This window comes from Vipera berus (genome assembly GCF_964194415.1).
Source record: "Vipera berus genome assembly, chromosome: 7".
Classification (NCBI taxonomy): domain Eukaryota; kingdom Metazoa; phylum Chordata; class Lepidosauria; order Squamata; family Viperidae; genus Vipera; species Vipera berus.
The window spans coordinates 26,128,524-26,252,039 of record NC_138209.1 but is presented as its reverse complement, the minus strand read 5'-3'; the positions used below and the strand labels follow the sequence as shown (position 1 = coordinate 26,252,039).

The 123,516-nt window shown below is 39.4% G+C and overlaps 1 protein-coding gene across 1 annotated transcript; it reads right to left on the bottom strand.

The window, feature by feature from the left end:
- Positions 1-2,986: 2,986 nt before the first annotated feature.
- Positions 2,987-76,612, bottom strand: UGT8 (UDP glycosyltransferase 8; the record flags this gene model as incomplete). The annotated part of the gene is made up of 6 exons (XM_081332430.1): positions 76,539-76,612; positions 32,887-33,710; positions 21,959-22,101; positions 13,255-13,331; positions 4,132-4,351; positions 2,987-3,350 (listed from the first exon to the last, which is right to left on the bottom strand). Exons 2-6 carry the CDS (start codon positions 33,706-33,708, stop codon positions 2,987-2,989), a joined length of 1,626 nt encoding a protein of 541 aa, XP_081188556.1. The 5' UTR covers positions 33,709-33,710; positions 76,539-76,612.
- Between the last annotated feature and the right edge of the window lie 46,904 nt (positions 76,613-123,516).

Genomic DNA, 123,516 nt, shown 5'->3' with positions numbered 1-123,516 from the left:
ATCTTCTATACTGTATTTAGTCATTATAAGTACCTTCAAAAGTGGTCAGATAACTAGGTTTTAATTAACTGAGTAAAAATATCCAGCATAATCTTTGGTATTCAAGAAAAATACTAACTTTATAAATCTGATTGGCAGTAAACTGAAGATATCATCATGATAAATACAAGAAAAAGTAACAATTTGAATTAACAAATATAACTCATGTTTTCTTCAGCTTAAGGTCTTCAGAATTTTGTTCTTTTAATATCCAGTGCTAATTTTAAACTGAAAGTCAATATTAGTTAAGATTGATTTTATATCTAATTAGTACATTGATAAGGATTATAATTCCACTGAATCTATTGATCTCTATGAACTGCTTTAGAAACATGTTCTTGGGTTCATTTTTTGCCTCCATACAAAACAGTATTCCTAGATGCAAAATTCTTAGTACCTTTCCTATTTTAGAGCTAAAAAAAGATAACTCTATTTAATATGTCTGCATATTTACCACGTGAGGATTATCAAATGCCAAAATGTATGAAAATATGTCAAAGAATCTTTAGCTTGCAAGCTCAAAGATACCTATTTATTTTAATTACCAAAATATACAACGCAATGAAATGCATTTTATAAACCTGGATATGAGGGATTTGATTCAATTTCCTCCTCACTCATGAAGCTCTGGAGCTAGTTTTGGGCAGGCCACTATGTTTCAGTCTAAACTACTTCCCCGGCTATTCTGAAAGTTAAAAATCCTATATAGCAACATTTGATAAGGCACTTAACAAAATAAGCCCTTGATACATAATAAAAATAAGATGGCAAAAAGCTTTGTACAAAGCGTTGCATTATTTAAAACAGAGATCCCTACAGGTATTTTATCATTCTTAAAAATTTTCATCCAGTATGTTTACATTGAAGGAACATAAAGGAATTGAAGATCATTGGAACGGGGCTAGGGAAGAGAGCAATATGGCTGATAACCATGGATGTTATTTGAAAATGTTTCTGGCAAATTGTTAAATACATCAAATATTTCATAAAATGACACTGAATGCATATACTAAACAAGTATACACTCCTCTCATTTTCTGAGAAAAAGTCTAGGACAATATATATTATTCATATATACAGACAGTACGTGCAACTCTAATTACACATACAACAATATATTTGAATAAAGATATACTTTCAACAACTTTTTTCTGTATTAAATCCATGTTTATTGCTTAAATTTTATCACAGTGGAGATTAAATTATTCTTAATCATCTGGTCAATATTTGTGTACTTTCTTCAATACAAAAACATTAAAACTAACTCATTCATACACTCTTGGTTCTATCATTCTCCCACCACTCATTGCCTCTTTGTGTTCCCTCTGTTGCCACATACTGATAGGATTGTAAAAAGATAAAGCTATAGGCATATTAATAACACCACACTCTTCAAGTATCTGGAAGTAAAAATGCCTGTACTAAATTTTAGAAATGTATCTGCAGTTTCTTCTTTATTGCTATAATATAGAGGCTCCTGATGGGATGGTAATGAAGCATCATGTCACTGTGTATGAAAATTATTTTAGTCTACAGTGAATACAGAGTTTAGATTTGCTTTTGTTTTTATTCCTAACGCTGTCAGACATGGGATTTCAAACTGCAAATAAATATACACCCACAACATGTGCAGTGCAAATTCCAAGTAAACAGAATGACAAGGAAATTTAATAAACGTATAGTTGCCAACACTGGTTTAACGGGACAGTCCTAATATTTTTAATGCCCTGTATTCCCATTCTGTTTAAAAACAGATACCTATATTGGTTGCAGTGATTGAAAAAGCATTGTGCAGAAAGATAATGCTATGAATGTAGGCAGAGGCACAGAGTTTAACTAGTTTATAGGTTTAATGTCATGCATGATATCAAACCTCTACAAAAACAGTGTAACTAACCAAAAGATAACCTCCTTTAGATTCATATAAATGATGTTGGCAACTAGATAACATGGATTACATGGACCAGATTACTCTAAAGATTATAGATAGAACTAAATGAACCTCTGAACCATTATGGCTTGGGGAGACAAAAACTTAATTGCAGTAATATAATAGTTAAGACATTCAACTTTATAACAAACCAGAAATGGTTTGATTCTGCATTGCTGAAGGGACAAGAACAATCCTTTTCCAAAGAGCAGTGCAGAATATTTATCTCTCTGCTTCATTTATTTTTATATTGATTTATTATATCCACATAGCCCTTGTAGTTATTGAAAGAGAACAACTTTACTATGGCATAAATGACGAATCTAGGGAAAGGTAAAGAACATAACTAAAATTTACATAAATATAAAATTACACCTTATGGTACTCTTGTGCAATTTCCTTTTCTTTAAAGAAATGAAAGAAAATGGAAAAGTTATGTAGTATATCAAAACTATGGTGTATCATCATATTCTTCAATGCCTTTTAAGAATATGATTTTTATGGCTGCATTATAATTCTGGTTTGTTTATTGCTCTCTACTGAACACTATGAAAGATGACTTTAATTAACATCATTGCCAGATAACAAATTAAACCTTAGATAAATAGAACCAAGATTTCTTTGCTAAAATATAAATGTGCATAAAAAAAGGGAAGAACCTTTGTAAGTAAAAGAAAACCATTCCTTTTCTGAGACACACATATTATTCACAAATTGAGCAGACATGAATATACCTAATGAATTACCTCAGAGAATTAAGGCTTCTAGAAAACTTCAGTGCCAGAATGACCTTTCTCCATCAGTATTAAGAATAAAATACATTTTGTATTTTAGGTTGTGCTTCATTTTTCTAAACATTTTTCTTAGTTCTGCACAATTTAATTGCATAAGATTACATACTGTAGGGGAGCATTAGAACTGTTTATTGTTTTACTTTAAGTAGGTGTTAGACTATGTTACAGCTATAAAATTTAATTATAGTACTGATTCGTTGCTAATGTACATTGAGTAGTTGGCTCATTTCACCTTTTTTTCATGTTTAATGTGACCATTTCTTCTATACTTGCCATTTGGTATCCCATTTTGGTAGTGTCCATTGATAGTAATATGTTCATCAGTGGACCAAAAATGTTTGCTTTGCTTGCAAATAAATTTTGCTATCCTGGCCAAAATGTAGCAGAGTAAGGCAGTACCCAGCAGCACAACAAAGGCAATATCCAATAAGAAATACTGATATAAAGAGACAGTGTAAACTGCAGATTGTAAATGCTGTGCTCCATTATGATGAAGGATGTAATTAATCCAGTAGACTGTTCGATTAACAGGATGAGCTGGTTGGTCTTTATGGATTTCAGACAGCTTCCGGGCCTGTCGCCTGTAGCTATGAAATAATAATAAAATAACAAGAACATTGCTGCATTTTCAGTTCTAGCATTCCCATACTATTTTATAATAATTAAACTTAATTTATTATACAGGTAATCCTCAACCTATGACCACAGCAAAGCAGTCATTCAATGAGATATTCCATGATTGTTTTGTTGAACAATTGCAATCCTGGCATTCCCAGTTGTAGTAATTAAGCAATCTCACAAGTCACTGAGAAAACAGAACCTCAGATAAGGAGCATGGGGTGACTAAGGGGGAGGCGGGGATTCTGGGAGATTCCACTCAGGAGCTGAAAATCCTCCCTAACCCTAACCCTGAATGGGGAGATACTTCCAAGTTGCCTGTACCTATCCTCCCAGGGCCTCCCCCTCCCCTGCGGCACCCCGACACTCTTTTTCTTACTGCTCTGCTTCTCCATTCATGAGCTGAAATTTTCCTCTGCCAAAATCTACTCAGCAGGCAGCATCAACTTGCAACCTTCTGTGTCAGCTTCTCCACTGATTTTCTGGAAAAGCTGGTAGAGAAGATTGTAAATGGCACATGATTGTGGAGTGCTTAGTAACCAATCATGAGTACAAACAGGTTGCTAAACTCCCAAATCGCAATCACGTGATTACAGGAGTGGCAATGCAACATTTTGTGAGAGTTAGAAGTACTTTACAAACCATAAAACACCCTTTCCAATACCATCATAATTCCAGACCTCCATTAAATTTATAAACTTTTATTTTACTAAAAATTTAGCAAGTTTTTTTTAAAAAGACAACTCTTACCTGGGATCATTAATAACTTTCACCAGTGCATTATATAACTCATCCTCTGTAAGAGTCTTCCAAGTTAGTAGTATACCCATGCCCTTGGCCTGCACTCGAGTCATGGTGTCATAATGATCTCCAAAAAGAGGAATTCCCACCACAGGAACACCATGGTACATGGTTTCAAAAATGCTGTTCAGACCACCATGACTAAGGAAGGCCTTAATATTAGAGTGACCTACAGTAGCAAAAGGTAAGGTACAGGAAACAAAAGTGTTTAATCATAATAGAGAACAAAACCCATGCATCTAAAATTGGTATGTGTATTAAATGTAATACTGGAATAAGCAGCCCACTCAGATTCCTTTGACTTTTTTTTCTTACGGATGGTAAGCACATATGGAATTTCTCACTGCAGTTACCATAGATAGGACACAGAAAATTAAATAACTGTACTCATTTTGTTAGACTACAAATGAGATCAAAAACAAACTGACAAAAATGGCTTCACTTTCTTAATGACTATAGAGTTGACAATAATATATATTGCACAAAAAATCCATTCTGATTAAGATATTATATATTTATATTTATTAAACTTATATACCGCTCTTCTCCCGTAGGACCCAGGGCGGTTCACAAGGCAATTAAAAACAACATTACAATACAAAAATTAATAGCAATTAAAATAGATTAAATTTTCCTTAATTAAAATCTAAACCCGTATATCTCTGATTAAAAACCCAATTACAATAAGTTAAAAAATTAAAAAATCCTCAGTCCTGGCCGGAAAGCTCAAAGAACCAGGTCTTATCTTAATAAATAACTAATAATAAATAATAATAATATATAATAATAATAATTTATAATAAATAATAAATTATCTTAATAAATAACATTAATATATCTGAATTTATTTATTTTATTTTTATTTATTTGTTTTTATAAACCGCCCTTCTCCCGAGGGACTCGGGGCGGTGTACAGAGTAAGATAGGCAACAAAACGAAACAGTATTGAAAACAATAATCAGAACAAAACAAACTGGGACCCCAATTAGAGCTATCAGAGCTATCAGGCCAGGCCGGACTGCTGGAATAAGTAAGTCTTTAAGTCGCGTCGGAAGGTGCGGAGGTCGGGGGCCATCCGGATTTCAGTTGGTAAGCAGTTCCAGAGGGCTGGCGCACCCACTGAGAATGCCCTCCCCCTGGGCGCCACAAGCCGACATTCCTTGAGCGGTGGCACCCTGAGGAGGCCCTCTCTGTGGGAGCGCACAGGGCGGTGGGGTGTTGACATTGGCAGAAGGTGCTCCCGTAGGTAGTCCGGACCCATGCCATGTAGGGCTTTGTATGTCATTGTTAGCACCTTGAACTTCACACGGAAGGCAACCGGAAGCCAGTGCAGCGCACGGAGGAGAGGTGTAATATGGGAGTATCGGGAGGCTCCCAAAAGTGTCCGTGCCGCTGCACTTTGCACCAGTTGAAGCTTCCGAGTGGATCTCAAGGGCAGCCCCATGTAGAGAGCGTTACAGTAGTCTAGGCGAGAGGTCACAAGGGCATGGGTGACTGTACGTAAGGCATCCAGGTCCAGATAAGGCCGTAGTTGGCGCACCAGTCGAACCCGGGAGAAGCCCCCCTTGGTCACAGCTCCTATGTGATCTTCCAGGGAAAGCTGTGAGTCTAGGAGGACACCCAGGTTGCGGGCCCTATCAGCAGGGGGTAGTAACTTGTCCCCGATGTTAAGGGATGGGATGCTCTGAGTATCCTGGCTTGCCGGTACGTACAGCCATTCAGTCTTGTCCGGGTTCAGTTGAAGCCTGTTCCTCCCCATCCATTCCCGCTTTCAGGCAGCGGGACATCACGTCGAGGGCATCACTGATGTTGTTTGGAGTTGAGATGAAAAGCTGGGTGTCATCAGCATACTGATGGTACCCTACTCTAAAGCTGCGAATGATCTCACCCAGCGGTTTCATGTAGATGTTGAACAGGAGAGGCGAGAGGACCGACCCCTGAGGGACTCCGCAAACGAGAGGCCTCGGGGTCGACCTCTGTCCCCCTGCCAGCACCGACTGCGAGCGACCTTGGAGAAAGGAGGAGAACCAATGCAGAACCGTGCCTCCCACTCCCAGTCCCCTGAGGCGTCGCAGCAAGATACCATGGTCGATGGTATCGAAAGCCGCCGAAAGGTCTAATAAGACTAGGACAGAGGAATGGCCCCTGTCCCGGGCTCTCCAGAGATCATTCATCAGAGCGACCAATGCCGTCTCCGTGCTGTAGCCCGGCCTGAAACCCGATTGGTACGGGTCTAGATAAACCGCTTCATCCAGGACCTGAGGAAGTTGGTGCGCCACCACGCTCTCAACAACCTTCGCAAGGAAGCGAAGATTGGAGACTGGACGAAAGTTATTCAATGAGGATGGGTCCAAGGTGGGCTTCTTGAGGAGAGGTCTCACCACCGCCTCCTTCAAGGCAGTGGGGAAGTGACCCTCACTCAGAGAAGCAGAGATGACCGCCAGGAACCAGCCTCGTGTCCCTTCTCGAGCTGCATAAGCCAGCCAGGAAGGGCACGGGTCCAGTAAGCATGTGGAGGAGCTCAACCTCCTCATAATCCTGTCCACTTCCTTAGGAGTCACAGGATCAAATTCCTCCTAGATGACGTCGACAAGACTGTCCATGTCTTGTTCTTCCAACTCAGCCCAGTTGGAGTCCAGGCCGGTTCGAATCCGAGCAATTTTATCCAGAAGATATTGACCGAATTCCTCGGCTCGACCCTGCAAGGGTTCCTCCCTCACCTCTTGGTTCATTAGGGAGCGAGTCACCCTGAACAAGGCAGCCGGGCGATTATCTGCGGACGCGATGAGGGTGGAAAAGTAGTTGGATTTTGCCACCCTTATCGCAGCGAGATAAGACCTGGTGAGGATTCTTAATCGCAATCGGTCGGATTCGGATCGACTGGATCTCCAACGGCTCTCTAGGCCCCGTCTCCGACGCTTCATCTCCCGGAGCTCTGCGGTGAACCATGGGGCTCGCTGGGATCTGCGCCGGGTCAAAGGCCGCAAGGGTACAACTCGGTCCAGAGCCTCCGTGGCTGCCTTTTCCCAGGCTTCCACTAAGGCATCCGCCAAGCTGTGAGCAGGGAGTGCATGTGCGTCCCCAAGCGCTGTCTGGAACCTATCAGGGTCCATTAGGCGCCTAGGGCGGTACCATCTGGTTGGCACCGTGCACCCATGGCGGGGGGTGGCAAAGGGGAAGTCTAGCCGCAGGAGGTGGTGATCGGTCCATGACAGGGGCGTAACAGTCGTGGCACCCCCACCGATATCATCACGCCACCGTCCAGACAAGAACACCAAGTCTGGGGTGTGGCCTCTCTCATGAGTCGGTCCAGTAATTATTTGCGACAGGTCCATGGCCGCCATGGAAGCCATGAACTCCCGAGCCAGTTCGGACGATCCTCCCAGGGATGGTAGGTTAAAGTCGCCCAAGACCATGAGTTTTGGGAATTCAACCACCAACCCTGAGAGGACATCGAGTAGCTCGGGCAGGGCTGCCGCTGCACGATTAGGTGGTAGGTACGCCAGCAGCAGGCCCAACTGCGCCCCCGGGCCGTATCTCAGTAGGAGAGACTCACACCCGACCATCTGAGGGACGGTGGTCTCTCGCGGGCTAAGGGATTCCCTGATGATAACTGCCACTCCCCCGCCCCTCCCATGGGTCCGAGGCTGGTGCAGCACCTGGAAACCTGGCGGGCAGAGGTCAACCAGAGGGACACCACCCTCTGGGCCCAGCCAGGTTTCCGTGATGCAAGCCAGGTCCGCATGCTTGCTCTCCACTAGGTCACGAACGAGGTGAGCCTTGTTAGCTACGGACCTGGCATTCAGGTAGACCAGCCTTAGCATAGGAGGCTGCACACCTTCGCTCCCGGGTCCTCCGGGGAAGTACAGAGGGTCGGAGCGTCTCACCGCTTGTACAGAGCGGAGATGACACTCCCGGTGACGATGCGGCCCTCTGTTTGTGCACCTTCTGCCGTTCCCCACCATCCTGGGAATAGGCTGTTCGTCAGTACGCCACTGGGTATTATCGGCGACTGGTCCTCGTTTTTCACCATCGCGAATGGTCGTAGGCCTGGCCTGCATTATGGTAGCTGGAAGGCCTGCCTTTCCCGAGCAACCATAGTCTTCTCCCACCCCCCTCCCTAGCCCTACAAAAAACTTAACTAAGAACTTAATCAGGGGCCTCTTGTTGGACTTATGCTGGAGGCCCCTGACCCTGCCCGGCCATCTCTCAGAGGCCCAGTGGTCGGGCCCGTCATCGAGATTGGATGTAGTGTAGGCGGGTCGCACCCAGGAGAGGGGGGAACTCCTGAGGGCGTGCAGTACTGTGCTGGAGTATTGAAGGAGCATAGAGTCACAAGGGGTTCCGGGAAGGTAGTCCCCTAGATGGTGAATTTGCAGGAGGGTCGAGTCGGGTAGGTGGGTTTCTGGACCGTCATCCTGCCACTGCCACTTGGCCGGGTGAACCCCAGAAGCAGGCCACTCCTCATCCTCTCACGATGGGTTGTGACTCTGCTTCCGGGGGTGGTCCAGAACGTACTCTGGGTGAAGCATACCCCATAGAGCTCCCATCTCTATGGGGTTGCAGGTGTAAGGCCAAGCCACTCTGCCACCGTGGCTTGCACCCAGGCCCGTCATGTCCTGTGGGGAGAGAGTGGGCAAGGATGGTTGAGAGTGGGCAGAAGGCAAGGTGGAGGGATTCATTAACTGGCGTCGGCTTTGGTGGTTCAGCCGCCTTTGTAGAATTTAACAATCTTGCAAGCATTGTTTGCAACCAAGAGGTATTTTTCATTCTAGTAATTTATATTAATACTACATGCAAACTCAGGGAATATATTTTTACAATCAGACATTTTATTTATCTAAACCTGAGAATAAATTTAAGAAGAAATGTGAATCCTTAAATGCTATTTCTCCACAATGATTGGTTTTATGTTAATAAACTATTGTTTTTTAATTAAAAGTTAAATTGTTAGACTAGGATTAGGAAGATCCAGGTTCATGTTCACCTCAGCCATGGAGGTTCATTAGGTGACTTTTCACCTATCACTGTCTCAATGTAACTATCTCATAGGGTTGTGGAGGAAAATTAAATGAGTAGTATATACACTGCTTTGAGCTTCTGGAGGAAAGGCAGAATCTATAACTATCATAATATACTGTACATATAGTACTCAACAACTTTTATTGCCAGGGTGATGACAAAACTTCCTAAGATGATGTAATAGAATGTGAGGATGAGCTGAGTTCATGAAAAGAGATGCTGTTTAGGGAATGATCAGATAAGGAGAGAAGGGTGCCCACATCTGAATAACAGAAAGAGAAAGAAACTTGGAAAGGATTTGCTTTAATTTATCAGGCTGTACAAAGTGACAACAGGAGCTTGATACTTTTAGATTTGCAGAGTCTGTTAATATAGCCTTATAATAAAACAGAATTAGCTCATCCGGTTGTGTTTCCTGTCTGGTCTACTTGGGTGGCTAACATATGTGTACATCATCTTAAATATTTAATAGACTAGATATTAGTTCTCCTATAATACAGGTAATCTTCATTCAGTGATTGCAGTTAGTTCTGGCAAAAAGGTCACTAAATCTCAGTCGCTAACTAAGAGATTCATGTAATTTAGAGAGGGAGAGAGGCTGAAAATTGCTCATGGTTGCCATTTTATTCAGATAAAGTTTTATCATACAATGTCCTGTGCCTGATCCTTTGTTTGCACCCTCCCATGGTGGAGATTGGTTAAACAAGCTAAGCTCTGTGACCTTAATTAGTTGATTAGAATACTCATAGCTGCTATCTGAAATTGACTAGCCCTTAATCAGTTTTACAGTGAAGGCTTTTGATGTTGTAAATGTGTGCATTGGTCAGAAAATGAATCCTTTGTTACTATCAAATTTGCAAACAGTCACTATCTGAGGCAGTTCTAAATAAAGACTACCAGTACTTCAATATGAATATACTGCATAAAAATCTAAAGGTCTTTTGAATGTTCAATCGACAGAGTATTTCAAATGTAATTTGTGTTTATTGTCTATCATAAAAAATAGACAATTTAATCTGTAGCAACCTGTAATTTGGCTTCATTTCATGTAACTTGAATTTCAAAAGCTTTCTGAAAAAGATCACTTGAGACCTCTAGAAAGAATTACTTCTCTCTTCCTGGTAATCTGTTGCTTCAAACACAGAAATGGGTGTCAGGAAGTGAAGTGGGCAAAAGGCTACATCAGAGAGAATAATCTGGCTCAAGACATTTGTGATTTCATTCCCATCTACCTCACACATTACCTCTGAGGGAATGTAAATCTTGATACAAAAAAACCGTTCAGCTCTAATCTAAAGCTAATACAAATGATCAGCTATCTAATTATCCATGTTAATGATATTCCTATACAGATTTAGATTAAAATACAGGTAATCCTTGACTTCCAACCATTCATTTAGTGACTGTTCAAAGTTACAATGTCACTGAAAAAGGTGACTTATGACCACTTTCCACATGCAGCATTCCTGTGGTCACATGATCAAAATCCGAATGCTTGACAACTGGCTTACATGTATGATGGTTGCAGTGTCCTGGGATCAAGTAATTACTTTTTGTGATCTTCTGACAAGCAAAGTCAATGGGGAAGTCAGATTCCCTTAAGTGTGTTAGTAACGTGACAAATGCAGTGATTCACTTAACAACTGTGGCAAGAAAGGTTTAAGGTAAATAGTAATAAGACCAAGATATTGTCTAAGAATATGTCTATGAGTGAAAGGGAAATGTTAATCAAATTAACAGGTTTTGAAATAGTAAAAAAGGTTAAGTATTTGGGAGTGTATATTGCAGCTTCAAATGCAAAATTATATAAGAATAACTATGAAACACTATGGGTGAAGATACAAAAGGATTTAAATAATTGGAAAAAATTACAATTATCTTTATTGGGAAGAATTGCAGCTGTTAAAATGAATGTTCTGCCGAAGTTTCTCTTTTTGTTTCAAATGATACCTATATTGAAAAAGGATGCCAACCTTGATGAATGGCAGAAGGGTATTAATAAATTTATCTGGGCAGGGAAAAAACCAAGAGTCAAATTTAAGATTCTGCAAGATGCTAGGGAAAGAGGGGGACTCAAGGCGCCTAATTTGAAATTGTATTATAATGCGGTGGTTTTGACATGGGTTAGCGATTGGCTTAACTTAACTAATAAAAGAATACTTTACCTTGAGGGTTGGGACTTGGTATATGGATGGCATGCATATTTGCTTTATGACAAAAAGGTAGACAGGGCTTTTAAATCTCATATTCTTAGAAGTGCTTTGCTACGTGTCTGGAAAAAGTATTATTATAAGTTAAATTATAAAATACCGATTTGGGGAATTCCCGGACACGCGATAGAAGGTGTATCTATGGGAGTGAGTTTGGATATGGTTTCCTATAAGGAATTACTTAGATTGGAAGGGAATAATTGGCAACTTAAATTATTAGATGAACATAAGTTACTCTTGGTTCCAATACACCCAACTGAAAGCTAGGTGGAAGCTGGATCAGAAGGTTGGCATTACAATTATAGATGAAAATTTAGTAAAACAAATTAGAGATTTAAATCGTGCACATATAAAGAGGATATATAATGTTTTAATTGAATTGGACTCGGAAACGGAATTAGTTAAAGATTGTATGATAAAGTGGGCATAAAACATACAGGAATCAATTCCGTTGGATATTTGGGAGGTAATCTGGGTTAGAAATGTTAAATTTACTCAGGCTCAAAATTTAAGAGAAATTTTTTATAAAATGTTTTATAGATGGCATTTGGATCCCAAAAAGTTGTCTAACATGTATCCTAATTTATAGTCTAAATGCTGGAGATGCGGTAGTTTAGATACTACTTATTTTCATATGTGGTGGACTTGTAGAAATATAAAAGATTTTTGGATTAAAATTTGGTGGAACATTCAAAAGATTTTTAAGAGAAAGATAAAGTTTTCTCCGCAATTGTTTTTATTGGGTATTGTTATAGATTTTTTTTATAAAGTTTATTTTAAATATTTACAAACACATACACACTAAGTATATACATTTCAAATTAAGAAAGAAAAGGAAAAGGACAAACAAACACTTAACAAACATACATATAAACTGACTGGGGATTGAAATCCCCTACATAATTACATCCCGGTAAATCTTAAATCTTATTTAACGTTGTCTATTTCGACTATTAAATATTATCATAAAGATTACTATGAAGTGTCATATTAACTATTCTAGGTTTGTTCTATTTTTTAACCAATCATACCATCGTTCCCAGTTGGTGTAATACATAGATTCTTGTTTCTGTTTTAACATATAGGTTAGTTTATCCATTTCAGCACAATTCAGAATCTATTGTTATAGATTGTGATACTAAAGAAACTAATTTGATGTTGAATTTGATAACAGCAGCACGGTTACTGGTGGGACAATATTGGAAGGACAGTTTGCCTTCTATAGAAGAATGGGTATTTAAGGTATCGAATCTTGCAGAAATGTCTAAGATTTCTGCTTATTTGAAGGATCATTCGCAAGAAAGATATATTTCAGTTTGGAGGAGATGGATAGATTATATTCAGAATAAATATGGGACTAAAAAGTTCCATTTAGCTTATGAGTAGATTTTAGATTTTTATTAATTTCAGTATTAGTATTGATTATATTTTGTTTAAGTTATTACTATTATGTTTCTAATAATTTGAATGTATCAATGTTAAGAGTTAAAGCACATTATGAATTTGGTTAATTTTATAATGGATAATTTTAGTTAGAATATGATTATTATATTTATGACCCTGTATTCTGCTCTGGGAAGTGGGGGGGGGAGGGGGTTTTTGGGGTGGGTGGGTTTTGGGGATGTTTTGTAAAAAACTTTTTTGTAAAATTCTTTAATAAAAAAAAGTAATTACTTTTTGTGATCTTCTGACAAGCAAAGTCAATGGGGAAGTCAGATTCCCTTAAGTGTGTTAGTAACGTGACAAATGCAGTGATTCACTTAACAACTGTGGCAAGAAAGGTTATAAAATGGGCAAAACAAAAGGGTAACTTTAAATGATAACTTCCAACAATACTTACCTAATAAATCATTTTGTGGTAACCATTCTATAAGTTTTGTATTGTTACCTAAATTCCTGGGATTTTTACCTGAAAATCTAAAACACAAAAAAATTGAAACTTAAAACCACATTCCAAAAAAGAATACATTAATGTAGTGTTAGTTTTGAACATACAATTTATCAATAAAAAGAGTATATAACAAAATACTGGGATGTTTCTTGGATCCTCCATACTAGGACACAGCATGGGAGTGGGGAGAAGGAAAGCGCAATAGCTCTTTTTTTTTTGCATATTGATTGTGGGGGAGTGGGTACCATAGCAGCTGTGTGAGAACAGGCTTGTTTCAGGTGTTCATTTATTCATCTCAATCCACTTGACTGACTATATATATATATACATATATACATACATATATATATATATATATATATATATATATATATATATATATATATATATATATATATATATATATATATATATATATATATATATATAATATATATATATATATAATATTATATATATATATATATATAATATTATATATATATATATATATATATATATATATATATATATATATATATATATATATATATATATATATATATATATATAATATATATATATATATATATGTGTGTGTGTGTGTGTGTGTGTGTGTACATATACACATACTGGGTCCATTAGTCATCTGGGACGAGGTGTTCAAATAGGCCCAACCTCCTTATGGAGAGTGGTGGCACCAAAGGATTGAAGATTACCGTGGAATGATATGACCATGACAGGGGAGAAATCAAATCAGTGCCTGCTGGCTGTCTTACCCTGCAAGATGACTTCACCCAGGACAGCGGTGCTCACCGCCTCCTGTGCACACACCCAGGGGTTGGGCAGAAGCGGTGGGGCAGCCCCTCACTGGTTCCAGGGCTGCCCTATGGATCTGGCTTTGATGGACACAACCAGGTTGTAGATCAGCGCCACCCTCCCACCCACCAGGACCTCCATGGCCCTAGCCTTGCAGCCATGAGGCTTCCCTTTCACCAGGACCAACCCCGCCCGCGTGGGATAGCAGCATGGCCACCGGCAGCGCTGGCAATCACCCCCCACACATCAGAAAGGAAAGGGATGGGAATGAGAAGTAGGGGAGGAAGGAAGGAAGGAAGGAAGGAAGGAAGGAAGGAAGGAAGGAAGGAAGGAAGGAAGGAAGGAAGGAGATGGAAATAAAAAGGAGGGAGGGAGAGAAAGAGGAAGGAAGGAAGGAAGGAGAGGCAACTTTTTTGAAGATGCCCCAGTTCACACAGTTCTGCTTCAATCCTGGATCCATTGAGACTTGGGTTCAAAGGAGAAAGCAATTTTGTGTTTTATTTTGTCACAGACAGGACTTTGTTGGCAATCCAACTTAACATTGGTATTCTTGAATTGTGAGCTCTTAGGAAAGTATCCCCTCCTTGTGTGTTGCAAACAGCCAGTTCCAGTAGGAAAAACAGGACAAAGCAGAGTGGGCGAAAATATTTTCTTTTGTTATATTTCCAGTCTAAATTAGACCATAGCAGGGTCCCTACAGGAGAGCCCTTTTAAGGATTATGTATTAATAGAAAAGCAACTAACTTACCTCTGTTCCTAAATGCTAAAGCTTTTGCACATAAAAACCAGAGGAGCTCTGATCAACTATCACAGCCACCATTTTGACAGTTTTGCTGTACTGTTGTCTGTGGATGCCCCCACTAAATGCAAACACGGGATAAAGTGAGCCTGGTTTGTTCTCAGTCTTTTAAGTGGCCACAGAGTACTAGCAAAAGTGGCATTTGATCACAAGGCAAGGAGGCATTGAGAAATGTTTCCCCTTTTGCATTTGAGCATCCAAGAAGGGACAGGAAAGGAGAAAGGGAAAGAGGAAAGAAAAAGAAAAAGAAGGAAAGAGGGGAAGGAAGAAGAAAGAAAGGAGAATAAAGAGGGAAGGAAAAAGAAGAAAAGGGGGAAAGGAAGATTATAATGAGAGGGAGGGTCTGAGGGAAGTCCTGCCTTAACACTTGGCCATGAGCAGCCCTGCTGCCCTTTCGCCATCCCCATGTCCCCTCCTCCTGACCTCTCCTGGTGGTCTCCCATCCTATCACTGAGGATGCTTTGGTTAAAAAGCCGGGTCTCCTCACAGAAAGAGGGAGTGGGCCTCCCTCTGACCCACACATTTTGCCCTCCCTCATATACCATGAGCAACTTGGCCAAGGAGAGCGAGTCAATCAGCAGCAGCCTTGAGGAGGAGGTAAGTGCAGCTGGGTGACCCCTTGGGAAAGGCTGGACTGGGTGCTTGCCCTCCACTGTCAAGGGTTCTGGGCAACCTGCATCACTGGGGGTACTCCGCATGGTCTGAGAGGGACAGCAAGGCTCCTCTGGTGGACAAGGGTATGGTGCTTGCCCTGGTCTCACCTTTCTCGGCTGGAGACAATGGATCCCCCCAGCCCCGTCTGGGCCACCACAGATGCCCCCTGATACAAGTGATGTTGAGCTGGCCATGCCCACCCATTATGCCCACCCTGGCCACGTCTCCCTGCCCCCCGAGGTCAACCACAACCCTGATGCGGCCCTCAATGAAATCGAGTTTGACACCCCTGTCTTAGCCCATTGTTCCCTTCTTCTCTCACACCATTCAACTAACCAAGGATTCTTAATGTCAGTGGCACTTCTGCCTAGCACTCAGCACCTCTAGGCAATTAATTTTAGTCATTCCAATATCAACTTTACAGTACCCCCAGCTAATCTCCTCTCATTAGACTGCTATAGTATAACAACTACTCCATTAATCAATCAAAAATCTTCTGCCTGATGTTAAATCCACCCTATCCAGTCATTTTACAAGGCTTTCTTAATTGCATGAGTTTCCACTGAGATAATCCATGCAGAGAGCCTCAAAATGCCAGCCAGATGCAACTTGAGTGGAGGTAAAATAGCTATCAATCTAATGGGGGTAATAGTGCAGCCACATGGGTCTCAGTGGCCACAGCCAACCTAATCCATAGCAACTCTCTGTTTCCCTCCCCACAATGATAACAAATACGTAGCCATCTCTCATACCTCGACTGTTCTGCCACCTTCTTCCCTGGTACAGTCTTTGAAAGTCAGTGGAAGCCTTTTCTCTCCCACCCCTGGATTTCTCATCCCTGTGCTAGGCAATGCCACTGCCACCACAATTATCAGCATCAACCATCATCAGTCCAACGCAGCTGCCTTCACCACCAGCTCCAATCTTCCAGGCCCACCTCAGCAGTTAAGAGAAAAGGACTGTCATGCCACATACACTCCCCCCAAGCCACCAGACTGCCAAATCAAAATTGTTACTTGTTACATGTTCAGGCCAGATAATTCCCACTGCTTGGGAAATGATCTCCAGGGATTTTGTCACAGCTTCAAACACAACACACCCCACACCAAGCACGACATTTTAAAATTATCTGCTAATGCTTCTTTTCTAGTTACATACCCAGATTCATTGTCATGATAGGAGGGGGGAAAAACCAACAACAGCACTAAGGAGGGTAATTTCTGAAACCCTCCCCAAACCAAAAGCCATTCAGTTTTCCTAGGTTGAGCTGAAGCTTGATATTCCCCATCCAAACTCCCAAAACAGCTTCCAAACATCAAAAAGGACCTCAATAGCATCACTTAACTCACCAGATGTGGAGATGTACAGCTGGATATCAGCAGTATACTAAAACCTTGGTCCATGGCAACAGATGAACCCACCCACAGCAACTTCATGTAAATGTTAAATAAACTCTGCATAACCCCACAAAACAGGGCTAAGGGTGGACCTCTCACTCCTGATCAACACTACTGGAACCAACCACCGAGGAAGGAAGAAAAACAATGCAATACAGTGCTGTCCATCCCCAACCCCTGCAACTGGTCCAGAAGTATATTATAGCCAACAGTATTGAAGGCAGCCAAGAGATAAAGTAATGAGAGGATGGATGCACTACACCAACCTTGCTCCTGCCACAGATCATCCAAAAGCACAGCCAATAGTGTTTCAGTCTCATGCCAAGTCTGAAACCTGAATGAAAGTGATTGGCAAGCACTTATAAAGATTTTTACTAGAAACCAGTATGGATTTGTTAAAAATAAGTACTGCCGGACCAATGTTACTGCTTTTTTTGACAAAGCAACTGGATTAAAGGACCTGGGGAATACTGTACAATAGTATACCAAAACTTTATGTGGCATTTGATTAACTGGATGGTATTGCTACTAGATGGATTTCCAATTGGTTGAATAACCATACTAAATGGTCCTTAATGAGGAAGAGATATGCTGTAGGGTACCTAAGGTTCTATCCTGGCCCCAATAGTATTTATTTATTTGTATGTATGTACTGTATATATGTAAGTATGATTTAAATGAGGGAACAGAAAGGATGCTCAACAGATGACAGAAAACTGGGGTGAAATGGAATGTTGCTAGTGCCTCAGAAGTCAGGCTCATGGTTCAAAATAATCTTAACAGACTTGAACATTGGGCCTTTACTAACACAATCATTTTTATTTCCTAGGTACAGAATCCTAGATTTTACTGGCAAGAAATATAGGCTTCTGCACCTAAGAAATAAAAAAGAAAATATACAAGTATCAGAGAGGTGAGCCTGATTCAGTCATAGTACTTGTGAGAAATATCTTGGTGTCCTGACAGGTCATAGATTAAGCATAAGGTAAATATGAGAACTGATAATTCTATTTCACACTGTATTTGTCAGACCACACCTAGAATATTTTGTCCAGTTTTGGTCTTCCCAATGCAAGGATACTGGAAAGACTGGAGGCACCAAAGATGGCGAGGGGTTTGGAAGCTAAATCCTATGAAGAATAGATTTTTTAAAATTGGTATGTTTAGCACAGTGACGGCAAACCTATGACGTATGTCAAAGTTGGCATGCCATGATGTTTTGGAGGAGCCATCAGCATTCACCAACACCTAACAACTATTCTCAAAAACACACTCCATTCTCTAATTTTTGAAGGCTAAGGAAGTTGTGTGAGGTGTGCTCTCATGCAGCCTCTGGATCCACAGAAATCGCACAAGAGACTCAAGCTCTTCTTGCCATCCCTGGAGCCTTGAAAAACTGTGCAAGAATGGGGTATACTTTCTATTTCACATGTTTTTAAAAGCTACAGAGGCCACAAAACAGTATTCTCTGAAGCTTCCTCAAGAACAAAGGCCTTGTGTAATATGGAACAGCCTTGTGTAGCCTGCAAGGGCCTGTGAACAGAAAAAGAACACCACCTAAAACTTAAGTGGCATGCTGCGGATCCTGGAGAGTGCTACACCATGGGACAACTGCACCATTCCCCAAGGCTCGCATACCTTGGGGAACAGCATGAGGTGGTCTTTTTCAGTGGCCTGGGGGTTGCTGGGGTTGAAGTTGAGTCCAGGGTCTCTACTTTGGGCCCAACCTTGGCGTTGCTGCTGAGTGTTGTTGTTCAGAGTGGCCTAGATAGAAGGGAGATGGAGAATTGTTTCCCTTTTGTTGGGAGGTGGGGGAATTCAAGTTAGCCTAAAAGTTCACCATTGCTGGTTCAGCATAAAACAAGAAGCTAATGGGAGATATAACAGTTTTTCTATACTTGAATGACTGTCACATGGAAGAAGATAAAGACTTATTTTCCACAGTGCCTGAGGATAGGACAAAAAACAGTAAGTGGAAGCTTTAAAGAGAGGTATCCTAATTTGAAATTAATAGGAATTTCCTGATTGTGCGAGCTATAAAACATAGACTAGCTTGCCTACTTAATTATGAATGTTCATTATTGGAGGTTTTCAAACAAAGATTAAAACAAAGATTGCTTACTTTAGTTCAGCAGCTGGGATAGTTTTCATGGTGACCATGAATTATACTCCTGACATACAGTCCTGGCATTACTCCTTAATCACTTCTAATAATACCCCCAACAATGATAAGGCACCATTAGAAGATTAACTAATTTACACTAAAACAAAAATAGTGCTGAATCAACTGCAAAGGCAGCTCATTTCAGATACCTGCTTTATATTCACCAATTTTTAATTTTGAATGTTAACAGATACATATAAATGATATAATATATACACATTTTCAGAAATATATTTTGTTTAACCTTGCATTATATTGTATCAATTTCTATTCACTTAGAGATTAAATGAACTATACAATTTGACCAGAAACATCCAAATGTTACTATACTGTATATTGACTGACCTGGATTATGGCATTGATTTGTTCCAGCAGTCTTTCCATTAACAATATCACACTCAGCAAATGCACTAGGCATTATTAAAATCCAGCAAAATAATTGTTCGGGTAGACTACTTCATGAAGCAAAAGGAGCCAATATCTCCCTTGCCTCTTACTGACTCTAACCTGATGGAATGGGTGAGTTCTGCATCTTACCCAGATGTCAATGCTGCTAACATCGGATGTTCTTACTTTGACAACATATCGGGATGCAGCCTTTTTCTTTCCTATGCTTTACTTTTAGAATTAGATGATACTGGGGGAGGAGGAGGAATGTGATGGGAGTTAGTTAGACATAACGATATAGTAATATTGTGTGAAAGCAGGAGCTTTTGAAATAAGAGATGATAAGAAATGGCGGGTTGGAGAACAGGAGGGAAAACCTGCATTTCAAACTAATTGGAGAATGTGATTTACTGTATGACTGTTAATTAGAGGAGGGATGGTTTGGCTTACAAGGGGGGGGGGAACTGTATTTGCCCGAAGCCCTCTGTCTTAATGCTCTCAAACACAGCCATGATGTAAAACAGGCTGGACACTTTGGATATTTAAAAACTCTATACCTCATCTGCCGGCAATTTTGGTGGCCGGGGCTAAAATGAGATATGGAAAACTATGTCAGGAGTTGTACTGTATGTGCCATCATGAAAAGAATTCCAGGGAAACCCCCTGGGTTACTGCAGCTGGTGGCAGACCCTTCTCAACCATGGGAAAAAATAGCTATGGACTTTATAGTAGACCTACCTGAAAGTAGAGGAATACTGTCATCTGGACTGTGATAGACCTGTTTTTGAAGCAGCCTCATTTCATTGCCTGCAAAGGACTCCCATCTGCCCAACGACTGACTAAATTTTTCTTGAAACATATCTACCGGCTGATGGCGCCCTTAAACGAATAATTTCGGACAGAGGGGCGCAGTTCACAGCGAAATTTGGAGGAGCCCTCCAAATTAATTGGATCATCTCAAGGCTTATCATCTGCTTTTCATCCGGCTACCAATGGGGCTGCAGAATCCGCTAACAAAATGGTGGAGCAATATCTCAGAAGCTATGTTTCCTACCAGCAAACAAACTGGATTGACCTCCTCCCTTTCGCAGAGGTGGCCTACAATAATTTTGTTCACAGCAGCACCGGCTACATGCGTTTCAAAGTAGCCACAGGAAAAGAGTTCAGCCCAATACCTGAATACCCTCAGATGCCCTCTGCTTCCCAGACACTTGATCAATGGGTGAGGGGGTGGGAAGAAGTTTGGAGAAACACAAAAACTGCTTTTAAAAAGATTCCCAAGAACTATAAAAAGCAGGCTGATAGAAAGAGGGCTCCCCAAAGAACATTCCAAGTTGGAGAAAAGGTTTATCTGTCGACTAAATATTTACGCCTCAAATTACCCAGTAAGAAATTAGGACCGAAATTCTTGGGGCTTTTCCCCATTGTAAGGATCATCAACCTGGTCACAGTAGAATTGAAACTCCCTAGGCTTTTAGGGAGAATTCACCCTGCCTTCCATTGCAGCTTGTTGAAACCTTTTCGGGGCTCCACTTTAAGACCTCCCTCTGAGAAGGCACCCGGGCCCCTCGTAGTGGCAGAACAGACTCACTATGAAGTGAAACATATTCTTGACTCTAGAACTTTTAAAGGGAAATTGCAGTATCTAGTACAATGGAAGGGATACTTGTTGTCTGAAGCCAGTTGGGTGAAATCCAGCAATGTGAAAGCCGACAGACTCATCAAAAGGTTCTATGAGAAACACCCTAACAAACCGAGAGACAGTCCCTAACATACACTTTTGTTTGCGCTACAGGGTCTGTCCTTTTTGTAAGGGGGGCCCGGATGTCAACGCTGCTAACATCGGATGTTCTTGCTTTGACAACATATGGAGATGCAGCCTTTTTCTTTCCTATGCTTTACTTTTAGAATTAGATGATACTGGGGGAGGAGGAGGAATGTGATGGGAGTTAATTAGACATAACCATATGGTAATAGTGTGTGAAAGCAGGAGCTTTTGAAATAAGAGATGATAAGAAATGGTGGGTTAGAGAACAGGAGGGAAAACCTGCATTTCAAATTAATTGGAGAATGTGATTTATGACTGTTAATTAGAGGAGGGAATTGTGTTTGATACTATGTGCTAAGGGGAGGAGAATTCAGATTTTGGCTTCGACCATATACCTGCCAATGCGATGCTAATTGAATAAATATTCTTTAAGGTAAACAATGCCTCAAAGTTCTTTGAAGAGTTTTATCTGTCGGAACCATGACATCAAGATTTCACACTGCTTTTGAAATTGAAATACAACATCTGAAACTGTGAATGTTTTTCAAGAACGAGACAGAAACTTTTATGTACAAGTGAGAAAAGCAATAGACCCCAGGCTTTGGGATCCACAGGTTTCCATAAAACAAAAACATTCATCAATCTACTTTATTTATATTTTAAATAATGATATTAATATAACTTACCTCCAAATTACTCTTTGAGGAAGTCTAGCCAGAGCATGTGCCAATTTATCTGCTATTTCTTCAGGTAAGTATTTCACTCCAGCTCCAAATGATACAAGGACAAAGCCATTTTCATTAGCACCATTCACCCATGTTTGCAGATCCTATGGACATAATAGGCTTGCTATCAACAAACTTACTACTGGAAACATCCAATAAGAGTGTGATGTCATAACAATAATATAGTATTTAATTGAAGATTCATCAATAAATAGTTCAATTACTGTTTAAGTTGCTCTTATCCTATGCTCAAAATGGCTTGACTTGGACAGAAAATAAGAAAATAAGTGAAATATCAAAGCTGAGCTACTGTCCCTTGAAGAATAAGTAGATTTTGTGAATTCACAGGTGACTTGTAGAACTTCAATTATAGTCAAGTACCCAATTAGTCTTCAGTGTGGTATCTGATTCGGACATAAGAGTAACAAACTAGAAATATGGGTGAAATCTGGAAAATACTAAGGGATAACACTATATACCCAAAGATTGCAAAGTGGAATCTGATGTCTAGACAGAAATGGCTAATGAAAGTAAAAAGTTATCTTCAGATTGCTATATGTGAAATATCCCTCAATAGCACACCTGGCACTGAAACAATTATTAGTGATTGATCTGTCTAATGTGTGCAGATACCCAATTGCTAGGGATGTATTTTCAGATAGTAAGAGAGCCTATTAGTAACCACTATTTTGACAGCTACTTGCACTTGCATTGTTTAGGGAAGCCTATCCTTCCAGAATGAACAACAGACCTAACATATATCACCTACATATGAGTTGTAGAGGGCTTAAGGAAGAAATTAGGTAGAATTTGATCCTGCATAGATGAAAGCTCAAGACTACCTTAATAATAAAAAATGCACTATCTCAAAGAACTAAATACATAGTAAGTTTATCAATAAAGACAGTCTACTGTTCTGTCAAGCTGATGTGAACACCACTAAGAGACTATTTTCCAAGCAATCAAGAACAATTTGCATCTAGTGTGGTTTAAGGTGCGGGTTATTACCTATAGACCAGGGGTCTTCAAACTTGGCCCTTTTATAACTTGTGGACTTCAACTCCTAGAATTCCTCCACCAGTATGCCTGGCTGAGGAATTCTGGGAGTTGAAGTCCACAAGTCATAAAAGGGCCAAGTTTGAAAACCCCTGCTATACACTTACAAGGCAGACAACCAGGTTACTTGTGGAGCCACCTCTCTCTCACAACATCTGCTTGGCTGATTGATCCTGCACGGTTAACATGTTCCCTGTTCCTTCAATTAAACAATGGTCATCAATTGAGAAGCTTATCAGTAGTAGCACCTGCAATCTGGAATGAAGTTTCCCCAAGGTCCAAATGACCCCATTCTGCTGTTATTTAGAAGAATTGTGAAGAGCTGGCTCTTTCCCCAGGGAAAGTGAAAGTAAGACATGTTATGTTATCATGCTGAGTATCTTTTATATTTATCTTTTATTATTTTACTATAATTTCTCTGACAGTTGTAAGCCATCCAGAATCACTGCAAGTTGAGCTGCATAAATGTTTAATAATTAATAAATTATAAAGTATAATAAAGTATAAAGTACAATAAAATATAATCACTTTCATGGAGAAAGTATTGAAACAAACTGAAAAATGAATGACCATGATACACAGCTCTATATGGGATACATTTAGGTTTAGCAAACCTAGCAGAGTTATGAGAACCCGCTGTCATCTTAAATAACGTTTTGACCAGCTTGGCAATCAAGCTGCAACATAACTAGACACTGGTGTCTGCAAATGAATTCAGACCATGCCACCATCCACTGAAATATTGAACACAGTGTTGCCATGGATTGCAAAATATTTATTTCTTGTATCTCCTATCTACAAAAGAGGCTACTAAGAACCAATTACTGTAATTAATTGACGCAGCTAGGAACATATGAATAGCCATAAGAATCAGGTGACACACAACCCCACAGCCTCAGCCAGAGGTTGAGTAAAGAGGGCAATTTCATGCCACTCTTCTTGTTTATGCACTCCACTAGTCTAGAACTATCAAAGAGAAACTTCACAATTTGAGTGGTTGACTGAAAATGTGCAGCAGTCTGAATATTGTAAACAATTCGTTATTAGTATTATTTCTCCACTGGATTTGTATATGTATGCTCTAATAGCGGGCTTCCCAACATGTTATATACAACTATACTCAACAAAAAACAGCAAATCTCAGTCTCAGAAAGAATGCACCACCAGTTCAGAAAGTTGGAAAGTATGAAAAACAGAGCACACTAATTACAGAACTACAGTACCTACACTTGCAAAGGCACTCGGGTAGCTGTCGTCACAGGACGCAACTACAAAACTAGTAAGAAAGATATCCAGCCAGGATATCCAAGAATGAATAATTGAATGCATGTGGTGACTAAACTCAACAATTTTTGTTTCTTCCTCTCTGATCATCTGGCAGACAATTAAGGTAGGATACTACTTTCTCATGTTGATATGTTACATGGCAAGTTAAGTAATTCACCACTCAAAGAGAAAACTCTAGATCAAGGGTGTCAAACCCGATTGCATCGTGGGCCATATCGTGACTTGTTTTGCCCTTGAGGGGCTGGGGTGGGGCATGGCCTGCATGGGCCATATCTGGCCCGCGGGCTGTGTGTTTGACATACCTGCTCTAGAGGAATAAAGTTTGCTACCATCATATCCAGCAAGTCTCTAGAGGGCAATACTGATATTTGTATCATGATGATTCTGCATTGACATGTCTATTGCTGTAACTGTGGAATCTTGGAATTGTATGGACCAGAATCATCTTGACCAGAACGATTTTAATGCTCAATTTTCTCATGATTCATGGGTAGAATTGCCAGAAATTCTGCTAGCAGAGCCTATGATGATATACAGTGACATTCCTGGGGGACTGAGGGTCTCTTTCTCTCTCTCACACAAACACATTTTGCTAAGTAGAATCTGAAAAAGAAATGATGGACTAATTTTAGCTCACCAAAGATCCACTTCTGTTTTTCAGTGGTCCAAAAAACTCCTGAGTATTATGATGAATAATGCATCTTCTGAGACTGATTCAATAAACTGTAATCTAGTTAGGACATCCTCTTAGGCAGAGGTCCCCAACATTTTGGGCACCAGGGACTGGTTCTGTGGAGAGAGGTTTTTCTGCAGACTGGAGGGTGCATGGTTTTGTGTGCTGCCTGCATCTCGTAGATGGGGCTTTGCTTGTTTGTGAGGACCAGTTGCTGGCATGCCACGGCCCGGTACTGGTCCACGCACCAGGGGTTGGGGATCCCTGCTCTTAGGTTTTACACTTGAAGGCTAGGAATAGATAACAAAAGCAGCGGGATAGGGGGGCATAAGAATTGTAGGTTGCAACAGTGTGAGCACTGATGATGGCAATTGATACAAACAGAGGAAATCTTGTAACTAATATTTTCTAGCTTTCATATGACCTTCCTTTTTTGGAGTTTATGGGCCTCAACACTATTTTATCCAGATCCTCAAAATATGAAATGATTTGGCAAAATTAAGGCATCCTACCAAGCCGCTGCATAAAATAATTTGGAAAATGTTTTTCCAAATTTTCCATGAACTAGTTTCAGCATAGCTCAGCAATATCAGAATACAAAATTATTAAATAGGCTTAGTTGAAGTTTCTGAGATTTCTAAAGTGACATGTGAGGTGCTCAGAACATCTTCCCAGAGAATACCTATCAAATAGTCATAAAAGTCCTATAATTTAGCTTTGTTCTAATGAGCTGGGACTCCTAAATATATAAAATGGAGAATGAATAGCCAGTTGGGTGAAGTGGTTAAGGCATCAGGCTAGAAAACAGGAGGTAGTGAATTCTAGTCCTGCCTTAAGCATCAGATATGGCTGGGTGACTTTGGGCCAATCACACTCTCTCAGTGAACTTACCTCACAGATGTTGTTGTGGAAAAAACAGTAGAAAAAACAAATATTAAATATATTCACAGCCTTTATTTATACAAATGATTTAAAAAAGAAAAAAGAAAAAGTATCAGATAATTAACAAAGAATTTATAAATGTGATTAAGTTATGTTCTGCCATATTTATTAGTGATTAAAGATACTTGAATATCTTCATTCTACAAACCTCTGTTAAACTCTATGCAGAACATTAATATTAGAAAATAACAAGTAATATAATATGGTTCATACAATAAAATTATGAAATTATAAGTTGCAAAGATGTTTGGCTGAGAATTCTGGGTGTTGAAGTCCACCCATCTTTAAAGTTGTCCAGGTTGAGAAACACCGAGTAGAACACATTCTACCAATAAAGTACTGGTACAAGAACTATGAAAAACTAGGTGTCATCCACAATTCATAGACTTTTTAAAAGCAAACTCTATGTTAAAAGGACTATGAGTATCACTAAAGTTTTTTTGAAAAAAGTAAAATAACACTACAAGATATCACTGAAATGAATATAGTCTGCTTGTTGAAAACAGTTCTGAAGGAGTTTGTGTATTCCTAAAAATAAATATGTAAAATGAAATGAAATGAAATGAAAACTTATACAAAATTATATTCTAGAAGTAAAAGGATGAAGTGGGTGAATGTGTTTAACTGAAGTTGTCGCTACTATTAGATGCTGCTCAGTGTTTTCACTATTTTAGTATTTTAAAATACATGATTACAAGACAGATATGGTATTGTACTTACGCTACTGAGTGTTCTTTGTCCTCCTTTTTTTGTAATTAGCTATTCTTTGCAGGCATAAATGCTAAATGCACAGCTGTGACTATATAGTGTGAGGTCCCAGCTGGCAGTAACCAGTGGTGCCTAATACTGAGCTTTGTTTCAGATAAACAACACACGCAAATACAAACATAACTGAGCTTCAATGTCTAAAACGCTCTCTTGTTCAGCTCTTGGAATCAGATATGCAGAAGCATCAGTGACTATTTCCTAATACTTTTGTGACAAATCATTTATAGAAAAAGATACTTGCAATTCATATATAATTTAGAAAATAAACTGAAAATATCAAGTACAATGATTATAGATTTATATTATCTCCTTTAAAAATGTACAAATGGCTACAATTTAAAATATGCTTGATTTTTCTATGGTTTTCTGGATTTATTAATGAAGCCCTGAGTATTCATTTGTAGAGGTATATTTTTATACAAATTGATTCTGATTCATTGTTCATAAAAGGTAAAGGTAAAGGTTCCCCCCGCACATGCGTGCTAGTCGTTTCCGACTCTAAGGGCCGGTGCTCATCTCTGTTTCAAAGCTGAAGAGCCAGCGCTTGTCCGAGGACATCTCCGTGGTCATGTGGCCGGCATGACTAGACGCCAAAGGCGCATGGAACGCTATTACCTTCCCACCGTAGTGGTCCCTATTTTTCTACTTGCATTTTTACGTGTTTTCGAACTGCTAGGTTGGCAGAAGCTGGGACAAGTAACAGGCGCTCACTCTGTTACGTGGCACTCGGGATTCGACCCGCCAAACTGCCGACCTTCTGATCGACAAGCTCATTGTTCATATAAATACATAAATTATGAAAATAAAGTCTAAAATCAAATTGAGAATTTAGATCAAATCAAACTTTTATTAAAATCCATTATCATGTCTCCATGCCTAGATCAATTATATACTGCTCAAAAAAATAAAGGGAACACAAGATAAGACATCCTACTATTAAATACAGTACATTGTGTTGTTTAAGTGTTCCCTTTATTTTTTTGAGCAGTATATATCAAACCCCTCACAAGATCATAGCATGAGTGCTGCTAAATTCGGTAAGATATGCTATGAAAATTAGTGCTTGTGGCTCACTGATGCTTCTGTTACAAGACTTGGAAATATTACAGTACATTATTACAGAAGGATTTTTTCATTATCTGTTTCCATGGAAATCTCACAGTGGGATATAGTGAAATATAACTATATATATATAACCAGGACAAAGAATGCTGGTACCTGTAGTTGAGACCACATAGGTTCTCAAACTTGTATTATTTGGTATCATTTTTGATTCTGAAGTGTTATGTTATTATTCCCATTAATGCAGCAAAATAGTGTGCTAATACATACACTGCAGAGAGACAGACAAATATAATGAATTGGCTTGCAAACAAAACATTTGCCATTCATTTCTGAAGCCATCTCATCTCACCCCTCCCCACCCCTCCCCAATCCAATCTTTCCATTTAATTCTACACTACTCATATAGCAGAGCAAAATGTAAGATGAAGCTAAGAGGAGAGGCAAGTGATTCCGCTCTTCCCTCCTCACCTCCCGACAAGATTTAAAAAAATATTTATGACTATTGGGAGTAGGCTAGAAGTATGTCAGCATTTTTTGATTTTTTTCCCTAATAAAGTTTATAATTCTGTTCAAGCCCCCAAATAAAGTATGCCTTGTAAGTAAACTTCAATGAAAACTAACAGAATATCAGAGTTGGAAGGGACCTTGGAGGTCTTCTAATCCAACACTCTGCTCAAGCAGGAAACCTTATACCATTTCAGGTAAGTGGTTGTCAAATCTCTTAAAAACCTCTGGAGACAAGTCATTCCACTGATTGTTCTAACTGTCAGGAAATGTATCCTTAGCTCTACGTATCTGTTTTCCCTATATTCTGAAAAAGCAGTATTTATTCATGACATAACTACAGTTTACTAGCCACTACAAGTTATAATAAATAACCATCCGCCCATAGAAACTATGAGGGTTTGTCTCTGAAGGGGTCTGTCTCTGACCAAATTTTAGCAACTGTCTAGCAATGCTGTAAATCAGACATGTCAAACACAAGGCCCGGGAGCCGGAGCCGGCCCGCGAAGTGGTTTCATGTGGCCCGCGAAGCCATCCCGGAAACAGTGAGGGAACGGGTCCCACTGCATTGGCCCTGGCCCAGAGACCCTCCTTCTGCCAGAGACCCTCAGATCTGTCCCACTCCTCCCCAGGCCCCCATAGGCACCCTTGATGCGAACGATGTAGAGCTGGCCACGCCCACCCAGTAGGCCATATGCACTCTAGCCACGCCCACCCAGTAGGCCACACCCACCCTGGCCATACCCACCCGGCCCCTTGAAGGCAACCGCAATGCTGATGCGGCCCTCAATGAAATTGAGTTTGACACCCCTGCTGTAAGTTTTCCTCAAAGTGTCACTTAACAGATCCCCTGGCTCCTCCTTATCTAGGAGGGATCTGGCCATCTGGAATAGGGATATCTGCAGCTCAATATTATCTGAGTACCCGTTTGGAAATTTTTTTATAAATGCCCACTTTACTTCTTTTTCAGATGCATGTAGTGGAGAAAAGACCTTAACAATTATATGAGATATGTGCCTTGAGATATTTTAAATCCAATCTGTTCAGAATTGGCAGTCAGCATTGAAAACTTCATTTTTGGTTCAGAAAATATTTGTCAGCTATTATTCATTACATCAAAACTCACGAGAAAATCAAAACACAGATGAGAAAATATATCACTGAATGTTTTCTTACAAAACCAATTCTTAGAGAAAACTGCAATGTTAAAAAGTAAGCTGAGATGGAAACCACTCGAACTACCAGTTTTCTGGGTATATTGATGTCTGCGGGAGAAGTGTTCTGTATTTCAGAAAACATTTTCTCCATATCTAAAACTGGCAATTCTATTATAACCCATGCTTGCAGTGAATTCTGGGAACTGTTCTACCAAGACAAATTGAAAGAATCAAGTTAGAAAAAGCTAAGCTTCACTGAGCTTGAAAAAATAGATGCTTCTCATACCTTGAGGGGATGGTGCAACAATATAAACTGAATAAATAAAATAAGTAAAACCCCTTGTACACAAGAAGTAAATATGAAAATAATAGTCATTTTTCTATAATATCAACTTTCAAATATGAAATCATCCAGATTTTTTTTTTGCCTTAAAACTGCCAACAAGCTGAAGTGGTTTCATATACACAATTTTTTACAGGTGAGAGTGGTGAAATAAATTAATGGGGATGACCAGCCAAAAACTAATCAATACAATACTCAATTCCTAAAAATTCCAAGCAGTTTTCCTCACTTTTGCTAACTTACTCAAAAGCACTACCTTATCAAGCACTCTTCAAACTTAATTATGTAGGTTCAGAGAAACACACCTGGATAACTATCAAGACTCTATAAAACTGCATTTTAAAAAATCAGCCTGATACAATTCTTATTATTAATCAAAGCACAGTATAAATGTTTATATAATTCTTGCATATTTGTTTTTCACTGACAGAAAGACATTGCCAGTCTCCTGATTTCATTTGACAAATGGTAACAATCCATGTGTCCTAGTAACAAACTACAGTTTTTGTGTTCATCACTGAACTTTATTCAAACCATTAGTTGGAGTAAGATTTTCACAGAGGGATATTTGTGTAAATATGTAATTTTATTGTTAACTTCCTGTAAAATAATAAACAGACTATTCTTTTTTCTATAGCTAAGTAGTGATTTCTATCACTTCCAGTTTGGTGCTGAAGAAAACAGCATCTTCTTAGCAATGTCACTTTCTAAAAACTTGGGTTTTATGCAAAGAAAACAAGAAAAGAACGAAAAGAAAATATCTCCTTAATACACAGCTTTTTCCAAAAGCACAGTATGCTTAGTAAGGAGGAGTGCACTTGCAGACAGGCAAATACAGAGCCTTTACAATATTTTATTCTCCATTTTTATTTTAAGCCTTGATCATCTCATGGCATTTGTTTTATTTGCTAGTATTTGATCCTCTGCTGCTATTGATGGAAAATTCTCAAGTACCCTAGCCCTTTGCATCACACTGAAATGTCAATATTTTGGAATTGTCCAACAGATTCATTAGTGCTAAAGGTAATAGCTATCACAACCATGTTCCTTTGGAGAGGGAAGGTGTTTCTAAGACAGGCAGGAGTATGCATATGAATAGTTCTGCATGTTTACAAACGTCATTTGTGATTTAACTTCCCTGGCTAAAAATATTACCCATGGATTATACTACAGCAATACATACAAGACAAACATTTATATCACACACACACACACACACACACACACACACACACACACACACACACACACACACACACACACTATGTGATTCAATCAGGGCTGGTTTTTCAGTGATTTCTAAAATGTTCTTATATATTCATCCATATTAATAACTTGTAATGATAAAAAGAGATGAATTCATGGCAGATGAATTGTACTAGATTTGAAATTAATATTAAGACTTTTTCCAAATTCAGATCTGACCAGGGATGTGGAAGACCCATCTCACAAGATTCATTCTCACAAAAATATTAGCAAAAGAAGAATATTCTGACGAATTTAATTTGACAAAGTGCTACTTCCCCTTGTTCCATATGTTCAAACTCAGCTTAGTACAATAAATTAACTATTTTATTAAGTGTGCATCAATCTTACTGAAAATCCTGTTGCCTTTAATTAGTTGTTTTATTATTACACAAAAAACAGGTGCCCTGCAAGCCACATGAATCCCTTAGCTCAATTTGCAGTCTAAATCCCTCTGACTTTGAACATTCTGGCTGTATATTTGCAATCACTGTATCATTCTGTCATAATCCTCTGTCAGTTAAAACAAAAGAAAGACATTTTAAAAATATAACTGAAAGGCTGAAAAAATATTGACTTTCTCTTAATTTAGAAAATGTATAATCTTTAAATAAGTACTAATTTACAGTGAAACCTCAATTCAATGGAGTTTGCATTGTTTAATTTTTTCCAAACTTTTCCCCTTATATTAATATGCTCCATATTACTAGGTTTAAAAACAGAATTTAATTTATTTAAATTGTGATATTTTTTATTTTAGGATTCTGATATTTACTTATTATAATTTGGACTTCACCACTTTTAGATTGAAGAAAAAAATATCAGAACATTCAGTAACACTGGCAAAGTAGGGGGATTGAAGTATTTATTTCTCTTTCTCAATTTAGCACGAAGAATGAAGAGCAAGCACATCAGCAGCTGCTATTCACAACGGATGAAAGAGAAAATATTTGCAAGTGGGTTAAATGCAAAAAACAGGTACAGTAGGAAATGGCAAGAAAGGTATGATGGATAACTGCTAAACAGCAAGATTGCACTGATATAATTGTCAGAATTTTCTGGAGTTTATAAAAACTATTTTTTTATATTATGTGACTATTTACCTCTAAAAATGACTAAGAAAAATGCTTGTTTGCACCCTTAGACTGAAATATTTTTCAGAAGTAGTCACATTATTATTTAAAAAGCATATACCGTACTACTGCAATTGCAAACAATGTCTCAAAGGGGACTCACACATCATTTTAAAAATATAAGATTCTTTTCTGACACAAACAAAAACGCAGATCCAAAAAGCAAAGAAATCCTTGTGACTTATATCATTCAAATTACAACTTACTGCACTATTTTGTTTAAGAGAGCTGTATCTCTTAATGACAAATAGATACAGCATATATTTAAACAATCTTAAACTCCCCTTTCATAGATTTAGTGAACACCAATTAATTTTTACTAACTTTGCTTGAAGCTCTTTTGCTTTCTAAACTTATTGAAATAAGTTATTAAAATATCAAACAGTGTGAACTATCAGGTATTGATTAATACATTTGAAATTTGATGTTTCTTGACTTCATGTGTAAATATGGTAAATAGCTGATTGAACAATGTATAACATAAAAGGTCTGTTCATTAGTTTCCTGATGTCTTGAATGTCATCTTCCTCCAAATCAAAATCCCTCAGATTCTCTGGAGCTGTTTACAAGAGGACCACAGAGGAAAGAAGGAATGTATAAGAAACAAAATAAAGTAGCATGCTAATAACACGATCCTGAGAATACGTATGAAAACTATTCACATATAATATTCAAGTTGTACAATCTTTCTAACAATAAAATTTAGCAAACCTTACTTCTGGTAGAGGACTGGCTGGTTTGGTCAGTATTCCTCCCACGTAAACAACATTTGGTAGAGTAGGTCTTGGAAACTCTAGTGCTACATCAGTACATAGCATCCACAGGCTGGATTCATGGACCAATTCATACATGGACCTTGCTGGCTGTACATTATACTTCTGCATTATCCTTTCATATTTTGGCAGAATCAAAAAACTGACTCCAAATCTTGAAACCAGATAAACAATAGTGTTCTTAAATCTTTGTAGGAAATTCATATGGTCTGTGAGAAGTGAATTAAATTCAGGAACATATGCTAAGGGTGCAGGTGCACCTACTTCTGCTGGATACCAAAGGCCAGTAGAAAAAACAGCATATTTAATTCCTAAAAGATGGGCAATAACAAATCCACACATCTCATTAGGATCTACTAGTAGAAGGTCAAATTTTTCCTGTTTCAGGGCATGCAGAAGCTTCTTGTTGCCCACAACCATGTCACAATTCTTGGAATAGTGATCCAGAATATCAAACAGCTCCAGTGCCGTTAGTCTCCCAGAAAAGATATTCCTCATTTTGGATTGAAGAAATTCATCTGAGGTGGTTGTATTAAAGAGCCCTGGGTATCGCTGTAGTCTGTAATGACTTGATGGAGGGATTTCTCTGCCCTCAGACAGAAGGAAAACAGCCTGATGGCCATGTTCATACAAGGCAGAAGCCAGGGTCTTGAAAATATATAGATGGCTTTCAAACAAAATTGGCGGCACAATAACTATTTTGGCAGCCTTTGAAATTCCAACAGCACTCCACAGAAGAACGAAAAATGGAATGTAAGACTTCATAGCTGAAATGATAAATAAAAACGTTATTCAATACAACTGAAATGTCATTTAAATATTTTAAGAGCCATTACTTAGTAACAATTGGACATTTTAAGCCAGTCTTTTCCAACCCAGAACTACGTATTCAGTTGTGTAACAATTCCCATAATTCAAGATGTTTTATTGGAGATGTATTGCAACATATCTGGAGGGCATCAGGTTTGGGAAAATTGTTTTAAACTCTAACAAATTGTCACTGAAAATGATTTTACTGACAATCAAAGAAAAAAAATCTTTTAAATATACCTTTAGATGAAATTTTACGCAAAAAAACTATTATTTTCCTAGGAGCAAAATTATTATAGAAAAACCATGCTAGAAAGAGACTAAGCTATATAAAAATAAGGAACTAGAAATCATTGAAAGATATAGGCACATGCCAGAAATACATAATAGCTGTTACCTAATTTTTTCAAATCACATTTCAAGCTACAGCTTCATCTAGGAAACTTGCCAGTTGTTCATTAGCTTACAATATATTTACCTTTAACAAAGATCTTCAGATATTAATAAGGTGTGCTATTTATCTCCATGTCATAGTAACCTTCTCCAGCTGATATCTTAATATTTAATTATCATTAAAGGTAGATAGGGTGACCAGACCACTTTTTCCTATCACCCTCTCAATCGATCTTACTTCATTCCATAAATCCTAATGATGTATGAAGGTTCCAATGTGATACTCTGTAATCCAGTGCCCGGAATAGCATGCAAAACACTTCTCTTTCAGGCATTAAAGTAGTGACATTTTTTCCCCAAACTATGCACACAGAGAAAGCCAGGACGAACTTATGAAACTGTCACATGAACCTGGAAAAAGATGCCACTGTTTTAATTATTCAGAGAAGGGATTCATATGCACTTCTCCTTTTTGCAAAGCACCTCTTTTGGAAGATTTGCATACTGCAACTCTAATAAATAATGTACCATGAAGAAGAGATGGGACAGAGTTCTATACAAACAAATTGTTCAGCAACCATTCCAAGTTACAACAGCACTGAACCTATGGTATTTACACCTGGTCCTCAAATTATCACTTTTGGAGCAGCCCTATGGTCATATGATCAAACTTCAGGTGCTTGGCAGCCTGTCTACATTGATGACAACCCCTATGTCCCCCATCTTTGTCTTTATGTCACCCTGCACTCCACCACCTTCAGCTAATCTTTGCCATCTTCTAGCTCCTACTGTTGATCAAGCATGCCTGGCCTGGCATTTTGTAAACAGCTGTTGGCCACACAAGGCTTTCCAGTTGTTTCCTCACAAGACCAGAAGAAGGCCTCACATGACTAGCAGCTGCCTCACAAACTATGTTATTATATGAAATAGCTAAACACATATTTAAAACCAGTAAATCACCAGCTAATGGAATATGTGAACCCTTATATCAAACAAACCTCTTAATCTATTTTAGCTCTGATTACAGTTCTAATAATTACAGTTAATACACAACATTCTAATATAGATAAATAGAAAAATTACATGTCAGAATTCTACTCTTGCTATATTCCACATTATGTTTTTGTGATACTTTCCATAAAAATATAACAAAAAGATTTCTTGGTTTGTTACTCCATTATCAGAAATTTTAGTCCCAGGTGATAAAACTTGGTTTAATTTGCTTTGGTGGCTATTAAATACTAATAAATATTTTTCAGGATTAACCAGTGTTAATATAGAGTTGTGCACTTCATGCTTTAACAGGAGCCTGAAACATATATAAAATGCTGTGGTTCTAAAGAATCCTCTTGGTAACATTAATATAACTCTTAATGCAATAGCACTTGGGAAGGTGGGGAATTCAAACCCAAAATTATAAACGTTGGATTTTTTTAAACACAACAAAAAGTACTGCACTCCCAAACCATTCTCAAGTATGCAGGGTCTTAATCCATTATAGAGATTTTGTATTCTATTTTGTGTAACATTTCTGGTAATTTTAACCACTGTTTAAATAATAATGATATAGTTTAAAAAATTATAATGAATTGTTAAATTATTTATTAGGAATTAGACAAGAATGAAGATAAATGCATGTTAAATCAAACTCTTTTAAGAGATATTTTTAATAAAAAGAAAGGTTAAGAAATTAATAAGATACTGTCTTCTATCATTCTTATTCTTGTATTAAGACAACTTGAAAAATGGGTGTAGAATGAAAAATCAAAATAGTTAATTGTGATGTGAAATGATGTGAAAGAGAATACTTTGGAAGATGTGTATGATAAAGAATTGAAACAAATCTCATCTGATGCAGAAATATTAGAATATAAAGAAATTGTTTAAAAATGTGGATTATAAAATAAGATGATAGTGAAAATAGAAATGACAACCCAAGAGACTGACCTGGATAATGACTATTACTTGATTTACAAAAGAGGCTTACTAAAGCCTCAACAAAAAGCCTTTTAAGATAGGAGAAAGAAAAACTGAAGAGAGATCAATTCCTATGGCATACAAATGAATTAAACATAAAGACTGCTAGGGGCAAAAGGAAGGAGTGGAAAGTTGGTTGGTTTGACCAAGGTTAAACAAAGTTTCTATAAAATTCTGGGAACCTTTGTGGAATTTTTGCTGACACCAGAACTAAAGTATTAGTAATTTCTAGATCTGCATATGGGTAAGGGCCATAAGGTTAAGACGAAATGGAAGCAAGCTTATATATCTTGTCCAATTTCTTCAATGACCATTCAAAATTAAGATGGGGCTGAGTGAAGGGACTTAGGACTCCTGCCTGAAGTTCTGACCTTCGTAATGCCCCCATGATCAAAATCCAGGCCTTTCATTACCCATCTCCCCACTCTTATGACAGCGAGACTCTGCAACTCCCACCACCACTGTGTGCCTCATCCAGCTAGGCCCACTGGTGAATGTGCCTCTTGCCTGCCCCCCTCCTCCAGCACTCCCAAGAGGCATGGGCCTTCTCTCTGCCCCATCACACTCAAAAGGCCTTGGTGACTTGGCCCATCAGTATGCAGAAATCCTGCTGGCTGATTTCCTGTTCCTGGCTAGCCTTGAGGAAGATTGCTGAGCCTTGCAATGACTGGGTGCACCTATCAGCAATACACAGAAAGAGAAAGGTAAGTGAAGCAAGTCATAGGGGGCAACGAGAAGGCTTAGACCTCTCAGAAGTGGCTGGGGGAAATAGGAGATCTGTGTGCTAGTGTACCCAGTTAGCTGGGCCTTCCAGTCCACAGTAGGTTTTCACATGTTGGTGGCCCTAACTGGTTGAGGTCTTCCAGATGTGGTGGGCCAAATCAAAAGCCCACACCTCATGGGAGAGCCAGGGAGAGGGAGGAGACCCATGACCTGGTGGCCTTAGCAAGCTGAGGCCTTCTGGGGTCAGTGGAGCAGGCAGTCCCAGCCTTCTCGGGACTGGCAGGTGGGAGAAACATGGCACATATACTGGTTGACCTAGCCAGCTGAAGCCTCGCAACCTACAACTGGTGGGTACCATGCCTCCCAAGTCCTCCCACACCCTTTGAGGCACTCCTGCACAGTCATTTAATGACAGCAACAAAAAGAAATGGGATTATGGTCATTGAGTGAGGCAGTCATTAATGACAACAACTACTTGCAACTGGAAATTTCAGGCTCAATTGTGGTCGTACATCGAGGAGTATCTGTACAGTATTTTATATTGGTTATTTTATAACAATATCCTGAGTGTCATAGTAAACTGCACATACCTTTTGTTTCTCTTAGATTTCTCAATGAGCTTTCCACTTCTACCTTAATCAGTTTCAATAAGAAGTATAAGGAGCTGTCACATCTGTGGTTATTTCCATATTTATTTATTTATTATTTATTTATTAATTTAATTTATATACCGCCCTTCTCCCGAAGGACTCAGGGCGGTGAACAGGGCAATACATAAAAACAAGATACAAAAATTAAAAATTATTAAAAAGTAATTAAACAGTGGGATGTCACAGAGCTTGGCTCTTTCCCTATAGCTATTTAACATCTTAATCTCTGGGAGAGGTCATACACTGATTTGAAGAGATGTATAATCAGTATATTAATAAACATATGCTAACAGAAAGTATGAAAAAGGACACTTGGTAAAATGCTAAAATAAAAGAGGCTACAGTTTAGAAAAATGCTGCAAAAATAGGGTGAGAGAAAGGTACTGAATAATGTACATATAGAGAAAGATATAATAGCAAAGAATGTACTGAGAAAGGTTAAGATTAAAAAATTACACTTGGTGTCAGGTAAATGGATAAAATGACACAAAGCCTCCAGTAGATTTAACATAATTTAAAAAAGGAATGAATTATTTGGGATGGAATTTAAAAAAGAGAATGCTGGAAATATTTTTTAAATTTGTATGGGAACATTAGTATGTTTAAGAATTGAAATAATTGCTACACAAGTTAGTATTCAAGAAAAAATAGATTAAAAGTAATTATATATTATTATTTGATGTATTCTATCTTCATTTTGTACAACTCAAATACAAATGCTGTGAGAATGTTGAAAAATGGTAAACTCTTGGGAATATTGAAAAATAATACAGCTTTAGGTGTATATGGTGATATCTAAGAAAATGTTAAAATATGGTTATGGTTCCTTATGGAATAGTTGACTTGTTTAACATGTGAAGATTGCACCAGTCCCTGATAATCAGAATCTTGTGATATAGTTCCCTTGAAAAAATGGAAAGAAAACAAGGGCCAAACCGGTACACTGGAAAATGAAAGGAAGAATTCAGATTGAAAGTGATATATAAAGTGAATAGGTGAAGTATGGAACCTTTAGGAGGGAGTAGATGGTCTGCTGCAATGTATGACTGTTTTAATAGTAGAGAATGGGTGTTCCTCTGATTTATATGTCTGGTACATTGTCTGTATAATGTTCCTGCAATGGATTCCTTTGTTAAACTTATGGTTCAAAATTCATTTGATTTACAGCACTCTTCACATCCATGAATCTAGATTCCATTCTTTTGTTAACAGAACATACAAAAACCGAATTTCCCAGACTCATGGAACGTACCATCTTTGTCTCACCATTTATTTCCAATTCCATGGACAAATGTTCAAACAAGTCTGAGGAACAACCCTGGGATTACCCATCTCATTCAGAGATAAGAAGCAATAGTTTTCACCCATACAAAACCTCCTCATTAAGCCATTATGCATGGATTTATATAATACTATAATAAGAAAGGAAGAATTACAGAAAGTACATGACACATACAACACTCTAAGGGAGTATGTACTATAGAAAACAGGTTACCCTTCCTAGATATCCTTATCAGCAGAGAAAACAATGGCAAATTACAAACATCATACTAAGCAACAACCCAAACTCCGAGAAGTGGAACTGCACAAGAACATTATTCAGACAAGCAAAAAGCACACTCCCATATCCCAGAACTCCAAAAAGAGAAAATAAGCTCCTGTACAGCACCTTCCAGTGCAACCACACCCACGTAACATTATAGAAAAGTGCTCAGTTATAGAAGTTATCGCAACCACAACCAACACAACCTATGAAAAGGATAACTCTCTTATACATTAAGAATATATCTGAGACAACCCCAGCCTACTACAACCTATTGGGATTATTGTAGCACAAAAAGCAGCAAAAGCTCTCCAAAACATCTTAAGCATACTGAAAGACTCACCAACAGGAAAAATATGAATCATCCACAACACCCAACATAAGGAAGGTAACAGTCACTACATAGAAAGCTGCTGAATATATCCATAAATATCAACTGGCAATCAGAAAAGATTATGAAAATTCTTTTAATTTCACAACACATTTACAAATTCAATCACAATTTCACAATCTCCATAACTACACTTCACTCAAGATTGTTTATAAATAGTAGCAGCAAAATTCAATCTCCTGTGTAACGATGTTATCTAGCCTGAATTAAAACATCTGCAGAAAACGAACAAGATTAGAGCATGACAGAAAAAGCAAAAAGGGTGTAAAGTGCCTTGACAAACTAGGTATGTCAGGAGAAATATAAAGGTAAACTGGATGCAAGATTTAAAAAGGTCATGGTGAAACAAGAATAGATAAATATCAAAAATGACTAAGTGCTGAATGAATGTATATTGAATTCAAAAGTGACCGGTGAAAAAGCATTTTGGTCATTGAGATAATTAATATGGATTAAATATCCACGCAAATACATGAAAACTTTAATGAAAAGAGAAATTCTAAGGAAGCTTTGATTGAATTGATTTGACCTGATCCTCAAAGAAAGGGAAGAAAGTTAAAAAAGAAGGCAACATGTTGAGCTATACAGATATAATAAAGGCAAGCAAGGTATGGGGATACACAATGTATGCTGTTTGTTTAATTTATCTGCATTTCCATTTTTCTTCTTTATCTAATATTTTATTTTGTTTACTACTTTTTTTCTTTTTGTATTTTATATAACACTGCTTACCCTGAAAGGGAATAGTGTGATATATAGGTAGGTAAGTAAGTAGGTCTCAATGCCAAAAATTATACTTTTTGCCTTTTTCAAATTAAGATCTTTATTGTAGGAAAAGAAGAGGCAGAGCTTGGGGGCGAGGTCAAGAGAGGAATCAATCTGGATTCGTTACATTGGCACAAGTGATTTAAGTCAAGGTCCCTCTTCAATTCTGTTCACTCTTGTCTAGAGCCAGTTCAGTACTGACTATTGACTAGATTCCTATGTTGTGGTCTCCTGGTTTCTAACTTAATGTGTGATCCTGATTCTTTGCACCTAGCAGTGATAAAAGCTTGGCATTTTGTGAAGTATCAGGTATTTGCCTATGATTTTTCAATGGAATTATCCATGAAAGCCCAAATACATTCTTGCCAAATCATAAGATGAAATGAGATGAAATATTGCATGATCCAGCAATTGTGCAAAAAATGTTGCTTAAAACCAACCAGATCTGCACTGGTGTTAAAGGAATAAGATACTACAATATTTCATGAGATACAACAACTTCAGTGTAAACTAAGATCATTTGCTGCTTTTAAAAATAATTGAAAATTTTTGAGGAAATCTAAGAAACCAAAATATAGCATAGTCAGTTTATAGATATTTCTAAAGAAAAAATATTTTATCATTAATATTGCTTCAACTGAGAGAATTCTTAGTTGATAGCACTCTTAATAAAGCAAAAACATGGTTACACGATTACATGAAGTAAATATATAAGAATATCTTATTGTCAGGTGTACAACTATGATCTATTTGAAATGAGGAAAATACATATAATCCTGAAGTTACTGTAGCTAATCCCCCTTCTTTTCCAAACATTGCCATTTCTAATATTATAGTTCAGCAAAAGAGAAAAGTGTATCAAGATAAGTTGGGACAATTCCTAAACTCTGCACAGTGGCTTTTAATAGTCAGTTAAATTTTTGATTTGAACAATTCCATTTTTTATATAAAATTACAATAGTTGCTGTTTTGAATGAAAGGGTTAAAAAAACCCAAGACATTATTAATGAAATGATATAAAACATAGTTTTACAAGCTTTTTGTTTTCTAAAGTATTATTAGGTGAATTTCCTTTCCCCTAGAAGCAGTGCTATTAAGTCTACCACATTATTTCCTAATTTTCTCTTTCCTAACTTTCCTAAAATCACCACCAGATGGATCTGTAGCTGGCTAACAAACTGTACTCAACGAGTAGTCCTCAATGGCACCACATCCACATGGAGAGAAGTAAGCAGAGGGGTACCACAAGGTTCCATCTTAGGCCCAGTACTCTTCAATATCTTCATGACTTAGATGAGGGAATTGAAAAGGAACTCATCAAATTTGCAGATGACACCAAACTGACAGGAGTAGCCAACATCCCAGAAAACAAACTCAGGGTCCCAAAAGATCTTGGCAAACTTGAACAATGGGTCCTATCCAACAAAATGAGTTTCAATGAGGACAAAAGCAAAGTCTTACATTTAGGCAGGAAAAACCAAAGGTACAAATACAGATTGGGCGAGACCTGGCTTAAAAACAGTAACTGTGAGAGGGACCTTGGAGTCCTAGTGGACGAGCAATTGACTATGAGCCAGCAGTGTGCAGCAGCAACCAAAAAAGCTAATACAATCCTGGGTTGTATAAACAGAGGCATAGAATCAAGATCATGCGAAGTATTAGTACCGCTTTATAAAACCCTAGTAAGACCACACCTGGAATATTGCAGCCAATTTTGGTTACCTTATCACAAAACAGATGTTGAGAGTTTGGAAAAAATTAAGAGAAGAGCAACTAAGATGATCAAAGGCCTGGAGACTAAAACATATGAAGAACGGCTACGGGACTTGGGTTTGGCTAGTCTAAAGAAAAAAAGAAATAGGGGAGACATGATATCAGTGTTCCAGTATCTGAGGGGCTACCACAAGGCAGAGGGGCACAGGTTGTTCTCCAAAGCATCAGAGGGAAGGAGGAGAAACAATGGTTGGAGACTGATCAAAGAGAGAAGCAACCTGGAATTAAGGAGAAACTTCCTGACAGTGAGGACAATCAACCAGTGGAATAGCTTACCCCCAGAAATTGTGGGGGCTCCATCACTGGAGACTTTTAAGAAGAGTCTGGACATTCCCCTTCTGAGATGATATAGGTTCTCCTGCTTGAGCAGGGGGCTGGACTAGAAGACCTCCAAGGTCTCTTCCAGTTCTATTTTATTGTATTCTCTGGAATATTTGGAACTTGCAGTATCCTTAACATAAACATCTTCCCAAATTCATACCCAAAAACCAAAAACTTTTTTTAAAAAAGTTTCAGCTAGAGAGGATCAGTACCAATAATTTCTATAGCTTTTGAGTCCAAGGTCTATTAGCAAATAGAGATTTCTGCAGAACAGTCTAAACAGAGTCAAAGTAGAGATGATGGGAAGAGCTGGACTATGCCAATTTTTTAAAAAATGTTTTATTGATTTTTAACAATTACAATCTTTAGTGCTTAGTAAACAACGTTGTCTGGCTTCACATATTTAACATTAACTTCTTCAATATAAATCTGTTCAGTACTGCACAATCCAGTATTTTTCCCAATCCTCCTTTCTTCCCCATATTTTTTCCATTCTCCCCTCATTACACACAATTCTTGCTACTGTTGATGCATACAAAGTTAAATATAAACAACCTCATCATAGTCTACTAATGTTATACAAATAACAAAAATATCAATTCATAAATCAATATCCTGTTTTTCATGCTCCTTAAAGTTTGATTTCCCATTAATATTTGAAATATCTTTGTCAGTTATGATTTTCTCAATATTAATTACGTTTATATAGCTACGTTATTCATACCAGCCATCCTCTTATTTCATATTTCCCATATCAAAAAAATAATAATGCTATTTTAATTCTAAATCTTATCTTTCATTTTAAAAGTCTAATTAAATCTAAGGGTTATCCTTTCTTTTAATCATATTCAAATAGATATTTAATTATACAATGCCCCCTCTAATAGGTCAAATCTTCTGTTTGTTAAGTCTAACTTTCTTTCTTTCTTTGCCAAATAGTTACGCCCCAAGGTAATTAAATCACCATTTTTGTAAGTTACTTGGAATGAGGAAGACAATTTAGGTAGGGTATTTTGGGGGTGGGGGTGGGGAATTCCGCCCATTTATATACCTTAAGCAAGTCACACTTTCCTTCTCCCTTGATTTCTCTTTTCATTTTTTGTCTCCCAAGTTGTGACATTTCCCCTGACAGATCTATATTGCTTTTTAAAATCTTCTTCCTTACCATCAGGTATATTTTGCAGACCTAAGGGGTAAAGTGTCTTTTCCATTTTCCTGCAACGCAAACCAGAAGTCCCCTGGACTATGCCACTTTCAAATGTCAAACAGATGGGAGAAAAGGTTACAATATTGGAGAAAAACAGGACAGATTAAGATTAGTCCTAAATTATTTACTACATACCAAATAAAAAGAGTTCCAAAACAATTATTCCCGCACCATTTCTTGACTGAGTAGTTTTATTGATTTTCTGATTTTACATTTAAATATTTCAAAAGCAACATTGCGGCTAGGTTGACCAATAGTTCAATAACATACAAATTTCTGTAATACAAATCTCAAAGTACCACATTAAATATTTCCTCTCTTTTCCACTTTAACATTTACTGTCCCTTGATTGAACTAATACAATTCTTATTATATCAATTGAATAAAAATAACACTTTTAGTTATCAATAATTTTTTAAAAAACAAGTTTTATTAGTTTTTCAAATTACAACCTATATATTTAGAAAGCATCATGATACCTGGGTAGTCATCAATTGAGTAACAGAGTTTTCAATACATAGTTCGGGTTACATTATCATAGCATCCTTCTCTATTTCCCTCAACATTCAATACAACGTATTTAAACTAACAAATTTCTAGGAATAGCATAGTCAATTAAAGAAGATTTTGTCAATCCAATTTCAATAAGGTATATCTATATCCTGTTATTAAATTTTATCTAATTTTGATGCTAATTATAGTATCCAAGTTTAACCTTTAACATCTCAAATAGTATTCACAACCCAAAGTTCCTTTATCTTATTACACCAAAAATTGTATCATCCAACACAGGGCTTTTCAACCTTTTTCACCCATTGTACCACTTTTAGGATAAGGCATTATCCAAGTACCACCAGTCGCCCAGCAAGGTGTCAAAAACTTGACCAAAAAAAAAAGAGGAAAAAATGATAAAAGTGCAGGTAGTCCTTGACTTACAACAATTCGCTTAGTGACTGTTTGAAGTTACAACAACACTGAAAAAAGTGACTTATGACCATTTTTCACACTTATGACTGTTGCAGCATCACCAGGGTTATGTGATTTACATTAGGATGCTTGGCAACTGATTCACTTATGACGTTCTGTGTCCCAGGGTCATGTAATCAACTTTTTGACAAGCGTAGTCAATGGCTGGGTGTGTGTGCAGCTCATCACTTAGGTTGCAGGGTGCCTGTGTGTGGGGGGAATCCATGGGTCTCTGGTGGAGGGGGGTAGGACTGGGGTGGGTGCCTTCCTTCCCTCCCTCTCTCCCATTGTCCCTCCCTTTCTTCTTTCCTTCCTTTCTTCCTCTTTGTCCCTTCCTTCCTTCCCTTCCTCTCCCACTGTCCCTTTCTTTCTTCCCTCCCTTTGTCCCTTCCTTCCTTCCCTCTTTCCCATTGTCCCTACTTTTCTTCTTTCCTTCCCTCCCTCCCTTTGTCCCTTCCTTCCTTCCTCCCCTCTTTGTCCCTTCCCTCCTTCCCTCCCATTGTCCCTACTTTCTTCTTTCCTTCCTTCCCTCTTTTTCCCTTCCTTTTGCAAGCAGGAAATCTTGCACAGGAATTGCAGCTGGGGATTTCTCTCTCTCTGTCTCTGTCTCTGTCTCTCTCTCTCTCTCACACACACACACACACACACACACACACGCACGCACAACTTTCCCTGGCTTGCCCCCGCATCTGGGGTTTCCTTCCTGGCAGTCCAGGTCCTGCGAGAGAATAAGCGGGGAAGGCGGCGGCAACAGTTGTGTCAAGCCCCGGGGGGGTGTCTAGGTCTTGCTTTTCCCCTTTGCAAAATGGGCTTCAATTGAGCTGCGCTCTGACTTCAGGCACCGTTCCTTGGGAATCCTATCTCCCCACCCCAAAAAGCTCACTTGCTTGCGGAAAAGAGGCGGCTTGCTTAGTGAGCTGGGCAGCAGCCTGGGATCAGCTGAGCCGCGCTCAGAAGTTGCGCTCAGAAACACTGATCCCGGGCTCATGCCCAGGTCACATAGCAAGCAGCTTCTTTTCTGCAAGCGAGCTGGGCAGGAGCCTGGGATCAGTGTTTCTGAGCGTGACTTCTGAGCACGGCTCAGCTGATCCCAGGCTCCTGCCCAGCTCCCTTGCGGAAAAGAGGCTGCTTGCTAAGTGAGCTGGGCAGCGCTCAGAAATGCTGCCCAGTCGCGCTCAGAAACGCTGATCCCGGGCTCATGCCCAGCTCACTTAGCAAGCAGCCTACTTTTTGCAAGTGAGCTGGGCAGCAGCCCAGGATCAGCTGAGCTGTGCTCAGAAATGCTGATCCTGGGCTCCTGCCCGGCTCACTTGCTTGCAGAAAATAGGCTGCTTGCTAAGTGAAGCCCCAGGATCAGCAGGCTTCCTGGTGCTGATCCTGGGGCTTCACTTAGCAAGCAGTATGTTTTATGCAAGCGAGCTGGGCAGGATCCGTTCACTTGCTAGCCTTCCCCCTCCAACACACCACTTGCTCACTCAACCTTCCTCGCTTGCCGCTCCACTCACTGTTCCTCTGAAAACAGGCCGGTCTGCCCCTTTTATATTTTTTCTTCTCTTCGCCCTCCTTTTCTCTTCCGGGTGCACTGGAAGCTCCAATTAGCATGTCGCCACAGATCCTGGGGATGCTGGCAAGCTCTGCAGCTCCAGCTGATCTCCAGGTCTGTGTGACTCTGTTTTGACTTGTTCCCTCCCCCACTGTAATTAGCTAGGCTGGCCTCGCGTACCACCAGCCAGGGGCTCGCATAACACTGGTGGTACGTGTACCACCGACTGAAAAGCCCTGATCTAACATACACTCAATATTTAAATAGCTAGCTTCTACCTAATAAACATTGCTTATTTCATATACTAATACATCACAAGTTACCAATCGGAGGGTCTATATTTATCAATCTACTTCTACTTATACATAACCAAAATTTTAACATCAAATGTAGGATCCATAAGCCAAATTTCCATTATATCAATATATAAATTTATAACATTTGAAATAAGCTTAGTAAATACTTAAACACATTTTAATTCTATCTCATGAATATTTTCTATTTCAGATTCTAATAAGTCACTAATTGCTAACAAAATGACCTACGATAATTCTCTAGGAATTCATACTTTAAATCTAACTCTAGCTTTCTTTTTTTGCCAGTTGGGTTTCCAGACCCAGGGCTTTAAATTGCCAAGTAGGTCTTCATTTGCTCACATGTATATTATTTGCACCAGAGGCGGCCATCCAACCATCAGCAATAAACAAAGGTTGAACCATTTATAGTCATTATATTGTTGCCATGTTAATTCCACTCTCTTTATTTGCTGACATCTCTGTCTGCGGTTCAGTCTGGATTCCTCTTCCATCTGGGTTAGTCTGTTTTGAGTAGAAAATCTTACCCAGTTTTATAGTTAGTAATTGACTGTCCAAGCTTTCCACAGGTTGTCTTTGTTGGTCTTCGGCTTCCTCTATATTGGCATCACTGTCTTGGATGTAGTGTACTTCTGAAATTGTAGGCTCCTTAGAGAGGGTCAGAAGTTGAATATTAAGTTTTTTCCTAGTTTGTTATTGGTCTTTAAGATTCTCTGTCATAGTAGTGGTTCCCTGTACTTTAAAAATTGTAGTTTCTTTGAGTAAAGTCAGGTTTGGGATATTAGTTTTTTCAGTACTTTGTTGTTGTTGCTTATATTCCTCTGTCTCAATAGTAATATCTTCCAATTTTGTTATATTCTGAAGTGTAAATTCTTTAGTTGCAGTCTGGGTTTCAATTTGTGACTTAAGGTTGGCATGAAAATTATTAAATCTGGAGATAGACATCTCAGTGACTCTGTAGATTGTTTCAAGTATAAGGTTATAGTCAAGCGAGATTTGTGGCTGATCCTTCTCCATTTTGTAATAATTATAAATAGTCCTTGGTGGAAGCTATTTTTCAAACAAAAATCAGTAAGAGTCCACCTCCACAAGTCTAAGCCAAATTCATCTCCAGCTGTTTCAGGTTTTTATCTTAATGCCAAGGTCAGTCCAAAATGTAAGCAAGCTTGTTTGCCAATAGTATTCACTAGATATCCCCAGAGTACTTCAAATCCTTTTCAGACAGTGTCTTTTTATTTATTTTGTCCCCTTTTTTAGACTAATAGGTAGAATAGTCCATTTCTGTAAATATAGGAACTTTGGGCCAAATGTAGAAAGGCAGTAAGTCCAATTAATCAGTATAATTTAGTAGAAGGCTTTTTCTTTTATCTCCCAATGTAGACAAAGGCCACTATTAAGGAGGGTGGGAGAAAAAATCCCTTCCCTCTCTCCTCGCAAGGGGAAGCAAATTCGGAAAGCTTTTGGCAGGAAAAGTAGACAATTAGGAAAACAAGAAGGCAATTCTCATCCAGTTTTCAAGTGCTTTCAAGTGCTTTGTTCTGCTTTTGGCTTTGGCAGGAAATGGCTAAACGATGGGCCATGGGAGTGGCCGATCCTTTCTTCTTCGGTTTGGAGAGTAGCTCCAAGCTGATGGGAGGGCCGCCGCCCTTCTACCACCTCGCGCGTCTGGCTGCACCAAAATCCGGAACTGGACAATTATCAATAATTTTTAACTTATACATATCCGAGTTATTTTAACATTCAATCTTTATAGACAATCAATGTCCTAATCAGTTTTCCCAATTTTTAGTTTCCCATTAATATTTAAATTTAACATTTATTGATTATAATTTTCAAACTTTAAATGACCAAAATTCCCATTATCAAATTCATCACAGTCTGATGTTCAGGATAGACATCTTATCTATTCAAACATATTCTATTTCACACCATCTTACATCATCCAATTAGTAATACAGTATAACATTCTTATTTTCTATTAGTTTCCAAATATCTTAACCTTAGTAATCAAAATTTCTCTTTTTCAACATTAGATGTTTCCTCTCTTTTTCTCTTAACATCTACTATCTCAAATTAAGCTAATACAATTCTTTGTATATCAGCTAAATAAACATGTTCATTACATTTTTTCAGTAGATTTTTAGCTTGTATGTGTCATAATTACATTTACATTCAATCTTTGTAGACAAATCAATATTCAGTTTTAACTTTTGGTATTTATACTTTCAGGTTTTAAATGCTCAAAATTATATTTATCTCAGTTCAAAATAAAGTTTAAATTTCAAAGTATACATCTTATCTATTTAAGTATATTTTCTTTTAATCCACTAATCAGTCAAAACCCCAATCTTCTTCAGTCTTAATTCTAGCTTTCTTTCTTTGCCAGCTTGCCTTCCATCTCTGTGCTGTCAAATCTTCAAATGGATCTCCGTCTGTTATTATACATATTATTTGAAACAAGGGAGGGCATCCAATCTTCACTTTTGTGGAAGTGCTAACAAAACGCCTCTCTCTTTCTGTCTCAATGTAGTTGTCCTGAAATATTTATCTTTCCTTCAATCTGTTCTTCTTGTTCCTCAGGCTTCTTCTGGTTTGTATAGAAAATCTTTTCCATTTTCCATCAGTCTCTTTTCTGGTTTTTCCATTAAATCAATTTGTTGATCAATTAAATCTTCTGTAATAGTATTTGATTGTTCCACTTCTTCTGTTATATTCTGTGCAGTTGGTTCTTTAATTGTAGTCAGTTTGAATTTGTACACCTGGGCTGACATCTTGTTCTTTTCTGTAGCCTCTTAATTCATCAGTAGCTGTAAGAATAGTTTTAATAAGTGCTCTCATCAAAAAAAGAGTCTGTTCCTGGTCTTCATCCATGTTTTTGTAATAGTACGTAGAATTAAAAGCTTTACAGTCAGAAAAAAGAGTAGTTTTATCAGTGTGTATAGATCACAGCTGGGCTTCTCAAAGCTAGTATCTTCCAAGTTTACAGGAGTCTTATCTATAGTCTGGGCTGCAAGCCAAGTCTCTGTTAAGCAATAACAAATTGTAATTTCTGGTTTAGCCACAAGGTGTTACCCATATCACTTAGGAATTTTACTTCTTTTTGTAGATAAAAACCCAAATCTTCAATAAAAATAGAGTAAAAAATGAATCTTTTAATCCTCAAACTTTAGGAAAATAAAAGTCCAGTTAAAATCAGTTTTAATGATTTTAAACTCCCCTGGATAGTCAGTTGCCACTGTTATGAGAGGGTGGGATAGGACTTCCCTTCCCTCTGTCCACAAGGGGGAAAGTACTTTAGGCAGCTTATGCAGATAAAAAAGATAGTTGAATTTAAGAGAGATCTCACCCAGTCTCATCCACACTGCTTTGTAGGTCCCTGGTGGTAACTGTGACTTTGGCTGTCTGCAGCCTAGTGACGAGCCATATTTCTATGGCCAGTCTTTCATCCGCCAGTTTGGAGGGCTGCGCCGGGTCTAGTGGAAGAGCTACCGCTCTCCCGTGATCCAGCGGGAGCCCCCCCTTGCTGGTCGCCCATACAGGGTGACTTTCGACCCTTTCCAGGGTCCCCCAGCGATGCGAAACTGGAAGTGGAAGACAAAGCTTGTCTTCCAAGTGTCCATGGTGGCCGCGTCGGCAAACCAGAAGTACCCCCCTGTGGAATATGCTTCTATACATGCACATACAGATATATAACTGTGATAATCACTATCACTATGTATTTTCAATAGATGTAATACATTGGAAAATAGAAATGTGACAATTATTTCTCATGGAAATAAATGAAAACAATATAAACAGACTGATATTACCTCACATCTTCCAATTTCTTTGTTCAGTTCACTGCTCTCTTTCTGATCACCTTAATCTTCATCAAGAAGAGTATCCGTAGCTATAAATATGCTCTTCTAACTAGTGAACAGCATTACAGGGTCACCAGTTGAGTAATCATTGCAACTTCAGTTTGTACCTCTCATGTTATCAGGAGGTTTTAAATTGCTTAGCTGTTATATTATTAAGAGATAATAAAACAGGGTAGAAATCGCAGCACTGTATTTACTTAACTCTCCTGAAACCATATATTCATTTACTAATGAGCACTTAATTAGCACTTAGTGTAGTGACACTGTATCATAGTAAGAAAAGATTGTACAGTTGAAATATCCCCTAAAAATCTAGCTTGTCAGAGGTAGGACCTGCAAAATTATAGAAACTATTCTCCCTACCCCTGAGACCCACAACAGTAGGTTTATTTTCTCTTAGTTTACTTTTTCTTTCCTTCTGCTTATCCAGCTCCCTTCAGCTAGCAGGCTATTCCTTTATGTATATGATGGAATTTCAGTTAGAATGTGGTGGTTTGAAATCAGAAAAAAACATTTCTGAAGAGTTCCAGCCAATAGGCTTCTGCTGTTCAGTTAGGTCAGAGACAGGGGAGATTATTAGGGCAAATATGTCACCTATGATGCTCAAGAGTCTTTATGATCTCAGGAAAGAATTTCAAATGTAGCTAAAGAAATATATTGTTGTGCCATATTTGTCTTGCCTTCAAGAGTGTCTGCTTACCCCACCTGATCAAGTAGGGAGAACATGCTTCAGGTCTCTTCCATCAAGCAGTGACATCTTTTTGAACTCAGGACTATCAGGTAGTATCTGCTCTGTAAAACAGCATATCAAACTCCAGATAGCCCCAAATCTGTTACTTTTTTGTAAGGAATTGAAAACCTAACTATTCCTCCAAGCATTTGGATCAGCCAATTGGACAAGCTGTTTAAAAAAACCAAAAGAGGGGCTATTGTTTTAACCTTGGACAATGTGGGTTTGGATTGTGGGATTGTTGCTGTTTAATTCTGTATGTTGCCCAGAGTTACTGCTATAATATAAACAGTCACTGAAATAATTTAAATAAATAAAGTAAGTAAGTAGGACAAAACATTTTTGGAATACAAGTACTCTTTTGTAAAAGTATTGAATTATGCAAGTTTGGACATTTATGTTCATATATGTATGCATGTGTAATGTGTGTATATACTCCTGATAACTTCCTGGACAAATATCTGCAGTTTTCTTAGCAAGATTTCAAAAATTATTTCCCATTGCCTCCTTCCTAGGGCTGAGAATGAACGACTGGCCAGTTGACTTTATGCTTAAGGAAGGACTAAAATTAAGGCAGTTTCTAGCCTGGTGCTTTAACCACTACACCAAACTAGCTCCCCCTATTTAACAATTTAAGAATAAATTAAGAACTCATATTATTCTGAGTCCGACTGTTGTGGGTGATATATCCCCTTGCTGAGACCCTTGTGCCTGGCCTGTATAATTGGATACTATCACTGCTGACAGCCTTTGCCAGATAGCAGAACTCATGAAATTACCTTTTTATCATCCACAAGGACCTTTATTTGCATGCAGAGAAGATTACAGCAGACAAGATGTAGTAGATGATGAAATGGATGGTATTTCAAGGTCAAAGACAGTAACGGTCCTACCCAGGGCTTTTTTTCCAAAAAAAAGGTGCCGGAACTCTCATATTGTTAATCTTCTATTTATATAATTTTATTTATATATTTATTTATATAATTAAACAATTATATATTCAATCCTTAACATACATTTAATTTATTGTATTTAAGGCAAATGTTCATAGAAAATTCCAAACTTTTGTCCAATTCTCGTCTGGCAAATCTTCTTGACTCCTTTCCTTGCTCTTAGTATCTATGGCCAAATGTCGTCCTCTGAGTAACCACAGATCAACGTACTTTGAAGGATCGAAAAGTCTCAGAGGTGGTCTGACAAGTTGGATGAACAAAGTGCTGAAATTGTCTTAGTCTTTAACGACGCTCTTGTTGGGGTGGCAATTAGATTCATCTGTGAAAACCCACATTCACATTCACTTGAAGAAATAGGAATGGTATTCAGAGTCCGTATCAAATGCAACAGTTTTTTCTGGATATGTCTTTTTGAGAATGTATTCACGGAATCCACAAATCATTTCTCTTTCATTTAGTTGCAGTCTGATTGATAAGTTTCTAATTTTCACTTCTCCAAATGTCAGTTGAGTATTAACATCTTCAGGCCAATGTTTTTGATCAAGTACGAGAGACCAATATGCCAACTCATCGTCTTTGCTATCAAGTAATCTTTTTTCAATTGACTCTTTCAATTTTGTATAAAATATACTTGGGTCAATGGAAGGATTCTTTTTTGAATCTCTTTTGTGAAGTAAAACTCCACGAAAGCAAAGATCACTTACAGCAGCAACAGCACATTTATAATAGGGCCCAAAGTTCTGTCTTCTTTCTTCAAAAACTTGTACCAGTATTTTTATTTTCTTATTTGCCTTATACAAGTCGATGTTGAGGTCCTGTAGATCCAAACTTAAATCTGACAATTCTTGGAGAGCGTCACACATCAATCCTAGGTCCAATAAAAATTCTGTAGATGTTATTTTTCTTTTCAAGCCATCATAAGTGCATTTATCATTTTTATCTCTTGTAGGATCATGCATTGCTTGTTCAAAATGATACACAAGGGATTCAAAATTATTTGAGACAGCCACAACTGTATGCAAACTAGATGACACCCATCGGGTACTTAAAATTCTTCCAATTTTCAGCAGCTCAGTCCCCAGCAATTCTGCACATGAATGCAACTCTCTGATATTCTTTGGTGAAGCATGGTATATGACATACAGTTTATCAATAAATGATTGGAATCTATTTGTTCCTGAAGTTTCCTTGGCAGCATCACTTTCACATATTGTAATCCAAAATTCAAATTCTACAACTGATTTTTTTATTAATTTCAAACCAATCAAAATGGTATTATCAGGAAAAATTCTTGAGAACTCTTTGTTTAGCAATGGGGAATAGAACCTTTCAAAACAGACCAGGTCTGTTTTTCTTTAGACTAGGTAAGACGCTTCTGACATTGTTTGTTGTTCAGGAGCGGCTTGACAAGAGGAATACATCTGAAGCCCATGTCCAGGATCTGTCTGTATGTGGTGGCTCTTGATGCACTGACTCCAGCCTCAGTCCACTCCTTGTGAAAGTCCCCATCACTTTTGAATGGCCTTTTCCTGACAATCCTCTCCAGGCTGTGGTCATCCCTGCTGCTTGTGCACCTTTTTCTTCCACACTTTTCCCTTCCACATAACTTTCTATTAATGTGCTTTGATACAGCACTTTGGGAACATTCAACTTCTTTTGCAATTATCCTTTGAGGCTTTCCCTCCTTATGGAGGGTGTCAATGATGGTTTTCTGCACAACTGTCAGGTCAGCAGTCTTCCCCATGATTGTGATTCCTACTGAACCAGACTGAGAGACCATTTAAAGGCTCAGGATCCCTTTGCAGGTGTTATGGCTTAATTAGCTGATTAGAGTGGGACACTTTGAGCCTAGAATACTGCACCTTTTCACAATATTCTAATTTTCTGAGATTGTGGATTTGGGGTTTTCATGAGCTGTAAGCCATAATCATCACAATTATGACAAATCACGGCTTGAACTATCTTACTTTGCATGTAATGAGTCTATCTCATATATTAGTTTTCCCTTTTAAGTTGCATTACTGAAATAAATGAACTTTTGCACGATATTCTAATTTTTTGAGTTTCACCTGTACTTTATGGCTGATGTAATTAGCACACATATATTAATCATGAAGCAAAGAATGTTTCAGATTGCTTTTCACTAGTACATACTAATGCATATTAACTTTCACAGAATGACTGGTAGGACCTATCGAAACACCTGGCATGTTATTAGGAAAAAACCCTCCACTTCTTCAAGAAGAAATATATCTACATTTATAGTCATTCAGATATTTATTAATTTGGGGTTAATGTTAAAGATCTGACTAAAAATTAAATTAATTACCTCTTACCCTCATTATTTTTGAATCCCAACTGAGATATATGTATCATCAGTTAAGGATCCCGAGATACAGACAGGCATAACTCAGCAATAATTTGACTTAACAAAGGGCACGTTCTTACTTTCACATATTGTAATCCAAAATTCAAATTCTACAACTGATTTTTTTATTAATTTCAAACCAATCAAAATGGAATAATAATAATAATAATAATAATAATAATAATAATAATAATAATAATAATAATAATAAACCTTTATTGTCAAAGTACATGTGTACATTGAGATTAACTGAGCCTCCCCCCGTGCTCCCTCCCCCCAACACACAGTGACAACAAACCCTCCATCCTACCACACCATGTGAACCAACTACACCACACACCAGCCTCCCAAGTCAATTCTGCATAAGATTATGTCCCATTTAAAAGCCTAACAGCCCACGGATAAAAGCTATTTTTCAGCCTGTTGGTACAGCTGGCTATATTCCTATATCTCCTACCGGATGGAAAAATTCTTCAGAACTCTTTGTTTAGCAATGGGGAATAGAACCTTTCAAAAAAGATGACAATTATTTTGGTAACATTTGTATTTTAGGTTCAGCCCGAAGACAAAAATGTGGATTTAATAAATATATTAATTATATAGGTGTGTGTGTTTATGTATATATACACACATATGGATATTATAATTAGTTACTAGAGTTCATCTAGGTCTCTAAGAAAAGAAATAAATAGCTGATTTTTATGTGTGATTTTAATCCTTGATTAAATCTTGACGAAAAATCTTAAAACTATTTTAAAATCTTAAGTGATCTGATTTTTGACTAGGGAACCATTTGCTCTATTGGTTAAAGCACCTGGTTAGAAACCAGGAGATGATGAATTATAGTCCTGCCTTAAGCAGAAAAACTGATTTGAGTGACTGGGTCTGTCAGTCTTTCTCAGCCCAACTCACATCACAGGTTTGTTGTTACAGGGAAAATAGGAACAGAAAGGAGTATTAGTTATGTTTACCACCTTGAGTTATTTATAAAAATAATAAAGGTGGGATTAAAAAACCCTCTTTAAACAGTCTTCTCTAAAAGTTAATATTATATCTAGGACAGCTGCACCTTTGTGCCTTCCTCCAATCTCTAAAGAGAAACTTGACAGCCAGACAATTCAAAAACTTCTTGAAAGAATCACGCTTAGCAAACATTGTTTTCAAAGTCATCTTGGGTAATTTAAGCCTTCCATAAGTAGTACTTCATAGCTTGGTGTTTGCATGCTGCCACATTGCTGGGAAGAAATAGAAATGAACATGCACAGAGACAATTGGGAGCAGACTCCACAGCAACAATGTGAGACTTGAAAAGGCTGTCTATTTTAATATTTGAAAATAATCATTATCCTATAATAAGAAGCACTATTTAGTACATTGCATAGTCCAAACAAATAACAAATAATGTCTGTGTTTGTTATATTGTGTATGAAAAAGACAGAAAATGGATTTTTAATTTTCATGTTCATTAATAAATGCTCACAATCATTTCTAATTTAAGTGGTATAATATAAATTGAGGATTGAAGTACGCTTTCACATGATAAAGACATATATCAGTCCATGCAAATATTGCTAGTCATAAAGGGTAGTTAAGCAAACATAGCTTAGTGCAAAAATCACTTGCATAAAACTAGGAAAAGCTGTTTCATTAGATCAGCAGACAAATCTTTACATATTTCTCCAAAGAAGAGAAACAGTTGTACAGCAAAATTACCTTTACCTTATCACCTTCATGACATAGCTGTTGATTATTACAACTTATTCCACAATATATCCATTAACCTGTTTCACAAATTTTGGAGGGGAAGGGAGATATTTTTAAAATACTGCTTTTGCAAAGTAGAAATAAGAAATATATCCTGCACTGGCTTGACTTGAGGGCCTGACTAGGCTCTTCCAACTCTATGATTCTGTGATTATCAGAACTTAGCATAATAGTATTTTATACATGACTTCAAAATAATTAGTCAGCCACTATCAAACCTTTCTCTTAATCACAATCATCAGCTAATATAAGGTTAACTGCCATCTGTTCTAATAAACTGAGTCTATTTAGTTCACTACTATCATTTAAGAGCAAAGCAAATAATACTATATCAGAAGACACCATAAGAGCACAACCATATTTTTTACCTGCTGAGTCCTGCAGTGTGCTACTAACAATGCAGCACTAACAAAATGGAAGTACTTCCTAATATGAAATCCCTCCAAAAGAAAAATTGGTAGAGAGAAGAAGCAAGCAGTAGAATCATCTACTCTCAGAAATCCACCAAGCAAAATTATGAGAGAAACTGAAACCCAATCATCTACTTGTGCTGAGGATTTGAGAACAAAGATATAAATAAGGAGAGATCAAGGCCTATCAGAAGGCTTTAAACATGAGACCTCCATCCAGAGCATCAAGATGCCATATTGAAAGGAGAAAAGAAACTCATAAAACCAAACAGGTTTTGTCTCCCTCTGGAGGACAGAAGGACAAATGGCCCAAATTATAATTTAAAGTGTCTGTTTCTCTGTATTATAATGCTCCATCAAGTTCTTTGTTATATAACACATTTCTCAAAATGCATACGCTGTTGAGAGCTTTACAGAAGCCATTTTCAAGTCTACACAAGACTTAACTAATAATTTATAGGACAGAAGTCAGTGGTATTTCAGTAAGATTCCATGCAATACAAACAGTAGAAGCATTAATGAAATTTTCTCAAATGTTATATTTTTGTTAGAATAAGCAAAAAACATGGTATGTTTTGTACGAACTTTACTGCAGTCTGTCAAGCCCCTGCGGGGTTTGACACTAACTGGGGGGGGGTGTCCGTTGGTGGATGGAGCAACAGAAGCAATGGCGAAAGCCTTCAGTGGGATGCTGGGAACTCAGCTTGGCAGTGGAGGCCCAAGAGCCAGCTGCCGCCCAGCCAACATGCAGGATGATGGGGGACGCCTGGACTTTCCTGTTTTGCCAGTTCAGCTGATCGGTGGAGAAAACGGTGGGGGTTTTGGAGTCTGCTCCTGGTCCTTGTCTTTCCTTGCTGCCAGGCTTGTAATCTGCATAACTGAGTTCCGGACAGGCTGCTTGCTAGACGAAGAAGAACGCTGCTGTGAGATGATTGTTCCTAATTGTTGCTTCGGATGGTGGTTATTTGGGTGGCGGCAGGTCCAGGCAGGGCACAGTACCTGTCTATTTAGGGTGCTGGGAGGCAGTAGTTCCCAGTACTGACTTTACTTTGCTACTGCTGGTTAACGCTTCCTAAGCCAAAGTGTGCCTTTACTTTCCCAGCGTGAATAAACCAAGTTTTCCTTGGTCCCAGAGTGACTGTGTTTCTGCTGGGCTCAGGTCTGGGCTTGGGACCTTTGACAGAGTCATTCCTGAAAGCCAAGATTAGTGTCTTGGGACAGTCCATTTTAACGTATATATTAACGTATATGGTGTTTTGTATTTATTGGTGTGATTATCCACTGGTTGACCTGCTTTCTTAGACAGAGATGATAGCAATAGATGGAGGGCAGAACATCTCCACTAAGGGAATAGACAAGACCATGATACCAGGCTACTTAGGAATGCTTTTAGTGTAGGAATGTTATTGGTAAGGTAAAGGTCTTGGCATGCCTTGTAACTTTTGGTTGGGATATGTTACTATGACTACTGAAATATAGGCAAGATCTTGATTTTCAGTATTTATTTAGAGTGATGTATGCACCCATGACTGGTTCATGGCAATGTACACTTTTCAAACCATATAAAAGGGGGAGGGCTCCACTTCAAGTGGGAGTGTAGCTCTTTGGGAACTTGTTTCTGGGCAACCTTTTATTTGCAGTTGAAAATCTTATTTCTTTCCACGTATCTTGTGTGGTTCATTGGGCTCGCATGGCCCAGGCAAGCCAAAACATTGGACACCCATATGCTAGATGAGAGCCAGACTAACTTTTGTAGATTATCAGAACCACAAAGATAACTATTATGAAATCCTTGAATTCTATCAACGATGTGTTAGAAACAATAAAATGGGCAATAGTTGCTCAAGAAAAAACTTATGCCATCAAGCGGAAACACTGCTCATTCTGCATAGAGCAATACCATCATACACCCAACAATTCCTGTGGAAGCTTAATAAAATGTTTTCAGAATGTGGAGTGCAATGGGAAAAACCAAAAAGGAGAAAGTGTTGGGACAGCCCATTTTAATGTATTTTATGTTTAATTATTAATTAGCATACAGCAATAGCTTTTGGGGATGATGCTTTGTATCTATTGGTATGGTCATCCACTGGACAGCCTGCTTTATTAGACAGAGATGACAGAAATAGATGGAGGCCAGATCATCTGCTTTTCTGCTCCAGAATGCCTTTCTATTAAGATAGACAAGACTCTGGTACCAAGCTTTTAGTGTAGGAATGTTATTGGAAAGATAAACGTTAAGAAATACCAAGCCTGGAAGGGAGGTGGGGTCAACTGTGGGATTAGTCTGGAATCTGGAGTCACTGCACAACCACAAAAGGACTAGGACTGACACACACACCCAAGTTCCTCGGAGCCTTATCTAATTGTTTCCAGGACTAGGCTGTCAAACTGGGGAGATTCCTGTATTATAGGTGGAACAGGCCTTTTCAACCTTTTCATCCATTGTACCACTTTTAGGATATGGCAACATCTGAGTACCACCAGTCGCTAGCAAGGTGTCAAAAACCTGATGACCAAAAAAAAAAAAAAGGAAAAAAATGATGAAGTACAGGTAGTCCTCAACTTACAACAGTTCACTTAGTGATTATTCAAAGTTACAATGGTACTGAAAAAAGTGCCCCCCAAGCCACAGCCAAGCAAGACTGCCTGCCCGGCGGTGCTTTTCCTCCTATCCAAGGTTTTCATTGTTGTGAGCATTTCTGTTGAGGATTGGCAGTGGGGTAGGGTGGGGTATTTGGTTTTTATTCCCCCCATCTGCTGGGTGGTTGCAGCAGGTTTTGGTCACTTCACATGACCCTGGGACACTGACCATCATAAATATGAATCAGTTGCCAAGCATCTGAATGTAAATCACAAGACCCAGCTGATCGGCGCTTCTTCTGGGCTCAGCAGAAGCGCCAGGATCAGCGCTGGGCTCCTGACAGCCCTGCAGCTCCAGCCATCTCTCACTCAGGCTTGTGCGGTGCTGCCACCGGTTCAGCTCATTCCCCTCCCCTGCTACCACTTTTCTACGATGGTCGCGTACCACCTGCCAGGTGCCAATGTACCACAGGTGGTGCCCGTACCACTGGTTGAAAAGCCCTGAGGTAGAACATAATAAGATAGTTAGCTGAAACTTTGCACCTGTAGGCCTAGTTGTTTGCACCTGAAAATAAAGGTCTTAGCATACCTTGTAATCTTTGGTTGAACTATTTTATTATTACTACTGAAATGTAGGGAATATCTTGATTTTCATTATTGGTTTAGAGTGATATATGTTGCCATGATTGGTTTATGGCAATGTACACTTTTCAAAACTGTGTAAAAGGGGCCTTCACTCCGAACAGGAGTGGGCCCATTTTGGAACTTGCTTCTGGACAGCCTTTTATTTGCAGATAATTTTATTTGCAGTGTTATTCCTTTCCACCTATCTGGTGTGGTTCATTGGGCTTGCATGCCAGGTAAAAGGACCCAAGCTTTCTGGGACAAAAAAGAAAATCATTTTTACTCAATTATGGATAATTTACCAGTGTTTGACGATTCCTGAACTGAATTCTAGAAACATTAAGCAAAATGCGTAGCTTATTCTAATTTTAGCTTTTGATTAAATTGCTCTCATTCTGTAATTCGTGTTTCATAGAAAAACAAAGAAGAGGAAATGTAAATAAATGCAAATTGAGAAAAGAGAAAAAGCTACACAATTCTGAAGAACCCTTAAATCACTGGTGCGTACTTTGGCATTTGGCTGAAAAAATAACTTTTCCAAGATGATTCCTGCAAAAAATACTTCAGTAAGATTGATTGATAAGAAAGGGAAGGGGTGACGAACCAGTAACTTAAATTCTTCCCCACTTAAAAATCAGTATACTATCCAAAAGTACACTAGGGCACAACCTTTTTTATCTTTCTACTAACAGCTTTTCTGTCAACCTGCAAAGTGAAGGGTTTCTTCATTGGTAATACAGAAAGTTACAGCTTACAGAACTGTCTTCTGAAACTTTATCAGTTCAAGAAGTAACTGTTACAGCAAAGAACCTGTACAGTTCATGCAGATGGCACTTGGGACATGTTGCAAAGAAAGTATAATTGTAGTGTGGGAAGTCAGCCCCGCGGAGAAGGAAATATTAAAATGACAGAAAAATATATTTCCTCAAAGGATCTTAAAGAGGCAGAAAAAGCATGCCCAGTTTTTTTAATATCACCAAGTCTGTCTCCCCCAAGCAAAAAACCAGCTCTGTAGAAATGCAGATGTAAACCATTCAGGAAGGTTGAAGCTAGATGATTAACAAGACAAAGACATCTAACATCTTCATACCCCACCCAAACTCTAGGACAGGACATAATAGGATTAGCCCACAGATGACAAATGGCACACTCAGCCTCAGGTCAAAATACATGACACAGGAAATACAAAGCCTCAAACAGGAACAGGAAACCACCTCGAGAGCCCCAGAGGGTATAAAAACCCACTCCCTACATTTGCTCTCTCTTTTTCCTTTCAGAGCCATCTTTCTGTCTGGCTCTTCTCTTCAATAAACTGCAGCCTTCTTTCTAAAGCAGTCGTCATGTTGTTTATTCCCAGCTTGGACTGAACCATGATGAAGACTTTTCCTTCAACAGTAGTACACAAAAGGAAAATCATAATTAGAGGAATGTTTCTTTTTCTTAAAACCCCAATCTATTTGGAAACAGGGTATTTCTGGGGAGATGGGACAACTTGTCACAGCCAACTTGCTGTGGCCCCATTTCTGGAACTTTTCATAGGGGAAAAATGTGCTATAAAGTTTTATATCTGTTTGACAGTGGGCTCCATTTGAACTAGGGTAATAAATGCTTGATTCAAATCAAAACTGGGGAGATGAGTTGTGACTCCTAGCACTAGAGTCAGAATTCATCCACTCTGTACTTTGAACAAAATAAATTTGACTGAACATCTCCTTAGTGTATTTATTTAAATCATGTATAAGGTTGACCATCCTGTACTTGTGATTCTGGGTGACTGGCAGTGAATTAAAACTGGAAAAAATCAAAACCACCCCAGTATTTTTTTTAAAAAGTAAAATGAGTAAAGCCATGCAGTGCCTAGACTAGAATCAGGAAGGTTGATTCAAGCTTTTAGACTTGTTAGTGAGCCCAGTTGCTTGATTTGTGTATTGTTTGTTCATTATTTATTGCAAGAGGAAAAATCTATTTGAAACTCATGTTGGTTGACACAAACCAACCAGCAGGGCTCACCTAACAAGTCTAAGTCCCTGAATCAACCTCACTGATTCTAGTCTAGGGACTGTACGGCTTTACTCACAGGCAATGCCTCTACAAGGATTGACAAGCATATTGATCTATGTTATTTTTATTTTGAAAAAAAATGTAAAAAGTGTTTCAGAGAAGCTACCTCACAAGATACATAGAAATATACTGCAACTTGATAGTTTATTTTGGACACCTGAAAATAATAACAATATCTTAAATAGCCACAATCTATTCAGATAGTCCTCAAGGTACAAGCATTTGTTCATGACTATTCAAAGTTATAGCAGCACTGAACAAATGGTACTTAATCTCACTCCTTGAAATTACTGATATTGCAGTGCATCCACCATCATGTCATCAAAATGTAGGCACTTGGCAACCTGGCCACACTTACTACCACAAGGACACCTTAATTCAGCTATCCTGCCTATCTCCCTCCCATCTCTGTCCTTTTGGATTCCAGAACTCCATAGCAGAAGTAAAAACACATCAGTTTTGGTATTACTGTAAAGTTTACCTGCAAGAAGTTAATTTTCAGCATTTTATCAATTTGCCAATTATGCATCAGTCACTTCATACAATTATGATTCTCAAGATATTCTCAGCACAGATTTACTCAAAATAAAAATATTAGAAGTTTTTAAAGGAAACCAATGGGACATACAGCAGCTGCAGTATATACATGATATGCAGATATTAAAAAGTGTTTCTATATGGTGGCAACATCTAAAATAATTAAAAAGTACAATTGATTAGGTATTAAATGACAAACTACATTTCATCCCAGTTTTTATTGTTTACTTGGCTGTGTTTGTTTAGTTTAGGGAACACTAACTTTTAGTACCTTTCAGTCCCCGAGAAATTTCATATGCAGTTAAGAGAGATATTTAATATAAATAAGAAGGTAATTGGTGGTATTGAACAACAGATTTTTTTGTCTAGTTTTGTTTCTATATGGAAACCACTTTTGAACTTTTTGCTTGAAACAGGAAGAAATGAAACTTTACTTTTGGGATCTGATGATTAGAATTGCTTATGCTTATAGAACTACTGTGCACTATCATGAGTCTTAGAACAAGAGTTTTATGTATTTTATGTTTATAACTGAAGAAAGGCAGAAATTAGGGGTTTTTTTTCTTTTTACTTTTGTTTTAAAAAAATTCCTCTTTTTCTCCCTATCTGAGGAGAGAATTAGATACAACGACTGAAATTCACTTTGTATTATAAGTTGAGAGAATGTTTATAAAATGATGTACCATTTGTATGGGACTCCTGAGAAATTATTATGAATCTATAAATATATTTCTAATCAATGCTGGAAATGTGAAAAACAGGAAGGGACATTTTATCATGCCTGCAGACTTGCAAAAAAAGCAGCAGCAGCAGCAGCAACAAAACAATAATGTAAATAATTTTAAAGATCAATAATCAAATCATAACTTTTCTTATTAGGACTTATAGTCAGTTAAATAAGACTTATGGAAGATTGATTTTGTATATGATACAAGACTATTATATGCACAAAGATGGAAAAATGCTGAAATATCCACAATGGAGGAATGGATAGTGAAGATGGCAGAACTTGGCGGAAGATGGCAGAAAGAAGATGGTGAAAGGAAACCTCTTATAGCCTTTTTGTTGAAAATGGAAAAAAAATGAATTGGTGATTTAAGGATTTACTGATTAAAAAGGGCTGAATATGGGAAGAAGAGAACCAAATTATAACTTTAAAGAGGGAGGAGAAATAATGGATTTGTAACTTCTGCAAAGAAGATCAGAAGTCAGTTTTTTCTACTGGCACTGTCTTTTCTACTTAAAAACAAACAAACAAAAAACTTTCATTTCTTTTTCTTTCTTACGTTCACCCTAAATAATGTCATGGTTATCTTTTACTTATGTGAAAATTTTTAATAAAAAATTGTAAGAGTCTTTCAACCCAGTTACGACTGTCTTGTTCTGTTGCTATATTTGTTTAGAATGTGACATAGCACTCTGCAGTAACGATGCCTTGTTTAGCAGATTATCAGAGCTCTTTCTATGCCATTTTTCTCATTTGCTTTTATTACAGTGGTCTTTTTTCATGTTGTTATTAATAATATTTCCCATATTTTCCCAGTCTGACCAACTGATTTCTCGTAGCCAGATACAGCCATATAAATAAAAAATAATTATATAGGTAGAGCAAAAATAGTTTTCATTTGCTTCACAAGGAATTAATATAATAAAAAAGCAGATTAAATAAGAAAAAAGAGGAAAGTATAAAGAAATTTGCTTAGCGGATAGGTAACAAAATGTACAGATAGCAAGAGGTGATAATGAATAAGAACTTTTGGAGACTTTCTCTTTGCAATGGCCAGAACTATCTCACTTTAGAGCCACGTAACTTAAAAAGCTCTACTGAAAATTCTTGTGCTTTGTTTTCAGTTGCTAATATATCAAAAGAAATGTAAGAGATTACCCACACAGTTTTTAAGACAAAACAATTTATAATTCTAATACAATTCTAATTACAATATGCCAATTAATTAGGCATATAATACATTTTCTACAATGTGCTTAAAATTTATTTGTACCTTTCATTAGTTTATTTATCTCACCTCACTTTTATTGTCTCACTTAAACTTGCTTCTTTTATTAAACATGCATATGTGTAAGCATGCAAAGGAAAACTTGCAATCTTCCTGCAGTTCAAATATTTATTTATTTGTATCCTGCCTTTATTATTTTTACAAATAAGTCAAGGTGGCAAACATACCAAGGTGGCAAACACACCTTCTTCCTCATATTTTCCTCACAACAACCACCCTGTGAGGTAGGCTGGCTGAGTGTGTATGTCTGGTCCAAAGTCACCAGCTTCATGACTAAGGTAGGACTTGAACTCAAAGTCTCCTGATTCTAGCTGTCCCTTAACCACTAGAACAAAATATGCTGCTATTGGGCATGGATGTCATTCAACACATGACAGGTACATTTTTTCTAAGCTTGTTTTTCATGTAAATTGTTGTTATAACACTATTTCTTTATTTCAAATTACAAATTGAAATAATATCAAATTGGCTCTAAGTTTTCTGTAAATCAATAAAAGTTTATTTACTGTTTATAATTTACTAATTATTATTTATAATTAAGATTGTGCAGAAGCATTTCATTTCAAAGTCCGAAAGATGAAATATGTGAAAATGCACCTATAGTATAGTATCTCTTTGCAATGGTCTCTTTTCCTAGTTATGCAATTTCTCTTAAATATAAGTAATATGCTGAAGTACTGATAACCCTGTATCAGTGAACATTCTTACTTTGGGAGTCACTGTTGCTGTCACCTACAAAAATTAAATCTTGATTACTTACTGTAATGTTTATGAATGAAATAGTAAACACACCCTTTGAATAGCATTTTGCGAGAAATTTGGCAAAACTGCATCTAACATGTACACAATTTATGTAGTTATATTTTTCTATGTTTGTCTTTGCTAGTTTATAATTGCTATAATGTGTTTTATTTCATCACTTTGGTTATTATAAATTGGAGACAATTAGTTTTAAGTGAGTTGAAGATGGCATAGGCAACATATCTCTGAAAGAGACAGATGGCTAATAAAATTAGCTATCCCTGAAATTGTGTATTGCAGTGGTAGACAACATTGTGTTACCCAGATGTTTTGCATTTTCACTACTAAGATCCCCTGCCAGCATGCCTAACAGCAATGAATTATGGGTGTTAGGGTTTAAAATACCTGGTATAACAACAAATCAAATTAAATCAATCTACTCACAAGAACATAACAGCTGAATATGAAAAGAAAAAGCTGCCAAGAAGAAAAAAATACCAGAAAGATTGCTGCCAGATTCCCAGCTTATAGGTGGCAATTATTATTACCTCATTATGTTTCCTTGTTATCCTGGAAAACTGCAGTATGGGAGATAAGAGACCTAGATGCTATCATTATACAATACATTTTGATTTTAGCTTTTCATAGGAAATGTAAATGAAAGAAGTAATATTTGATCAATATTGTGCAATTTCACTAAATGCAGTAAGATCTTTGGAAATTGATCAAATGAGGAATTAGTCATGTTCAGTTTCATCAAAGTGAAGGCATATTGTATTGTAATAAACTAGTTCTATTCAAGAACATATTGTCTTCTGCTGTTAAATGTTTGCTTACCCATATTAAAGATAAAATTTCAGAGTAAAGGAAAATGACAGGGACTAGAAAATTAGTGATCTAAGCTGATTAACAATCATCCTCAAACTCAGATTGTACTAGACAGGGGTCTTCAAACTTGGCCCTTTTTGACTTGTGGACTTCAAGTCTCAGAATTCTGGGAGTTCAAATCCACAAGTCATACAAGGGCCAAGTTTGAAGACCCCTTTACTAGGAGGTAATCAGCTTAGATCACTAATTTTCTAGTCCCTGTCATTTTCCTTTACTCTGAAATTGCACACTTCGAAAAATCCCTCTCTCGGCTTGGAGACAGCTGTCTGGGAAGTCCATCTCACGATGCAGGAAGCGAACAATTACTGCTATGTCCACTACGAGAAGTTTCCATCTGGAGAAGCGTTCGAAGCAAGCTGGTTCTAGGAAGTGATTAGGAGGTGGTTTCTCTGTCTCCTCAATCCTTGTTGACAAGCAGACGATCTGAATGTTCATTTTCTCATTCTGTCTGAGTGACCTGCTAGGTACCTGAGGTCGAACATCATTATCTTGACTTGGGTGTAGAAGTTCGTAATGTTTTGGTTTCTCTGATGTCTGGCCATCTGGATAAGCCAAGAACTCAGGACCCTTTAACCAGACTGAGTCTGCCAACTGTGATGCAGGAATGGACCATGTAGCCTGGTCCGCTGGCTTCTGATCTGTTGGCACATATCGTCACTGTTCAGGATTTGAAGATCTTCTGATCCTTTCTACTCTATTACTTACGCAGACATAGAAGTATCTGCTTCGGTTGTGGATGTAACCTAACACCACCTTGATGTCTGTGTGGAAGGTGGTGGATTGTAACTCAAGGTCCATCGCTTTTGTCACTTTGTAGGGTGTTAGTTTTGACTTTCCCATGATTTAGTCAACATTGTAGCTCTCCCCGCTGTAGACTTTGATATATCCTACATCTGCTATTGCCTTCTTCAAAGTGTCTCAGAACACATGCAGCTCCTTCTTCATTGCGGTGGCAAGTAGAAGGGGAACATATGTGTGCTGTATGTGGACACTTTGGAGACAACTTAGGAATCTGCACCATGTCTCCCTCTCTTGCTTGTGCTCTGGCGGAAGCGGCTTGTCCCAGTCTGTGGTGTGTTGGAAGAGTGAGCGCAGAAGAAGCTTTCCTTGGACTGTTATGGGTGCAGCAAAACCTAGAGGGTCGAACAGGCTGTTTACTGTTGATAGGACTCTTCTTCTTGTGAAGGCAGTGTTCTTTGTCGGAGTTCTAAAGGTGAAGACGTCCTTCTTCAAGTCCCAACACAGGCTGAGACTGCATTGGATAAGAGTGTCATCTGTGCCAAAGTCGAGGTCCTGTAGACCCTTACCATGGTCCTCAGGATTGAAGGCTAAGTCATTGTGATTTTTGCTGGTTTGGAACACTGTTGCTTCCAAAATGGGTTTGGTTGTCACAAGCGTGAAGTGTTCTTGGCATGGTGGGTTGCTCTCCCATTACTGAGAATGGAGTTCGTTGAGATATTCACCTGGGTTGGAGTTTGCAGCTGGTCAACACAAACCATTCCTCGGATGACCCATCCAGGCTCCATCTTAAAGGCAGTTGTGGGGAGCTGGTCAACAAACACCATTCCTGGGATGACCCATCCAGGTTCCATCTTAAAGGCAATTGGGGGGCTTGTTGGGCCTCTGACCATTCCGTGATAGGCAAAGGTGTCAGGGGCATCTACTCCCAACAGAGGCAAGATTTCGGCTTCAGGATTTAGGGCAGGAAGGTGATCATCCATGTGCTTCAGATAAGGAATGGTGCTTGCTACCTCTGGTGTTGGAATTTGGCTGCAATCGTCTGGTGAGGCATCCCATTCTGGCAATGGTGATGGTAGGAACCGTGAACTCCCATCTAATGACTGGATGTGGAGTTCAATGACTTTCCTCCCCACTGTGCTCTGTCGGACAGTGCACATTGTGAAATGCGTTTCTTCGCTTGGGGTGCACTTGGTAATGGCGAGTCGCTACATGCTGACGTGCAGTCAAACTTGGCGAGGGTCTCTGGGCACTCTTTGGAGCCATGCTGGGGCTGCTTGGTTGAAGGAGGAATAGAAGTTGCTTGTTGTAGCTGCTCAGAGTCTGGATGCAGGGCTCCCAGGTGCTTGTCACTTTTGCTTGGGTGACACTTCCCCTTAGCTGCGCAAGCTTTGGCCATGTGATCCGTAGACTCACAGCATTTGAAGCAGACCTTTTACTCTCCCAAATCCAACCTTCTTCTCTAGGATGTTGGAGGACCCATGCTGTCAGGCTGGGCTGGTATGGCTTAGAGGTCATCAGGAGCATGATCAGTGGCTTCTCGTTGATCCTCATAAGCATTGCTTCTAAGAGCAGGGGAATGTGGCACAGACGGCTGGCAATTTTCTTCAGAATACTTCTTGTTGAGGGTAACTTCCCATGGCGCAGACGAGGGGCCTTGAGGGTCTGGCCAGAGTTCCTTTGCCTTCGCATTGAGCTCAGGAACCGTGACCTTGTGTGCCTACCTGCTAAGGAGTTTTTGTCGTTGCAGATGGGCTAATTTGCTCACCCCTTGCTTCTTGGTTATTTGGGTTGAATCTCACCGATCTAGAGGGGGGGGGGTCTAGCTGTTTAGATGGTGCGTAGTCAGCTTCCTATCTGGTTGGCACATCTGGTGGCCAAGATTCTCCTCCATGGTCACTTGACCTTGGGAGATTTGTAACTGACTGCATCAGGAGACTTGAGATGTAGCCCTGTTTTAGGCATGAAACTTGGCTGCATGATTTTTTCCAGTCACTCTTTCTCAGCCCAACTCACCTCACTGGCTTGTTGTTATGGAGAAAATAGGAGAAGGAAGGACTATAAGGTATGATTGCCACCTTGAGTTATTTATAAAAGTGTCATAAAATAATAATACAAATATGGGATGAAAATAATCTTTTTTTTTTTATTGAAAAGTTTTAAAATACAATTTTCCTTTAAAAATCCCACCTTCCCCCTCCCTCCTCCCCCCCTACCTCCCCCCCTCCCCCCTCCCCCCCCGACTTCCCAGAGCTAAATACAAGGTATATATATAAAAAGCAATCATAAACAATCATATACTAACAACTATAAACTCTAAAATCCATCACTCTCTAGCTTATAAAGGATAAAACAAGCCTTAATAATATTGAGTATGTATAAAAAGAAACTAAGATAAGAAAAAACGAAAGAAGACTTATTCAAATGCTACATAAAACTTCTTAACCCTATACTTGTTCTGGATAAACTCAATCCATTTTGTCCATTCCATAATATAGCGTTCTTGCGAATGATCTTTCAAATAGGCCGAAATCTTCGCCATCTCTGCCAGGTCTGAAACCTTTAAAGTCCACTCTTCTATGGTCGGCAGTTCCTCTTTCTTCCAATATTGGCCTATCAAAAGTCTTGCCGCCGTGATTAAGTTCAACATCAACTTGGTGTCCACAACTGTAGCGTCTGCAATTATTCCCAACAAAAAAAGTTGCGGACAAAACTTTATCCTCTGTTTAAAAATCTTCTGCATATTCCACCAGACTTTTATCCAAAAAGCCTTAACCTTCTTACATGTCCACCATATGTGAAAATATGTTGCATCTTCATCACCACACCTCCAACATTTAGGCTGATAATTCGGATACATACTTGCAAGCTTTTTAGGATCTAAATGCCATCTATAAAACATTTTGTAAAAGTTCTCTCTTAGATTTTGAGCTTGAGTAAATTTCACGTTCCTCACCCAAATCTTTTCCCACGTGTCCATTGTGATAACTTCCTGGATGTTTTGGGCCCATTTTATCATACAATCCTTAACAAGCTCTGTTTCTGAGTCAATCTCTATCAATGCAAGATATAAGGTATGATTGCCACCTTGAGTTATTTATAAAAGTGTCATAAAATAATAATACAAATATGGGATGAAAATAATCTTAAAAAATAATAAAAGAAAACCATCCTTCTAGGCTTCAACCTAATCTCCCACAAGTCAGAGCTAACCAACTGCTTTTCTTGGCATGATCAAAGTTGTAGGACAACTCTAATGGGAAGGTGTGGTCCTACAGATAATAATCCAGCAGGCAGACATCAAGGCCTTTATAGGTTAAAACTAGCACTTTAAGTTGCACCTAGACGCTGACAGAAAGTCAGTATACAGGCCCAAGACAGGCGTAATAGTGCCCACAGTAAACATTTTTTTACCAATTAAAACTTCCAGGGAGCCTTTAAAGGCAGGCTCACACATAGTATGGTCCAGAAATCCAATTAGACAGACATGAGGGGGTAAGCACTGTAGTCAGATCTTACCATATCAGCCAAAACTGGGCAAAGCCCTCAGCCCCAGCCATGGCTTCCACCTGATGATGAAGTCCAGAGTCCAGACATCACAGATATACTTTTGTGGCAGTACAACCCCATCCAAGACAAAACAGGGAACATAAAAGAATTCATGTACTAACACCTTGCTAGGGAACAATTTAAGCTGTTCTCTCCCATCCAGACCCTCATAGTCTCCAGACATTGGAAAAAGTCTTTAATAGCATTTCCAACATACAACTGGTCATAATTATGATACCAATCTCATATTGCCCAATGTGGCTTCATGTGAATGTTCAATAACTAAGGGGAATGTGGGACAGATCTTGCTGACATTCCACATTAGAGCAATCATCAGCCCAAACCCTACACCAAAACACCTCTGACTTGAACCAGCCTCTGATGAAGGAGCAGAACCATGCAAATCAAGTTCCCAAATCCTCAGTCAGTCCAGAAAAATATCATGTTTGGTGTTCTGAAGGCTGCTGATAGATCCAAAGAGATCAGGACAGGCACAGTAGTTCTGTAATGGTCCCGACATACATCATCAATCAACTAATACCCATACCTAGTTCTGAATCCTGACAGATGAGGGTCAAGATAATCTGCTTCTTTTACAGCAAACCACTATTTCAATAAACTTTGTTAAGAAGAGAAAGGTAGATATTAGACACTTGTTATCTAACACAGGGCTTTTCAACCTTTTCACCCATGGTACCACTTTTAGGATATGGCAACATCTGAGTACCACCAGTTGCCTAGCAAGATGTCAAAAACTTGACCAAAAAAAAGGAAAAAAGTGATGATGTACAGGTAGTCCTTGACTTACAACAGTTCGCTTAGTGACTGTTCGAAGTTACAATGGCACAGAAAAAAGTGCCCAAGCCACAGCTGAGGAAGACACCTGCCTGCCCACCCAGCAGCGCTCTTCCTCCTGTCCAAGGTTTTCATTGTTGTGAGCATTTCTATGGAGGATTGGCAGAGGGGGTGGGGTGGGTGTTTGGTTTTTATTCCCCCCCATCTGCTGGGTGGTTGCAGCAGGTTTTGGTCACTTCACATGACCGTGGGACACTGTGACCGTCATAAATATGAATCAGTTGCCAAGCATCTGAATGTAAATCACAAGACCCTGGAGATGCTGCAACATTCCAGCTGATCGGCGCTTCCTCTGGGCTCAGCAGAAGTGCCAGGATCAGTGCTGAGCTCCAATTGGAGCCTGGCGCTGATCCTGGCGCTTCCACTGAGCCCTGACAGCCCTGTAGCTCCAGCCATCTCTCGCCTAGGCTTGTGCGGTGCTGCCACCAGTTCAGCTCATTCCCCTCCCCCACTACCACTTTTCTAGAATGGTCGTGTACCACCTGCCAGGTGCCAATGTACCACAGGTGGTACCTGTACCACTGGTTGAAAAGCCCTGATCTAACATATCCAAATCTACACAGGGCCCATTAAAGAGCAGGAATCCAACACCTCTTTAAGGAATGCAGGCACAACCTCATCTTGCACTGAGGCTTTCACAGCCTCCAAGATCTAGAGAACAACCTGCACAACTCCCACCCCTAGCTTTCTAAAGAAGCCAAGAGGCGCAAGGATCCAAGGACATCTTAGATCAGGGCTTGAGCTACAGGGTGTCACGGCTCAGTGGAAGTGCTAGGATCAGCGCCAGGCTCCAGTTGGAGCTCAGAGCTGATCCTGGCACTTCTGCTGAGCCCAGAAGAAGTGCTGATCAGCTGGAATGTTGCAGCATCTCCAGGGTCTTGTGATCTACACCCAGCAGATGGGGGGAATAAAAACCAAACTCCCGCCCACCCCACCCCCGCTGCCAATCCTCCACAGCAATGCTCACAACAATGAAAACCTTGGACATGAGGAAGAGCGCCACCGGGTGGGCAGGCAGGTGTCTTGCTCAGCTGTGGCTTGGGCACTTTTTTCTGTGCCATTGTAACTTCGAACAGTCACTAAGCGAACTGTTGTAAGTCAAGGACTACCTGTACATCATCACTTTTTTCCTTTTTTTTGGTCAAGTTTTTGACATCTTGCTAGGCAACTGGTGGTACTCAGATGTTGCCATATCCTAAAAGTGGTACAATGGGTGAAAAGGTTGAAAAGCCCTGTCTTAGAGAATATGCTATTCACTTTCTCAGGTGTAACAGGCCAAAAGGAAATGCAGGTAACCTGGCAAAATGCCTCAATAGATCCCAAATATAATCAAAATTAAAGCAAAACACTGAGCAAACTAGTTACAGAGGACAGATAACCACCCACAAAAGGCTACCAAATGATAATCAGCCAAAGCAGTAAAAAAGTAGAAACAGGTATGCCCTAGAGTATGCTTAAATGTGGACATACACTCATGTTTAGTAAAATTTAGTCTACTTTGTTTTCTACCTATGCACCAGATATTGCTTCTGCCATTTCATGTCATGGAAGTTCTCAGTAAACAAGGGATTGGCCAGCAGGAAGAATGCATCTAAATGGGTTAGGCCCTGGCATCTAGATCAGTAAATGATCTGTCCATGACAAAGGGCAGACAATAGTAACATCCATATCCAAATTACAGAATTGCTCAGATGTCAAACCTACGTGTAACACATGATGTCTATATGCATCAGAGCCAATATGACCTAGGATAGGCTCTTGGTTGTCATGGAAGCCATGAAATTCCTAGTATCACAAGACTCAGCCCCATCCACCTGGAGACTGAAGTTTCCCTCTATGGGAAGGGGTGAATCTATTTCCAGACTAGCAACCAGATCTAGTCACTTAGGAAGGGATCCTAAGGAAGTGCAAGGCAACTGGTACAACAAAAGGACACCTAGCTTGTCCTACTACTTAACTGAACAAGTAGACATCCACATCCACTCACATTTGGAATAGCAATCCTTGCTGCAGATAAGGCATCACAGTTGATCAATACTATCCCAGCCTTGACAATGAAGTTACTACAGGCCTGAAATCTGGCTGAGTAGATTCCTGAGAAGACAACGGTGTTTTCTCTCAACTGGGCCTCAGTGATACAATCCAAATTGCCCATTTGTTCCCTACCAAATCACTGATAGATGCAGTCTAATTACAGCTGGTACTGGTATTAACTAGCACCAGCTTGAAGCCAGGTACCCAAAAATCTGGCTTCAAGATCCCAGATAGGAGCAACTACTTTTTGCCCTAAGGCTGTCCTATGACATCTCTCTTAGCCCAACAAGATCAGGATAGTGCACTGTGTTTCTCCTCCACTGCACAGCTAGCTTTAATCTTATACATTATGGAAACTTTCACCACATTCCTCTCTTTTTCCACACTTCCTTGCTTCAGTCAGACATGTTCTACATTTTAGTATTTCAGCATTATGAACAAAGACACTATATGTATTAAGTAGGGTATGCTGGGTTTTTTTCTTAGCCTAAACTATTTATGAAAATGGAAAGTGAAGAACACTATATCTTTGTCCCTTGGAAATAAAACATAACACACATACAAAACAATTATAACACTGTGACTGGTATTGCCAATTGACCATTAGCATACATTCAGGCTAATGTTCAATTGGCAATACTAGCCATAGTGATGATCTATTTATTTCCAGGCACTGTTGCTAAACAGAATTTGATGTGCGTGTTTCAAAGCAAAGTGAATAATGTGATGACATAAAGCAAAAGTGCTAAAGAACACCAGACTGAGAGATGGACAGCATATAAATTTAATAAATAAAATAAACCAGACATTCTTAGAAAACAATAATGTTAAGTAACAGCAGTACTTTTTTTTGAATAGTGCCTGGAACATAAAAAAGGTAAGTTGGGTCACTGAGGAGAATCTAAGTGGGATATAAGGGGGTGGGCTGGGAGACTAACAATGTTTGTATTTTTTCTGGTAAATTATTTTGTGCATTGGTAACTTTTCTCATGGCTGCCCTTTATGAATATCTCCATATCATGTTCTCAATATTTCACATGTACTTATGGATTATTCCATCCTCTTTAACTCAGTTTGAGTTGGTACTATATCAGAGGGCAACTTCTCCACACAAATTTTTTTTAATATGTCTAAATGGCTGCCTAAGCAGGCTATAACTATGTAGATACAATTCACTTATGTCTGTTTTGTTATTTGATTTATTCTATATGTTGTTGCAATTAGCATATACTAGGTGCTGACATTTCACTATTCATGTTAGAATCATAACTATAACTAATTTCTCTCCACACAATTAGTTTAAAATTGTGATTAAAAGGGAAAGGCAGAGTTATTATTTTTTATCTCAGCCTGAAAATCTGTTAGGAAAGTAATAAAGACCTTGCGTGACAAGTATTCTGAGAAGCACAAAAGGTGTTAAGACTCAGTAGCAATAAGAAGAAACAGATAGTAAGGAAATGATTACTGCAGTAGCACAGCAAAGTCAAACTGCACCTGACATTTCATCTTCCTAAAGTCACAAGGCCTTGATACTGCCTGATCCATTTCAGTATGTCTACAAATATATGGCCTTCCATTATCATTTTGTCCAAGGACCAGAACCAATTCCTGCATTATTAAGTACCAAATATAGCTCCTATATTTCACTGTAATTATATTTAATGTTCTGGCATTAATAATTTCATATTCTGCTCCTTTTCTGCTATTCCAGAGAGAAAAATAATACCTTTCAATGATCTTTCAAGGCTTGTAATTTCACACACGATTTTTAGGTTTAACTTTTGCCTGGCTTTAAGAAAACAAACTTTGGGTGCTTCCTGCTTAAAACTATTTTTCTTTCAGCTCCCCATCTGACCCACTATTACACAGCTAGGCAACTTTCTCATTTTTCTTCTTCTTCCTTTAGCGACCTTAGTTTAGCATGGCCAGACTTATTAGGAATCGCCTATTTTCCGGTCCTATTTCTCCGAAATTCAAAGACGGGGTTTCATTTCTTCCTGAAATAACCACCATACATAAAAACCAACTTGCTCTTTAACGCCAAGGCAATACTGTGTATCCTCTTTCTGAAGCCCCATTTCGACCAGGGGTTGGGTCGGTGTATTACTATATTGTTTACCTTGAATAACCTTGCCCTCCAGCGTCCTCATCTATTTTTTTTTCTGTCGCCGAAGAAGCTAAGTTTCACCTCAGCACCCCAAGCCCCAGAATAAGATTTTCTCCATTCTCCAGTTCTGCACTCCCAATCACCCTACAGTTTTCCTGACAAGAAGCCCTCACCCCCACCACCCCACCGGAGATCTCGGCCCTCAGTCCACTCCGCTATCGGCTGCAGCCTCCACCCGCGAAGCAGACTGCCCCCTGCAGGGCGTAAAACCCGGCCTGCGAAGGGACGGGCGCTTGGACTCGGCAAGGCAGGGGACGCAGCTCCGGGGAAGAGGAAGAAAAGGCCTCCCCGAAGGCTCAGTTCAGAGCACTTCTGGCTCTACCTCCGCACCCAAGGCCGTCCAGTCCAAGTGACTTGCCGGCTGCGATTTAGGAGAGGGCAGATGCGCTCGCGCAACCCGCACCGTGAAGAGGATATGCGCCTCTCCATATCACTCTCACCCCCTTAAGGCATGGGTAGGCAACCTCGGCTCTTTTATGACTCCTGGACTTCAACTCTCTGAATTCCTGAGTATGCTGACTCAGGAATTCTGGGAGTTGTTGTTGTTGTTGTTGTTATTATTATTATTATTATTATTATTATTATTATTATTATTATTACTAATATTATTACTACTATTACTATTACTATTACTATTATTATTACTATTATTATTACTATTATTACTATTATTATTATTATTATTATTATTATTATTATTATTATTATTATTATTATTATTATTATTATTATTATTATTATTATAATATACTGCCCTACTCCCAAAGGACTCAGGGCGGTTTACAAGGCAAAATTTAAAAACAATACAATATAAAATTAAAATTACATTACATTAAGTCTAGCCCCCCAAAAAATTAAAATCACGATTTAAAAGCATTCAAGTTGAAGTCCAAGAGTCATAAAAGAGCCGAGGTTGCCTATCCCTGCCCTAGGGTGACCAGACCTCCGGCGTCCTTCGCTCCTCTCCCTAACCATACGTTCCCACTCATCACTCCCCACGCCTTTCAGCCAATTCCTACTTCCACCCCAACCTCCCTGGGCTTCCCGCCCCCGCGAAGTCAAGTTTCTAGCCAACTGCCTTCTCCAGTCGGCCCACCTGGTTTCGGCGCGCGCCTAACTCCGCTTCACCCCTCCCCCCCCCGCTTTCCTTTTTTGCTCCTTTCGCACAGGCGCGCGCATCCTCTTCCAACTTTCTCACTTGCCCGACTCCCGCCCACCTCTCTTTCAGCGCCAATTACACCTTCGGCAACCCTCTCTTCTCTTTCTCGCGCGCGCACTCGTCAGAGCAAAAGGTATCGCTGCTCTCTCTCTCCAGAGTCTTGCATTGGTCTGCTGCGCTTACCTAGGGTTCAAATCTGCTTCCCAAGCGTTGGATGGGTTTTTCTGCAGCTAGAAGTATTTATTATTATTTATTTTTCTTCTGTTCCCGCGGCGATCGAGGGATTTTCCTCGTTCTTTTTAAACGAAGCGGGTGTTCTCGGCGCGCGTTCTCGTTTATCTCTCCGAGTCCGCTGCGGCGGGAGCGGCGCAAGGAGCGAAGAAGGTCTTCTCTTAAGTCGCTGCACCTGCTTGCGAGATTTCGCAATCGCCTCAGGCTCCGGGTAAAATGAGGCTTTCGGGTTTCGTACGACTTCTCTTTCCCTGCAGTCGTCTACTGACTTCAGAATTGGCTTCTTGGCATCAGCTCTGCCCGTGGACCGCTATGACATTGAGTTGTGGAGATGTTCGCCTCAGTCTCGCGCGCTGCCACAGCAAAAGTCCCCCCGAGAGAGATGAGATCAGGCGGCGGTGAAATCTGTTTCCTTCCACCTCCCGTGCCGAAAGTGGCTCCCAGAAACCCCCGGACGCCTTCTGACCGCTAGCACTGGCCGGGCTGTCTAGATCATTCCGTGGGGCAATCCCCATCTCCACCTCCCGGCAGGCGGGACTGAGCCTCCCTCCCTCCAAGCCGCTTGGCCACTTAGAGAGTCTCTCAGGCGGGAGGGGTCTTCTGAGAGGCGACTTGCGACTGTGACACAAAGCAGCCTTCGGGGAAGGAAAAAAAAAGGTTAACGCGAAAACGGCACGTGGCTGCCAATGGGCGGGGACGTCCTGGATAGCGTCCAGGACTCCCAACACCATGACAACGGAGATGAGATTTACAGTAGCACCTTGAAGAGCAAAAGAAGGGGAAGATGGTGGCGATAGTTTAAGGCAGGTGTCTTCAAACTTGGCCCTTTTATGACTTGTGGACTTCAACTCCCAGAATTCCTCAGCCAGCGTGCCTGGCTGAGGAATCCTGGGAGTTGAAGTCCACAAGTCATAAAAGGGCCAAGTTTGAAGACCCCTGGTTTAAGGTCTTGGTGAAACTAATTCTCATTTCTATACTTTACTGAACCTCGCCCATCCAAGCAAAATTTGCTGCAATACTAGGCAAGCTCTGCATCCTTCCACTTCCAGCTGCTTTTTTCCTCTGTAGTGTCCAAAGTGACACTTCAGTACAAACAGTGTGCACTCACTTATATTTGTTCATGTCTAGGAGGTGAAGATATCTAGAAAATCAATTTAAAAGTACATTTGATTCCAAGATTGCTTTCTATCCCACATAAATAGTTTACATTCACATGGGCAATTACTGAACTGGATGCTTTCAGTACTTTCTATGAAAATCCCTGATTTTATAAGAAAATGCCCACTTCCAAGCAGGACCCAGGTAATTTTTAGACAGCTTATTACGTCTAGGACAGGGGTAGGCAACCTTGTCTCTTTTATGACTGGTGGAATTCTGGGAGTTGAAGTCCATGAGTCATAAAAGAGCCAAGGTTGCCTACCCCTGGTCTAAGACATTTCCTAAACCTGGTTTGTAATTTTCTATTGCGATGGTTCCTCAGTCAAGAAGTTTTCTTTCATATTAGCAATTAATCTCTTTCATCTTGCTAAATCTGATGTCTAGCATCATATCTAATAATCATTGGTTAATTATAATTTTGAATACTACTTTTAATTAGACTCTTACAGAACAGCATTCTGGAATTTTACAGGCACTGGTAATATTTATCCAATGTTTTTATGAATTATAAACAACCCTAGGTGGCACCAATTAGACATCTATGATGAACTAGCAAATGATATGAATTATCATATATAACAACACTTTGTTCTTTAATGCCAAGGCTATATCTTCTTTCTTATGCTCCACTTCAACCAAGGGTTGGGGTGGTGTGTTACTGTACTATGCTATTTATCCTCAAGGCTTGGTTTTCTGCCCTCTCTATGCTTGGTTTATATTAAACATGCCATTTGTGAGATAAATATAAGGTACCTGTTATTTTGATATCATGGCTTGTCCTTGACATTGCTGGAATTACTCACTGTTTTAAGATTGAGAGCAGGATATAAACATTGTAAGAAATATAATGGAGATTGAAGATAAGAATATAAAATCTGTCTGGATCAAATTGAAAATAAAATCAGGCAGGCAATCTGAACAGGGGAAGAAAAATAAAATTGTTCCATCCTAAATTAATGTATGGGCTTGATATTATCGCCAATACTGATTCTGTTATTCCATTATCACATAAAGAATAACATCACCCACTTTGATCATTTTTGTACATCTATTATACCCACTTTATTTATGTTTGTTTTTAATGTTTGCTATTAATTCCTCTTTTCCAACTTGGCTTAGAATCTTTTAGCATAGAAACTATTATACTTGGTATTCATCTTGGTTTATGCATTTTCCCAAGATTCTTTTCCTGTTCTGGTATGCATATTTCTGTTTGTATAATCTAAAACAGGGGTGTCAAACTGCCGGCCCGCGGGCCAGAGCGTCACGGAGAAACCGCGCCCATCCCATTGCTGGCAATGGGAAAAAGTTCTGATACGTCGCACGTATCAGAATGTCTGATCTAAAACATGTTTATGCTCTTCTCATAAGAATGGGTGATATGCACAAGAAGTACCAGGATTAATTTGTTAGAAGCACTGTTAGCCAATCTGGGTAACATGTGAAATTAAAAACCTGCACTCAAGGCAGGGAAATACTCATGCAGTTTACACCCTTATAAAGCTATTTTTAATAATTAAATCTGTTGCAAGTGAACTTTGTAGGGTTTACTTTGCAAGTAAACAAGAGATCAGGGTTTTTGTATTTTGAATATTAAACACTCATATGTCATACAACTATTGATTTAATGATTTCATATATCATGAAACTTGATTTAATGAAAAAATGACGGACTATGATGAATACTGGAATTTTCACTAATAAATTGGAGTATGTTGACCTTTGCAAGACTATAAGAAACCGTATCCAAGAAAAAATGTGTCAGTTTAACAGGAAGCTTGTGAAAAAGGCAATTGAAGAAAACAAAGGGATTAATAAATGCCTTCCCCTTCATGGATTACTGCCTTGTCGTGGTGAAGGGGCTTGCATAATTCAATGAAGCTATGAGCTATGCAGGGCCACCCAAGGCGGAAAGGTCATAGCAGAGAGTTCTGACAAAACGTGATCCACTGGAGAAGGAAATGGCAACCCACTCCAGTATCTTTGCCATGAAAACCCTATAGACAGTACCAAAAGGCAAAACGATATGATGCTGGAAGATGAGCCTCTCAGGTCGGAAGGCGTCCAATATGCTACTGGGGAAGAGCAGAGGGCTAGTACTAGTAGCACCAGAAAGAATGAAGCAACTGGGCCAAAGCCAAAAGGATGCTCAGCTGTGGATGTGTCTGGTGGTGAAAGGAAAGTCCAATGCTGTAAAGATTTTTTTTCTCCATAGGAACCTGGAATGTAAGATCCATGAATCAAGGCAAGCTGGACATGGTCAAACAAGAGATGACAAGACATCGACATCTTAGGAATCAGCGAACTAAAATGGACAGGAATGGGTGAATTTAATTCAGATGACCATCAGGTATACTACTGCGGGCAAGAATCCCTCAGAAGAAATGGAGTAGCCTTCATAGTCAATAAAAGAGTAGGAAAAGCAATACTGGGATACAGTACTGAGCAACAACAAAGCCAGTGGAGGTGACAGTATTCCAGCTGAGCTATTCAAAATCTTAAAAGACTACAGGGTTTTTTTTCTCATAGAACGCTCAGAACGGCGTTCCGGCCCCTTTTTTATTTTTTGAAAAAAACAACAAACCTTTTGCACAAGCTGTGCTGCTATTGGCTTAAGCCTATTGCAGGAATTGCTCTTTTATGACTCATGGACTTCAACTCCCAGAATTCCTGAGTCAGCTATGCTATTGGCTTTCACAACTTGGCACATGAACCAAGCCCTGAGTTCAAAGATCAAACACTTTATTGCTCAGTCATTGGGTTGCTGCTATATATTAGTAGTTGGACTAGACCCGACATTGCACTTAGTGTTAATCTCCTATCACGACACGTAGGCAAGGCAAAACAGTTTCATTGGATATGTGTTAAGAAACTATTAAGATACCTAAAACACACTAAAAGCATGAAGTTATTGTTAGAATCCACACATACTGTCTATGCAGAGTTATGCTGTTATGCAGATTCAGATTGGGCAAGTGATAAGAAATCACGTAAAAGTACTTCAGGTTATATGATGTTTTTAAATGGATGTCCTGTTTACTGGCATGTGCGTAAACAGGATTTTGTTTCTTGTTCATCTGCTGAAGCTGAATATGCTTGTGTTTCAGATGCTTGTAATTCTCTAACGTGGTTTGATGCTTTAGTCACAGATATCTGGACACCTCCAATTCGACTGATCACTGCGATGGAAGACAACGAATTTGTGTTTTATATATCTGAGAATTGCTTTACAGGTACCAGGTCTAAACATATTGACATCCGTTACCAAAATATAAGACAAGTAGTTAAACAAGGTTTTGTTAAATTGCAGTACGTGCCTACACATGACCAGATTGCTGATATGCTGAACAAACCACTTCCTACAGCCCAACACGAGTATCTGCGCAAAAAGATGTACCTTATCTGGTTTTCTGCTTCACTGACAAAAGAAGGGGATGTCACTGCGTGTTTTTTTTTAGTTTTGCCAGCTTCGCTCATTTCTGTTTGTACATTTTCCCCTGCTCTCTGCACCTGTGTTATTATCTTATCATGTAACCATAGTGAATCTCACATGTCCAGCTATGTTATGGTTTCAGACTGTTTTGTGCGCATGTCTAGAAAAAGTTTCTCACTTTAGTTTCTCCTCACTTTTGCTTTGTTGTCTGCCTGGTGAGAGAATGTAGTCAGTTTAGGTCTTTTGTTTTCTCCTTAAAATGTTTTACAGTAGAATATGCTTCGGCTTTCTTTCTTTGATGTTCACCATGCATCAGATGAGCCACGGTCCATCCTCCTCTGATAGGAAGTTTAATTCTTCCGTGACATTGCTGAGCTTGCCAAAAGACCCGGCAGGCAAATGTTGCACAGGCAAGAAGGCAGGAACTTTGCTCCCCAACTACACCATCTCAACTAGGTAAGTAAGATATTATTTGCAAATAGAATATCCAAGCATGACTCAAAATTTTCCCTGCATGGAGGGAGTAGTGGTTTGTTTCATTTTGTTTTACTTTTCAAATTGCTGTAAGGAAGAAATGATGATTAGAAAAAGGCAGGAAGTTATTTTTATTAGGAAGAATTCATTTATCCCATGCTAGATCTTTGGGAGCTTAGTACCACCAGCACAGAACATTTGCTTTTGTGAAACTTCATTCAAATTCAATTCTTGATAGGGGCATTTGAAAAAAATGTTATTTATTCAATTTAAATGCTGACTGTCTCACCAGGATGACTCTGAAGTCAAGGAGAGGATTTGCAACTTCTGTTTGTAGTTATCCACGTTTCTGCACACTGAGATAATTGGCCATTAGAGCCTATCATGCTTTTATATTTATATGGAACAGATACATTATCTGAAATTTTTGGAATGTGTAAAAAATTTGAACCATCCCAGAAACTCATTTCCCATTGTTTGTGTATATAGAAAGTAAACCCTGAAATAGATTTGGAAAGAGCAAGGACTTTGATTAAATGGAAATGTTGCTAAGCATAGAACTGTTGAGTTAATTTGCAGCTGTTTCTGCTATTTTCTTTTTATGTGCTTATGATTTTACATCACATTTTAAAATCAGCCAAATTGAATAGGAATAAGATTGTGACTGAAAGAATACTAATTCTGAAATATAGTAAATATCTTTAACAAGTAATGTTAAATTTAGCTTTAGTGTAATTTGCTTGTTTACTGTAGCTAAAACTGGAAATCATATTTCTAAAGCATTAGTTTGGATCATTGGAAAGAAAAAAGATTTAATATTTATGATTCAAAATATAAATATGTGAGAAACATGTTTTTAAAGACCTTTGCAGCTTGTTCTCATATATACCCTGCCACAAAGGAATAAGTAAAATTATGAAATTTAGAATCTACCAAGCTTCCCTCCCACGGAGAGAAGACAATCCATGGGAAATGTGAATCCGTAATCCATAGCTTTAGCAGCAATAATAAATCTAATTATGCTATGTATATTTAAGTTAGCCAAACCCTGGAGCAGTAGTAGCAATCTTCTATCACAATGGCAAGCCTTTTAAGATTATACATTAATTAATCATATAAGTTAATCATATAAGTGAAGAAATGAGGAAAACTGTGGTTAAAGAAATTGTTTGATCCAATAATAAAATTTCATTGATAATTGATGAATCAACCACAATAAGCAAAAAACTACCCTCATAGTGTTTGTTCGATGCTGTATCGAAGGTATGGGAATGAATTCACCAGTAAATTTGTTTTTGGACTTGATAGAACTTGAAAAAGTAACAGCAGAAGGAATATTTGATTCCTTACTCCAATGTCTTTACTCTTATGGGATGACAGAAGATTATTTGAAAAAAATATTTGATTTCTCTGGCATGTGATGGCACCGCTGTCATGATGGGATGTAAAAGTGGAGTGAAAAAATTGCTGTCAGAACGTTTTCCTTCTATTATAGTTTGGCATTGTGGTAATCACAGACTAGAATTATCAGTAGGTGATGCTGCCAAGGAAACTTCAGGAATAAATAGATTCCAATCATTTATTGATAAACTGTATGTCATATCCCATGCTTCACCAAAGAATAGCAGAGAGTTGCATTCATGTGCAGAATTACTGGGGACTGAGCTGCTGAAAATTGGAAGAATTTTAAGTACCCGATGGGTGTCATCTAGTTTGCGTACACTTTTGGTTGTATGGAATAATTTTGAATCCCTTGTGTATCATTTTGAACAAGCAATGCATGATCCTACAAGAGATGATAAATTTATTTATTTATTTATTTATTTATTTATTTATTTATTTATTTATTTATTTATTTTTATTTTAATCCCATTTATATCCCGCCCTTCTCCAAAGACTCAGGGCAGCTTACAATCTAAGCACAAATCAATGTGCTTAGCAATAGCCTTCATTCTATGTATATGCCTGCTTATTAGGGCTTTCGGGGGGCCTAAATTATGAACTGTTATTTATTTATTTTATTTTAATTCCATTTATATCCCGCCCTTCTCCGAAGACTCAGGGCGGCTTACAAACTTAGCAGTAGCCTTCATTCTATGTATATGCCTGCTTATTAGGGCTTTCACACACACCCCAAGCGGCATTATTACAAAGTCAGCTTAATTGCCCCCAACAATCTGGGTCCTCATTTTACCTACCTTGGAAGGATGGAAGGCTGAGTCAACCTTGAGCCTGGTGGGATGCGAACCTGCACTAATTGCAGGCAGCTGGTGTTACTTAAGGAGGCATTAGCCCACTGCTCCACCAAGGCTCTTATGATGGCTTGAAAAGAAAAATAACATCTACAGAATTTTTATTGGACCTAGGATTGATGTGTGACGCTCTCCAAGAATTGTCAGATTTAAGTTTGGATCTACAGGACCGCAACATCGACTTGTATAAGGCAAATAAGAAAATAAAAATACTGGTACAAGTTTTTGAAGAAAGAAGACAGAACTTTGGGCCCTATTATAAATGTGCTGTTGCTGCTGTAAGTGATCTTCGCTTTTGTGGAGTTTTACTTCACAAAAGAGATTCAGAAAAGGATCCTCCCATTGACCCAAGTATATTTTATACAAAATTGAAAGAGTCAATTGAAAAAAGATTACTTGATAGCAAAGACGATGAGTTGGCGTATTGGTCTCACGTACTTGATCAAATACATTGGCCTGAAGATGTTAATACTCAACTGACATTTGGAGAAGTGAAAATTAGAAACTTATCAATCAGACTGCAACTAAATGAAAGAGAAATGATTTGTGGATTCCATGAATACATTCTCGAAAAGACATATCCAGAAAAACTGTTGCATTTGATGCGGACTCTGAATACCATTCCTATTTCTTCAAGTGAATGTGAACGTGGGTTTTCACAGATGAATCTAATTGCCATCCCAACAGGAGCTTCGTTAAAGACTAAGACAATTTCAGCACTTTGTTCATCAAACTTGTCAAACTACCTCTGAGACTTTGATCTCTGGTTACTCAGAGGATGACATTTGGCGATAGATACTAAGAGCAAGGAAAGGAGTCAAGAAGATTTGCCAGACGAGAATTGGACAAAAGTTTGGAATTTTCTATGAACATTTGCCTTAAATACAATAAATTAAATGTATGTTAAGAATTGAATGTATAATTGTTTAATTATATAAATAAATATATAAATAAAATTATATAAATAAAAGATTAACAAGATGAGAGTTCCGGCACCTTTTTTTTTAAAAAAAGAAAAAAAGCCCTGATTTTATTACAGGAGACCTGGTGCTTGGATAATTCTCCTTTGCAAGAAATCTGCTCATATACCATACTGCCACTAAACTGAGTCTGTATGGATGAGCAAGTGATGAATTATCAATATTAATCTCAGCTGATATTAAAATAACTATACAACAAATGGATTGGGCAAACAGTGATTACAGTATATTCAGGTAATCCAGATAGATAACAAATATTTTTAAGTTAATTCTTTGTATTAACATATACTTTCCGACAGGACAGTACCCAAATCTGTGACTCAAGATCTGGTTCTGTCTGCAAACCCTTTTGGAGAGAGCTGACCAAATATTTCCAAATGTGGATATCTTGCATTTGTCATGACTTTAATGATAGAATTAGCAAAGATAGAAGCACCTATGTTAGGAAGTTGTAGTTTAATCCAAAGGATGAATGGTACCTACCCTGGTCCTCAGTTGACAAGCTACTGAACAAAAAAAATAAAAGGTTTCCTTATAGAATTTGACATTTAAGTAAAGGCTGTATAATCTTCATGGCTTTAACTTTTATAGTGGACATTATTTCTAATATCATTTGGAACCAGTGTCATTGATTACATCTTGATTTCTCCTGTATTCCATTCTCTCCTTTGATGTCCACAATGGAGTGAGTTATCTTCTACTCTTGATTTTGACCCTTACAAGGTTCTCCCCTCTATGAGGTACTATAATCTTGATGGCATCACCCATGTTAAATAACATCTCAGATGCAGCCCCAACCTGAGTGAGGAAATCACTTTTTAAAAAATATTCCAAGGCAAAGTGATAATCCATTTGTTGTATGGGACAACAATGTCATACAGAAGATTTGGATGTCCTTCAGGGCTCCACTGCTGCCTTTTAAAGAAAAAAGATAAGATTACCTTCCATCATTGTTAGAATACAACTTGCAGGAAACCCATTTTGCCAGACTCTATTTTCTTGATTAGCACAGTTGGGAATCAATCAACCCAAATTTTGTCACCTATTCTACAATGTATTCCCTACCATGTTCTCTGTCTTAAAAGCAGAGAACATGGTAGGGAATACATTGTAGAATAGGTGACAAAATTTGGGTTGATTGATTCCCAACTGTGCTAATCAAGAAAATAGAGTCTGGCAAAATGGGTTTCCTGCTTTTAAGACAGAGAAAACATTAGAGATAGGCTTTTTGAGAGGGATACCAATAAAGATTCTACTGCAGTACAATCATCCAATTTTCGTCCTGGTATCATTATTATAAAAACATAGAAGCCACTCCCAGTAACTAGTTAAAATAACCAGTGTCTCACTTAGAAGAATGTTAACATCCTTTGTATGCAGACTGTGCCCTCTGAATATCTCAAAAGTACATTCTGTAAACTTCCCATCAAATAACATCTCTGTAGGGTTGATTAAATGGAAGACATTATCTATTATGTCTTCCACTGTCCCATTTAAAATGATATCAGAGCTAAATTACTTATGATAGATGAACCTGAAGAGTAAAGACTTGGAAAAACAGAACTATTTTGAGGATGGGTTTCCAGCTGTCACAAACCATGTTGTTATTTTTGCTGTCACTTAAACTTAGAAAGACATGCTTAAGTTCTTTGTTGTGGCTTTGGCTTTGTTTGCTATAAGCCTTTTACATCTAATACTCTTTTTTTACTTTATTTTACAATCTTACTATTTTTCTATTACTCTGTTGTACTTTATGACATGCTGTATGTTATGACTTGTGGCTACAACAATAAACTTACCTTCTTTTTAATGGCCCACTTGCTATAAAATTGTATAACATTCAGAATCAAATTCTCAATGCCTCTTCAAACAGAATCATCTTAACACTCCCCAGAATACCAATACCTGCCAAAACACAGGAATCAGACAATGACTTTGAATACAAAGAAGTTGCTTCAGCAGGACCCAAGGAATGTCAGATTCAAAGACACAAAGCCAAGAATCACATGATGTTGATCAAGCATAAGCCTCTCCTGAGCAGCTGGAGAAGTCAGATAAGGAAAATAACTTCCCAGCTCCCAGACCTGATCAGTAGAGATTCTTTATGATGCTTCTTGTCAAAAAGCAAATACATTTCTTGGTTAGAGAGAGCTGGCTGCAATCTGTTTTAAAGGAAACTTCTGACTCATGTACCTTTGTTGACTCTTGCATGTTGTTCCTGTGGATTCTGTTTGTGCAAGAAACCTTCAGCCTCTGACTTATAGACTAGCTGACAATCCTGACACAACTCTTTGAACCTTGAACTGAATCTGCACACATCTTTTAAAAGTCTGACAAGACTCTGCTTTGATTTGCATTTGTTGTCTATTGTTGTCTCCTGTTGCAAACTGCTCATTACCATACCATAGCAACTGTATGTATTTAAGATAAGATAACCTTTATTGTCATTTTTTTTACTGTGGGCACAATGATACATATCAAAAATGAAATTTAGTTGCCCGCTCTCAAAGTGAACACATACATGACACACACCTAAACATGCTATATACAATATACTGTATACATATTATATACAACATATGTATAGACCTATACCCCTACATATATACATGTATAACATATGAATATTAAACACTGTCCATCTTGAATATATAACAGAAGGAGGAAGCTTGAGAGTTCACAAGGTTTATACTGTATGGAACGAAACTGTGGCTGAATCTGAATTTGGATACCACGGAGCCTCTTCCTAGAAGGTAACAAGGAAAAAGGTTGTGAAGAGGATGACCCAGACAATTTTACGGACCCTACTCAAGCAACACTTCTGTGCTATGTCCTAGATGGGAGAGAGAGAACTGCCAATGATCTTTTCAGCCATCCTCACCACTCTCTGCACCGCCTTCCTGTAGTATAGTAGTATAAAAATAACTGGTAGGCGATATTTTATTATCACATACTCAACATACATTACTTTAATAACCTAACAATTTGTAATTTATGGAAAAAACTCATTAAAAATTAAAATGGTGATAAAACAATAAAAATCTTTCTAGTTCCAGAGACCAGCTGATACTGAAATTTTTGATGACAAAACTGTTTAATTGCTTTGACAGGTTATTTTTGAGTACTCAAAGTGAACACATACATGACACACATCTAAACATACTATACACAACATATGTATAGACCCACACCCCTACATATACATAAGAAATATTAAACACTGTCTATCTTGAATATATAATGGAAGGAGGAAGCTTGAGGGTTCACAAGGTTAATGCTGTATAGAATGAAACTATGGCTGAATCTGGATGTTCTGCTTCGGATACCATGAAGCCTCCTCCCAGAAGGTAACAAGGAAAACAGGTTGTGAAGAGGATGTGTAGTGTCCCAGATAATCTTACAGACCCTGCTCAAGCAATGCTTCTGTGCTATGTCCTAGATGGGAGGGAGGGAACTGCCAATGATCTTTTCAACCATCCTCACCACTCTCTGCACCGCCTTCCTGTCTGAAGCAGTGATGCTTCCAAACCAGAATGTGATGCTATATGACAGGATGCTCTCAATCGTCCCCCTGTAGAAAGTGGTAAGGATAGGGGAAGGAAGATGTGTTTTTCTCGTGCAACGCAGAAAATGCAGGCACTGCTGTGCCTGCTTCACCAGTGTCTCCCTGTTGAGCGACCAAGCCAGCCTACTTGTTAACTGCACACCCAAGAATTTGATGCTGGTAACCATTTCCACAGGTAAATCATTAATGCACAGAGAAGTGTGGCTATGCCTGCCTTTTCTGAAATTGACAATAATCTCTTCGGTTTTTCTGGTATTTAAAACTAGGCTGTTCTCCTTGCACCAGTTCACCAACCCCTCAACCTCCTTGTGGTAAGCAGCCTCACTGTCATCATGAATAAGGCCCACTACTGTTGTATCATCTGCGAACTTCACAATATGGTTGGTGGCAAACCTAGCATAACAGTCATGGGTCAACAGGGTGAACAGCAGCGGACGTAGCACAGGTTTTTTTAATTTTTTTTCATTTGTCACATTAATATGACTGCCCATCTCATACAGTGATTCTGGGTGGCATACAATAACGCCTACTATTTTCTCACCTTGGGAAGGATGATGATCTAGAGCCATGGTGGCTGTAATATATGATAGTTAAAACATTTACTGTTGACAAACGCTAGTTTGACAGCTGACAGCTCCCCACGTGGTTAACTGCTGACAGCTCCACATGTGGCTACCGATGACAGCTGCGAGCTGACAGCTCCACACGCGGTTGCTGCGGATTGGTCGAAGACGGAAGCGGCGGGAGAATCCCCGGACGTGGATTGGCTAGAGGCTCGCTGGCTCGGCTATAAAAGGAATTTTTTGAACGTGTTAACGTTGTTCCGTTCAGATGAAATAAAGCCGCTGATTGCATCCAATGCCTGCTGTCCTCATTGACTAGGAACCTGCCTGAGAACACTACATCTGGCGACAAGGGTGGTACTGCTTCACGGAGCTATCTACTGAGCGAAGTCACGAGCTGATTGTCACTGAGCTGAAGTCACTGGGGAAATCACCCCAAAGAATCCATGAAGCAGTAGTCACCAGGACAGCATGACTTCACTTGGACAGATCAGGGAATTTGATATCAAATACCCCGAGCGATGGGAATCGCACTTAGGACAGGTAGAGGGCTACCTCCTATTCAACAGGATAACTGAAGACCGCCTGAAGGCTGCAGCTTTACTCTTCCTAAGCGGGCCAGCCATCTACGATGTCGCCGCCGGACTCTGTAACCCGGACCCAGTCAACACCGTCCCCTATGTGGAACTGACTGACAAGTTGAATAAACACTTCACACCAACACGCTCAGAACTATACTGGTGACTTTGGTTCGCCCAGCGGATCCAATGTCCCGGCGAGGCTGCAATCGACTTCATTGCTATATGACACGCCGCATGCTGGTGCCATTTCCCGGACCTCGAAGACAGGATCCAGGACCAGATCGTCCTCGGACTCCTAGACAAGCGGCTTCAAAGGAAAATTGTTGCCAAACCGACAATGAGCCTCACAGAGGTCGTGAGTGAGATCTGAGCACATGAGACTGCTCATGAGGAGACCCAAGACCGACCCACCAGTGGGCACAATGGGTCAATCCACCACAGTAATTCTGCAGACAGCGAGGAAGAAATCACAGAACCCAACAACGGAATCGATGCAATCCAGCAAAACTTCAATAAACCTCAGGCACAGCGTGGTGCCGGGAGGGGACCAAACAGACCGCAGACGTCTAACTACCAAAGCCCCTGCACAACGAATTCTGGACAAAGATGCGCCAGCTGTGGAGCAGCCCACCCATGAGCATCATGCAAATTCAGGAATGCCAAATGCCACAAGTGCAGCAAGACCAGGCATATCTGCACCGTCTGTCGCAGCTGGAACCGAGGGAACATCAATGACCTGGAATCATCCCTGCCAGGTACGAAAAAACCCTACCCTCCATGCACAAAGCCCCCCTGGCGCTTAGTACAGACCACCAATTGGCTTGGGAGACCGGATAGCCAATTAAACGTCCACCAGTTGCTGAGGCCCAAGATAAAAATTATAGTCCATTTGCAAGGAGTTCCTTGTGAAATGGAGGTGGACTCCGGGTCCTCTGTCTCCATAATTTCACTAGAGACCTACAAAAAAATCTGTGGCCACAGCAAATGGAGGATTCCCCTGAAAATCACCAATATGAAATTGGCTGACTTTCAACAGGCTCCAATTAAACTGAAGGGGATTGCTACACTAACTGTTAGTTTCAAGGGATTCCAGGGACCACTAGAAGTTTTAGTCACCCAGGGGAAGGGGGCCAGTTTAGTGGGACTTAATTGGTTTCAGGCTTTGGGTATCTGGCTAGGAAGAGTCCATCTTACCCAGGCCAAAAGCCTCGGAACCGTCTGCAAACAATTCACAGACGTATTTGATGGCTCCCTGGGGAAATACACAGGGCCCCCTATCTCCCTAAAATTAAAGCCTGACATCCTCCCAGTTAGAATTAAGGCCAGAAGGGTTCCATTCACCCTCAAACAAAAAATTGAGGACGAACTGGAACACCTTGTAAAACTAGGAGTTCTGGAACCCATGGAAGGGAGAACCTGGGAGACCCCAATTGTCACCCCTGTTAAACCTAACGGGAAGGTGCGGATCTGCGTGGACTATAAGGCTACCCTCAACCACGCTCTGAACCCCCATGCTTACCCTGTTCCTTCGGTGAAGCACGTCCTCTCCGCGATTCAGTCTGGCGCCATCTTTGCAAAGCTGGATCTCGTGCATGCCTATTTGCAGCTCCCTGTTGCCAGGGAGACGGCGGATGCACAAACGATCGTAACACACCGCGGGGCTTTCAAAGTTCACAGACTGCAGTTTGGCATTTCTGTTGCTCCTGGCAACTTCCAGGAAGTCATGGAGCGAACTTTGAAAGGCATCCCAGGGGTGTGTCCTTACTTTGACGACATCCTAATCGTGGGTGAAAACGAGGAGGCACTGGCAGAGAGACTGCAAATGGTGCTCAGCATATTTTGCGCTGCAGGGTTAAAGCTTAAAAAAGAAAAGTGTTCAATAGGGGTGACATCCACAGAATTCCTAGGGTATAGGATAGATGCACAAGGAATCCATCCAACTGAATCTAAGATACAAGCTATTAAAAGGGCCCCAACACCAAAAAATAAAACTGAACTGCAAGCTTTCTTAGGACTCTTAAATTTTTATCACACCTTCCTTCCCCAGAAAGCAGTGAGAGCAGAGCCCTTACACAGACTACTAGATAAAAAAAACCCTTGGGAGTGGACAACTCTCCATGAAAACTGTTTCAGGGACCTAAAAGAGCTACTATCCAATAATTCAACCATCACCCATTACAATGAGCACAAACCAGTTTGTATAGCATGTGATGCCTTACCTTACGGGGTTGGCGCTGTGCTAAGCCATTTAGAGGAAGGGGGAGTTCAGAAACCAATTGCTTATTACTCCAGGACATTATCAAAGGCGGAAAGAAATTATGCCCAAATTGACAAGGAGGCATTAGCTATTGTTGCAGGGGTAAAAAAATTCCACGATTATTTATATGGCAGGGAATTCATGATCTTTACAGATCACAAACCCTTGTTGGTACTATTTACCGTAGGCAAACAAACCCCTCAAATCCTGTCCCCAAGGGTCCTGTGCTGGTCTACATTTTTATCAGCATATTCATTCAATTTACTTACAAACCAGGTAAGGAAATGTGTCATGCTGATGGCTTAAGCAGACTGCCCTTACCCAATATTGACCCAGACCCAGCACCTGGGGGACAAATTTAGGCCATCGAAGAACTGCTTGATTACCCCCTGCAGGTAAAGGACATTGCTCAGCAACAATCAGAGACAAACTCCTCAGCAGAGTATCAGCTTGGGTAACCTCCGGATGGCAAGGCCAGTGTCTAGGGCCTGAATTCCAGGCTTACTTCATTAGGAGGAATGAATTATCCACACACCAAGGGTGTGTATTATGGGGTAGCAGGGTTGTCATACCGGAGAAACATAGGGTCAGAGCCCTCCTAGCACTGCATGAAGGCCATCCAGGCATTGTAAAGATGAAAGCATTAGCACGTAGCTACCTTTGGTGGCCGGGGTTGGACAAAGACATAGAAAAACACATAGCTGAATGTCACCCTTGTCAGTAGTCTAGACCAGGGCCACCTCACGCACCCCTGCACAAATGGGAAGCAGCTCACAACCCCTGGTCAAGGATCCATGTGGATTTCGCTGGACCCTTCCAGGGACAACTGTTCCTCATTGTAGTCGATAGCTATTCAAGGTGGCTAGAGGTCATCCCAGTTAGAAGCCTAACCACAGGCAGCACTGTACAAGCGCTAAGGGGGCTCTTTGCCACACACGGTCTCCCCGATATAATAGTCTCAGACAATGGACCACAATTCACTTCTGCCGATTTCCAGATTTTCACCAGGGCCAACTTGATTAAACACATCACCTCAGCTCCCTTCCAGCCATCCACTAACGGCCTGGCTGAAGTCATGGTCCGGACCACCAAAGACACATTACGCCGCATCATCTCTGGCAACTGGCACCAACGCTTAGCTCAGTTCCTTTTAGCCCAGCACTCTACCCCCTGCACAGCCACCGGCAAGAGCCCTGTGGAGTTACGTTGGGGCCGCCGCCTGGTCACAAAACTGGACAGGCTGCACCCGCATAGGGTGGCAGCTGAATTTGAACTACCCATCACTTCCAGACAATTCAACGTCGGGGATTATGTGTGGGCCAAAAATTTTGGACTAGGTAACAAATGGCTACCAGGGGTGGTTATTCTTCGCACCGGGCCTATCTCATATCTTGTTGAGGGGGAAGGGGGCCATTAGTTAAGACGTCATGTAGACCAATTAAGGAAAAAAGGACCTAACAACCACCCTCCAGCTCCTGAGAAGCAACCAGTTTCAAGGGAACAAGTCACCCTTACCCCCAGCACCCAGGAGGCACTCCAGCAAGAAGAACCAGAAAATCTCCCAGACCCTGGGGAACCCCCTCCCTTGGGGGCAAACTCCAAAGCTGTCCCAAACCATCAGAGCAGCAAGGACTCCACAGCCGTAAATCCCCTACCTCCTACCAGGGAAAATATAGTTGAGAATTCCCTAAGACGCTCCATCAGAACTAAAAGACCACCTGCATACTTGAAAGACTATGTGTGGGCTGGGGGGGGCAAGAGACCGACTAAATGAACACTGAACAACAAAAACTTGTAAATAGTTAACTGTTTAGTTGTGGGGGGGAAGGGGTGTAATATATGATAGTTAAAACATTTACTGTTGACAAACGCTAGTTTGACAGCTGACAGCTCCCCACGCGGTTAACCGCTGACAGCTCCACATGCGGCTACTGATGACAGCTCCGAGCTGACAGCTCCACACATGGTCGCTGCGGATTGGTCGAAGACGGAAGCTGCGGGAGAATCCCCGGACGTGGATTGGCTAGAGGCTTGCCGGCTTGACTATAAAAGGGGTTTTTTGAACGTGTTAACATTGTTCCGTTCAGATGAAATAAAGCCGCTGATTGCATCCAACGCCTGCTGTCCTCATTGACTAGGAACCCGCCTGAGAACTCTACAGTGGTGAACCTGTGGCACACGTGCCACAGGTGGCACGCAGAGCCCTTTCTGTGGGCACGCATGCCATCACCCCAGAGGGATGCGGGGTGGGGCTGTTCCCCTCCCCCTCTCCTTGCGCACCTGACTAGTGGGAGCTGGAGAGGGCAGGGAAACCAAATCCAGCAGCCCTCTTGGTCTCTTTCTCTGTCTGTACTGGGAGTCTGGGAGCAGCTGTGAGAGCTGGGCGGGGAGAGGGGAACCTATAAAAGGAGCAGTTTTTGGCGGGAGAGAGAGAGAGCACGTGACCTTTGGAAGCAATGGTGCAGTCGGGACAGTGAGTGAGCGGCGTCAGTTTGGACACAGGGCGAGTGAACTAGCAAAGCAATCTTTGAATTGCTCCAACAGAGTTCTTTGTATTTTCTTATGAGCCCTTTCCCCCTGATATATAGGAGGTGAGGCAGAAACCTGTCTTCCGCACTTTTATGTGTTCAATCATTCTTACATTTAATTATGTGAAAAAAATGCTTTTTTCTACATCTGAAAAGAAATTAAGGTAAGATCTTTATTGGTCTGATCTAGGGCTCTAAATGCATATTTTGGTTATAAATTAATCAATTTCTCTATGGTCATCTTCTTTTCCACTACTACTATCATCTCTCCAATAGTTTAGAGTCTCCCTGCCACCTAACATTTTAATTAAATCCCAAGAGAAAATATTATATGGAAACTCTTCCTATTGGACTTCTTCAAATCCGGCTGCCAGAAATGACAGCAAGGTGGAGCCCATTCCACTAAGAGGAACTGCAAGGTCTGTCATTGTTTAACAGTCAAACTCAAAATCAGCAATTCAAATGAATTCAAAAGAAGCTCTCAAGAGCCCTATGAATGAGATGGAAAACTGAAACCTCTTTACAAAAGAAGACTTTTTAAAATAAAATTAGAGGAGAGATTTCAGCAGGATATTTTAAAAAATGTTTTATAACTGGTAGATAAGCTATTGAAATGATGAATACATTTACCAGTTTCCTTTCTTCATGAATTGTATTATTATTACTTAAATGACTAAACACAAATGCACTAACAAAGACACATAATAAAATAATTCTGTTCCATAAGGTAGCTCTCTGCTTCTGTCTTCATGAACTCATTGCCCTGATTAACTGAATTTGGCTTGGTAGCTCATTAAATTCCCTGTGCAGTTTCACATTTCTATCAGAGGTCATGTTTGCAAAAGAGAGATGCCCTCTAGATAAGCTTGCAAAGCTTATAAAAGGCTTTGAATGTCATCAAAGGGACCTTACACAGGATTCTGTTAAATGGAAACATACACTGAAGATAGCAGTATTTAGTTTTGTCCATAGTGACATGGTTATTAAGCAGATGTAGTATCTTTTCTTTCTTTAAAGATGTAGCTTTGTCCTGGACTTAAACTGAGCTTTATGATGCATGCCCCAGTCTGAGTTTTGCATAGGTTTGACTGAAACTCTATTACTTTGCATCACAAATTGCGATGGCTCAGTGTGTTAGGACGCTGAGCTTGTCGATCAGATGGTCGGCAGTTTGGCGGGTCGAATCCCGAGTACCGCATAACAGAGTGAGCGCCTGTTACTCGTCCCAGCTTCTGCCAACCTAGCAGTTCGAAAGCACGTAAAAATGCAAGTGGAAAAATAGGGACCACTTCAGTGGGAAGGTAACAGCGTTCCGTGCGCCTTTGGCATCTAGTCATGCCAGCCACATGACCATGGAGATGTCCTCGGACAAACGCTGGCTCTTCAGCTTTGAAATGGAGATGAGCACCGGCCCCTAGAGTTGGAAACGACTAGCATGCATGTGCGGGGGAACCTTTACCTTTACCTTTATAAGGGGATACCTCAGGTCAGCTGAATCTTGGTTTCTATCCAAATTAGCTGAAAGATGCTAAAAAAAACCTTTTTAGCTTCAAAGTTCTCTTCATATGCTTTTGATGCATATAACATATATATATATACTTCCAAACATGTCATAGAATCATCTTCCCTGCATATTTATTGGAAATAATTAATTTAGGCCAGTTGACTACTGTGAAAGGATGATGGAAAGAGAATTAAACTTGGAAAATAATTAGGTGATACAAAGGATATCTCTGTGCCAGAGAGAGTCTAAATTCTCAAAGTGTCCACATGTTCTTTAAAGGCCTACGTTTGGACCTTAGAAACCTCAAGACAAAGCAAGATAACCCATCTTTTCTCTTTTTATTTTTTGTCTTTCTGTCATTTCTTTCCTACACTAAAAATGAAGAGGCCTTCTTTACAGAGCATTTTTGTTTTGAGAGAACAAATAGCTACATCTTTAAAGGAATTTGGACTCTACGTAGGAAATTGATGCCCTTGCCTATTCTGCAATTGCTTTACCTTTTAATTTCCCTTTAACCTTCTTTAACAATAGGCAAGTGTATGGAAATAGCTGGCGCTTAATAATAGAAATTGGAAATATTCTTTAGATCAATTTATTATTGATTATCCAGAATATTTACATTTGTATTCATATTCTGATAAATAACTGAAATACAATAATAAGGTTCAGCTTTTGAAAATCACACCCTCTCAAACTACACATTATACCATATATTGACAGCTCATAGTTCTCAGCTTTAAACCATACTTCATGTCTTGTGCAAAGCTGTTGAATGCTTCTGTTTCCCCCCCACTAACAAATGATTGACTTAATTTTCAGTTCCTAATGGCAGCATTGCTTTCTCTCCTTCAGCTACTTTCATTAAGATTGAAAAAGCAAATTATGAATTCATTAGAAATAATGACATAGTCTGGCACATAGTCTAGGCACATTTGTTTTACAGGGGTAAATATGTGTTCTTGTATATTTACCCCTGTAAAGCAAATACCTGTGGGTGAGAGAGACCAAGAAACCTGGATTAGAACAATTCTATAGGCAAAAATGTTAACCCTGCCTGCAACTGGGCAGTGATTCAAATCCCCCAGCTGCTTTCACCCTTTTAAATGAGTAAAAGGACATGTCAGTGATTTGATTAGCTTTGCCTTTACAGAGAACCAAGCTTTTACCAGAGATTTACAAGCTGGTGAAGTACACTGAAATAATTCATTTTGCTTTTATGATCATTGGTTTGATAAAAGTTAAATCTTGTAAATAGATTGCATTTAAGAAAGAGAAGGTTGAAGGATCATTTATGGCTAGTACATCGTTTCACTGAATTAAATATGAGTGCTATGCTGCTAAGGAAGCTAAATTGTTTGTTGCCATATAAAAGAACATTTTGAATATTCTGAAATTTCAAAAGATAAGCTATGGGTAGACTGTCTAGCTAGGAATGTTTTATTCTTAAAGCTGCATGTGAAAGGAATAAAAATGAAGTCTTATTTTTGAGTCTGGAAGAAGTGAAGTATCTTTGGGCACAATATGGATACAGTAGGTTTTAGGATGCTTCTTTGAATGTCTTAGATACACCTCTGATCAATATGTTTTTAAATAAAAGCAAATACTATAAAATATCAATACATTTTCAAACCCCTCTATAAAAACTGAGCTCCTGAAATTTCTTTTAATTCACATGTAGTATCTTAAGGAAAGGACGAAGAGAAATACAAAGTTTAGCCCTCTTTTTGATAGCAGCCTTTTTATATCCAAGATTTGCAGAAGGAATATTTTGGAAAGCTACAATGGTGGCTTTTTTTTTAACTCTGTGATATGAAATGCTTAAACAAAAGGCTATGCTATAACAAAACAGTCATTTGACCAAATTCTGTTTTGTGGTCCATCAATGCTTCTTTGTTAGGGTGACATCTCTAAAATATGCCTTTGTCCTGAGTGGAATGTTTCTAGAGGCGTTCAACATAAGTAGCTTGGTAGGCAGTTGGTAGTCTCAGGATGAAATATGCAATCAAATCATTTAAAATCTAATTTTAAAATTGTGTATTTTCTGTACCATATCCAGTTCTTTACCTTACTGAAACTTAAGCCTGAACAGTACAGACTAAACTCTGTAACTCAAGACTTTCAAAGTATTTTACACATAACTTTATTGTCTTGCAAAGTATGAAAGAAAGGAGTATTCTTCTTTTTTTTCAGTATAACAAGTTATGTATTTGTTTGTCAGTTCCTTTTGGACTTTGTTCAGCTCCTTTTGGACTTCGATGTCTCTGTTCAGATATGGAAGTATTGTGAGAACTATACCTAGGAACTAAATTTGGAATCTGTTATGTATGGAGGTTTAAGCAACAGCTTGGCAAATACCACCAGGTGGCGCTGTACCATTACCGTATTGGCTGGTTAGCTTTTGGCGGGAGATTCAGACGAACGGATTGGCCGAGAGTGTACCTGGCTAGGTATATAAGGGGTACAGGTAACCCCCTTTGTTCAGTACAGTCCTACCCACAATAAAGAGCTGATGCTGTATTCATCTGCCTGCTGTCTTCCATGCAGTCCAGAACCCACTACACAATAGTGGCGACGAAGGTGGGATGCTGCTTCACTCAGAGCTGAAATCACTAGCTGAAATCACTAGTTGAAGTCACTAGGGAAAGGAGGAGAGGGGTATCTTTTCTCCGATTCCTTACCTTTTGAAGCAGCATCTACAGGACCGGACACAGCATGGCAAAACCTGGTCAGATCCGCGAATTCGACGTCAGCTATCCCGAACGCTGGGAATCGCATCTGGGCCAGGTCAAGGGATACCTGCTGGTCAACCAGATCACGGAAGACTGATTTAAAGCGGCGGCTCTGCTGTGCATTAGCGGGCTAGCCGTTTACGATATAGCCATCGGGTTGTGCTCACCAGCAGCTATCGGAACTGTTTCCTACAGTGATCTCACGGCCAAACTAAACAAGCATTTCATGCCGCTGAGGTCTGAAATGTTCTGGCATTTCAGGTTCGTTCAGCAGATCCAGTTACCAGGCGAACCAATGGCCAATTTTATAGCGGCCGTGCGACAGGCCGCCTGTCTCTGTAAGTTTCCTGATTTAGAAGAGCGGCTTCGTGACTGGATCGTTTTTGGTCTAAGTGAGCAGCGGCTACGACAGGCACAATTCCTGTTAGCACAACACACCACACCTTGCATGGCTACGGGGAAGAGCCCAGCAGAACTTTGTTGGGGCCAGCGCCTCATCACCAAATTGGACAGGCTACCCCCCGACAGAGTGGCGGCAGAGACTGAGCAACCCAAGCCCATTAGAGAACTTCTCACCAATGACCTGGTTTGGGCACGGAACTATGGGCTGGGACATGCATGGATTCCAGGGGTGGTGGTTGACAGGACTGGGCCCTTGTCCTACATTGTAGGGGTGGAGGAGGACCGTCAGATCAGATGACACATAGATCAAATCAGGAAGCGAGTTCCTGAAAGGTCACTGATCAATCAACCCCAACAACCGACATCAACAGGACGGGAGGAGAGCCGGTCTTTACAACAACAACGCCCTGGACAATCATGCCAGCATGGCTGCAAGGGCTGACCCTCATGACAGCATGGCTGCAAGGGCTGACCCTGGAATGGGTCAACCTGGAACTCTGAGCCAGGACTCAACCTCTGACTCTGCTGTCCCAGATGGAGGGCAAACTCTGAGGCCGTTTTCCAGAGCTCACAGGCCACCTGCTTATCTCGCAGACTACGTTCAATCTTGAGGGAGGGACAGGCCAGAGTCAAGTCTTGGTTTCCCATTAACCATTGTAACAGCAGGAAAATATTATGTATAATGTTTTGTATTAGATATATTGTTTGTTCTTTTAAGGGGGAAGGGGTGTTATGTATGGGGGTTTACAGCTCAGCAAATACCACCAGGTGGTGCTGTACCATTACCGTATTGGCTGGTCAACTTTCGGCAGGAGATTCAGACAAACGGATTGGCCGAGAGTGTACCTGGCTAGGTATATAAGGGGTACAGGTAACCCCCTTTGTTCAGTACAGTCCTACCCACAATAAAGAGCTGATGCTGTACTCATCTGCCTGCTGTCTTCCATGCGGTCCAGAACCCACTGCACAATAGAATCATGTAAGATTTGTCTTGTCCTTTGATGAAATCAGACAAGTGCTTTAACCAGTAGATATTTGAAGAATATTGAAATACAACAAATTGTTATGTATATGGTTTATGTATATTATTATTTAATAGCAGCAATAGGAAGAAGGATAATTTGGATCAGGTACCAAATACTTTTAGTCATTGTTACGCATTAAGATATATGAAGGCTTAAGCACCAATGTTTCACATGTTCCATTCTCCACATGTGACCAGATGGCATGGAAAAAGAACTTGATCTGCCAATAAACTTGAGCAGATCTCTGCAATTGATAGATGAAAATCATCTGATATCTCACTGCATATTGAAAGCACCTATCCACTAGCCTCATAACTCATCCATAATTAGAACAATTAGGGCTCTTTTGTTATATATTATAGAGCCAGTTAGGTTTAGCTGTACCAACAGAAAGAATTGAGAAGAATTACAGAGCTATTGTGTGAGAAATCAATAGTCTCACCTGGTTCCAGAAACAGTAACAGATCTACCCTTGGATGTAAATAATTGAAAAAATAAATGGCAGCTAGTTCATGTCCTGATTCTGAACCAGAAACACTGCATGGACAAGCAAGCATGATGATATAACAGAAACTTCATTATTTTTCAACAACATCCTACACTACAGTACAACTTGTGCAATTCAACATGATCAGGTTATACATAGTCATGTTTCGAGAATCTGAAGAAATTACAGTAAAATGAGATAACCATGACTTTGAATAGATCTTTTGGAACTGTGTATTAGACAGAAAAAAACTTTCTCATAGATAAATGGTCTAAAAGTGTATGTATGTGTGTGTATCTATATCTATATCTTTATCTACATCTACATCTATTTTTTATTTTTTTATTTTAATTCCATTTATATCCCGCCCTTCTCCGAAGACTCAGGGCGGCTTACAAGCTTAGCAGTAGCCTTCATTCTATGTATATGCCTGCTTATTAGGGCTTTCACACACACACCCCAAGCGGCATTATTACAAAGTCAGCTTAATTGCCCCCAACAATCTGGGTCCTCATTTTACCTACCTCGGAAGGATGGAAGGCTGAGTCAACCTTGAGGCTGGTGGGATGCGAACCTGCACTAATTGCAGGCAGCTGGTGTTACACACACACACACACACGTGCGCGCACACACACACGTGCGCGCACACACAGACACACACAAACAGACACACAGACACACAGACACACACACACACACACACACACAGAGTATATGTATGTATGTATGTATATATCAACTAACTTGACATGAAAAACCACTTGGAGAACAATATAACTCATTCCTGAGTTCTCAAGTATTCCCTATTCCTTACCGTAGTCCACCAGTAAAGCTTTGTTGCCTATTTAGACATTAATGATAGCACACCAGAACAGGATAAATATAACTGCCAGTTGATTAGCATCAATGACCCATGTTATAAATCGTCCACATTTTTTAAAAAAAAGAAACAGTTCAATATTGCTCCTCTTATTTTGAAGAAAATGCATTTATAGGTCTCAGTTTAAATTAATTTTATTTTTATTTTATTTTAATTGCATTTATATCCCGCCCTTCTCCGAAGACTCAGGGCGGCTTACAAGCTTAACAGTAGCCTTCATTCTATGTATATGCCTGCTTATTAGGGTTTTCACACACACCCCAGCGGCATTATTACAAAGTCAGCTTATTGCCCCCAACAATCTGGGTCCTCATTTTACCTACCTCGGAAGGATGGAAGGCTGAGTCAACCTTGAGCCTGGTGGGATGCGAATCTGCACTAATTGCAGTCAGCTGGTGTTATTTAAGGAGGCATTAGCCCACTGCTCCACCAAGGCTCTTAATCAAACTGAATCTTTTTTTAAAAAACAACAACAACAACATTCTCCTCCTACAGATATTTTCCTAAACAGGGCCTGAATTGAGAATTTACTGAAACTGGAATAGAAAATAAGTTTAGAAATGATCTAAACTGGTTTCTGCATTAAGATCACAATTATCCAAACTCTAAAGGAAAATGTCCTTCACTAAACTGAAGGAGAATTGTGAGGAAAAACTGTGCCTGACATCACTGTTAATACTGATGTGTGAACAGGGTTAACAATCAGAGAATGTACACCAGTATTGTTGCCTGTCCAAAATAACTACAGTGTTTCTCCAAAAGTAAGACCCACCCAGAAAATAAGCTCAAGCATGATTTTTTAGCGTGTGCCTAATATAAGCTCTACCCCCAAAATAAACCTTAGTTAAGAGCCCGCCCATTACATCCCACCATCTGGCTGCTCATTGCTGCAATGGGGCAGGAGGCTGCACAGCATGCTGGTGCTGCCACGAGTTGAGGCAAGGCAGGTGGGGGTGGGGGTATATGGAGCTGCCCCATGCACCCCATATCCACTTACCTCAGGGTCCCTGCAGCCAGGACACTCCCCGCTCAGCGAACTCCCCTGCCCGTTCAATTACCAGACTGCCCACCTGCCTCTTCCATCCCCTCCTGAGCCAAACTGCCATACAATGGAGGATGGGCGGGGGAGGCTTGGTTGCCTTATCCGGTCCCCCTCCATTGTTTTGGAGCCAGGGGAGAGTGATGGTGAAAGGCCTCTGCCGCCACTGTGCATCAGCCGCGGTCACCACTGGAGGAGCTTCGGTCCCTGCTGACCCCGCCTCACCTGCCCCACAGATCACCTGCCACCTCCTCTTCCACCACCTGCTGCTTGGGTCCTGCAGCGCTATGTTGCACTACCTGCTGCCCGTTCACCACCTGTATTGTGTGGTTTCAATGGCTCTGGAGGCCAGTGGTAGGCTCTCTGCATCATCCCTGGGCTGGCAATTTCAGCCACTGCCGCCCTTCATGGTTCTGCCCACTCAGCCACAGGAGAGTTGGTGGCTGGAGTCATGGCAGCAGGGTCTTCAGAGTGCCCCCATCACCAGCCTGGGTATAACTCTCCCATGGCTGTGTGGGCCAAGATGTGAAGGGGGCCAAGGGGCTGAAACCACCAGCTCAGGGATGATGCAGAGAGCCTATCACCACCCTCCAAAGCTGCTGCCATTGAAACCATAAAATACAGGTGGTGAATGGGGAAAAGGTAGCATGATACAGCGAAGCAGGACCCAAGCGGCAGGCAGAGGAGAAGGCAGCTGCCAGTGCCAGCAGGTGATCTGCAGGGCAGGGCAGGGATGGTGGGGACCAAAGAAAGCCCCTCCAGTAGCAATTGTGGCTGATGTGCAGCGGTAGTGACCTTTCACCGTCAGTCACCCCTGGCTTCAAAACATCCGAGGAAGACTAGGTAAGGCGACTGAACCTCCCCTACCTATCTTCTGTAGCATGGCCAGTTCTCTTGGGAGGGGAGTGAAAGATGGGGAACTCATCAAATTTGCAGATGACACCAAGCTGGCAGGAATAGCCAACACTCCAGAAGACAGGCTTAAGATACAGGAGGATCTGGACAGACTTGAACACTGGGCGCTATCTAACAAAATGAAATTCAATTGTGAGAAAAGTAAGGTTCTACTTTTAGGCAAGAAAAATCAAATGTACAGGTATAGTATAGGTAGTACCTTGCTCAATAGTAGTAACTGTGAGAGTAGACAATCACTTAAATATGAGCCAGCAGTGTGCTGCAGCTGCCAAAAAAGCCAACACAGTGCTAGGCTGCATTAACAGAGGGATAGAATCAAGATCATGTGAAATATTAATACCACTTTACACTGCCTTGGTAAGGCCACACGTGGAATACTGCATCCAGTTTTGGTCACCATGATGTAAAAAAGATGTTGAGACTCTAGAAAGAGTACAGAGAAAAGCAACAAAGATGATTAGGGGACTGGAGGCTAAAACATATAAGGAATGCTTGCTGGAATTGGGTATGTCTAGTTTAATGAAGAGAAGGGCAAGGGTTGACATGATAGCAGTGTTCAAATATCTCAGGGTTTGCCCCAAAGAAGAGGAAGCCAAGCTATTCTCCAAAGCACCTGAAGGCAGGACAAGAAGCAACGGATGGAAACTAGTCAACGAGAGAAGCAACCTAGAACTAAGAAGAAACTTCCTGACAGAACAATTAACCAGTGGAACAACCTGCCTCCAGAAGCTGTGAATGCTCCAACACTGGAAGTCTTTAAGAAGAGACTGGCCAGCCATTTGTCTGAAATGGTATAGGCAGTGCTTTTTTTGTAAAAGAAAAAGGTGCCGGAACTCACACATGTCATACAGCCCGCCTTGCCTACCCTACAAGGTTCCATCCAAAAAAGGTGCCGGAACTCCGTTCTGAGCGTTCTATGAGAAAAAAAGCCCTGGGTATAGGGTTTCCTGCCTGAGCAAGGGGTTGGAATTGTTGTTGTTGTTATTATCATCAGGGAAACATGCAGGGGAATTCATGCAGGGGAATTCACTGGAGAAAAAAAGTATGTTTGGAAGAATTATCAGTTAAAGGAAACCAGGCTGTCAAAGAACTGGATAGCTGGACACTATCAAAGCTAATACCAGTCAAAGCCAGTAGTGGGATTCAGCTTGTTCGCACCACTTCGGCAGAACCAGTAGCTAATTTTTTGTTGCCCAGGCCCAGAATGGACTTCCGGAAGCAGCATCCATACAGAGAACCAGTTGTTCACATATTTGAATCCCGCCACTGGCCAAAGCATAGAAAACCTGGCCCACAGAATTGCCAAGAATTGGACTTGACTGAATGGATAACATCACCATCAGTTAGGAAAACAAAAACACAAAGATGCATAAATGTTAATCATAGTGTGAATAAACTACAAAGTCAGACTGATTCTGATTAAGTAGGAACCCAATTAATTGATTGGAAACTGGGATCTTCTGGATACATTATGCAAACTTTCGAAGTTCCGAGTACTGCAGAAAGGCAAGCCATAAAATGCTAGACTTAACCTTGAATTTTTATTTCTCTTTAGAATTTCAGGATGGGATGTGGAGAAGACAGAAAAAAATAGATTGAATTTTAAAGTTCTGAATTAGATTTTAAAACCCAATAAATTAAAAAAAATGATTTGATTTTATACATAAATGAAAATCTTCATGGGTAATACACAATGAAGTAAAATAATATCAACAAATTTCATCTAATGGTATCAAAAAAGCAAAATATTTTTAAACAACATAGTATTTAAAGATGCTAAGAATCTCCACATTTATTTCTCTGAAACAAGACAGATATATTAATAGATCTATACAAATTTATATCAATTGTAACAATTAAACTATAAAGAGCCATAATGAGTCTTAAGAATTCCTGTTTTGTGAAGACATACACAGAACATAGTTTTGCATTGTATAGGTAATTATACTACCATATGCAGCCACATCCTATCTTTCTTTCTTTCTTATTTTTAGGGATGCATGGCAAAACAAAGAATGTGGTCAGCTTCCCCAAACCATTGTGCTATTGCTGTGGACTACAAATAGCTCCAATTGTCCAAGAACAACAGAGTTGCAGGGCCTTATTTTCTTTGGAAAAACAAACAGGTGGACTTGTGTTAAAGAAAATAAACATTGGGTAAAATTCACATTTTAATATAGAAGATCTTAAACTGAATATAAAAATTGAAGCAGAGAACTTTATTTTAGGCTTAATGAACAAAGATTTAAAAGAAAATAAAAATCTGGGAATCTTGATTTATGCACAAAATCAACAGATACTTTGATCCCCACAACAGACAAATCACTGAAAAAAGTGACGGAACTAGCAGAGATGGCTAAATTGACTGCTCTAATCAAAGAAAAGAACACATCCAACTTTATCTCTACTTGGAAACCACTTCTGGATTTTGTGGGAGAGATAGAAAAAAAAAGCAATATTGACTTTGTGTTTTGCTGATTAGATAAGTTTGTTGTTAGAGAAATGACAAGGACATGTTAAGTATGTAAAAAGACAAAGTTGAGGCTGTAATGTTATTGTGTTATTTTTCTGTACTAAGGCTTTTCTTTGTTTTTTTCTCCTTTACTGTACTCCTCTTTTTTTCCCCCTTTTCCTCCCTCATTTTCCCACTATTTTCATTTTCATTGGTATTTTCTACTTTGATAAGTTTAATAAAAACAATTAATTAGAAAAAAATCAAACAATTGTTAAAGAACTTAATTCCAAGAAATAGCCTCTGCATTTTTGTTTCTCTTTTTTAAATGTAATAATGTTATTAAATTACATATAACTATTTAATAATTATAGTTACATTATTTATAGCAATTTACGGTAAATTTAAACAAACTTCTACAAATTAAAAAAGAAAAAATAGAATGGGCTAAAAAAAGCAAATAGAAAAATATGTATATAGTAAAGAAAGAAGAAATGTTAAAAAAACTACTTCCCCTTTCATTAGAAGTATAAACAATTTTAGTATAATTTATCACCTTTTCTTAAAATATAATTAAGGAGCTCTTTTTCCTATATCTCATCTGTTATGTATAAACCAATCCTTAAAACCTTTTCATTCAGTCCTGAGAGTAAAAATCCATTAAGAATTGGGTTTTTAAAAACATTTAATTTTACTTTGATCAAGTAAATCAACTTTAATTCTTTTCCTTTACTTTTACCTATAGTAATCATAATCATAATCATCCCCCAGTGAGGCACTACCTTGATGTGGTTGTGGGGCTTGTGTACTCTGAGGAAGATGAGAGCTATGCCAGAGGTTCAACCATACTGGACAGGTCTCATCAGAGGAGTCAGACAAAGCGTGTCTCTCCCATAAAAAATATGGTGAGACATAAATTTTGGAATGCCATACTGGCTCAGATGCCGCCTGAGTTAACAAGGTCCATGCTAGATGTTGGAGTTCCTGGATATCTGGTGAAAAATGGGTTACAGGACTGTTGGCTGAGCAACCAGGGCCAGCAACTGCAGAACTACTGGAAGAAAAGGTGTTTACCCGTCACAAATACACAGTGATTGAAAACTAAGAAATAATGATCTGTTATTACAGATAAAGTCCAACAAGAAGAGGATATCTAAAATGAATACACCAGCTCTGGAAGTAACAACATCCAGAATCAGAAATAACAGAACAGAGACTAGCAGATCAACGCCGATTTATAATACGAAATAAAGTATTCACAGAAACAGAATTGTACGAATTGCAAAGGTTTACCCAGGGCAAAGAAATCAAAGCCTTGCCAGAAGTAATTCAAAATGTAGAGGCAAGCCAGGGGGAGTTGGCAGTGAAAGAATCCAACAGAGATATTCAACTGTTCTCATTTGGAAACCAGGCACCTCTTCCTCAGGAAGACCAAAGCCCTCTAAAGAAATAAAAGAATTGAAACAAAGAATAACTGAGCATCTAGAACAGCACAAAAACAACAGAATAAGGCTGCCTGCATTGAAGCTTGTTCCAAAGAAACTGCTAGCACAAGCATTAAAAGATGCAAATACTGCAATATCAGGTATAAGCACCAATTCACTGCAAGAAACAAACCAACTAATGTACAGCACAGCTGCAGTTATAACTGAATACCTGGGATCCAAAATCAACAAAGAAGAAAAACAAACAAACAGTGCACCACAAAAATTGAAGGTTAGACTAGAAAATAAGATCAGCAAGTTAAGATCACATGTAAGCAAGCTAGAACAGATGAAAGAAAAGAAGCTGAAAAACAAGAAGACCAAAGAATACCTAATCAAGAAATACCACTTAGAAACAAGGAAGATCAAGGAAGCACTGGAAATAATAAAGCAGCAAATAACAGCTATAGTCAGGAAAATCAGTAGATACGAAGCTCAAATTGCAAATTATAGTCAGAACCTCGAATTTCAATCCAATCAGAAACATTTCTACCAATCCATCAATGGAGAAACTGCAAAGAATCAATCAGTACCTGACATGGAAGAAACAGTGCAATTCTGGAAGCAGATATGGGATAACCCAAAGAAACATAACAAGGATGCGGCTTGGTTAAAAGAGGTGGACACAAATAAAACAGCAGTTGAAATGAAAGAACTAGTAATAACAACAAAAATGGAAGAAAAAAGAGCAAGAAAAATAAAAAATTGGTCAGCACCAGGTGAAGATGAACAGAAGGTACCACCAGGTGGCGCTGTGCTGTGGCTGGATTGGCTGAAGGGTTTTGGGTGGGAGATTCGGATGGATGGATTGGCCAGAGTGATACCTGGCTAGGTATATAAGGGGTCCAGGTAACCCCCTTTGTTCTGTACGCACCTACCACTAATAAAGAGCTGTCATGCGGTACTCATCCGTTTCTTCCTTGCCATGCGGTCCAGAACCCACTACACAATACCCATGTTGGCTTTTAGCAATGAAGGTACTAAAGATTACAATTAAAGAAGACCACTTAAGTCATTACATGAAGGACATCCAGGAATAGTCAGAATGAAAGCGTTAGCAAGAAGTTATCTGTGGTGGCCCGGTCTTGATAAGGCTATTGAGGAACAGGTTAACAGTTGTTATGACTGCCAAAGGTCCAGACCTGAGATGCCCCATGCACCAGTACTCAAATGTGAAGAGACACACACTCCATGGTCCAGAGTACACATTTTTTTTAAAATATATTTATTAAACAAATTTTAAATTAAAAAACAAGAACATTATTACAAAGTACTAAAAGGTGCATCAAATAGAAAAACACCAAGCCATCCTAGACACCAAAAAAACAAGAACAACAACATTAGACAGGACCGGGGAGTGTAATACTACCCCTAATTTCTTTTTCTCGTACATCCCAGGCTGAGTAACCTTTAATTACCAAATATTAGAAATCTATAATTATATATATCTCCAGATTCTATACCTCAAATAAAAATACACAGTCATCTAGTATTTCCCCCGTTGAGATTAAATCTTCTATTTTGTAACCATGAATACCAGGAGTCCCAACTTTTATTGAAAAGTGATTCACTTTTCCCTTTGAGAATATATGTCATTCGATCTGACTCTGCGCATAGTAATACTTTCTCTATTACTTGATAGTTCATTGGGATTTCCATCGTCTTCCAATATTGCGCATAAGTCATACGCGCCGCTGTTGTAATATGTATTACTAAATACCAAACATTTTTTGGTACTTCTTGTGGCTTCATCCCCAAGAGGAAAATAGCTGGGTCCAATTGAAGATCATATCCTGTTATTTGAAATAACCAATTTTTTATATTGGTCCAGTAACGCCTAACCTTTGGACAAGTCCACCATTGATGGTAGAAAGTGCCCCTGGCAGAATCACATTTCCAACATTTGTCATTTGCATTGGGAAACATTTTTGAAATTCGTGCAGGAGCTAAGTACCATCTATACAACATTTTGTACATATTTTCTTTAAATGCCGTTGCTAATGTTAATTTTATATTTTTCTTCCAAATCTGTTCCCACTCTTCTAATTCTATAGTGCGACCAATATTTCTCCCCCAGGCATTCATTACGTCATTTATTGTTCCCCCTTCCATCCCATGGAACAAAAGTAGATTATAGGTCTTAGATAAAAATTTAGCATCACTTCCCCATAAAATCTTGTCTAATTCTTGTGGGATTATATTTATTCCAAATTCCTGCTTATCCCTATTAAACCTTGAGCTCATTTGAGAATACGACCACCAATCCAACTCTATACCCCCAGAATGTAACTCCTCCCTGGATTTAAGATTGCCTCTCAGATCTATGAGATCTTTATACCTATAGTTTCTGTCTGGATTGTGTAACGTTGAATAAGTTACAGCTTCCAAAGGAGTAAACCAGCCAGGTATCTTTGTATAGATCCACCCTCTCACTGTACGCCAAGAGTTTATCAATGCATCCCTAATATAATGATTAGAGAAAACTTTATATTGACTACCCTTCCTTGGCCAGAGATAGGCATGCCATCCCTGTGTTAAGTTATATCCTTCAATAGTTAACACCCTCCTTGTAGATAACACAACCCAGTCCCTAATCCAAGCCAAGGCAGAGGCATGGTAATACAGCTCCCAATGTGGGAGCCCCAGTCCTCCCCTTGTTTTGTGCTCCTGCAGCGTTCTTCTTTTAATACGCGGCTTTCGGTTATTCCATATGAATCTACCAACCATCTGTTCTAGTTTTTTTAAAAATTTCTTATCTAGTTTTGCAGGAGCAGTTTGGAATAGGTATAACCACTTTGGCAAAATATGAGTCTTAATCACTGAGATTCGTCCTAGGATTGAGAGTTGAATGTTTTTCCAGCTGTCTAATTTCTTCTCCATCTCAGTCATCAATTTTTGATAATTTAATTCCTTTATAGATGGACACCTTGAAGATAGCCAAATACCTAAATATTTAACTTTTTTAACTATTTGGATCCCCATCCCCTCTTGTAATTGTACCTTGGATTCAGTTCCAATATTCTTTACCAAAAATTTAGTTTTATCTCGATTAATCTTTAAACCTGCTACTTCTCCAAAGGCACTAATTTCCTCCAATAATTTAGGGCCTGATTCCAACGGGTCTTCCAAAATAAAAACTAAGTCGTCAGCAAAAGCTTGAAGCTTATATTGCTGATCATTTATTTTTAATCCTTTAATATTATTATTTTGCCTAATTATGATCAATAGTGGTTCTAAAGTCAAAATAAACAGTAGAGGTGAAAGGGGGCATCCCTGTCTCGTACCTTTTTGTATATCAATTTTCCCAGTCATTTCACCATTGAATAATACTCGGGCAGATTGCGTAGTGTAAATTGTTTGTATAGCTCTTACAAAATTTGGTCCAAATCCCATTTTAATCAGCTGACATATTAAAAATTCCCAACTAACCATGTCAAATGCTTTCTGAGCATCAAGAAACATCATTGCCAACTGTTTGCCAGGGTGCATCTCATAATATTCCAACGTATTCATTACTATTCTCAAATTATCTCTTATTTGCCGATTTGGAAGAAAACCATTCTGATTTGGATGTATAAATTCTCTTAAGAAAACTTTAAGCCTGCCCGCCAGAATTGAGGAAAAAATTTTATAATCTGCATTCAATAGCGAAATGGGTCTATAATTTTTAACCAAGGTATGATCTGAATCTTCCTTTGGGATCAAAGATATATAAGCCTCTGTCCATGACTGGGGTATTTTCCCTTCACTCAAAACCTCATTAAATAAATCTTTTAAATGGCCACTAAACATTTCCAACATCTCTTTATATAATTCCGCCGGGAGTCCATCCGTTCCCGGGGTTTTCCCATTCGATTGTTTCCTAATTGCCTCCTTTATTTCCCCTTCTGAGATCTCTGAATTCAAAATTTGTTTTACATTCTCAGGAACCTCCTGTAAATCCACCCTTTCTAAGTAACTTCCAATCCTTTCTTCTAAAATTGGGTCTTTCTTATACAATGCAGTAAAATATTCCTGAATCACCTTTTTCTTTTGATCATTTGATCCCACCATATTTCCCATCCCATCCTGTAACCATTCTATTTTTCTCGCGATTGCTCGCTTCCTAAGCCTATAGGACAACCATTTTCCAGCCTTGTTGGCATGTTCAAAAAAAATTGTTTATTCCTTTGAATTTTCTCTGCTAATTCATGTTGATCCAGGAGGGAAATCTCGTGTCGCGTAATATCTTTCCTCTCCCTCGCTATTACTGAGGATGGGTCTTTCTGAAGAGCCTCCTCGGCCTCTGTCAACATTCCCATCAACTCCAATCTCTTAACCCTCTCTTTCTTCCACTTATATGCCGAATACTTAATTGCTATCCCTCGAATCACTGCTTTCGCAGTGTCCCATATAATTTGAATTGGTGTATCTTCCCTTCTGTTCTCCTCAAAAAAGTATCCCATTTCCTGGTTCAACAAGTTTTTGAATTGTTCTTCTTTTAAAAGAGCTGCTCTCATTGTCCATCTGTACCTCTTCTTTTCTCCTTTCCAAACCAAAACTAACGGGCTGTGATCTGCCCAGTCATTAGTCATAATCTCTATTTCCCTAACCATCTCTTTCAATTCATGGGATGCCCATATCATATCAATTCGGGTCCATGTATGATGCCTGGGAGAGAAATAAGTATATTGCCTCTCTTCCCTGTGAAAATCTCGCCATATATCACATATACCTAATTCCTCCCTCACTTGATCCCACACCTTAGGCAGTGTTCTTTTTACCCCTTTAAGTAAACGTTGCCCCGGGGTATAGTCTTTATCAACGTCTACTATTGCATTGAAGTCTCCTACGATGCATATATGCTCGTATTCTAACCCTGCTATTACTTTATATAAACCTTGAAAAAAGGCACACTGATTACAATTTGGTGCATACACATTTACCAATAAGATCTTCTTCTGAGCCAATCGAAGTTCTACCATCACTATTCTACCTTCTGTATCTGAATACACCCAGTGGGCCTCAATATTTCGCCGGACATAAATCACTACTCCCCTTTTCTTTTGTTCTGCCAGGGACACAAAAGCTTCCCCCAATTTTGGACACGCTAGTACATTCTGTTGACTTTTAGTAATATGGACTTCCTGGATACAAATTATATCATATTTTAATTTACAAAGTTTGGACCAAGTTTTTTTCCTTTTAGTAGGAGCATTAAGACCGTTGATATTAACAGAAAAAAGGCGAACCTCTTCCTGAATGTCACTGCTTCGCTGTATTCTTTATTTTTTTTGCTAACCGTGTCTCCATTTGAGGGCCTGAGCCTCCCAATTCCCCAGCATCTTCCTTATCTATACTCTTCTTTTCTTTTAATCCTCCACTTCTCCCCTTGGAATCTAATTGAACTTCTTCCTGGCTTTTGCCTTCTAACTCCTCCTCACTCTCCTGATTGAACTGAGATTCAAAAAATACATGGGCATCCTGTAAGTTATCAATACGATATCTCTTGTCCTGCCACATAAAAGCCAATCCTTCTGGAATCAGCCATCGGTAGCGAATGTCAAATTTCCTAAACTGACTTGTTAGGAAATCATATTTTTTCCTCTGGTCTCTCACTCTTCTTGGTAGCTGCTTAAGAATAATTACTGATCTTCCTTTAAAGGATATAGTCTTCTCTCTTGCTTTCCTTAGGACCTGCTCCCGCACTGATGTTTTATTCAGTCGGACATGTATCTCTCTTGGAAGTTTGTTTCGACGTGCATAACTAGTGTAAACCCGAAATACGTCATCTATATCCCTCAACATCTCTTGTGGGTTCACCTCAAGCACTCCAGCCAAAATCTCTGTCACAATGGTTTCCAACTGCTCCTCTCGGTCCTCTTCAATGTTTTGTAAACGTAGGAAGAAGGCAGATTTATCTAATTCAAGGGCAATTATTTCATCCTCCAGGCGTTTATTAGCTATCACCAGCCGGTGTTCCATACTTTCCACTTTTACATCTGTCTTATCCATTCTCGTTTCTACCACCTGGATCCGTTCCTCTTGACTCACTACCATTGTCTGCATTTCCTGGAGCTTCGTATGTATACTCCTTATTTCTCCCTTTAAACCTTCCATCTGGTTAGCCATCTCAGCCTTTATTTCCCTCTTTAACTCCTCAAATCCTATAGCTGTAGTCTCCTGATTTTTCAACATTAAGTCTTGAAGTGACTTAAACATATCCTGAACTCCCTGTATAGATAAAGCGTCTTTATTCCCTGTCACTGTCTCATCTGGAAATTTGCGAGCTGTCAGGGGTGTAGTTGACGGGGATTGTATGGGCACAGGCACTATGGTCTTCTTCTTAGCAAAAGTTGTTATGGTCGCCATTTCTATTATTCTTTGGTGCTCTTCCAAAATAGCCTACACTTACTCAATCTTCAAGACTCCTCCCCAAACACCTCGTACTCTCAATATTATCTTAATCACCTAATTTCTTCTCTAAGTTTATTAAAGTAAGAGTTAAATATGATATTATATAAGGCATAAAAAGAAAAATATAGAGAGAATATAGTAAATAGGCCCTATCAATGGCAAAAAAGAAGGGAAATAAGTAATAATATGAATAAGCCAATATTCAAAAAAAAGGAAATGTAACCCAGTTCAATATATTTAAATTCCTTATTCTTCAAGGGAGCGTGGCAGTCCAATTCAGTTCAGTTCAGTTCCTCTTCTCTTCTCTGTTGACAAATGTTACGATGTTAAACCTCCAAGAAAGAAGCAGAAAGAAAAAAAAAACCCGATGCCAGATCAAATAGAAAAGGGGGTCTCCAGGCTGTTATGCATTAACGAATTAACAAGTCACCATCCAGATCCCAGATATTTCAAAAGGAGAGAAAAAAAACACTTATCAAAGTTTAAAGAAAGAGTCTGTCCATCGAAGAAGAACACCAAAGAAGTAACTGGAATCCTCAAATCAGCCTGTGAGTCTCTCTAAGGCGGCTATTGTTAGAAGCCTGTATTGTTGTCTGCCGCTTTAGTCAATTAAGGCTGGATAATACTTCACGCTGCTCACCTCTCAAACGATCAACAAACGAAGGGGGGGATTTCTCATTCTCTTTTGATATTCACTCTTAACTCTGCCTGGAACGTCAGTAGCTTCCTTCTAAATTGCTGAGTCACAGCCCAGGGCAGCCATTCTTCAGGTGCCTTCTCTCAATACCGGCACCACGGGAGGATTTCTCACTGCTAAGCAGGGATTTTGCAAGTTCCCTGCAATTGCCGAGCGTCCTCTCTTCTTCGCCTGCTGATCCCCAGCTGGCGATGGCTATGTAGAGCCGCACAGTATCGGGAAAACAAGCTGCGATCCGAAGAGATATTCCAGGACCCGCTTGTCTGCTGTGACCTCAGCCCCGGAAATCGTCCAGAGTACACATTGATTACGCAGGCCCCTTCCAGGGACAGTTGTTCTTGGTGGTGGTAGACAGCCACTCTAAGTGGTTAGAAGTGATACCAGTCACTAGCATGACCTCAGCCAAAACCATCCAAGTGCTCAGGGGGCTCTTTGCCACAAACGGCCTGCCAGACGTATTAGTCTCAGATAATGGGCCTCAATTCACCTCTGCTGAATTCCAGGCATTCACCAGGGCCAACTTGATTAGGCATGTTACAACGGCACCCTTCCACCCATCGACTAATGGATTAGTAGAACGCATGGTAAGAACAACCAAAGAAGCATTGCGGCACATCATCAATGGCGACTGGCAACAACGGTTGGCACAGTTCCTGTTAGCGCAACACACCACACCCTGCACTGCCACAGGAGAGTCCAGCGGAACTTCCTGTTCTAATTACATTTTTCTGTTTATTAAAAATGTTTAAGTTCTTGAACTTGTATTTAAATTTTTTTGCTAAGTATTGAAAGAAACATCCAGTGCTATAAAACCTGTCAATCCAAAGGTTCATAATAGCTAAAATGCAGTTAACAAGCAATTTCTGAAAGTAATTAGGAAAGGAAGTATGTGGATCCAGTGTCCGTAAAGGCATCAACAACACTTTGAGCGAAGCTGTCTTTCCCTTATCTTCCAGAACTCTAAAACCAACAGAGATCACTGTCTAGTGGTCTCTTTGTGAGGAGCAACTGACTGAAGCACTTGTGGGCAATCTCAGGTTCTCTCTTTATCTGAAGAAGAATTACAAAGAATCAGTCTACTTGAAGGCTCTTCTTTCCACTACTGTTGGCTCCACTTTTACAGAGCTGTGTTCTGCTTACCATTTCTTCCCCAGAAGTCTGGGGAAATTGGTTTTTCTTTAATTGGGAGGATACAGAGATAAATTTTAGAAGCACTCATTGGCCCAGCAACTTAATCCTACTCTGTCAATATTTCTTTGTTGTTGTTGTTATTATTATTACAGTACTTTGTGATTTTCTCATGCTAATCAGTGGGAAGTGCAAATCTCATTTCAAAGTTGACCTCTAAGTTTAGTCAGGCAATTTTATTGCATTAAAGAGCCTTGGTGGAGCAGTGGGCTAATGCCTCCTTAAGTAACACCAGCTGCCTGCAATTAGTGCAGGTTCGCATCCCACCAGGCTCAAGGTTGACTCAGCCTTCCATCCTTCTGAGGTAGGTAAAATGAGGACCCAGATTGTTGGGGGCAATTAAGCTGACTTTGTAATAATGCCGCTTGGGGTGTGTGTGAAAGCCCTAATAAGCAGGCATATACATAGAATGAAGGCTACTGCTAAGCTTGTAAGCCGCCCTGAGTCTTTGGAGAAGGGCGGGATATAAATGGAATTAAAATAAAAATAAAAAAAATAAAGTAGGCTAGGTTCTAAAACAACCGACCAGAATACAACTCCTGTAGTCAGTGTATATCATTAGTGTTATCTAATAAAGCCTTAGTTGTAGGAAATAGCAGGAAGAACTGGAAGGCAGAGTTAAACATATTATCCCCCTTGAATTCCATTGGCCCTTATCTATCTAGCACAGATTCTTGTGTATAGGTGTGAGCAATAAAGCTTTCTGAGCTACAGCTCAACCCATGGTCCTGAGCCTTTGTGCCTGACAGTTGGCAATTTAGTACTGCACTATCTTAAGGGTTTTTTCTCTTTTTCTTGAGAACATTTTTCAATATCTAAAGCCTTGCTTGGCTATTGCTAACACACTTCTACTTTAATTTATTATGGCCGTAAAGACCAATAGAAAGTTACAGTCTAAAATTTGGCACTAGATAAAATGGTTAAACAATTTAATAAATTATTTGATAAATATTACATAAAACACTTAAAATACCTATTAATTAATGCCTTTAAAGACCTTGCTTTTATAGGTAAAGGTAAAGGTTCCCCTGCACACGTGTGCTAGTCGTTTCCGACTCTAGGGGCCGGTGCTCATCTCCGTTTCAAAGCCGAAGAGCCAGCGCTTGTCCGAGGACGTCTCCGTGGTCATGTGGCTGGCATGACTAGACGCCAAAGGCGCACGGAACGCTGTTACCTTCCCTCAGGAGTGGTCCCTATTTTTCTACTTGCATTTTTACGTGCTTTCGAACTGCTAGGTTGGCAGAAGCTGGGACGAGTAACAGGCGCTCACTCTGTTACGCGGCACTCAGGATTCGACCCGCCAAACTGCCGACCTTCTGATCGACAAGCTCAGCGTCCTAACCCGCTGAGCCACCGCGTTTTATAGCCATAGTTAAAAAGCTGGGTTGTTACATTTGTACTTTTATGATTTTTATTTGCACGTAAAATGCTGACATATTCTAAAGTGTGGCTTCCTGTTTTTGATTTTTATAATAAGCCAGGTAACATCCTACTGAAGAATTTTATAAAATTCACAAAACAATAAAATAGGATCTGCCTTTTCAAGATCATTATCGTTATAGGGACAAAATGTTCGAGTGATGGGGAATTTTTCCAATCTACTATATAGAATATTTGATGTTGCTACCATACTTGATGGATACTGATTCCTTCCATCTCCTAAAGAAACACAATTGCCCACTTAATAGTAACATAAAGTGAGAAGCTGTTGAGAAATGTAGCTCCAAATTCAGTACTTCTATTAAAATTGAAATGCATCTTGCTACTTCCAAAGACTATTCTAAAGGGGAGCACATGTCTTAGATTATTCTTGGTGATTGATCAGAGGACAGCAGGTGGGAATGTTCCCCGAATGACTATGCATGCTGATCCATGGATGATGATGATATTATTTATTCAGTCATTTCCAACTCTTGGCGATTCTATGGGCCAGGTCTCTCCACATATTCTGATCTTAACACTACTTCGAGTTGTTGTATGCTCTGACTGGTCAGCATTGCACAATAGAACTTATTTTGCAATAGACGTGTTTAAAATTGAACTCTAAATATATACTGCTCAAAAAATAAAGGGAACACTTAAACAACACAATGTACTGTATTTAATAGTAGGATGTCTTATCTTGTGTTCCCTTTATTTTTTTGAACAGTATACAATGAAAAATCTAAATTTTCTAACACCAAGTTAGCAAATTCAGAATGATCTTATATTCTGCATACAGTAAGACTCTTAAGATTATGCATTGAGCTACATTATAAGTACAGTCTCAACACCAATAGTACAGGTGAAAATCAAAAAATTAGAATATCGTGCAAAAGTTTATTTCAGTAATGCAACTGAAAAGGGGAAACTAATATATTAGATAGACTCATTACATGCAAAGCAAGATAGTTCAAGCCATGATTTGTCATAATTGTGATGATTATGGCGTACAGCTCATGAAAACCCCAAATCCACACTCTCAGAAAATTAGAATATTATATGCAATCAATAAAACAAGGAGTGTACATAGAACAATATCGGACCTCTGAAAAGTATAAGCATGCATATGTACTCAGTACTTGGTTTGGGACCCTTTTGCAGCAATTACTGCCTCAATGCGGCGTGGCATGGAAGCTATCAGCCTGTGGCACTGCTGAGGTGTTATGGAAGACCAGGATGCTTCAATAGCAGCCTTCAGCTCTTCTGCATTGTTCGGTCTCATGTCTCTCATCTTTCTCTTGGCAATGCCCCATAGATTCTCTATGGGGTTCAAGTCAGGCGAGTTTGCTGGCCAATCAAGCACAGTAATCCCACGGTCATTGAACCAGGTTTTGGTGCTTTTGGCAGTGTGGGCAGGTGCCAAGTCCTGCTGGAAAATAAAGTCAGCATCCCCATAAAGCTTGTGTGCAGAAGGAAGCATGAAGTGCTCCAAAATCTCCTGGTAGACGGCTGCGTTGACCCTGGATTTAATGAAGCACAGTGGACCAACACCAGCAGATGACATGGCTCCCCAAATCAACACAGACTGTGGAAACCTCACACTGGACTTCAAGCATCTTGCAGTGTGTGCCTCTCCATTCTTCCTCCAGACTCTGGGTCCTTGGTTTCCAAATGAGATGCAAAAGTTGCTCTCATCAGAAAAGAGGACTTTGGACCACTGAGCAACAGACCAGGTCTGTTTTTCTTTAGCCCAGGTAAGACGCTTCTGATGTTGTTTGTTGTTCAGGAACGGCTTGACAAGAGGAATACGACATTTGAAGCCCATGTCCAGGATCCGTCTGTGTGTGGTGGCTCTTGATGCACTGACTCCAGCCTCAGTCCACTCCTTGTGAAAGTCCCCAATACTTTTGAATGGCCTTTTCCTGACAATCCTCTCCAGGCTGCGGTCATCCCTGCTGCTTGTGCACCTTTTTCTTCCACACTTTTCCCTTCCACATAACTTTCTATTAATGTGCTTTGATACAGCACTTTGGGAACATCCAACGTCTTTTGCAATTACCTTTTGAGGCTTTCCCTCCTTATGGAGGGTGTCAGTGATGGTTTTCTGCACAACTGTCAGGTCAGCAGTCTTCCCCATGATTGTGATTCCTACTGAACCAGACTGAGAGACCACTTAAAGGCTCAGGAACCCTTTGCAGGTGTTATGGCTTAATTAGCTGATTAGAGTGGGACACTTTGAGCCTAGAATATTGCACCTTTTCACAATATTCTAATTTTCTGAGATTGTGGATTTGGGGTTTTCATGAGCTGTAAGCCATAATCATCACAATTATGACAAATCACGGCTTGAACTATCTTGCTTTGCATGTAATGAGTCTATCTCATATATTAGTCTCCCCTTTTAAGTTACATTACTGAAATAAATGAACTTTTGCACGATATTCTAATTTTTCGAGTTTCACCTGTATATCTAAGTCTTAAAGTTTTATTAAAAGACAGTCATTTTATTTCTCAAATACAGACTGTGATTTATGTTTGTAAAAGCTCCCCTCCAAACAAGTTAATGATTTAAAAACTATAGCAGTTAGCTACACTTTGTTGCCTTTTAAAAGTTTTTTTAACATTGTTTGTACTATTCCAGGCTTATACAGTACAGTTATACAATTTTATAAGCCTGGAATAGTACAATTTAAGTCAATGAAGACTTATATTCTTCTGTAGGAATAGTATCAGCCTGAACAGTTGAAAGTATTTGGCCTATTTTAACCAAACAATTCCTGGGAATTGGTTTATATTCATTTATATCAAATTACATCTTAGGTATGTACTCTACATAGAGATTTTTGCAACAGGTTTGGAAATTTTCATTTAGGAAGAGCTAATGTCCTCAAAAAGAAGCTTTTCCTAATTAAGATTTATTCTACGTACTTGTCTAAGCTAGTGTAGCAGAATTCATCCTTTGATCTATTTACCTACGTCAATATCATATTAACAGTTTTTATGATGTATGGCATTATATCACTGAGGGGGAATCTGCTTGGGGGGGGAGTTGTTTTGAGATATTGGTCACAATGGCTGCAAAATCATAAACTCCCAAATCTCTGTGTTGCCAAATCTCTTAACCAAAACTATTCTGTTCTCAGTTTCACAAACCAGTGGAGTTCATCTGAATTCTTCAAGGTGAACATATGAACCTGTTGCATATCACAGCCCATCGAATTTCACCATAACATCTCAAAACAGATGACTCATGAAACCAACTGCTTGAGCCTTTGATTACTAGGAATGTATTCTTTGTTGTGTCATTAGTGTCATTCTTAGAATAAAATAGAGGTTACCACCTTGTGTCAGTGTGTTCGCAGTCACCTTATCATAGCTCATTATTTTCCCTGCCCTACTTTAAAAAAAAATAGCAGTTACAAACTAAAACACTGTTCTTTAGCATCACTGTTTACCAGAATATTACAGCATACATAAAATTTAGAGAAAATAGAAATGGTGACTGTAGAATGTCAACAGTTTTCAATTTTGTTTAGAAGTTTGCCTAGCTACCTGAAAAAATAGAAAAGAAAGGAGTTTGTTGGGATGGCAGGGTGCTCTATAGGAATTAGAAGAGATGGCAGGCATTTCTCTAATAATTCTGCATATTATTTATTTATGAAACATATTTTATTTATTTATTTTATTTATTTTAATTCCATTTATATCCCGCCCTTCTCCAAAGACTCAGGGCGGCTTACAAGCTTAGCAGTAGCCTTCATTCTATGTATATGCCTGCTTATTAGGGCTTTCACACACCCCCTAAGCGGCATTATTACAAAGTCAGCTTAATTGCCCCCAACAATCTGGGTCCTCATTTTACCTACCTCGGAAGGATGGAAGGCTGAGTCAACCTTGAGCCTGGTGGGATGCGAACCTGCACTAATTGCAGGCAGCTGGTGTTACTTAAGGAGGCATTAGCCCACTGCTCCACCAAGGCTCTGCATATTATTTATTTATTAAACATATTTTATGATGCCCAGTTCATGAAGACTTTGGGCAGCATACATCAATAAGCAGTCACAATTTTTTAAAAAACCCAACGCCCTCTCTCCACCCTGCAGCAGCAATAGACATAATCACACAAGCCACTCTGTACCAACCCGAGGTCACCAAGCCTGCTGACAGAACCAGGTCTTCTGGGCCTTTCAGAAAAGTAACAAGGTGAGGATCAATCTTAACTCTCAATGAATGATGTTCCACAGGAAAGGAGCCACTACAGAGCCACCAAATTAACTTTCTTAACAGATGGGTCCCACAACATGCCCTGCCTTCCCACTCTAGTAAGCCAGATAGTTGTAACTGGGGAGAAGTGATCCTTCAAATAACCTGTCCTAAGCCAAGAAGGGTTGAAAAGACATAATCAGCACCTTGAATTGCACTGAAAGCAAACCAACAACCAATGGAATCCCACAAAAGTGGTAACAAATGCACAAATTTAAGCTTGTGAAAAACTATGTGGGCCATTGCATTTTGAGACAACTGAAGCTTCTGTGTAGTCTTCAAGGGCAGACACATGTACAGCATATTACAGTAGTCCAAATAGTAAGTGATTAGTATGTAAGTGATACATCAATACATAACTGGCACACAATGCAGTTGTATTAAGGCCCTCCTAGCTATGGCTGCTATCTGCTCTTCAGGTAGGAGCTGCAAGTCCAAGAGGACTCTCAGATTACAGACTGAGTCTCTCTGGGGCAGTGCAACCCAGCCATGACTATAGATGCTATTTCCCCAAGAGCCAAGGAGTCCTGCACCCAAAGTTACTCCATCTTTCTATGGTTCAGATTTAACCTGTTTCTCTCCATCCAGACTTTAACAACCTTCAGACATCAAAAGAGGGTAGTTGCGGCATCGCTTAACTCACCATTGGCAGAGATGTACAGCTGATTATCATCAGCATGCTGTTAATATCTCACTCTATTGTGACAGATGATCTTACCTAATTATTTCATGCATATGTCAAACAGGAATGGAAAGAGCACTGATCCTTGCAGGACCACACAAAGCAAGGACTGAGGGTTAGACCTCTTGCTCCTGATCAACACCAACTGGAAACAGCCTTGGAAGAAGAAGATAAACCAGGACAACACTTTGCTCCCCTCACTCCCAGCCCCCACAGTTATTCCAGCAGAATTGATGGTATCAAAAGCTGCTGAGAGGTCAAGTAGAGCAAGGATGGATGTCCTACCCATCCTGCTCCCACCAGAGATCATCAAGTACCATGGCCAATGCCATTTCTGTTTTATATCTAGGTCTGAATCCTGACCAAAAGGGCCACAGATAATCTGCTTCCTCTAGGATCCCATTGAGCTGGAAAAAAATGTTGGAAACAGAATCAAAATTGTCCAGCAGACTAGGATATGGCAATGGATTCTTAAAAAGAGGATGGATCACAGCCTCCTTAAAGGGCTAGGGCACCAATCCAAAAATGCATCAATCGTGCAGTGATTAGTGCATCACCTCCCAGGAATCTTTTATCAGCAAGGAAAACACAGGTCTAAAACTCAAGTGGTCAAAGTCACTTTCTGTCAGGCACAAATAACTAGGAATACTGAATTTAAAGCACAGAAGAGTTTATTATTGCTATCTTAACAACAACAACAACAACAACAACAACAACAACAACAACAAACAATAACAATAACAATAACAATAACAATAACAATAATAATAATAATAATAATAATGAAGTTGGAAGGGACCTTGGAGGTCATCTAGTCCAACCCCTTGCTCAGGCAGGAAACCCTATACCATTTCAGACAAATGGCTGGCCAGTCTCTTCTTAAAAACTTCCAGTGTTGGAGCATTCACCGCTTCTGGAAGCAGGTTGTTCCACTGGTTAATTGTTCCAACTGTCAGGAAATTTCTCTTTAGTTCTAGGTTGCTTCTCTCCTTGACTAGTTTCCATCCATTGCTTCTTGTCCTGCCTTCAGGTGCTTTGGAGAATAGCTTGACTCCCTCTTCTTTGTGGCAGCCCCTGAGATATTGGAACACTGCTATCATGTCACCCCTCACCCTTCTCTTCATTAAATTACACATACCCAATTCCAGCAACCGTTCCTTATATGTTTTAGCCTCCAGTCCACTAATCATCTTTGTTGCTTTTCTCTGCACTCTTTCTAGAGTCTCAAGATCTTTTTACATCATGGTGACCAAAACTGGATGCAGTGTTCCAAGTGTGGCCTTACCAAGGTATTGTAAAGTGGTATTAATACTTTACATGATCTTGATTCTATCCCTCTGTTAATGCAGCCTAGCACTGTGTTGGCTTTTTGGCAGCTGCAGCACACTGCTGGCTCATATTTAAGTGATTGTCCACTAGGACTCCGAGATCCCTCTCACAGTTACTACTATAGGTACCACCTATACTATACCTGTGCATTTGGTTTTTCCTGCCTAAATGTAGAGCCTTACTTTTTTCACCATTGAATTTCATTTTGTTAGATAGCGCCCAGTGTTCGAGTCTGTCCAGATCCT